The sequence below is a fragment of the Dermacentor silvarum genome, chromosome 8 (genome assembly GCF_013339745.2).
Source record: "Dermacentor silvarum isolate Dsil-2018 chromosome 8, BIME_Dsil_1.4, whole genome shotgun sequence".
NCBI lineage: Eukaryota > Metazoa > Arthropoda > Arachnida > Ixodida > Ixodidae > Dermacentor > Dermacentor silvarum.
This window is the reverse complement of record NC_051161.1, coordinates 86,099,324-86,221,219: the sequence shown is the minus strand read 5'-3', so window position 1 is coordinate 86,221,219 and position 121,896 is coordinate 86,099,324. Positions and strand designations below refer to the sequence as shown.

Here is a 121,896-nt window from a genome sequence, read left to right as displayed (position 1 = left end):
AATCGCTAATGAAATGGGTTGATAGCCATTATGTGATGACAAAGTACCTTTCTTTGGGACTCCATGGAATAATCTTGCCCACGTTCCAGTCCTGTGGCACCACTCCTAATGACAGTGACTGTTGGAAAATGTGAGACAAGATCACACTTGTACTATGTTTTGTATTTTTAACACCTGAGAGATAATTCCGTAGATGCCTGCAGAAGATGACAATTTAAGATTCTCAATTAGTTTGCTGATGTCATGAGGGCTGACTTGTATATCGGGCATAGTACGGTAACTAAATTCAGGAAAATCGGGCAGTTCATCATTGGGTTCGAGAGTGAATACAGAAGACAAAGTTTCATTGAGTACACCTGAAACCTCTGCTTCAGGAAGAGGGTTATTGTGATCGTCGCATAAAGAAACAGTTTTATGGTGGGCTGGTTTATGTTTTCCAGAATTGCTTTGGATTATTACACAACATTGTAGTGTAATGTAGTAAAAGGAATCGTTGCTTAGCTTTCGCTGCAAAGTGCTGAAATGTTTTTTCAGACGCGTTGTATCTTGCCAAGGCGCATGCCTTGTTTATATTTTTGGCAGCTGGAAAATGTCTCTTCTTTTTGTTGTTCAGACGTTTTAAGTTGTTATTGAACCAAGGGGACGATAGGAGCACTGTAGCATAAATGGTTGGTATGTATCTATTAATTAGGTCACACATTTTGTTTTTAAACAGCCAGTCTTTCTCAACTGATCTATCCAGAAAATTGACTTGGAACCAAGTGCAGAACTCAGCTAGGTCTGTATTCAGGCTGGCCATAATATCATTTATCGTACAGTGTAAATAATTTCTTTTCTTTTTAGGGTGTAATAGTTAGCAATGAATGGAACCATGAACTATTACGTGGTCACTCAACCCAGGTACAATTGTTAGTGACGATACATTATCAGGATGTGACGTCAACAAAAGAAGTAGTATGCGCGCGCTTTTATCAGTCAGTCTCGTTGGTTCCAAGGTTAGCTGTGTAAGACCAAATGTGAGGCACATGTTCAAAAATTCACACTCTTCGTTATTCCTTCATAAAGATGACAACAGTTCAAGTCAGTTCATGGAGGCAAAGTTGAAATCGCCGCATAAAATGATGGAAGCGTTACGGTGTGTGGACGTTACAGAGCAAAGTAATTCGTGTAGCGAAACAACGAAGGAAGGTTCAGCGTCAGGAGGGCGATAGCATACCCCTAATATAACATGTGGGTATGAAGTTTTACAAGCCAGGAATAAGGCTTCGATTGGCGTCTCTATGTCGATTAATGATCAGCTAAGACTACAGTGGGTAGCCAGCATAACACCACCGTCCTGCCTACCGCCTCGGTGGCGCCGAAAGATATCAAAATCGGGGATAGTGCATAACAGTTCAGAATCATCAACAGATGCATTTAGCCATGTTTCGATAAGAGCACTTATATTAGATTCAGTGGTTTCGACAAGGTATTGAAGTGAATCACGTTTCAGAAGAATGCCTTTAATGTTCGTGTAAAGAAATGGGAAAGGGTCACACGTATTTCCGGAGGCATTGCGAGGTAGCTATGTTTTACATGGGATGCCCCTATTGTTGGAGTGATGGAATACGTAGCTCCAATTATCTATAATCAGCTGGTCGCGACGAAGCTTAAAAGCTTTCCCTTGGGATTTGCCATACTCTACGAAGTTCTTGCGGGTATCACGGGTGTTGCGGGAGTGGTCTTCCGATATTCTGAAGCCTGATCCTCTGAGTTTTTTTGCGTTGGAAATAATACGTTGTTTTGCTTTGAAGTTGGCGAGCATCACAATAATAGGTCAGTTTTTACTTTGTTCAAATTTTCCGAGCCGGTGGGCGTGCTTGATGTCACTTGACTGGATATCAAGATTAAGGTTTGAGCTGCACTGCTGTATATATAATTAGACTTTCAGATTGATCCCACGTTTCACGTCCTGAATCGGGCAACCCAAAAAAACACTAGGTTGCTACGATGGGACCTATTTTCAGCGTCGTCTATTCGTACTGCAAGATTTGCAATATCAGCGGCGTTACGCATTGTAAGGTCGTGGGTGATATCTAATTTTGCTTTAATCGCAGCAATGCACGAACAGTTCTCCTCCAATGCTCTCCAGTCTTTTTCCGATGCTTTCAAACACCGGGTCAATTTGCTATAACTTAGTGCGAATCGATTTCATTTCGTTTAGCAAAGAGGTCTGACCTGAGTGAATTTCGTCAAGAGCTGACCTAATATCCCCGACGTTTGCACAGTAGCGGAACGAAGTCTAGGACCGGGATTTTCTTCCATGTCGCCGGCGAGTAGTAGTAGTTTTACCAAAATGCGCGTACATTGTTTCACAGTGAGCCAGAATCTGCGTCGGCCCGGCAGCACTACGAGAGCAGCGTAACTGGTGCGCTTAGCAAGTAAAGAGTATTTGTCATTTACCTGCAACAAAAGCAGATGCTGAACGTAAGGTGACCGCATCGTTGCGTGCAGCCAGGCCCACTGACAGGGAGGAAGGGAGGGAGTGGCGATCCTTTCATCGAGCAAAGCTGATGCTTGTGTCGATCTGGTGGTTCAAAGGGCAGAGTAAGACGATAGCTGGAACAGCGTTGGCTGCGGTATAGGGCGCCGCAGGACATGTGCGCTGTAGGCTGCTTCCGCTTTCCAGCTGAGGTGGTGATTCGAATACTGGGATGGGTGAATGCAAGGGTTCTGTAGGAAGCCAGTCATTGGTTTGATGAAGGGAGCAACCGATCACGGGACTTTTGGTGACGGATAGTGGCAGCAATGCAAGAGCCTGCAAGAAAAGCAGATGCTGAATGTAAGGTGACCGCATCGTCACCGTGCTGCCAGACCCACGCATGATGTATGGCATGATGTATGCCATAGTAATGATTCTAATGTTTGTTGTGAAATTAGAAATGTATCGACATACTTGGGTTTTGCACACCTATAGAAGTTTAGTTCTTTTTGATTGGGCCACACGTAAGAAATATTTGTTGCTAAGAAAGAAAAACATGCAAAAATTTGAAGGCGCTACAGACTAGAGGCCGAATTACAAAGCTTTTAGCTCGTAAGTACTGTTTAGCCATTTGCCAGCCGCCTTCGCTAGTAATGTCTCCAGCACTAGAATTTGCTAGCAGCTTGTCCTAATGGTTATTCTAGTGTTAGAACTTTTTCGTGAATACGCGTCCACAATATTTTACTCACGCACGCACGCGTTTAAAGCGAGCGCATTTAATCTCGACCTCCCTTGCCACCGTCGGCAGGTGCCCCGGAGGGGTCGTAAGTTTGTGGCGGGGAATGAAACGACAAAGCCATGATGAGCGCCACGATGAGTCATGATTAGCCAAGCTGACGGCCAGCACGCGAGATAAACAGGCTGAGCGCTATCACTGGCGTTCGTTTCGCCAGTTCCCGCATTCTCGTGCAAAAGACGCCTGCCACTTAGAAGGTTTGCAAAATCTGAGGACGCGTGGACAAAGCATTTCGTTCATAAGTGCTATTTAGCATTTGCCTGTCACCTTCGTTAATAGTACGTCCAGCGTCACGATTGCTTGAAATTTTATCTTACGGACAATTCTAATGTGCAAACTTTCTGATAAATACTCGCCCTTGTCTATAGACTTGACGGGAAGAATGCGATACACACACAGGAGATATAATAGGGCAACACGCTCAAGAATGACGCCAAGGTCTGCTTTCAAAGAGCCCTATTCACATGCAACAGATAAAAGCTTCAAATCTAAGACAGCGAGACTGCTATAGGCAGGCTTATGCGGCAATATATTGACGCTGCGTCCTGTGATGGTAGGACAGGGCCTGCTGACAGTTGTCTGATGCCATAGGGCCGTGGCGCTGCCTCTACCTGATGCGTATCTGCTATACACGGGCCAGTGTACGGCAAAAACTCGTAAGACAGCTATGAGCAGACCATGGTTTTTTATGGGACGTTCGACTTCTCGATTCTACATATCCTATACTGCCGCAGGTGAAGCGTTTGCTTGGACATTACAGCAGTGTTTCTGCATGCATTTTGGAAGGGAAAAGTGACTTACTTGGAATTTCATACGATGTTTCGGAGGAGTTTTTTTTTTTTCCTTCGTTGGCAATCCAGTTGATATGAGAATTAATACTATTAGGTGCTTTTGCAATTAACGTTCCCAGCTGCCTAAATTCTTTTCATGGTACAAAACAATGATATCCAAATTGGCTTCTCACAAAGTGACTACTGGAAGGATCTCAATCACGTTTTTAAGCGAAGCTTTATTGGGCCACTTGTGTCGGGGTTGGTGTACGCGGAAAACTATCATCATCAGCATTGTCTCGAGCGTCGTCTTCTTCCGCAACTGGCTGCGTTGCCACTCATAATTCCAGCACAGAATTTCACATCTCTTCTGTCATCGTAATGAGGAGGCCGCGTTTACGGGGGTATGAGCCATTCATTGTCTTACGTAACGGACAGATTTAATGTTGAAGAAATTTCACGGAAATCTATCCAGAAAGAACGCGCTCGGGAAAGAGCTCGGCATCGACGTGCCGATTCAAGTGTGTGAACATCCGAAGCCCAGGCAAAACGTCAGCGAAGAGCCGTGGACCCCGTATTGAGGGAGCACGATGTTGAGGCCAAAGGTCAGCGTCGTCTAACCCTCCAGGAACCCGACAACTGTAGTGCACGCCTCGGAAAAGCAAGCGCTAACTTCCCCGGTGCAACGGCCAGGTTTCAACGTGAGTTTCTCAACCGGCACTTTGGAACCAGCTACAGCGCGTGTGACTGGTTATGGTTCGAGTACTACGTGGTACTTGTCAGTGCAATTCGTTCGGAGGAACACCCATGAAACACAAGACAAGCTTCGCTTACCCCTATCTCCTCGACACAAGAGGGGCTAATAATTTTTTGTAAGTAAAATCCCAAACAGTAACACAATAAATGATCATATTCTACTCTCAATGGCAGACAACGCGTACAGCACTGCCAGCCGTTCCAATTATTGGGCGCGAGAACGTACCGATGCGCCATCTGCGGGAATTGCGCGCCCCGCTCACGTGGCATGAGAGATAAAATGCGGCGGCATAACGCTTTAACCTAAACGCTGGGATATGTGCGTAAGTTACACAGGGGTTTACTGCTGAAAAAAAAGAAAGCCGCAGGGTGCACAGACCGAGGCCTCGGGTGTTGTTTCGCTTCGTTGCTTCAATGTTTTTGCAATGGTTAAAGCTTCGGGGCTGATCTGCGTATTTTGAACCAATTACCTAGAGAAATGAGATCCCTTCTACGCATTTAAACGCGTTCTGTAGTAGGGAAAAAGAAAAAAACAACATTTCTTCTGAATTTCTTTTTTATGCAGTTTAGAAAGCAGCGAAAGGCACTGCTCCCGCTTTGCAAAAGCGGAAGGCTGTGACAGCAGCTTGTGAATGTTCGCTACTGCGTAGCTTGCAGTGATGACGGTAAGCTAGGACGGGACCACGATACAGCATTCTAGTGAATATCCGCCATAACTATTCCGCAGACCCAACTCTGCACTCAAATGATCTGGGCACTGTGAACAAGCTTCTACAGCACTGAAGGCACAACCCAAATTAAAGCCAGACACAAAGCACCTAGCTCGGGACCGCGTTAGAACAGCTGGGCGATTCGGGCACGCGCGGGTCGAGACTCTCGCTGAAAATAGATGCGCGACGGGTGCGAGCCCTCGGACACTCTCGCACGCATGCACTCTCGACGCCGAGGCGGCAAGTTGCTCGGTGCTTTTTATTCCCGTTTGTCGCCCTCTCCCCGCTAGGCCCCTAGTTGTCATTTAAAAGCCCCCTTCTTCACCTCGCGCTTCCGGCGGCATGCGCTGCCCCCTTTCCTTTCCTCTCTCGCGTGCCTCCGAGAAAGGGACATCCGGCGTTTCTGTAGCGCCAGGTCCGAAAACGTAACCCTCCGTTCGAGCGGCGTCTGTGGGAGAAATAGCAACAGACAGCCGCTGTCTTGCTTCACGATGCTTCCTCGTTGAGAAGGCCAAAAGCCGTGCCAGTTAGGCCTAGCGATAGCGAAGGCGGCTAGAACGCCGATCCCTATAAACCAGTGTCGCCTCCGGCAAACGTGGGATTTGCATTAGCAGTTGTCCTCCGGCCTAGCGGCAGACATAAGGCATCAGCGGTGCTTTGCCAGTTGATCTTCTGTGACGTGGGCAAAGAAGCACTGGTGAAATAATCTAGTCTTGCGAGAAACACAAGTTAGAGCTTGGGAGGGCTCGACTGCGCAAGGCCATCGTCATCTGTGATGCAGACCAGGGAATCGAGACACAACGTGCGGTGACAGTGGTGTGAAACTGATTGCTCGCCATTGTTTGGCCCTCTGTCCGTGTACAGAAGAAGTGATGGTGAACTGACGAGCGCGTAATATGGCGTGCTTACGCGGGCAAGATGCTGTGCTGGCGATCACAGTGCTTGTGCTTTCGTGGTTCGCAGCTCTCGTCCATGGCCTCCCAGACGTCGTACGTATAGGTAAGGCGTCGCACACCCTTGCTCACACTGCGGCATCAGTAGTTCGTGGGATTTTCCTCGCCTGCTTCTCCTATTACACGCTGCATGCCACCTTAAGAATCCTGAGGCTGTCACGCACAAATATATATATATATATATATATATATATATATATATATATATATATATATATATGGACACCACGAAGGTTGACATTACCTGAAGATTTTACATGGACACAATGTGATAGACCTGACAGTACCAGACGATTAGAATATGCAGATACACCAGTTGTTCTCTATTTTTTTAGGTTAAGCGAAATTTTGATAATTATTTGATTTGGTATTTAATATTTGTCCAGCAAATAATGTCCACCCATTCCGGTAAACCCGCTCAGAGAGTAGAATTGAGCTATCTGTAACAGGCAATTTCTACAAGCTCTGTTTGCTGTAAAAAGAAAAATGAAACATTATATACAGTAGGGATGGTTTTCTAAGAGCTGGCCCCCTTTATCTGTCAATATGTTTGTGGTTCGGGTTGCAGACCTCCTTGCTTTGCGTCCTGAGTTTTCAGTTCATGTTTGTTTTGACTTGGTTATCTGGAACAGTATGCTCGAGTGCTCTAGGTATAAATGAAGAAACAAAAACAAAACCAGAAAAACATAAATGACAGGAAGAACTGACATGTCACGTATAAGCAAGCATTATTCGTCAGTGAAAGGGGTCGGCCGTTTGTTATCACGCTATGGCCATTACGTTTTGTGACTTTTTGTGTGCTCGTTTCGCGTGCAACTATATTTTTTTGCAAGAATATTTGTTGGTAACGCTACCGCGAGACCAAGGGGAATGTTTGCAGTTTACCATCTGCTGTTTATTTACGAACGCACCCGTACTGAGCCAACCTGTCAGGACTCCACTATGCCGCTTTGTATCTTTCGCTTACCTAAGAACTTAAAAAGCGCCAGCTGCGCGTGCGCGCGCACTCACACACACACACGCACACTCACACAAACACACGCACAGGCACACGCACAACGTTATTATGGATTACCAACGCGCGCAAACTGCCGCTCTTCTTTGCTTATCTCCCAATGCTTTCATCCTATTGAAATAATGATCATAAAATGGGAATATTATTAACTGGTATCATTTCTTCTTTCTTATATGTAGCTATGCTTGAGACATACATATCCAAAAACAGGCAATGGGAAACAAAACTGACCTAGTTATAGATGTCATATATGGAACATACTTAAAGTTGTGTAAGAAGACAGGCAAAATACAATGAAATAATTCTATTTTTGAAGGGGTTTGAAACAAGCCCAGCTGACCGCTCAGTGGTGCAGCTCTATGTGCGTGCCAACGTACTACCGAAGGCGGCGCTGATTGGAGAGTGTCGTTGTTTCTAATCTTGCACCAAGCTTCAAATGGCAAATAAACTGACACTCGTGCTTCTGGCCTTCAAAAATTATAGTGGACATTCGGGCACACTGAGAAAGTAAAAGACCGCTTTGATTTAACGCATGGCTGTAGCAAAAGTTGCCTTGGCGTATCGGGCAGGGCACTGATAATGTGGTGTGTTACCAATACCAGTGAATGTGGGGCATACGAACAACGGTGACTTACCTATGGGGAGCGCATGCTCAAATTCACAATCGCATTCTGTCTAGAACCGTTGCCTTGTCTACCGTTGTGCTCGAACTGTTGCCTAGTTCAATGACCCCGTCTCTTAGACATCAGTGACAGCCGCGCTACACATTACACAGTGCAATTTTATACCCGAATAATGAATTTTCAGGCATGGAGTGGTGCCTGACACCGGCAAAGAAAAAAAATACATATTGCCGAGAGCTAGTGGGGCTATACTAGTTCAGGTGCAACCAAACTAGGCAGGCCCACTAAGCTTCATCAAAGTCACTCCCTCACCAGAACAGGAATTGGCCTCCCTGGTGCAGTATTCGGCCACTACCTCCCTGATGACTCCGACAATTAAGCCATGGCCCTCAGTCCCCAGTGGCTGCGGAGCACCTGACCAAGGCGGCGGTCAGACCTGCGACGTGGCAGAGGGTGCTAAGAATCTCTGGGTCCGGACAGGCCGCCAATGGAAACTGAACCTGGCAACGTTCAACACGCGCACCCTCTCGAGTGAGGCTAGCTTAGCAGGACTATTTGATGAATTATCAGGCACTGCCTGGGATATTATTGGCCTTAGTGAGGTTAGAAGAACTGGTGAAGCTTACACAGTGCTGACTAACGGCCACGTCCTCTGCTACAGAGGTCTTCCAGATAAGAGAGAATCCGGGGTAGGATTTCTAGTCCATAACAACATAGCGGGCAACATTGATGAATTTTACAGCATTAGTGAGAGGGTAGCAGTCGTCATAATAAAGCTGAATAGGAGGTACAAAATGAAGGTAGTACAAGCCTACGCCCCAACTTCCAGTCACGATGATGAAGAGATAGAACAGTTTTATGAAGATGTGGAATTAGCAATGAGAAAGGTCCAAACTCAGTATACTGTAGTCATGGGCGACTTCAATGCAAAAGTGGGCAAAAAGCAGGTTGGCGAGCAAGCAATTGGAAACTACGGCATCGATTCTAGGAATGCAAGAGGAGAGATGTTGGTGGAATTCGCAGAAAGGAATAGGCTCCGAATAATGAATACATTCTTCAGGAAGCGCACCAACAGGAAGTGGACCTGGAAAAGCCCTAATGGAGAAACAAGGAATGAAATAGATTTCATACTCTCTGCCGATCCAAGCATAGTGCAGAATGTAGAAGTGTTAGGTAAGGTAAAGTGCAGTGACCATAGGTTAGTGAGGTCTAGGATTTCTCTCAATTTGAAGAGAGAAAGAGTGAAATTAGTCAAGAGGAAACAGGCGAACCTAGATGCAGTAAGGGTGAAAGCAGACCAATTCAGGCTGGTGCTCGCAAACAAATATGCAGCTTTAGAACAGGAAGATGAAGATAACATAGAGCTAATGAATGAAACCGTAACTAGGCTGATCTTAGAAGCAGCAATTGAAGTGGGAGGTAAGGCACCAAAGCAACCAGTAGGGAAGCTCTCCCAAGAAACAAAGGACCTAATAAAGAAACGACAAAACATGAAAGTGTCCAACTCAAGAGATCAGATAGAATTCGCTGAACTGTCAAAACTGATCAACAAGAAGAAAGTAAGGGATATTCGAAATTATAACGTGGTAAAAATTGAGGAAGCCGTAAAATATGGACGCAGCATGAAATCAGTAAGAAGAAAACTAGGCATAGGACAAGGCAAGATGTATGCACTGAAAGATAAGCATGGTAATATCATCAGCAATTTCGATGACATAGTAAAAACAGCCAAGGTACTTTCATTCGAAATAGTGATGAACCGGATACAGAAGCTCCTTCTATAACTAGCGATGAAGTTAGAAGGGCCTTGAAAGACATGACCAGGGGAAAAGCACCTGGAGAAGATGGAATAACAGTAGATTTAATCAAAGATGGAGGAGATATCATGCTTGAAAAGCTTGCGGCCCTTTATACGCAATGCCTCACAACTTCAAGTGTACCAGAGAGCTGGAAGAACGCCAACATTATACTTATCCATAAGAAGGGAGACGTTAAAGAATTGAAGAATTACAGACTCATTAGCTTGCTTTCAGTATTGTATAAAATATTCACCAAGATAATTTCCAATAGAATCAGGACAACACTTGACTTCAGGCAACCAAGAGAACAGGCTGGCTTCAGGAAAGGATATTCTACGATGGACCATATCCATGCCATCAATCAGGTAATCGAGAAATCTGCGGAGTACAATCAACCTCTCTATATGGCTTTCATAGATTATGAAAAGGCATTCGATTCAGTAGAGATACCAGCAGTCATAGAGGCATTGCGTAATCAAGGAGTAGAGGAGGCATACGTGAATATCTTGGCAAATATCTACAAGGATTCCACAGCTACCTTGGTTCTCCACAAGAAAAGTAGAAAGATACCTATCACGAAAGGGGTCAGGCAAGGAGACACAATCTCTCCAATGCTATTCACTGCATGCTTAGAAGAAGTATTCAAGCTCTTAGACTGGGAAGGATTAGGAGTGAGGATCGACGGCGAATATCTCAGCAACCTTCGGTTTGCAGATGACATTGTCCTATTGAGCAACAATGGAGAGGAATTACAACAAATGATTGAGGACCTTCATAGAGAAAGTGCAAGAATTGGGTTGAAGATGAATATGCAGAAGACAAAGATAATGTTCAATAGCCTGGCAAGGGAACAAGAATTCAGGATCGCCAGTCAGCCTCTAGAGTCTGTAAAGGAATATGTTTATCTAGGTCAACTACTCACAGGGGACCCTGATCTTGAAAAAGAAATTTACAGAAGAATAAAATTGGGTTGGAGTGCATACGGCAGGCATTGCCAAATCCTGACTGGGAGCTTACCACTGTCGTTGAAAAGAAAAGTGTACAATCATTGCATTCTACCGGTGCTAACATATGGGGCAGAAACTTGGAGGTTAACAAAGAAGCTCGAGAACAAGTTAAGGACCGCACAAAGAGCGATGCAACGAAAAATCTTAGGAGTAACGTTAAGAGACAAGAAGAGAGCGGTGTGGATCAGAGAACAAACGGGGGTAGACGATATTCTAGTTGACATTAAGCGGAAGAAATGGAGCTGGGCAGGCCATGTAATGCGTAGGATGGATAACCGGTGGACCATTAGGGTTACAGAATGGAGACCAAGGGAAGGGAAGCGCAGTCGAGGACGGCAGAAAGTCAGGTGGGATGATGAGGTTAGGAAATTCGCAGGCGCAAGTTGGAATACCCTAGCGCAAGACAGGGGCAATTGGAGATCGCAGGGAGAGGCCTTCGTCCTGCAGTGGACATAAATATAGGCTGATGATGATGAATGAATAATCTGGGGACAAATTCGCAAAGCTTCTGGTTCGCAACTGCTATTTGTCCATTGGCCGGCCACTTCCGCTAATCTATGTCATGCATTAGGATTGGCTAGAATTTTGTCTTACGATCAATTCTAGCGTAGGAGGCTTTGTGAACACGGGCCCTGTTTATCAAGCGCACTGTAAAGGTGAATGCAAGCGGCCTGGTGCCAAATGCAGATACTGCGCCTTTTTCGTCGATGTAACAGTGTTATCTTGGAAATTTACATCTTCAGCAGCAGGTAAAGTTTGAAATCACCGTAAGCTCTGTTTTATCAGGCAGTACTGTAATGCAATGGTGGCGTGGAGTAGAGGTAGAACACCCGACTTCAAATCTGAAGGTCGTAAGTTCGAATCCTGCTCCATTCCACTACATTTTCAGGCATGGAGTGGTGCCTGACACCGGCAAAGAAAAAAATACATGTTGCCGAGAGCTAGTGGGGCTATACTAGTTCAGATGCAACCAAACTAGGCAGGCCCACTAAGCTTCATCAAAGTCACTCCCTCACCAGAACAGGAATTGGCCTCCCTGGTGCAGTATTCGGCCACTACCTCCCTCATGACTCCGACAATTAACCCATGGCCCTCAGTTCCCAGTGGCTGCGGAGCACCTGACCAAGGCGGCGGTCAGACCTGCTACGCGGCAGAGGGTGCTAAGAATCTCTGGGTCAAGGCAGGCCGCCAATGGAAACTGAACCTGGCAACGTTCAACACGCGCACCCTCTCGAGTGAGGCTAGCTTAGCAGGACTATTTGAAGAATTATCAGGCATTTCCTGGGATATTATTGGCCTTAGTGAGGTTAGAAGAACTGGTGAGGCTTACACAGTACTGACTAACGGCCACGTCCTCTGCTACAGAGGTCTTCCAGATAAGAGAGAATCCGGGGTAGGATTTCTAGTGCATAACAACGTAGCGGGCAACATTGATGAATTCTACAGCATTAATGAAAGGGTAGCAGTCGTCGTAATAAAGCTGAATAGGAGGTACAAAATGAAGGTAGTACAAGCCTATGCCCCAACCTCTAGTCACGATGATGAAGAAATAGAACAGTTTTATGAAGATGTTGAACTAGCAATGAGAAAGGTGCAAACTCAGTATACTTTAGTCATGGGCGACTTCAATGCAAAAGTGGGGAAAAAGCAGGTTGGTGAGCAAGCCATTGGTAACTATGGCATCGATTCTAGGAATGTAAGAGGAGAGATGTTAGTAGAATTCGCGGAAAGGAATAGGCTCCGAATAATGAATACCTTCTTCAGGAAGCGCAGCAACAGGAAGTGGACCTGGAAAAGCCCTAATGGAGAAACAAGGAATGAAATAGATTTCATACTCTCTGCCGATCCAAGCATAGTGCAGGATGTAGAAGTGTTAGGTAAGGTTAAGTGCAGTGACCATAGGTTAGTGAGGTCTAGGATTTCTCTCAATTTGAAGAGAGAGAGAGTGAAATTAGTCAAGAGGAAACAGGCCAACCTAGAGGCAGTAAGGGTAAAAGCAGACCAATTCAGGCTGGTGCTCGCAAACGAGTATGCAGCTTTAGAACAGGAAGATGAAGATAACATAGAGCTAATGAATGAAACCGTAACTAGGCTGATCTCAGAAGCAGCAATTGAAGTGGGAGGTAAGGCACCAAAGCAACCTGTAGGGAAGCTCTCCCAAGAAACAAAGGACCTAATAAAGAAACGACAAAACATGAAAGTGTCCAACTCAAGAGATCAGATAGAATTCGCTGAACTGTCAAAACTGATCAACAAGAAGAAAGTAAGGGATATTCGAAATTATAACGTGGGAAAAATTGAGGAAGCCGTAAAATATGGACGCAGCATGAAATCAGTAAGAAGAAAAATAGGCATAGGACAAGGCAAGATGTATGCACTGAAAGATAAGCATGGTAATATCATCAGCAATTTCGATGACATAGTAAAAGCAGCAGAAGAATTCTATACTGACCTGTACAGTAGCCAAAACAGCCAAGCTTCTTCCATTCGAAATATTGATGAACCGGATACAGAAGCTCCTTCTATAACTAGCGATGAAGTTAGAAGGGCCTTGAAAGACATGACCAGGAGAAAAGCGCCTGGAGAAGATGGAATAACAGTAGATTTGATCAAAGATGGAGGAGATATCATGCTTGAAAAGCTTGCGGCCCTTTATACGCAATGCCTCACAACTTCAAGTGTACCAGAGAGCTGGAAGAACGCCAACATTATACTTATCCATAAGAAGGGAGACGTTAAAGAATTGAAGAATTACAGACCCATTAGCTTGCTTTCAGTATTGTATAAAATATTCACCAAGATAATTTCCAATAGAATCAGGACAACACTTGACTTCAGTCAACCAAGAGAACAGGCTGGCTTCAGGAAGGGATATTCTACGATGGACCATATCCATGCCATCAATCAGGTAATCGAGAAATCTGCGGAGTACAATCAACCTCTCTATATGGCTTTCATAGATTATGAAAAGGCATTCGATTCAGTAGAGATATCAGCAGTCATAGAGGCATTGCGTAATGAAGGAGTGGAGGAGGCATACGTGAATATCTTGGCAAATATCTACAAGGATTCCACAGCTACCTTGGTTCTCCACAAGAAAAGTAGAAAGATACCTATCAAGAAAGGGGTCAGGCAAGGAGACACAATCTCTCCAATGCTATTCACTGCATGCTTAGAAGAAGTATTCAAGCTCTTAGACTGGGAAGGATTAGGAGTGAGGATCGATGGCGAATATCTCAGCAACCTTCGGTTTGCAGATGACATTGTCCTATTGAGCAACAATGGAGAGGAATTACAACAAATGATTGAGGACCTTCATCGAGAAAGTGCAAGAATTGGGTTGAAGATGAATATGCAGAAGACAAAGATAATGTTCAATAGCCTGGCAAGGGAACAAGAATTCAGGATCGCCAGTCAGCCTCTAGAATCTGTAAATGAATATGTTTATCTAGGTCAATTACTCACAGGGGACCCTGATCATGAGAAAGAAATTTACAGAAGAATAAAATTAGGTTGGAGTGCATACGGCAGGCATTGCCAAATCCTGACTGGGAGCTTACCACTGTCGTTGAAAGAAAAGTATACAATCATTGCATTCTACCGGTGCTAACATACGGGGCAGAAACTTGGAGGTTAACAAAGAAGCTCGAGAACAAGTTAAGGACCGCACAAAGAGCAATGGAACGAAAAATCTTAGGAGTAACGTTAAGAGACAGGAAGAGAGCGGTGTGGATCAGAGAACAAACGGGGGTAGACGATATTCTAGTTGACATTAAGCGGAAGAAATGGAGCTGGGCAGGCCATGTAATGCGTAGGATGGATAACCGGTGGACCATTAGGGTTACAGAATGGATGCCAAGAGAAGGGAAGCGCAGTCGAGGACGGCAGAAAGTCAGGTGGGATGATGAGGTCAGGAAATTCGCAGGCGCAAGTTGGAATACGCTAGCGCAAGACAGGGGTAATTGGAGATCGCAGGGAGAGGCCTTCGTCCTGCAGTGGACATAAATATAGGCTGATGATGATGATGATGATGATGATGACTGTAATGCAATGCATCGTAAGGCAACCTAATTAAGTGCTTACATATGTTGAAATTTACCGAAGTTCGTAATTGGCCCTGTTTGAGCTACGAACCTTTTGCCTAACCTGGAAGTTTAGACTGCACCCTCCTTGGTAAAGGAACTGTAGGTTAAATTTCGACCGTATCTGGCTACTCCTAGTGCAAAGAATATTGTTGCGCAGTAAACACGGGCACTTGCAACACATTGGCTCTCCACAGCTGCACGAATAGCGCTGCACGTGTCCAACATGAATGGGAATTGTGTTTTGGCGCGTGCGAAATTCGGGAAGAAACCGTGCTGCTTCCTATTTTCACTCAAGTGTGGCCCGCGCCTCAATGATGATGGAGCTTTCGTTTCGCCATATATCTAGCTTCGCTCTTGCTGTTATTTTTGATAAGTGGTTCATCGCCATTTGATGTGTGATACGTACAAGAAGTGGTTAAAGCCCTTGATCATCCAGACGTGCGGAAAAATAACCTCAAGTCCTCAAAACCACAGGGCTCAGGAATGAAGCCGTAAAACCACAACTTAATTGAAATGGTCCACTAGGGTCGGTTGCACTGCACCAGCGCGCCCATTTCCTGCTGCTCGGTGACTTGTTTTCTGGCTTGTGAGCGCCTGCCTTTGTAGACTCTGCTTCCCTGTCGTCGTAATTTGTTGCTAGCTTCACTATAGCCTCTGCATATGCGTTGATTTTAGGCCAAGCACATTCATGCACAAAGAAAGCAAGTTGTGCCACGGACTTCAGGCCTTAGTTACTTGAAAGTATTTTCTGGTTTCTTTCGTGTATGATAACATCCGTCCAATGTCGTGTGACGGGAACTATCCGCCTATTGTCTGGTGCTACAAAGTCCCCCAATATACTCGTCACAGCAAAACTGAAACCCGATAAGGGCAAGTGAAAAGCAGCACCACGAACGAAACGTGAGTTGCACGCACGCACAACACGTGGTACTTCATATTGCCTACATCGTCGTTTCTCGCTGCCTCCCTGAATGTAGCCGGTTCACTGCGTTCTACCTAGACATGTCATTCAGGCAACCACAAACCACGGAAGGCCTGTAAGTGCTGGCTACAATGCCTACGGGTGAAGGGCTTATCTGCGATGAAGCGTGACGAGCAGGTTGCACCAGTACATGGTTGTCACATGTGGCTTCTCGTCAGTGAAGGACAGACGCAGGGCCGGAAATTGGCAGCATTACTTTGCCAGTGGCTACGGTGCCGCCTTGCGTACAAATCCGCTCGGACGGTCCCACAGAAGCCCGACTCGTAGACTGAGAGCCTCTGCATCTCCGTGAAATTGAATTTGTACGCAATGTCCGTGCCTGTTTTGATTCATACTCTCGACATCCCTGTAGTTTCTGCCTCCAAAAGTTACCCACAAATGACGACACTAATTTTCTTCCTACTGGTTGTGCGAGCAGAGAAATAATTGAAAGTGACTAAGTAAGCAGTATCACATTTAATTTGAGTAACACGTCAAACCTATGTCATCTTCTAGTGAACTGCAGCACATCCTGACGTCTTTAGTTTAACATAATTGCTATCACTTCACGCGGTTGCTTGTACAGGCATTTTATTCTGACCTAAATACGGTATCTCTACGAGACATGTCACATTTAGCTAGGCTTACGAAGCCAGGACGAGGCTACCTTCATGCTGTACTTTAGGGAACTGGCAATAGGATGTTAGTATTATGATGCGGCGGTATGTCCACCAGCGTTATATGTGAGGTAAAGAACTCGTTATAGAAAAAGCTATGCAGCTTGGTGATTCAGAAGCATGTCCAACCACAAGCGCAAGTAGTAAGATTGGTAACTGAGTTAACGTCATGCAAATAGGAATGACTTACTACGGTTCTTTCATAGACCTCTAACAGGGTCCAAACACTAATTTGGCTCATCGAACGAACATTTGCTGCCAATAGCACGAAGCACCAAACGACACATTTAAACAACCCTATCCCTAATTATTGCTACAGTTCATGTTTATCAACAGTCGTCATTAAAAGTAATGTACGAGGGCGACCCCCCCCCCCCCCCCCCTATAAAAAAGAGCAAGACTTGCTTCCTGGAGATCTTCGTAATTGTATTGATATGGTCTCCCGCTAAGTGAGTGTATAGGAGGACACTTCACAAGTAAGAGGCCAAGCCAACGTCATCGTGCAATATTTTACCGGTTTGTGGTGACAGTTATTCTTACTGTCCTTACGCTACTCTTGCGAAGTCTTGGCGCTTGTTTGAAATGAACAGCAAATGTCCTTCATATTTTCATTCCTCCTTTAAAGAAAACCTACAACATAGACACTTTAAATGCTTTTACATTGTGCCTGTGGAACACTCACTGAGCCGTGCACGAGTTTTTAAGTGGCTTGGGCGGTTCCGCAAGGAGCAATGCGCGTTAAAGACAATCCTCATTTTGGCCTACCTTTAACCAGTCGTACTTACGACCAAAGTCGGAGAGGTTCGAGAAAAAACAAACAAGTATAGTCGCTACATAAATGACAAAATATTAGAAGCTGCTTGCATGGGTTGCAGGTGGTGTGATTAGATTTTGATTGTGCAATCAAGTACGAGACGCGTTGCCAGAATGTTTGTTCCCCGCCTTCCCACAGAGGACAAAGAAAAAACGAAGCAAGGAACACATGTGCGACTTGTTCAAAGGCAGGATTTAAAAAATCACATCGAAAGGGACTCATATCTTCTTTCGAAGATCATCATGTGCGCCGACACTGGTGCTATTGGTGTGACATTGAACCCAAGCAAGTGTTCAGCAAGTGGAAGACGCATTCCTCAGAAAACACACACCAAGCTTCGCTTACCCTCATTTCCTCGACAGGGGAGGGGCTACCCATTTTTTTTTCAAAGAAAGTTTGATAAAAGAAGGATATTTACCACGGTGTGCAAGCTGAAGACATCTGCGCAGAGATCACTGAAAAGAATTAAAGTGGAGGAGCTCCAAAGTTGTTCGAACAGTGAGAAACCCCGCTTGCAAGCAGAAGAATCTGGAAAGGCGGGGAACAGTTTCTCGCTCGTCAATACATATAATTTGAGAGCACAGTTTTATGCAGACCACACAAGCACGGCTCAGGGTATTGGAAGCTAACGCCTGGTATGAATGTTGATCGACTGGGGCTGTCAACGCAACTTCATCACACAAGGCTGGTTTAGTAAGCTGAAAGCCTCTGTGTCAGGCGAAGAGCAGATCATCATTTCCTGATTCTTCAACGCCTCGGAAATATTATCGGAGAGTACGGAGTCAGGCTACATAGTAAGACTCGCTTGAGATTAAGACTATAGAAGTTCCAGAATTATGCAACAACTTGTCAAAACTGACAAAAACGAATGTTCTTCAAATTATAAAAGGCAAGGATTTCTGTTTGGCTGACGTCGCTGTATTTCAGGCGTTTCCCAAGCCTAGAGCAAGCGTGCTTATATGAGCACGCTTCGCAGTCGAGGACAGCAGAAACCTAGGTGGGGTGATGAAGCTAGGTAATTCGCAGGTGCAAGTTGGAATCAGCTTTCGCAAGACAAGGGTAATTGAAGATCGCAGAGAGAGCCCTTCGTCCTGCAGTGGACATAAATATAGGCTGAAATGATGATGATGATACGAGTAGGCTATTATTGGGAACCGGTCAGCGGGAAAATTCAGGGACTGGAGGACTCATCAACCGCCATCAAAAACTATCGAAGGATTGGCACTACGTGGAGATGTCTAGAAGTCCACGCAAGTTTAACAAGCCGGAAGCCGGAATTAGCTTTGGCAAATGCTTAATGAAAGCCAATGTTTCCAAGCAGCTGAATTCTTTCTTGGAAGTAGAACGTTTGGGACAGACCAACGGAGAGAGACACTCGAAATATGACGAATACGCCATCTACAACTTCGCGGAAACAATAGAAAGATAAAACCGGCACTTTCAAATTGAACTGCCTTAGCACAGCAATTTTTCCGAAATTAACCACAACCGGTATGTCGTTTTAAATAGGCCGGAGTCCGTGCAGAGAAAGCTGCGTCAAGGACAAGAGTTTCAGAAAGAATACGACGCTGCAATTAGCAGCTACTACAACGACTTCGCTCAGAAGGTCCCACCAGACGACTGTAGAAGCGAACATATTACGTACTACATGCCACACCGAGCTTTACTGAGACGTGACAGAACAATGACGAAAGTACGGGTGGTATTCGACACCTCTTATCGTGCTTCTGACTCACCTTCACTAAACGACAATTTGAGGAAAGGGCCGAACTTAAACCCTAACATCCTGGACATATTGCGAAAGTTTCGCAACATCAAGATTGGCATTTCCTTCGGCACCGAAAAACAGCTTCTGCAAATGTCACTGGCTGAACACGAATGAGACTTGTTTGGTCACATTCGGTTTGAGTGAGGGTCGTCCAAACTTGAACTGTACAGCGGTTGTGCACGCACACACAAAAGCAAGCAAAAGAAAAGGCGAAAAAATAAAGACTGCACAAAAATGTAGCGGGGACTAGGGTCAGATCATGTGACAGCAAAAGTGCTGCCAAATATAGAAGTATGCAATAGCACAGACACCCAGCTATCCGCCATAAACCGAGAACACAAGAACATGACTAACAATTCACCTGGACGCCTATTAAAACAAAAATTCCAGTAACGCTGGGATGAGCAGAGAACGACAGCATCAAGAAATAATGCTCACAGCGGTGGGGAGCAAGATTGCAGCAATTTAAACATCGGCCAAGTAAGCTGATGTCAGAAAACAAGGCCAAAGTGAAAGAAAGCACCAAACCAATATTAGATCTTGTGAGATTTGTAAATAACGCCTAATATTGTTTGTACATTATATCATTTCCACGTGGGTTCGGTTATTGACACACAGAACAAAGAATAAGCGCAGCAAGTTGTGAACGACTGCATTTAGAACCTTGAAGGAGGCAGGAATTCATCTGCGAAAGTCGACGACAAATGATGGACACTTACGAAACTTTTACAACCGTAAATTCATGAAGATAAAGTTTCATTTGGAAAACAAAGAAGAAGGTTCTTGGTCTCGTCAGCGATACCGGCAAACACATTATAAATGCCGCAGTAACAAAAACGGTTTAACCTTTAGCAAACCAGTAGTTACGAAGAGAAGATTTTAAGCTTCGCTTCACTCATGCATCATCTTTTTGGCTTCTTCTGACTGTCAAGTTGTGTATAAAAAAATCTATGGCTACGGAAATAGGCCTGAGACGAGCTAACTCGGAAAGAAGCTCATTCTATAGAGCGGAGAGCATAGACTAAAGATCTTGCAACTGTCAGTCTACGGCAAGTTAAAATATATTTTGGTCAATCCCAACAGAACAAGAATCCGGTTTCTTATCCGTGCCTTCAGAGAGGCTAGCCGTGTTGATTACGACGTAGAGCTTTACATTCCGACATGAGAATTTAAGAAAACCACAAAACTTTACCAACTGCGAGCCGAGTGTAGAGTCGGACCTCAACAAAAGATGACTCTGCCAGTGTTAGAATTGATAAAAGCTCTCGCTGCAACTCGACTTACTGCACCATTGAAACGTGCCCTACTCCTAGCGCACATTCAAAAAGGTGCGTCGACAGAGTCTATGATCACGCTTCATTGGCTAAGGCACTCAAAGAAACGCTGGAAACAGTACGTAGCAAACTGAGATGCAGATATACTCTCCTTAACTGATTTGAACATGTGTAGACATTTTCCGGCCGATCTTAATCATTCCGAATTACTGTATAGAGGATCCACTGGTGAAGCAACTGTTGCAATGTTTGATTTCACGGAAAAGACCAAAGTTTCTCGATTTTCCACACTAAGAGTGCATTCGGTGAAACCTGCCACTCCGAGGATACAATCGGTCTAGTAGAAACTGCGCGTTTGACAGCAGCAGTTTGACCAGTACTTAGGATAGCACACATCGAGCACAACACCTGTTATAAACGACTTATGTGCATAAATGCGTGGATAAAGAGATGTGCTAGAAATTGCCAGTACACAGACCTGAAATGGAAATGGCTCGGAGACGCAACTGAAATACCAGAAACTGCAATTTATTGGATTCGCCGAACACAAGACAAGGTACTTAGACCTGATGTCAGCAGAATGGGCATTACACTGCAACGGCTCCGTGCGCATCACGATGAATTAGGGCTTCTCTTAGGAGGTTGACTTCAGCAAGCTTCAGGAGAGTAGAGTTCCAAGCACATTATTCCGCTTCCTACTCGAGACACATTCACAGAGTTGCTGGTCATGAAGGAACACTAAAGGATCTTACACGCTGTTCTTAGTTTTCTATTGATTGATTAGAGAGAATGGTTCTAGATACTGAGTATGGGAATATTAAGCAGTTGCTGCGAAACATGAGAAGCCGGTGTCGTATTGTTTTGTTTGATTTGTTTGTCGAAACTTTTGCTTGCTGTTTAGCAAACAGAAATCGAGGAGCAGGAAGCAGGTTGTTTAGAACGTCGCCACCTCATCTAAAGCGCCCACCTTAACCTACGTTAAACGCATGGGGCCAACTTAGCTTCATAGATACATTGTCAGATTGTACTGGCGGCTAAACAGATGTCAAATTATACATAAGCAGGTACAGGGGCACAATTATTGTATGCGCGATAATTTGAGAGTGAAAGACAAAAATATACACACCTGATGACGGGAAGAAATAGACAGGAATGCCTGTTAAATAAGCATTCTCTCTCAGCCCGTAATCACACAATACGTGTAGAACCAATATTTACAAAGTACGAAGTAATCAGCAATAGACAAGAATGCCCCTGGAATACGAAATTACGCTACATCCAACACACAAGTTCGAAGATAAGTGCGCGGTAATTAAATCCTGCACATATAACGGTGATGCGTCCAACTCTTTCATCCTCTGAAGCCTACAACCTCGTGCACTGCTTATGTTTATCTACCACAACTGTCATACCTTCAATATCATACAAACTTTATGTTTATGCACTACACTGCTCAAAAGTCGTGCCTGAAATTGAAAACACCAAACCAGGCGGATGCAGTGTGCGACGTTTACGCAGCAATACCATGAGGACAAAGGCGGTGTACGACGCTTGTTTATCTAACAATGGGAATTACACATTTATGCACACAGAACTATGACACCTATTTCCCTACAATTAGGGATACAGGTACTTTTTGGGGGGCAGTGGCACATACCCATTCTCGAAGATTAGCCAAAGAATGCGCACATATCCAGTGGCCACACATCGAATCAATAAAACAGCCAAAAACAGGTAAAGAAAAAGAAAACCTTCGCTAGTAATGCATTTTCCATTAACAGGTTGGTGTGCCTTAGAGACAACGGTGAGCCGACATTATTTTCTCGTTTTATGTAGACATTTCTTTTTGTTTTGTTTCGCAGAACAGAGGTGTGTTACTGGCTTAGTGTCAGAAACAGGTACTGTAGCCATTTAGCTGCGCACAGCAATAAATTAACATTTGGAGCAGATGACACTAGCCTTCTGAAGCAGGCCATCAGTAAAAAAGAAAGAGAAATAGTTGAAGCTCACTACATCACCAAAGCATGAGATAAATGGGTAAGCGCAGCGTCACTCAGTCTCACAAAACTTGAGATAATTTTTTTAGATAAGCACCTCTACTTGTAGGCCGTACGCGTGCCTTTCAAATCGTTTTAGGGGCGAAGCTCCTTAGGGTGTGGGTCGTTCCCTCCTCTGTAGTAGTAGTAGTAGTATGTAGCCACCTGTAGTTTTATGAAGTGTTCACTAGATGGCGTTCCGGTTCCGCTTCCACGTACTTCCGGTTCCACTTCCAGTTCTGGTTCCACTTCTGGTTCCACTTCAGGTTCCACTTCAGGTTCTACTTCAGGTTCCACTTTGCGCGCGTTCGGTGCGAACGCGGGCAAAACGCCGACGGCGTCGACAAGAGTTCTGCGCGTTGCTGGTGCTGCTGCATGTCGAAGTTTATACAGCTGATAGAACTACCTTGAGTCGACCCCATGGCTGCTTCGCATACTACTGAGGGTTCCCCTACGGGAAGATGGTGTAATTTTCTCTCTCGTTCCCGACGCGCGCTTTTTATCTCTCGTCCGTAGCTGTGGTTTACCCGAATGATCCCTGGTGCTCCGCCCACTCATCATCATTCACTTCGTGGATATGCTGTGATTTTTTTTTGTTGGTGTTTTGTGACATGTGGTAAAGCTGGTTGTTCCTCCAATAAAATTTTCAGGTGGCCGTACAGCACTCGTCCTGTTGTGTTTCTTTTCTATTCTTGTCCTCGTATTCTTCGCGCTGCTTAAGTTACTCAAGATGAACCAACTTGCCCGAATCAAGTGGTTGTTACTGACACTATTTTGTCTGTCAGCCATACACGGGTGATATGACCCGTTCGCAGGTACCAGCAATCGGCGCACATTTCGCCTTCGTTATATATGTTTACAAATATATCCGCCGAGATATTGACCGGCCACGCAGACAGCAGCCACGCCAAACCCGAGAAACTAGGCAAACGAAGTTTGACTTTATAATACTCAGGCCATTTGGGCATGCCATTTTTAAAATGCTCGTACGTGAAGTTCCTCTCTAGAACACGTATTAGTCCATCATCAATGACTTTTTTTTTTCACTGTAAACCCTAAGAGGCAGCACTGCCCGACCTGCAGTGAAGGCATTATAGCCCTTCTAAACCCAGTCTTGGTCGCGATCTTCGCCAGAAATAGCCTCAAGGAAACTAAGAAACGCACCCAATGACAGTGCGGACATCGAAGTGTGCGCCGCCTCAGGCGATGGCTTCTCGGAAGACGAATTCGAGACCGAGTTGTGCTGCACGAAAAAAAAATACTACTGAAGCAATTTTCAGCACCAAATGTGTGGACGGTAAAGAACCCCGTATAGTGTTATTATTTCGGAGGATTCTAGCGGCAATTTGTGAATCGTGAATCGGCAAGCTTTCTAACTGTATAAAAATTTTTAATGTCCCACTGAACGAAATTGAGGAACGAAATTGAACACCACAAAGAACATCTTGGTCATTGACATGAACAGGAGCGCACTGGGTCCTCTTCGCAGTATAAGTGGTCTGGTTAACATGAAGATAAGATGCCTAATATGTGGGGAAGACGCTACGACAGCCGGCGTCATCTACGATACTTAAAAAGCCTCCTACGAAAGGTATGGTCGCCATTCCCGTCAGTGGCTACTGGAACATTCTCTGTGTGAAGACATTTAAGGGTTACCACAGCGCCACATATGTAAACGTCGACCACTTCCCATATGCAGCCGGCCAATTCATTGCAACATTAGTTCAGTCCCACAAGTACCCGAAGATCGGACGTGAGATTGTCCTGAGTACAAGCTCAATGGTGTGTTCAACTTGAGCGGAGCCCCGCAAAGATGACCCCCATACCATGCAGCCGTCATCACGTACTTAAACAGATATGGTTTTAACGCCACTTCAAGATATTGCCCTCGAGTTCCAAATGTGTTCGCTCGCATGATAGATGTAATAATAAAAAACTTGACCCGCAACAGAAACAAGAACCGCTAGAACTGTTCATGTCAATGACGCCGCCACCAACGGCCTTCCGTTGTCTATGATGGTATTAAGGACAGTTTTACCTCCGTCATATTTCCCACCCCACCTGCCCTGTGCGCAGCTGACGTAGAGAGCACGTCGGGAACAGAAGCCGTAAGCCCTGACTATTCAAAGTAACGGCCTACACTTTTGTATCCATCAGCAGCCGAGGAGTCGCAGCGTACTGTCCTACTCGCGTATTTGTCAACGTACTCTCAGTACTGCCTGTGACAGTAGCGCCGTCGCCCGGAATAGACGGGAAACACACCGCCACGGCGTATGTGCGTCCTGAGGATCAGGTTAAGCCTAGAGGATACGCCCAAGAGCGCCTGCCCATTCGCATTTGCGCAAGCGCTCAATGTAAACAACGTGGCACTATTTAGTAGACTTTTGCGGTGTCTCCAGGACACACAAAAAAGCAACGGGGACCCCTAAGCTGGAACCGGGACTGATGCGTGAGTTGAGGGCCCGCCGAGGACCATCGCGTACCGAAATGACAACCCACAGTACGCTCCCGCCTCGGCGGCCAATAACCCACGGACCGCCCTGGTTCCAGCTTTGATTCCCCCACTGCCCCTATAGGACGCCCTGCAGATACTGCGCCCTTCGCATTATCATAATATCAGGTGCTCTCCTTGAGCATTCATTGGCCGGTATTATATTTATTTTCCCATGCTACGCGCTTCCCAGGGACCATATGGAAGGAGCTACTGGGGATATTTACGTTGTACGTAGAGAGCGCACCTTTACAGGAAGCCTCAAGGTGCAGATACGTGGCGGAAATGTGCTTCGCGAGCCTTCCCTGAGACGGCGCTGCAGTCGTCGGCAGTATTGGGAGCCGGTTGACATACCGACTTACTACTTCCTCCCACGGTACTCCTACTCATGAAGTACCAGTTGTAAATCGGAAAGGTCATTTCTGTATTGCTGTTAATTATGAATGCCATCCGTCTGCTTTTAAACATCCACCACGCTACGTCCGCTCAAAGGCATATGCATGTTTTACACGATACTCATAGTCCACTGCTCGCATTATTCGAGTAGAGTGCAGTGCACCAAACACAGTCACCATTTCTTGCATACAACATATGTACCATAAAACATTCTCAGCACACTAGACCATGCGTATGCTTCGAACAGCTGACCTGTGCATATGACTGCAGCACTTCAGCGTTATTTGTGTTGTGCTCGCACTGATTACCTTGTAGTTCCTCTCTTCTTTTATGTCTTTACACTCCACTTTTCTCCTGTCGCCGTGCAGGGTGGCATACCGGATGTTTTAATCAGGTTTACATCCTTGCCTTTGTGTTACCCTCCTTTGTTGTATATAGGAGCTCGTTATTCTTGATTGTTCGAGTATCAGGGGCCTAAAGTCAATCGCCCTGATATCGCCCTCCATATTGTGGCTGGTAAGATCATCTCTCGAACGTTTGAAAACAATATGGACTACATTCTTGCCAACGTGACTAAAATGACATTGCGGCCTCTCCTCAGGGCTAATTTTAGATGCCAGGCGCTTCGTCAATGAGGCACATAGAATGAAAAGGTGCTTTAACAGTTCAAAAGTTCTGACGATAGAAACTGTGCCTGGAATCCTAACTTCGAAGGGACAATCAATACCAAAATAACTGAGATCTGAAATTTGATACAACCAGGTTCTGACATAATCATAAGTGTTTTTAACAGCGAAGCTGTTTAACCTGGGCGTTTGTAGTCAGTTGTACGCTGGAAAACCTTGCCGAGCAATAACGTCAAGTGCGTCACCTAGCAACGCTTCGCACAGCTGGTGCGAGGTGTTGCTAGGTGACTCACGTGACGTCATCGCTTGGCGAAGTTACCACCCTCCCCCAAGTTACCCTCACCAAAGCGCGAGGCGCAGCCGACGTATCCGGCGTTCGTCGGCGTGCCCCGGCTGCAGCCGGCGTCGAGATGCGACATGTTGCATATCGCGCCGGCCTCGCCCCACAGATTAGACCACATCCGCGTCTCGACGAGCAAGGTGGGCTGGTGGATAGCCGTGATTATGGAAGGCGCGAAAACCGACCCCTCTATAGTCCAACGTGTGCGCCGCACCGCCTAGACGCATGCGCATTTTATACGGAACTAGGAGTTTCAGGATTATAAAAAACTGCGAACTCGCTGCACGCGCCACCACCAGATTCCACCAGCCCATCTTCCTCGACCAGACGCGGATGCGGTCCGTTCTGTGTGACGAGGCCGGCGCGAAGTACAGCACGTCGCATCTCGACGCCGGCCGCAGCCGGGGCACGCCGACGAACGCCGGATACGTCGGCCGCGCCTCACGCCGCACTATAGCACTGCGCTTTCGCTGGCGTTGCCGTGGCGAGAGCGCTCGCGGGTCAACGTTACGTCGAACTATAAAGTGGCTTTTAAAAGACTGCGCGCCGACCCCGAGTGTCGTCCCGATACTCGAGGTCGGCTAAGTTTGGCTAAGAACCAGCCAAGCCAAACCAAGTTAAGGAAAGGAAAGCCAAGTTCTTCTTTTTGGAGTTTTATATGCCAAATCCATTTCTGATTATCAGGCACGCTGTAGTGGAGGGCTCCGGATAATTTTGACCACCTAGGGTTCTTTAACGCGCCCTACAACGCGAGCACAGGACGTTTTTGCATTTGGCCTCCACAGAAATGCGGCTGCCGCGGCCGGGATTCGATCCCGGAAAGCAAAGTTAAAGCTAGGGAATGAGACAAAAAAAATGCCCAGTTCCCGCCGGGATCTTGTCGCACGCACGTACGCACGCACGTGCGTGTGTGTGCGTGGTGCGTGTGTGCGTGTGTGTGTGCGTGTTTTGTGTGCGTGCGCGCGTGCGTGTGTGTGTGACTGCGTGTGTGCGTGCGTTTGTGTGTGTGTGTTTGTGTGTGTGTGTACGCGTGTGGGTGTGTGACTTATGCATTGATGTTGCACAAACACCGCATGAAACGCGCTGAATTATTAGGCTACATATGCATGGTCGGGCGACACTTGTACGCCAAATTTCTACGCTGCCAGCGGACTGTGCAAGTGCACGTTGCAAGCAAAGTTGTTGCCTAAAGCTACCCTCCTGCTGCAAGGCCATATCTGCTAGGCAACTTTACGTCCTGAACTTTGGAACAACTGAACGGCTCCTCTTGAACACATTTTACCTAGCCACGAGCCGACTTTCGGAGGCATCACAGAGCAGCCGCGTCAGCAGCGAAGTAAAAACGCACAGTTCCAGCAGCATCGCTTTCTCTGAGCAATACGTGCTCGTGCAAGAAAACCCCACATCAGCCCACGCGCTGAGCCCGTGAAATATTGAGCGCATATGGAAGTCGGTGTCGAAGTGCCTAGCGAGGAAACACGAGCGCCGTTACCCTCCGCGCGAGTCCGCCGCGGGATTCAGCAGCAAAAAGGGCGAGCAACGAGGCTCATCTTTCATATTTGCAACCGCATGGGGGGAGGAAGGCTTCCTGACAGGTTTGAGCTGCGGCTCTTCGGTCTGCGGTGAACTGGGTGGCCGACAAAGGGATCAATCACCACGTGGCCCAAAGTGGCCATGGTGTGAGCAGCCTCTCCTGGCATGGAAATATTGCTCGACCCCATCTGTGCGCGGATGCGCTTTTTCACTGGAGCGATGGCGTGCGAAGGGAAGAGGGAGACGAAAACGCTCTATAAGTTCTACTATGCCTCATGCAGTTGTATTTGTTCTTCTTCGAGAAGTAGTATCCTTATTGATAGAAGCTACGAAGCGTCATATTGGCCACGTTATTGCCCGATAAATAGTGCATGTAGCTAGCAAGTGCAGTACGTTTGTGCATCCTGCAAGAGTCAGTCGAGGAGGCAATCATTTATATTGCTGAATCACTGATGACCTTCATGTGTGTCTGCATGACATCAAGTGGTAGGTACGGGATGAAATGTAGAAATGCAAGTCCGTATCACGCTAGAAAGAGGGCCACAGTTTCTTAACTCACAAACTTGTTTTTAATGTGCTAGCATTATAAGTGCCAAAGCGTAAATAAGTGTATTTTTGTGAAGTGTGGGATGTCGGTCACGTGGTAGAGGTAGAAAGGTAGAGCATAGAAGAGCGTTATTAAAGCATATGTATGTATGTATGTATGTATGTATGTATGTATGTATGTATGTATGTATGTATGTATGTATGTATGTACGTATCTATGTGTGTAACTATGTATGCATGTTTGTATTTATGTATGTATCTATGTGTGCATGCGTGCGCGCGCACGCCGCGCGCGCGCGTGTGTGTGTGTGTGTGTGTGTGTGTGTGTGTGTGTGTGTGTATAGTGAAAATGACGGTCAGTTTCATTTCAAGCTTCCAAGAGGCAGGACGTGTGCAGAGTGAGCCTCTGAACAACATATTCCAATGTGGTTAACGCGGTTTAAATCATGGATCCGGAACTTCGAAGAGGTACGACGTAATGCTTACGTATTGCTCTCGCATTTACCGCTAAGTCACTGCAGAATTAAAAAAAAAATAGAGATCGTCAATTCCACTTAAGAACGTCGTCTCCGCTGAATTGCAGTAGAACTTAATTTTACGCTAAGGGGAACGTCAGATATCTACGAAAATTTCACTGCGCAGTCGCTTGCGTATTCTTGAAAGGCAAATTTGATGTGAAAGTTTTTGTCAAATGAATTCTAAATACCCCACTGATGACGCCTCAATCATTCTCTACAAGCCTAAATAGGCAACGCCTCAAAGTACACAGGCTAATTACCACCGCTGTCAGACCGAGTTAAGCCCTTTGTCCGCAAACAAAGCGGGTGTGAGACGCATTTCTCAATGTGTCCCAGCTATGCCTAACGCCAGCTCATGGGCCACTTAGTGACACCGCAGAAGATGGCTACGAGGCCTTAGCCGAAAATTCCGGAAGGAGCGAATTGATGGACGGTGGGCTATGGAGTTGTCCCAGCCGGGATGCCGCACAGGAGGGAAATAAGCGCCACGAGGCCAATGCTCGCACAAAGCTCAACTCCGTTTGTCTCGATGGCGACGCCCGGGCTCACGGTCATTTGTTCCGCGTGGCGCCTCGCTTCCAAATTTCCGGAGCCCCAACTTGATTATCGGCGCCCCGTTCGGCTCAGTTCGGCTGCAAGCGCCGCGCCCAGAACAAGCTTGCATTGACTCGACTCGGCTTGGCTCGGAGGCACCATCAGTCGCCCCCCTAGTGTTGGGCCGCTTTTATCTCTTTCTTCGCTCGGGTAGCCTCTATCGCGTGCACGCATTTTCGCAGCAGCGGCAAACTGCAGCGTGGCGCAGAAAACAAACGCACGAATTTTCGCGCCAGAAGTCGGCCCTCCCTGACACTGCCTTTGAGGTTTCCGGAGGTCCCTCTTTTTTCCAAGTTAATGTGTCTTTTTTTCCCCTTCCGCTTTGTGTTTTGCGAGAGATCCTAGTGTACCACAGGCGATACGTGTTCTTGGAAGGATTCATACAAACATGGTAGTACATGCGGCAGGAAATGTGTATCATCTCTCGGAGCCGGCTAAGGGTCTGGTGCTTGATTTATGACTACAGCAAAGTGCGGAGCAGACTCATTGTCTGAGGCGCTGAACCGCTCTGAGGAAACTCCCTTCCGCCGTTGCGATTCATACTGAGCCTTGGCCCCGAACGTTTCTACCGCCTGCTGGCTTCAAGCTTGGTACACCACTACTTTGCGGTTCTTGGTTTGTGTCGAGACGTGAAAACTTGACTAACGTTCGGCTTTTCTGCATGTTCCATCCCGGATTTCACCTTTTAGAGAAAGTGTAGCATGAAATGCGGTAGTTTTGTGTCAGGCCGAGCTCGTGCATTCTGTGATTTCATGCGCGGCTGCGCCCCGCAGTTATTAGTGGATGCACATTAGTTAAAGCATACCACGGTTGGTTCATGTCTCGCCCATGGCTTGCGTGTTGCTACTAACGAATGTGCCCGTTTCCCGTATAGAGAATGTATTGAGAATCGCGCTAATGCTAAATAACGATGGCCGCGATGCTGCACGTTGCAGATCATTCTGTCGTAGCAAGGACACAATACGGCAGTGCAAAACAAGATCTAAGCCCAGTCGGCATGAGTGAATGCCGGGTGCATAACGCGAGGATGACAAAACCAGAAAATAATGAAAAGAGGCACTTGCTTCTTATAGTGTGTGAAATATTCACAAAGACAAGATAACAATTATGACAAAGTGTTCAGTAAATTATTCGCCATCGCCTAAGCGTAATGCCTGAATAGGGCAGTGGTATATACAAAGTGTTTCGGTGAACTTGTGTCGCCCACTAAAAAGTCACAGGCCTGCGCGGCACACGTAGCGCAGACAAAGCGTTAACTGGAGGAGCGGCTTCAAAGGTGCCCCATTTTCGGCACCACACATTACAGGGTATTCGCGGCGACGTCTCTTCGTGTCGTTTTCACGAAAACGATCTGAGCTGTCCACCCGGCGTCGACGGCGAGCTGCAGCTTGTGCTACAACTTGTCCTGCTCTCTGCACAGCGGTCTCCGGAGGCCTATGTTGGTTGGTTGGTTGCAGCCGCGCACGTAGCTCTAAGATTCGCTTCTTCAGCAGCGGTTCCTACCTTACGAGGAGGCACCATAACGTGTACATGTCACATCCCTCGACTCGTGGCATGGTACGCTGCTGCTGTTGTTAATGATGATAATGATGGTTACAGGCATCAACTTCGAAACGGGGTAGTGACAAATAGTCACCTAGCCTGCTTGAGTTAACCAGGTCCAGCTACATGCAGCCATGCAACTGCTATATGCAATTGCTCAATGTCTGGGTACCTGGTAGAATATAACGGAACGGCAGTGCAAAGTTTGTACGCATCGACGCTATGCGGCGCGCATGTCGCATCGCGTATCAAATGGCACAACACGTTGCTAATGACGATTAGGACGATTTAATGGCATTCCATCTGAAACGGGACGGTGACAAACAGTTACTTAGCCTGCTTGAATTATTCCGGTATGCCATACGTGTTTTCCATTACATCAATATTTTAGATCTCCATATTCTTTTCCTTCCTCGAGACTTCTCTATCTACCTTGTACCGCTACCTGTGCAACTGCTATATGGCGTGCCACCTGGTGTAATAATTTGCATCTGCAATGCAAAGGGCGCACGTATAATGGCACGCGGCGCGCGTCGCATGGCAAGTGCATTGCACGATACGATGCTAATGATGATGCTGACGACAATGATTTATTGGCATCCCATTTGAAATGCGGCAGTGACGTAGTTACCTGGCCAGCTTGTTTAATCAGGTGCACAATACACATTTTTTCTAGCATTATTGTATGCATCTCCTAAACTTTTTCTTTCTCAAACCTTGTTTAAAAAATATGGACACAAAATCCGATAATTTTACGAAAACGCTGAAAATGAATCCTCAGTGTGAGATTACACCGAAAATTAGTAGTCACTTAGCTGATTTTTCAGCCGATGGTTTTATTTTTGGCGTTTTCGTGAGCGCGCACCACGCCACCCGACCCGCGCGAGTAGGAAGGCGTGACGTCAAGACACCTACGTCGGAGCTGTCCGGCCGCGGTCATTCGAAGTGCACCGACGTCGCCATCGCGAGCATGGATTCGAGTTCTTGTGCGTCTACCAGCGATGAGTACACGTCTGAAGACGAGGACCATTCCAGCTTGGCAAGAAATATAACCGCCTATATACGGTGACGAGCCTTCCGCGTCAAGCGGCGAAGAAGAGCAGGCGGCCGTGGACGTGCCGGTCAGGTTTTCGCGAACCGTAGCGCGAAGATTTCGCTCTGCACCAGACACTTGTGCAATTATTATTTGTAATTTCCTCTGTAATCTTGCTTTTTGTAGAGCGCACGCAGGCGAGGCAGCTGCGCGTTACTTCAGCACTGCGTGGAGGATTGAATAGTAGGTTATGCCGTCGGCGTGAGCAACTGCACAAGAAGCCTGCAAGTGAACCAAAACAGTACCGACCTCTTTTGGCCTCCTCTTTTGAAACTCGCCGCTGATTCTTTCTGCCTTGCGTTTTCGTGAGAAGACCGAGGGCACAGCGTTAGGCTTTAGGCGTTGCCTTTTGAGCGGCACACCGAGGCTTTTCAGCCTAACCGGGCTGGTCAAATAACCATCGTCGACGAAGTGGTCCGCACAAATAAAGTCATTTTGTAGAGGTCTTCAGGTTGGGCGTGATGGCTGACTGGCACGTATCCAAAGTTTACGCACCTTCCCGTCCCTGGTAAACGTGTGCTACCACGTGTCAGGACCGACGATGCTGTTATAACCTTGGGCAGACATTGCTGCGCCCTGGCCGCAACATGTCTGGACATTTCCTTCCGCAGCGACGAACGCGTCAATACCGAGGGATGACCGCTGGAAGGCACATGTAAGACGCACTACCTATGTGGAGTGCCGACGGGGATAATGTTTCAGACGGACCGCGCGCGAAGATCGCCGACGGGGATAAAAGCCGCAAGGGACCGACACACCCGGAAAGACTGCGACGGCTGTGGCCGACCTTGGCCGCGTGCACGTGGGCGTTATGACGTCAAATTTCAGCTTCTGCCGGCGGCCGCTTGGAGGCTTGTTGTATTCGTCGTTTTCAACGGTTCAACTTTTGTTCCGACGCAAGAAACCACCCGCCAACTTTTGTGTCCGTATCCCTTTAACTGCCTTATACCGCAAGTGCATCTGCTACATGGCGTTCTACTTGGTGCCATAATATGTAACTGCACTGCAAAATGTGCACGTATCGAAGCAACACGGCGCGCAAGTCACATGGCATGTCTCCTCGCGCGCTAGCACGCGTTTATAGGGCATTTTTTCGCGTCAGGCTAGCAATGCTCAGTTTTGTTTCCCATGTAATAAAAAAAAGAACCAGAAAAAGCGCTGGCCTGGCTCAGTAGTAGAGTCGCTGACTTCCACGCAGTGGGCCCGGGTTCGATCCCGGCGGGAACTGGGTACTTTTTTTCTCATTCTTGACGATAGCTCATACGGACACGGGACACCGGCGGAGGCGGACACCATCGCTAATCGAAACGGCTATTGCAATAAGCGCATAGCCAGTTACGCTGTCAAAAAGAGGGGTGTGCTAAGCGACAGAAACGAAACGTTTTATTGTTTGTTGTTATTTTTAAACCTTCAACTATTACTTTGCACTCTTTCAAAACTATTCACATAATTGCAGTACCTTCAATGCAAAAGTTGCAGAGCATGTAGAGCAACTTTCAAACAATTTGTTTACATGAGAAAAATCGTGTGTGTTATACAGATTTTCAAAGAAGCCGCGCGACATATAATAAATGACTGCGTGACTTAAGGCAGTTGCGCACAGCGGTTAGTGCCATCAGACGTGCCTCGGACATATTGAACATATCGCTGTTACGAGCAGAAGGAATGTGTTTACACTCAAAATTTAAAGGTGTAAAAACTACCTTATTAGCGGAGTAGTTGCGATGCATTTCATATACACGACGCTTCTTTAACAGTACATGTACTCCACCTGCAGGGGTAGCGCAGATGTACACTGTCACTTTCAGAAAGAGTGCTAGCCAGGGAGTATTTTAGGTTGATTGTGCAAGAGGGGAGTAGTTGCATTAGAGCTGATCTTACTATATTGCAGCCAGTTAGAGTAACTGCTGTAGAGCTGTTGAAGCAGGTTAGAGTAGAGTATAAACCGGAATAGAGCTCGAGTGTGAATTCAAGTATATATGAGTGAATTCAAGACACCTTACTTTGAAGTGACAAAAAAAAAGTAATATGGCTCTCTACTGCACCGCTATAGAAAAGAGTTGTAAAAGAGTAATTTATTTTTGCTTGGGCAGATGGTGTATGTACGCTATCATAACTCTTGTTTAAAGTGCGGGGGCTCTTTTTGGTGCGTTGGCAGGTAGCAAACAGCACGCGGGAGTTCTGAACCGCTGCATCAGCCGAGTTGCTAGCAGCGTCACGCACCGCAAGAAATCGGCTTAGTCGGCACGACACGATTGGCAAATATTCATTACAAAGCAAATAAAAGTTGTTATCGCTATATTGGTTTAGAAAAACGTTTCAGTTGTTGAACAAAGTTATGTATTCATGGATTTAAATACCGATGTTAGGAGAAATAAGATTGCCTCGTTAAATGTGATTGCCTCCTATGCTTTCGGTGGCGGGAGTAGTCTCCTTGTTCACGTCCGAAGCCGCACAGCACTTGGCACTGTCTGGACGCGGGGTCGTGGCCACGCAAAGAACCCTCCAGACATATTCATGAGGACGTCCGATAAGAGCAGCGAAAAAAAAATTTGCAAGTCCCAAGAGCTGTGAGAACAGAAGTCACGCGAAGCATTTTGCAGGTAGCTGGCTGTGGAGTGAGCCCTGAGGCGGTGCGCCTCCACTAGGTCTTCGACTCTCTCGATGAGTACGAGCAGATGCTCATGGGGAGCTCTGACATGCTGAGGGTCATAAAGAGCGTGGGCTTGTCTAGCTGCTCGGTCATTGCTAACACATTTCTCTCCCACTGCGATTGTAGTACCCCAGCAGTACGCCATGCGGTAGCTGGGCAACTAAACCCCTCAGGAGAGCAAAATCCGAGCAGACGCATTTCTTGACGATGCTGCGGTCTTCCAAGAGCTTCTTTCTGAGCGTCAGGTGCCGTTTGATGTGAATTGGGTTGTCGATCCAAGTTCATGTAATGACGCAGCCTTGCTGGAGTTTGCGTAGCTTGTCGTACCAGGGCTTCAGGTGTAGTAGGAAACAGTATACCTCGATGCTTCATTAAGTGGCATGGTAATGACAAGAAAGGCCATGGAAGTTCAGTGCGAGCACCGGAAAAAAGAGGAGACTGCACGTTCCTGTACAGGGTTCGTAGACGAACGGTTGCGAGAAACTTGATTTTGAATCGTTGTTTGTACAGAGGAAACCAGAGTTTCCTACAATAATTACTAGAAGGAACTTTTTCTCTGAGATGATACATTAAATAGATTAGATATGTAGATAGCTTAGATTAGATACCTGAGGTTGAGAAAGACCATTTCGCATTAACGAAGAAGTTCATGTACATCTTGTACCAGCCGAAGATTCTGGAAAGGGCTCTCAAGATAGACTCGAAAGGACTTTTTTAAAACGATCGTCGTCCCCGTGTCCCTAGAAAAGGGAATCTCAAAACTATTGTCCCGGGCATTCAGAGGTGTTGACCGTTTCGCAAGATTCCGCCCATGTTGTCGCTCCTTCGTTTCCGCCTACAAGAAGGAGAGAGAGGCTGTCTTGAAGCAAGGGTTGATGTCATTTTCACAGAAGGCATTAACTATTGGCATATTGAAGCAATTAGTGGAGCCAAGCCTTGGGAGTCGATACTCCTTACACATAAGGCGCGCTGGGCTGGTACATTGAGCGAGGACACCTTTCTCGCTTGAAAAGAGTCACTGTCAGCTCACCAGAACCCTCCCCCCCCCCCCCACCTTGTCTCGCCATATGGCCTTGGTGGTCGCTTGTAATTGGGTTCGGCTCGCTCCAGGCACACGAGGAATCCCTCTGTCCTCAGACACAGCACCTTCCTTCGCCGCCAGTAGATCCAACTCGAGGGTGAACAGCTGATCACGTGGCTCGAAGCATTGGCGTTGAGTCACGACACTGGTGCTCTCCAGTGATGGCTGTTGACAAACCACTTTAGTGTCCCAGCAATCACTCCATTGTGGCCTTCTTCTTGGGAACACACATGCAGATACACAACCACAGGGCAAGGGAAAGCGCAGTGCTTACACCGAGTGCCATAGCGTCTGCTTAATAAGACCATGGTGTTCGTATCATGCGCTCTAAATTAAAATAAAAGTACCCAAAGCGACCATTAAGACATTTTACTAAACATTCGCTGAAGCCTCTGATTTAAAGAATATAACAGGGATTCACAACCTACACGGCGGCGAGAGCCGGCTTGTTTCAAGTCCCCCATATTCCAACGGCCTACTATATATAAAGCTATCCGCGTTGCTGTTAAGCTCGCCCTTTTAGTATTCTAAAGTAAATGTGTGCTGCGGGAAGGCAAGACTGCACCTAGGACGGCCAATTTTAGGCGACATATGTTTTGCAGCCAGCTCGAGTGGACAAAACCTGAATTTGGAGTCAGAGGTGGCACGATAGTTTTCGTGGTGGCCAAAATATGCAAGCACACACCATTGGAGGCACTATAGGGTTCCTTCAGCTTTCTCGGCGCAGCCACACTTGACATGTTCCTGCGCCAAGCTCGGGCTTCTTGAGGCATGCGCTCGAAAAAATAAAACATTAGTTTTCTTGCTTCCTGTCCTGGATGGTCGCCTAACTGTCAGTCTAGCACATGACGCGTCCCGTGGGTTCTTGGGCCTCGTTTCGATCCCTACAGCACCATACGCCTCCTCCCGGATAATTAGCTTGCGGCTGATGTACACGATGGGGTGGTGGACGCCACCTTGTCACGTTGACAAAGTAATGCTCCAATGCCGCGGTCGCTTGCATCACATGAAACTAAGAATTACCTTTCATTATCAAGTGCCTATAATATGGGATGGCCGACGAGGGAATGATTACTGATTGTTAGGATCCCACACCAGCATCGTAAGTTTGTGCGTTTGTTCATTTTTTTTCACAGCGAAGCTGTTAAAGCCTGCCGCAAGTGCGTGATGCGTCAGAAAAAAAATTTGGGCCGATCCTGGCGGTAGTGCAGAAAGGCTCCAAGCGCAATGGTACATACCCCTGTGAAATAGCGAAGCTGAGCCTGGTTAAGTCTAGCTAAGCATGGTTGGGACTACTTAAGCTTAGACAGTCATCGATAGCTAATCGATGGCCAATCAATACCTAATCGATAAGCAATCATAAATCTCCGGGAAATGCTGGGGATGACTTGGTAGTGCATAGCCTAGCCAAAATAGCCAATCGATAGCCAATCAATAACTAATCTATATTAAATCAATAATCAATAAATTCAGAAAAATGCTGAGGATGACTTGGTAGTGCTTAGCCTAGCCCAAATACGTGGCCAATACTTTGCGACAGCCAATCGATAGCCAAATCTACATAGCTGATCGATAATCGATCAATATTCAAGAAATTCCAGAAATGCTGGGGATCACTTGGTAGTGCTTAGCCTAGCCCAAAAGCCAGTACTAGCTAGGTGCCCATCAGCTCCACTGTTTCTTTAGCATTGCGCCTCCAGTGCAAGCTACGCTCATTTCTTTTTCGAAGTGTATCAGTGAGGGGTTTGGCTAACTCAGTAGTTTCGTACGAGGTGATGGTAAGCCCTTGAGCCTCAGGAAAGCCGTACATCGGTTCTCCTTTAGGGTCGCGCTTAAATGAAGAAACAGCCTCTACCTCTACGTCCTTGCTCTACTACATGTCCCAAGTAGCTTACCTGGGCTCCTCTCAATTTACACTTTTCTGCTTTCACCATCAACCTCACGCTCCTCAGGCACTCACTTTTCTTAAGCGATGCAGACGCTTTTGCTAGTGTGAAATAACGGTGGTATCATCGAGGTACGGCAAAGCAACGTCCTTTGAAAGTAATCTGCCGATGAATTTAGAAAAACAAGACGGGACATCTGTCAGCTCGCAGCTCAGAATCAGCGGACATAATGAACCAAAAGGGGTTACAAACGCGGCATAGCAGCTTGTGCGCACCGCCAACAGCACCTGCCAAACCCGCGAATGATATCGATTGTATAAATATATCGGGCTTTACTGACGGTTTCTATTATGACTCTTGGATCTTGTTCCGACTCTTGGATGAGGTTAGTCAAGTCACGGACTTGGCCGCCATTCCGATTCGTGTTTCTGACCATTCTTGCCATCCATGCACTTGTAGCTTCCGACCTATCTAGTTCTACAAGAACGGGAAACTCAACCAACATCTCCTCATAGCCTTTAAACTAGAGCATACAAATGCTTTCCTCTTTAATTGTGTACGGCTTCACCAGGGCAAACTCTGCAGTTTGCCCTACGTCATGCGTTACACGAGCAGCTAGTCCACGGAAATAAGGCACGCTCATCATCACGTGCTCAAAGAAGGACACGACATTGTATTTCAATGGTTGCCTAGCCATTGCGGAATTGTCGGCAACGACAGCGAAGATGAAGCAGCACGCTCGGCCCATCACAAACATCAGCTGGTTGCTATACGACTCTCAAGAACGGATGCTGCGCGGCCACTGCAATCGCTTGCTCGCCACATCACACTTCTACGATGGAACTCACCGGGTTTCACCAACTCACGTTTGCACTCTCTTGACCCTAACTTGCGACTTCGCCTACCACCTGGACTCTCCCGTCGTGAAACAACTTTACTGTGTCGCATGTGGTTGGGTGTCGCATTTACCAACGCCTATTCGTTCCCTAATAGGGATGGCCAACAGTGCGGCGTGAAACTTGTGCTGGTGCGACGAGACTCTCGAGCACCTTCCGTGTCACTGTCCAGCTTTCGACACTCGACGACGTATTCTCCCAGCTAAACTCCCAACCTGTTAGCTAACAGAACGCTCTCAGAAGAAAAGATCCTTGGGCCATGGCATATGCATTCTTGCATGCAAAAGGCCATGAAAGCCCTTCAGCAGTTCGTCAGGAATACTGGATTGTACGAACGCTTGTGGCAGCGGAGATTCTTCTGTGACTGCCTGGGAGAATGGCTGACTCTATTATTTTTCTTTTCTCTCCTTATCTATTCTTCCCCTTTCCCCCTCCCCAATTGTAGGGTAGTCAACCGGGCACGTCCTTGGTTAACCTCCCTACCTTTCCCTCTTCGTTTCTCTCTCTTCTTCTCTAGGTTCTTCCTACGCCCTTCACCTTCACAGCATAATTGGTATCGGATAGTTCTTAAACAATTTTAGCCATACCACCACACTGTATTTCAACTTTGCTCGCTTTGGAAGGCCACCAGAACATCCCGTAATCGTTCTCTCCGAAATAGAGCTTTTCGGCTGTTGGGTCGTAGGCAAACGTTTGCTTTCAGCTGTTAGGCGCTCATACAGGCCTCCACAATCTCTATAGATACGATAATTATATTGAGCAATCGCATGACGTATTCAACGACTTTTGTCTCCCACTCGCCCTGTGTCCACGTCTCCTTATGCATCCGGAGAGGTGATTGTAGTTTTCAGCGATACACCAACTACACCGGGCTGAACCCCGTCGACTTGTGTAGTAGTATGCCTAAAGCAAAACAATACGACGGGGAAACAGCGTTCCCCATCGCAAGTGCATTCCCGACACAGTTATTAGCACTGGTTTTAGCGCTTAGTTCCAACGTTATACACTGTTGGTCTGAGGATGGTTGGCGGAATTATGAATTATTTTTGTTCCACATTGCTTCAGAACGCTGTTTAAGCGCTTCTAAAGACACTGCACTGATTCCTTTGAAGTTCCGCCCGGAAAATCCACGCGAGGGAAGAGACTGAAACGTCAATTCACTATTTACGATGAGCGCGTACATGCGCCCCGAGGAAGTCATAGTTGCACGACAGGGGTCCGGAACTAACCCTAGGGCTTGGTGAAAAAACGCAGTCCGCGAATTTCATACGCTGCTGCGAACATCTAAGCCAAAGTTTGCAGTCGTGTGCGGCGCGTGGAGCTCGCAAGTTGAGCGCGAAGGCACTTTTTTTCTCAAGCACTCTCTTTTCAACAGAAGCCTTCTCCTCAGTCTTTTCGGGCTGCCTTATTTCATGATATAGCCGACGGCTATACGCGACTCCTATTGTCCGTTAGCTGGAATCAATCAAGTAGGGTGTTTGAATAAGTGCGCTTCTTTCTGCTGTTACTATGTATATTTATTGACGCAGTTCATTAAACAGGCTGAAGTAAGCGAAAATATGTCTTTCGAATTTCGGCACGAATTACGTGCTTCCGTTAGTACGATTATCATATTATCGCAGACTACATCTGCTAACGCTTGGCCGCGCCCGTCCGCGTAGGAATGAAACTTTGGTCGCACTGCTTATCAGTGTCGTAGCCATCGGGTCTTGCTAATTTCAGTTAGTTTTGAACAGTCGACTATATAGCCTCGAACCATGCGAGATTTAAGCTCAGACCACACACATACTTGCCTGCACGCGCTCACTCCGGGCAGCGCCTGGCTAGACGCCTTGGCAGACATTTCGTCGGGAACTATTGACAGCGCTTCAAAATGCGCATGCTGGATGGGGCTACCATCCATCGGTCCAACTAGTGTAGGACAAAGCCGGTCCGCACCACGTAGCGCGGCCATGACTGGACCACATGAGTGCAAAAGCGCACTCAAGCCCTGTCATGCACAAAGCAAACGCCGCGCTTATGCACTACAGTTGCATGTATAGCTGCGGTCTTCTACGTAACGCACCTACCCCGGCCGCCGCTGGGTGCCGCGACGAGTCCACTCACTGAGCGCACTGTAGCTCGCTGAGGCATATGCGCTAAGGACAAGAGCGTCTGGCTAAAGTCCCTATACCTTCGGAAATGTACCGCCACCCTTTGAACAACGCCGCTTCTCTCTCTCCTGTATCTCCGAGTGGACGATCATAGCGCGCGCTTTCACTTCTTTATAGACCTTTTTCACAAACCGATGTTTGAGTAGCGCCATAGCCCGACACGGGCGACGTCTAGCGTCAGAACTTATGCGGCCATTGTGGACTGTGAGTCTTGCGAGAGCAGGCCGGCCGCACTTCGGTTGTGTGATCTTCGCCGCGCATTATTTCGATTCTTTTCTTCCGCTTCCCTTGTCTTGTGCCGCTTGACTTGTTACATGTTTCACGTGCTTGCGTGTGCGCTCAGTGTGGTGTGCAATGGCAACATGCAGCAAGCTCAGTCAGTGGATGCGGTGTTTCGTCGTCCGTAGCGGCGGCAGCCGTGTCTGCTTCGTACGAGACCTGGCGTGCTAATCAGCAGTATATTTCATTGTTATTTCTGGGTACATGTGACCGTATCGTCGATTGAATCAGATCACCATTACGTTTCGCGGTTGAGGGTTGCCTCATTTAGCGAAAGCAGGTGCGTACGTAGCTGTCGGCAATGCTGAGAACGCGTCGCCGGCGGCCCGACGACGCGTGTCAGTGGTTGGTAGATATGCGGTGGTTACTCCATCCGCTTCCGACGCAACTCAACAGCTAAATCATGCAAACTTTAGTGGATCTGGTGCAGTGCAGGGTGCTTATAACCAAATGTCAAAGCATAAGCGTGGCGCTCGAGCTGCGCGGTACAATGATCACAGATGCCAGCGCAACTGATACAGCGCAGATGCTAGACTTTAAAATTACTTTTATGGGCAGGGCCGCGCAGGGTGCGTGTTAACGCACCCTGCGATTTTTCCAGATCGTTTCGAAGTGTATTTACTGACTAGTTCTCTCGCAGAGTGCTTCAATTTGTCTTATACCGGTGTCACACGGCCACTTTTGATAGCGTACGAGCCCGATCTGGATCGGAATGTTCGACCGCGATTCGCAACCTTCCCCAGTTTGAGCAATGAAGCCAATCGCGACAAAACAATTTGACCCAGATCGGGCTCGATCACGATCAAAAGTGCGCCGGGTGACCCGCGCATTAGGCACTGGAATGAAGTCGTGTTTGAAAGAATAACAAATGTACCTTCTGCCACTACATACGAGAAAATATTTCATCGAGAGCTGACAATTATCGCAACCTATAAAGCGTATTTACCAGAATGGTTATTTAACTAATGTAGTGCATTGGTTCATATTATACTGAAATGCTAAGTCCTCAGGTAATGCAGGGAACCGGCGAAGCGTGGAGGAGGAAAGAGAAAGGCAGAAGGTAGGGAGGTTAACCAGAATAACGTCCGGTTGGCTACGCTACACCGGGGGAATGGCAGTGGTCTCGCGGAGTGCTGTGTTGTGGACACACTATAGTCCCCAAACTCGTTATTTTCCGCTGGTTGTTTGTGCACCCATAAACTGCACAGTGCTGGCCTGTAGCCTTTTGATGATTATATGTCATTATTTACGAGCGTTAGTCATTCGGGACAAAAATAAACGGAAACATCGAAGGAAAGCTACCACTCCGCAACGCAAGCGCAAGGCAAGCTCACAGTCCAGAACAAACAGGCAACATTGACACATACTCTCGACGCCAGACCATCGGAAGCGCCCTCGTGAAAACGTTTCTTCGTCTCAGAGCCATGTCGAAAGTCACTCTGCGTAGCGGCGGCGCGCGCCCAGCCTAAAAACTTCAACAGGGGCTTTCGAGGGGCGCCACCATCGCCTTGCTTTCGCAAGCAAAAAGTAAAGAAAAAAACAAGCGTTTTAGGAGAGAATGTGGCCCGACTATTACTAACTGAATGAACAAGCGTGGTGTGAGCGCGCACAAACAAACATGAATAGATCACACTGAATGACTGCAGCCAACGACTGTCAAAACGCTGGCAGCGCAACGTACCTTCGCGCGGGCGAAGGTACGTGCGGTCTATCAACGGAAACTGAGCGGCATAAAAGTCAGAGCCGTGTGGAGATAAGAGACGGTGCGGTCGAAGGAACGACGAGCGCGGTTGTTGGAAGCGTAGAAGTGCGCCCCCCCATGCTCCCTCCGGCGCTGGCTTCCCGCTTCCTGGCTTGCGCGTGGGAGAGATAAGAGACTGTGCGGACGAGCGACGAGCGCGGTTGTTGGCAGAGAAGTGCCCCCCCCCCCCCCCCCCCCCCCCCTGCTCCCTCCGGCGCTGGCTTTCCGCTTCCTTGCTTGCGCGTGGGAGATTGAGTGCGTTCGCTCTCCGTGATAGCGCGCGTCCCCCCACGCTTCCGCTGGGGCATACAGCGCGCGGCGTTTTAGGAGAGAAGGCGGCGGAGGAGAGAGTTGATGGCGGTGCTTTTCCTATATAGGGAGTTTACGTACGGCGCCCCGAAGGCGCCATATTCAGATACAGTGGCGTCTACGTGATTATCCGAAATTTAATTTGAACTCCGCGCCACGGTGACGCGCAGTAGGTGGAGCGTTGTTGACACGCCCCAATCCGCCGTAGCATTCGCCGTGCAAGGCATTAAAGAATGGGTGGGAGCACCCCGAAGGGGTTCATAGGCGACTTTTGATTGCCAATAACTCCTGTTACGCTGAATAATGCATTGATGTACTTTTTGCAGCAAAGTATTTCTTAAACAGTCTATGTTAACTTCAAATGCGTTTCTCGACTTCGATAAAAGACCCGCCGGGGTGGCTCAGTCAGTTAAGGCGTTGCGCTGCTCAGCACGAGGTCGCGGGATCGAATCCCGGCCGCGGCGGCCGCATTTCGATGGAGGCGAAATGCAAAAACGCCCGTGTGCTTGCGTTGTAGTGCACGTTAAAGAGCCCCAGGTGGTCAAAATTAATCCGGAGCCCTCCAGTACGGCGTGCCTCATAATCAGAACTGGTTTTGGCACGTAAAACCCCAGAAAGAAGAAGAAGACTTCGATAAAAAGTGATTCAGAGCCCCTTTAAACGAAGAGACAAACAAACGAGTTGTGACCAACGGAAAACCATCGGTGTTGGCCTCGGAGCCGAATGAAGAATAGGGTGTTCTAGGTCCGAAACTTACTCTCCGTTATGCTGACACGTTTGTATGCACTATGGTGTGGTATGCACACTGCTGCTCAGCAGGAACGCTAATGTACGTGCGTACAATGACAGTGCCAGCAGCGGATGGCTTAACACTGTTTTGCATGGCTGAGCCGCAGAGGCTGTTTGAGCGGATCGGGGCGGTGTTTCAGCTTGGCTTCGTCATTCTTGCAGCCAAAACGCGTGGCGTGTCCTCGGGAGAGACCCTCAAACCATCGCCTGCACAGGCCAGGCATGTGCCGCCAATACCGCGACAGCACCTCCGCGGTGCCACCGCACCTCGATCACAATATAAAAGAACAAGGGACAAGTAAGCAATAAAACTAATTGCTAGGCACAAAGCCTGAGACAGGTGAAACGGTGGTGGTAGTAATAATAGTAATGCCAACGTAGCGGCGTTGGTGCCAGCAAGAACGTCGCAGATGCTGGGGACTCCCAGATAACACGGACGCATCTGCAATTACAAGCAGCGTGTGTTTCACGTGTTCGCAATTAATAGAAGGCAATGGAGCGCCACGCAGGCAGCGTTCCTCCGTGGCGTGATTGTATGGCGAAGCAGATATTTCCGCACAGTGCTTCCAGGGCAGTGTTGCCAAGTCTCAGTTGATTGCCACTGTAACTGCGCGCCCCGTTTCTCCTCAACCCCTACCCGACCATACCTATTTTTATAGCATGATAGGAACGCTATTGCTCTCTTCAAAACAGAAAGGTAGCACAATTTCAAGGTTTCACATGGAGTTGTTTTCTTTGTTGCGTTCTTTTTTTTTTTTACAGCGACGCTATTAGTGCGATAGACGGCGCTGGAAAAGGTTACATGCGTGTTTTCACAGTTCCCTTCAAAAACTAAGTGATTCCCCGAATTTATATTAAGAGCGAATGTTGAAAGCTTAGAGGTGATGTGGGAACAACTTTCGAAGTGTGCGTGTTAATCATGGCTAAGTAAATATTGCTGCACCCTCCTTTTCTAAGTTGTTATAGGCGTTATAAGAAACGTTTACAGAGTTTAACCGATATCTTGGGCGAACGAAAGGAGGCAGGAACTTTATATTTCCACGGCAGCACGCGGATAAGACTTCTTTCCGGGGGTTTTGCGTGCCAAAGCCAGTTCTGATTATGAGGCACGTCGTAGTGGAGTGTTCCGGATTACTTTTGACCACCTGGGGTTCTTTAACGTGCACTACAACGCAAGCGCACGGGCGTTTTTGCATTTCGCCTCCATCTGGAATGCGGCCGCCGCGACCGGGATTCAATCCCGCGATCTCGTGCTACTCCGGGCGGCCCGAGTGGCAGTGCGCGCCCACCGGGGCCGCAAGGCTCCGGGGGAGGTTAGGGAGGGAATGAGGGGCGTTCTGCGCCGGGCGCGCGCGCGCCCGGGCCTCTGTATCTTGAAAAGCCATCTGCGGCGGGGACGGAGTCTGCCCTGCGGTGTGCTTTCGCGGCTTAGTTCATGCGCCTTAATGCGAGTGGCAGCACGAAGGTCATTTCGCTCGCTGCTGCCGCCGCGCTTACTCACTCCAGCGCATTGAAAGCGAATTTGTGCGCGCGGGATGCCATGCTTGTTAACTTAGTATACATATGTTCACAAAATTATACGGCCGATAAAACTACTATCCATACTTCGTATAGCTGTCCAGTAATTTGCTATCGCAATCGATGCTTCGCCTTTAGGGCGAAATTGGGACTTTTTTTAATAATCGATCTCAGTCAATTAACTAATAAGCGGAATGAACAAATATTTTGGGAGCACCACATGACGGCATATCATATGTCTTTGAGTTCACCCTGCTGCGGTTAAACGCTTTTCTTTTTTTGAAACCCTTGTTTCAAGTTACAGAAGACATCGCAGCTGAAGGCGACGAAGGGACTACTTAGGTTTTTAAAAGAAACGGGCTTGGACAAGCGGCTGTGACAGTGACGTCACGTACCACGCAAGAGTGACGATGTGTGTGCTGTGCTATGTGTGCTGTGCTCAGCAGCCCAACACTATAGCCACTGGACAAACTTGTAAAGCAACGTGAAAAGCAACCCGATGTAGCTTTCTATTGCTTAATGCGTGCTACATAAATGTGTTTTTGTGAGCGTGAAAGAAGCCTGCGAATGCACGCAAAGATTGCCACCCAATTGACCGCTCGAGGCCTTTTGCGTGCATTTGCGGGCATTCTTCATGCTCGGAAAAACACTTTTGTGTAGCACGAATTGAGCAACAGAAAGCTCTATGGGGAGTTTTTCATGTTGCTCTACAATTTTCTCATTGACTCTTTCATCTAATTATAATGTTTGAGAAGTTTATTATTTATTTGTTACTAATTATGTAATAATTATATGCAATAAATCTGAGTATCTCCAATCAACGGAAACAACGTTACCTTGGTTCTGTCCAGCTACGTGGCCTTAGCATACTTTTAAATCTTGGTGCATGATAGTTGGGACCCTGTATACGCGCCTAAGATATTACATACACAAACAATACACAATAATGCATTCCAAAATACCAGAGCTGTTACGCTTGCATGAATAATGATATTTCAAAAATATTTAGTGGCGATGTAGCGATCAATGTTAGAGTAATGCGCGAGAGATACGTCACACCTCTTTCAGCTACCGGACCCCATGACTTAAATCGCATTCACAACATTACAAGGTGTTCAGGGACTCATTCGATACACGTCCTGCCTCTTTGAAGGCCGAAGTGCAACTGATAATTGTCCGGAGCAGACCACCATCAGCTTCACGATATATATGCCCCTATATCATGACTGGCTCTCGCACATTGAGCACACATACATTCTTTTTTCTGCTTAGAGACTCCTATTTCTAACGCATTAAAAAGTTGTCATGCAGTCACCGAAACCTTGCAAGATTACTGAAAAAAGTTGTAGTAAGAAGTTTGTTATGTGTGTTTTTTTTTTCGTGTTCTCCTTAGGGGTTTGCTGACACTTATCAGTTTCTCTATACTCTCTTTTATTTTTGAAACGTATATTATTTCATAATTGATTGTTTCATCCGTCATAATTTGTTTCTGTAGGCAGAATGTCGAAGTATATAAGCGAAAGTTCGAGGTAATTTCAGAGATAGTGTCAGTGTTACGAAAGGATCAGTACAATCGTGGCAGAGTGTTCGAACCATGCGTTCGATCCATGGGGTTGAACATCCGAAAGCAAGTATGGGGCTAATAAAAACGACATACTGGAGCGCTCCGTACTAATTTTCACCATGTGGGGGCTCTTTAATTGTGGTGCTAAATCTGAACATGTCGTGCGGCTTTTTTCATTTCGTTCGCGCGGTACTACATTTCGTCCCCGTGGCCGGCAATCAGGGCCCGTGAGCTTGTGCTCGGCAGCCGAAACGCCATTGCCACTGATATACTCAAGCGCTAGAAATGGTTGTTATAAGCATATTTTATAGACCGCGTACGATGTTTGCCCACTGTCGTGAAAGAATAGAACGTGCCACTAAGTTGAAATTTCGAAAGCGCACGGCGCATGTGCGCCGTGTGCTTTCGAGATATGCGACCTGCGCCATACCCAAATTTAGACTTGCGCCATATGCGAGAAAAGTTTCAAGTGTGGCATTTAATTACGGGCTTTGCGAAAATTTCCTTATGCAAGAGCGTGAAAGCGTTATACGACCGTGTCTTGCAATGTGTAATATCCAGGGAAACAATATAGTCAATCGAGTTCAGATTCCCTCATAATACACGGTAATGTTCGTGCTAATGTGTGCCGAAAATTTAACGTTTAAGGCCTAATTAGGAGCTTTGAAAATAAGGATCAAATGATGGTTTTCTCACGTATTTAATACGTATAGCTAGTCAGGGAGACTAGCAAATTGGCGAGGTATCGGTAGAGAGCTAAAACATACGAGCTTGCAAATTATTTTAAAAAGTACCCCAACGATTTTCGTTTTGCACGCCTTATATTAGCTGTCTCAATACTTTCATTCTGTTTTCCAAAAATAAAGAAAACTGCCGCGGATAAGCAGACTGTAATGTTCACCGCAGTAGCTATTAGAAAGAATAATGAACTGTATGGGTTTGCTCCTGTTGTATAGGGTTAAATGGTTTGCTTATCTTGCTTTCTTTAAGTTCTTTCGCATGTTTATATAACATACCGCATAAGACTCACTCCCTGATCTATTGGCCCAAAGGAAATTGCTTTTTGTAGTAGTTGGCGGCAGTGACCAATAAGTTCAATTAAATCAATGCTTTGTGTAAGCACTCTCATTGTCCGTCTTCATTCCGTAGTTGCACTGAAGTATTTAGTTGATGAATAGCTGCATTTGTCAGTTGAAATGCAAAAGGTTCAATTCAAGCTCAAAATTAAGGGATTGAAAAGAATAGCCTATGTGTGGTAAAGAAAGCCGTGGATTTTGTTTTGTTTCGTTTTTTACAGATATGCAATAATCAGCGGCCTATTATTAAAAAAAACAAATCGAGAAAAAGATACATTGCCAGCAGCATGCACCTGCATACAGAACTCGTGACCTATATGTACCGGATGTTGTTTAAGTTATCGCAGTCTGTACAGAAGATTAGCGCTTCAAAATAAAACAATTAAAAATTTCATCGCTTCGCAGTGTTGCCGTTCAATCGTGCAGGCCTAAGCTTCCAAATATTTAAATAATACCGGACACATTATTTACGTAGGGCCAGGTTCGCCAACGATGCTGCAGAGTTACTCGCATGTAACTCCGCGTGTTTATTAAGCAGCTCTCCGTGTTTAGATTAACGCTTCACAGACATTTATAAATACCCAATCTGCTTTGACGCATTTTGCACTGCACCAACCGTTAATCCTCTCCTGACATCCAATAATTACGAACTAAAGCGATGAATAGCGCCTGGTGACACATATTCGGTAAGCCATGATCAGTGTGGGAGATAGTTAAGGTTTCAGTGGTTGTTCATTTTGTGGCGAATCTTCAATTACCGCCGCAGAGCAGACATACTTTATAATCGTCGTACGCAATCTAACCTTCGGAAGCACGGGCCAGAAATTTGATCGGGTTCTTTCCGGGATGCGCTTACTTTTACTCACTGTAACATCCAGCATGCTGACTCAGCGGGCGAACGAGCCTTCTCTCTTCCGATTTATTTAATAAAAGTACGATGGAAATGGTTTATCCGAAAGTGATCGGCAGGGTATATCGTCTGATATGTCACGTAAATATCCAGCTGGGTTCAGATGCGTGTTCCTGGAGCATGTGTAGTGCTTATACTGCGCGAAGCGTGTTTGCACAAGAGCGTTTTCTGTAGACACGATGGTGTGGACTGTGCTTAGTGCGTGTATAGTGTACATCTACGTATTGCACAACGTGTGTATAGTAGCTCCTTGTACTATAGACATAGTCACGTGCCATCTAACTCTGTCTTTCCCTGGATCTTTCCCTCACACCGGTGAGACGTGTACAAGGGTACAGACACGCTCTCCAGGCAACCTCTCGCCGTTTATCTTCAATGAAATCTGCCTCTTCCTCATGGTACACAAATAAAAAGCACAAGTACATTAAAAGATAGTAACTCTTATTCGGTGTTTTTCGTTCTCTTGTTTTGTGGAAGACGCGCCGAACTACTTCTCGCACTTTCTCATACGCTTGAGATACGTACTTCGTGAACAAAAGCACTTATTATTTTATTGTACTGGACATATTGAAATCCATCTTTGTCAAATGAAGAGACAGAAATGATATTAGGAATTAGAAAATACAAACACAAACACGTAGTGAGCACTTAGTGTTGACCCGCTTGATTGGATGAGAAATGCAAAGAGGCATTATGTTTTATTATTACCACCTACTTTTCTTTGTGTCTTCTGGTACGTTTTCTATACTCAGGTGTGCGTTTGTAAACCCAGCCTGCTCCTTCCGTTCTTTTCTACTATATTTCTACTATTCCCTTATTTCTGTGTCACGTAGTAGTGACGCTGAAGTAAACAGTCGAAAAACTGTGTATGACGAAACTGATTCTTTATTGGGCGAACCTGTGCCCACAAAAGAAAGCTGCACTCAAAGCACAACGATATAGCGGCGAACACAGTCGAGCGATCGTCGAAAATCTGATCTGCGGCGAAACGCGTTGGCTTTTATACGTGAGTCATCGAAGGTTCCAGATTAACCCCTGGTGCACGCGTGTCTTCCAGAAAGTTCTAGACAATTCGCGTCGCTCATACAATCAGATTACATGAGCGTCGGTGACCACAGACGATGGATAGAAGCATCGATAACGTTCGAGAAGCTTCCGATGCAGGCGCGACCTGCGCCGAACGATAACGTTTAACATTTGTTAGCCGGTGGAAAGCGGCCACCGGTGAATGATAAACATGTATACGTGTCAATGGTATATATATTTTTTCAAGTCAATAATATAAATAATGATTTGCTTGTTCCTTTATTATTTGTATCTTGTTTTTTTGTGTTTTTTTTCTAGGTTTTCCATTGCACATGTACGAAGTGACAAAGAGCACGGGCGGGTAGATGAAGTGTGTACTTAAGAAATGTTTACGGAAGGACGACAGCCGCGAAATGTATACTGTACAAAAACATATTGTCAATTATAAGAAAGAGCTGACGTAAACAAAACGGCATAAATGAATAGAAATAGCTTTGCTTTGTTGTGACTATACAAATTATGCAGTTTTGAGATACGTCTTCGCACTTCACGAGCGTGCCATACGTGCTCGTTTTTTAAAATTTATTTCCTGTTCTTTTTTTTTTTGCGACATGCCATTTTCACTACTTTCAGTATTACTTAAGGCCAATTTCTGCACGATCATGCTGTTCTGTTAGTGAGGTGAACCCTTGCATCAAATATTCAATAAACCTTCATTTAAACTAATCTGGTTGGCCAGCGAACATGTGCCATGACAAAAAAAAAACGTATGGCGATCGCGAAAGGAACGCACAATCAAAGTTTTTTTTTTTTATTGCTCCAATACCTTAAATTACGATAGCAACTTTATGACGAAGAAATGTTAACTTGCCGACGTCTATAGGCTTATGTTGTACCAAATTACCCCCAATGGAAGATAGGCGCAAACTTGTGATGACACTAAAAAAAGATCATAGAGGCAGCGGTTTTGATGTAAACATGCGTGGAACAATTTCCAGCGTGATATTTGCTCTCTAATATACAATGCTGCTAAAAGCAAGTCGGAATAACCTACAAAGGGCATTCTAAATAGAGTTCACTCGTGTTTGCATTTCTCCTTAATTTATACTTGGCATCACCAAGTATACCGAGAAGTATGCCTTCTTTGAAACAACTTCGCCATGCTTAACCGAGGTACAGGTTATGCATACATGTTTTTTTTTCTTGTTTGGTATTGTGCACGCTGGTGTTTACGTCTCTGCTTATCCTTCGCAGGTGGCATATTTGAGAGCGACAACCACCAGGCGCAGCTGAGCTTCCGCCACGCCCTAGACAAGATTAACAAGGACATCACCATTTTACCAAAGACCGAGCTTATGCCAGTCATACACGAGGTGAGGCCAAAGGACAGCTTCTCGGCTTCCAAAGCTAGTAAGTATCACCACAACGCCTTTGACTACAAGGGGTGGTTTCTCGAATTTTTTTTTTGCCACAGGAGCGTTTTACAGATAAGTTGTCAATGGCTACGGTTCTATGCATTTATCGTGTCCGTCAACAGATCTGCGCGTGCGAGAACTCAGCTCACGAATTATGTGTGAGCTGTGAAAAAGCTTATGTGTCTCATCACTTGGATATGGATTGTCAGTAGATTAGTTATTGATGGGCACCATTTTTCAAATCAGTAGACTGTCATGTTTTCTCAAAGGGTTTCTCAAAGATTTGGCGCTGTGCGACCCGCGTCGGCCATGTGTAAGCTCGCACCGCCCTCCCTTTGTCGTCGTTCCAAGCGCTTGCGTGCCTATTTTTCTTCCGCACTGCTGGCGTGACGGTCCCTTCGCACCAGCCTACTTTCCGCCGGGTGGTGGTCCCGTCGCGCGTGTATAGTTTCCTCCGACTCTCCGAGGTGGCGGTAGTCCTCCATGTTAATGTATGCTACCCATCAAGAACGCCAATCAAAATAAAGGTGTGTGCGTGTGTCTTTCTTCGGGATGACCGCCGTCACCGCTCAAGAGAAATGAAATTTGCTCAAACCGTTCATCTAAATTCTGTGTCACCTCCATGTCGTGTGCTAAACTGCTTCGCTGGTAATACATCTTCACAGCAATGGAATGGAACGTGATTATATGGTAAGCTATGCCGCAAACTTCCGCTACATAATGAAATGGAAACTATGCAACCATCCGACTTGGTGGTGCCCGATCTGCCCAGTTCAGGCGGTAGCCATTTATGCCTCGTTTGCTCTTTTTACGGGAAGGTGATGGTGTCTTCGACTTTCGCCTTCCTTCATCTCACCTCAACGGTAAAATTCGAACGTTATATCTCGGCGATTTTATTTCGATAGCAATTATATGGACACTCCAAGTGCATTTCTACCGTCGTCATTGCCGTCTCGTCACCGTGAGGTTCCGTATAAAGTCCAACGGCGATAAAATCGTCGCCGCGAGCCGTATGCTGTATGTGCGGGTGAAAGCCCGCGAAGGACGCGCGCTTTCACGAAGAGCGAACGCACGGCGGAGAGCTAACGCGATATGTCTCCGACGTGCGAAAGGACGTAAGGGAGGCGACGTTTAGCTGCGGCACCAAATGCGTATCATGCAACCGGGCGCATGGGGAACTGGCGACTCAATCTCCCACACGAAAGGAGGAAAGCGGGAAGGCAGCGCGCGAGGGAGGGGGCGCGGCTTCTACTCTGTCAGCAACTGCGTACTTACTTTGTGCGGCTGAGGATGGCTGTCGCACGCACTGTATCTTGAAAGTGATCTCCACACGGCTCTTACCTTTGTATGCTCTGTGCTTTTGCCGCTCAGTTTCCGTTGAAGCGATAGACCGCACGAACCTTCGTTCACTGCTTCCGCTGCGCTTGCTCACGCCAGCGTTATGACAGTGGTTGTCTGCGGTCATCGAGTGTGATCTATTCATGTTTGATTGTGCACGCTGACACCATGCTTGTTAATACAGTTAGTAAGCGAATGTGTCTAAGTTTGTGCAACCGTTAAAAATGCTATCCTTACTCCGTATAGCTATCTACTAGTAAATTTCCTATCGTAATTGATGTTTCACCTTTCGGGCGAAACTGCGACTTTTTTTAACAGTGGAGCTGTTTAAGCCGGCCATAAGTCCGTGATGCGTCGGAGAAAATGTTGTTTATGGTTATGGTTATATGCATTTATCGTGTCTATCAGCAGATCTGCGCATGCAAGAACTCCGCTCCCGAATTTGATGCAATATCGCTTCGTTTTACACAAAAGCTCATGTGTCTCATCACTTCGATATGCATTTTCAGTAGATTAGTTATTGATGGGCTCCATTTTCCAAATGAGTAGACGGTTAGGTTTTCTCAAAGGGTTTCTCGAAGATTTGCCGCTGTGCGACCCGCTGACACCATGCTTGTTAATTCAGTTAGTAGGCGAATGTGGCCAAGTTTGTGCAGCCGATAAAAATACTATCCTTACTCCGTAGAGCTCTCTACTAGTAAATTTGCTATCGCAATTGATGCTTCGACTTTCGGGCGGAACTGCGACATTTTTTTAACAGCAGAGCTGTATAAGCCGGCCGTAAGTCCGTGATGCGTAGGAAAGAATGTGGGCCGATCCTGGTGGTAGTGCAGAAAAGGTGCAAGCGCAATGACACATACCCCTGTGTGCTAGCGAAGCTGAACCGGCCTAAGTCTAGCTGAGCATCGGTTGGGACTACTTAAGCTTAGGCAGTCATCGATATCCAATCGATAGCCAATCAACAGCTAATCAATAGTCCATCAATAACCAATAAATTCTGGTAAATTCTGGGGAGGACATGGTAGTGCTTACCCTAGCCCAACTACATGACCAATACCTTGCTATAGCCAACCGATAGCCAATCAATAGCTAATCAATAATCGATAAATAATCAATAAATTCCGGAAAATGCTGGGGAAGACTTGGTAGTGCTTCATCATGATCATCATCATCAGCAGCAGCAGCAGCAGCAGCCTATATTTATGTCCATTGAAGGACGAAGGCCTCTCCCTGTGATCTCGAACTACCCCCCCCCCCCCCCCCCCGTCTTGCGCTAGCTGATTCAAACTTGCGCCTGCAAATTTCCTAACTTCATCACCCCACCAAGTTTTGTGCCGTCCTCGACTGCGCTTCCCTTCTCTTGGTATCCATTCTGTAACTCTAATGGTCCACCATTAGACAGGAAGAGAGCGGTGTGGATCAGTGAACGAATGGGAATAGCCGCTATTCTAGTTTACATTAAGCGAATGAAAGGGAGCTGGGCAGGCTATGTAGTGCGTAGGATGGTAGTGCTTAGCCTAGCCCAAATACGTGGCGAATACTTTGCGATAGCCAATCGATAGCCAATCGATAGCTAATTGATAATCAATCAAATAATAAATTCTGGGAAATGCTGGGGATGACTTGGTAGTGCTTACCCTAGCCCAAAAGCCAGGACTAGCTAGGCGCCCATCAGCTCCGCTGTCTCTTTAGCATTGCGCCTCCCGTGGAAGCTGCGCTAATTTTATTTTAGATAACTTTCCGGTAACCAGGGATGAAGGCCTAGCTGTGTGAACACACGGGCGACTAGTACTGCCACCAGCTCGTCGTTATCTACCAGGTCGTCTATATCTATATATATTACATCTATCTATGATAATGCACTTACACCTGTGGAGTTAACGCTCGCCAGATAATAATAACAAAATTTGAAGGATGTACGTATGCTTTTCTGCACTTTCTGAGACACCCGCGTGCACGTGGGTTTATGAGAAAGGACAAATATTTCGCAAGGGCCACCTATTGCTCCTAAATATGAGTTGCTCTTTGTGGAAGTACGTGCTCAACGTTTCATAAAAAGGTAACAGTTCCCGTAACGCGAGGAGCAAAAGTGATTATTGAACCGGGCCTACCAAGGACATAGATCCAGAGAAGACTACCACAATTGTGAAGGTATGCCGCAAAAACACGGAGACAAAAAGTTAACTTATACCTTCGGACCGCTACAGAAATAAAAATTTGATCGTGCAAAGATACCGTTGGCAGCACGCAGGATGGCACGACGCACCTTGTTTGAGTGCTCTTTTCACTAATGGAAATTACTATCGTACGGCTAAAGAAAAATGCTACACTCGGTTTGGTTGTTTGAAAACCACGAAACTTCTTCCATCGCGGTAATAATGCATGATGACGTGAAAAAAAAGTGCAGCACAAAGAGAAGGAAAAAAGTGATTATTAAGGCAGTGCTTAGCAAGTCTTTTTTATTACTCGGACACTCTCTCTGATTATGTGCTCGCATATGACACAATTGCACCGCAACTAGCGCTACTGCTGACAGAAAAGGTGTCCTGTTCTCCTGAGCGGTGACCTGCCCTCCGTGGTTGTAATTATGGAGAATCCGCTTTTCCGTTCTATAATTGAAGCCGGAGTACTGAAGTTGTCCGCCTGTCCAAGGAGGCATGGAGTCACATTCCACAAAAACTCGCCCAGCAGTAAGGCGGAGAGGAACAAGAGAAACGAGAGACGAGTGCTTGCTCTTTAATTGGAACGTCCACGTGGGTAATGCTAGATGACACTGCAACCTGAAATTAGAGGTTTGCTTGGCATCTTTCAGTCCGTGCGGTGACCGAAAAAAAGTTAGGGAGACACCCATAAGTAAGAGGAATCCAGTTTTTCTTGATTCAAAATAGTTTCAAGTTCATATGTCGCACAGGAAACAACAATCGAAATTCCTTATTACACATGTGGGAAGACTTCAATCTTCCTAACTAAAAGGCCAAATCAGTCCCTACCTTGGTTTCATGAATTGCACTGCTGTTTGGAATCTCACGCACTATAGCGCGGTTCGGTTTGCGTATCCGCCACGGCCTCCACTAGGCTAGGGCCTTTTTTTTTCCTTTTACACAGACACCGATTGCGAAGCAAAAGTAAATATATGTGCTCACAAAAAAAATTAAACAATGGCTATAACGTTAAAAGATAAGGCGAATTCTGCTGGAAATTTCCAATAGCTGCTTACATTGTTAAAAATATTAAAAATGTTGTTGAAGTTTGTTTATTTATCCGCCTATGAAAAATTATTGGCAGAATAATTTCAAAGCTTCATTCAAAAATAAAAGTACCTGTCTTCTGTTAATATTGCAATGCGATATCCACAGGTTCCAGCCGTAACTTCTCATAGCCAGGAAAAAGGGAGTTATAGCTGCGTATATATATAGCTGGGTGGCTGATGATGATAAATACAGATGAAGAATTTGTACAAGTGATGATGATGTGTAGAGATGAAGAAGAGTCAGTCATGGGTAGCGCTCACACTAATTCCCTCGCGTGGTGGAAGCGGCCGCCTGGTCGCGCGGCATTATGATGAAATGTGGTGAGGGTACGGTTTTAAGCGCGATACATGCACAATTTTTGTACCTCGGCAGCGGTGGTCGGAAGAAATTCTACGGGGCGAGACGCGGTAATTAACCGGAGATGTCTGCTCAATGGCCCGTGTAGGGTCCAATAAAACAACTGGCAAAATTTTCGCACTAACCGGGAACACGCACAGGAGTCCATAGACGAACTTGGTAATCAGGGGAAAAAGTGACAACACGGTGAGTCGAGTCAGTAGCGACGCTTCCGAACATCCTGAGCGATGTCGGCTCGATGACGGCAGGCTTCGAGGCGAAACAAAAATTGTTCCGAGAAGGGCGTTGCTGAGGACACTGGAGCCGTAAGGAACGAGACGTCAGGAACGCAACTAGGTGAGCAGCCATAGGCGCGGAAAAATGGAGAAAAGCCGGTGGTGTGTTGCACAGCCGTATTGTAAGCAAAAGTCACCAGTGGCACTATTGCATCCCAGTTGGTGTGGTCGGGGCTGATGTACATTGCAATTGTATCCGATAGAGTACGATGAAAACGCTTTGTGAAGCCATTCGTCTGCGGGTGGTAACTCGAAGTGGTCTTGTGAACGGTGTTTGAGGCACGCAGAACTTCGGTAAGAAGAGACGAGAGGAAGGCTTTGCCGCAGTCGCTGAGGAGAACGCGCGGAACTCTGTGACGTAAAAGGATGTTGAGTAGAAAGAAATCGGTGACTTCAGCGGCACTCCCAGATTGTATACAGGCTGTCTCGGCGTTTGCGTGTCAAATGGTCTACGGCCGTAACAATCCAGCGATTGCCATTGGAGGTCTTGGGGAGAGGACCGTACAAGTCTATTCCGACGACCTCGAAGGGTGAACCGGGACAAGGAAGAGGTTGCAAAAGACCAGAAGGAGGAGTCGTAGGTCGTTTGCGGCGTTGACAAAGAACGCATGATGCGACGTACCGGGCTACGGCAGAAGAGAGGCCAGGCCAAGAGCACCGACTGCGTATTCTGTCGTATGTCTTGTAGTATCCGAGATGACCAGCCGTCGGATCATCATGAAAGGCTTCAAGCACCTCACGTTGCAGAGAACGTGGTATGATGGATACCGATTTGTTGCCATCAACGTGATAAATATAGCAATGCAAAGCCCCATCGTGAAGCTTGAATTGTTTAAGTTGTCGGCGGAGCCGGACGTTCAGAGGTGAAGCAGAACCCTCTGTGCGGTCGAGAATACTTCGGCAGTATGGGTCGGCATGTTGGTGGGAAACAAGGACAGATCGGCGATTAGGTTTCAGCCAGTCGAGCGATGAGATGGACAAGGGTGATGAAGTGGGCTCGGGCTGTACATCAGTACGAGTAGGCTATGCTGAGTCATTATTGCTCCGCAAAGGGTAACGAGATAGAGCATCTGCGTCTTGGTGTCTCTTTCCAGTCTTCGGACTCTGACACCGGTATTTGCCAGTAGCCGGATCTAAGATCAAGACTAGAAAAATATTCGGCACCCTGTAAAGGATCTAGTGCGTCGTCGATCCGTGGCAAAGGGTAAACATCCTTGCGCGTGATTTTGTTCAGGGCACGGTAATCAACACAAAAACGCATTGAACCGTCTTTCTTGTGCACTAGAACAACTGGAGAGGAACAGGGGCTCAAGGAAGGTCATATGATATTCTGTCGAAGCATGTTCAATACATTTTCCTCGATAATTTCGCGCTCCTTATGAGACACGCGATATGGCCGTCGGTGAACAATGCGGGAGCCGTCAGTGTGTATGCGATGAGTCGCGGCAGCCATCATACCGAGGGCTGGCGAATTGATGCCGAACAAGGAACAGTATTTTTCCAATAGTGCGAGCAGAGCGCGATCCTGGGCAGCGGTCAGGTCAGGGCCTATGGTTGCCGACAGCGGTGGGGAAGAGGCAGTGAGTGGCGACGACGTTGACTCTGGTCGCACAAGTGAAAGGGCAACAACTGCATTAGGCTGTGTATCAACAGCGCAAGTGACACTTGATCCAAGGAGCAGCAATCGAGGTTCGGTAGTTTGGTTTAACGCGTTGAGGAATGCAGAGCCATGAGAGAAGCGAACAAGGCCAGGAGTAATAAGAATTCCTCTAGATAACGTATGACCGTAGGGAAGAATGAGAACGTCGCCATTCCGAATGCCACTGGAATTGACACATAGAATTTCTTGTCTAGACGGCCAAAGAACATAATCGGAGGAGGTGACGAGGCGCATATTTCTTCATAATCAGGAAAAGAGTAACCGGTGGCATTCAGGTGTACGAGTCGCTCACGACAAGAGATAGCCGTCGACGCCGAAGACAAGAAATCCCAGCCTAAAATAACTTCATGGGAACACTCGAGAAACACAGCAAAAACAATGTGATGACGTATTCCGTCAATGAATACTCGAACTGTACATTGCGCGACAGGACGAAGAACGGCGTTGGTCACTGCACGAAGAGACGGGCCGCAATAAGGCGTCATCACTTTCCGGAGGCGGGAACAAAAGTCTGCGCGAATAATCGAAATGGCGGCACCTGTGTCAACGAGAGCTTCGACGGGCACACCTTCCGCAAACATTGACAACAAGTTTGACGGTCGCTCTGGAGGAATTGTAGACTGTCCGGCGGATGCAGTTTCCCCTCCTAAAATTGCATTGGGGAGTTTTCCGAGTGGGCGTTGGAGACATGAGAAGCATGTCGGAGAGGTCAAATCAAATCAAACTATTTATTCCAACATTGCAAGACAAATGCAATGTTGAGGATTACAGGTAAAAAGCCTTCTTGAGGCTTCACCGGCCCTGCATTCTATACACTTCGTAGAGCAGTGGTTACAAAGCACAAAATTATCAAAATAAGCTCGTAAACAAGGCAATGTAAGGTTTCCAAGTCAGTTTTAAGAGATGAGCGATATAGAATATTTATTGAAAAATTATGGAGGGAAGAATATGTTACATTTTATATAGTAGTACCTCAGTATAAGAGCGTAGAAAAGCCTTAAAAGGTGATACGGAACGACGACGTGCAGAAGGCGACCTGCGGACGAGATTCTAGAGAATTGAGAGGTGTGTTCGTTTCGTAGGGTACGGAGGAGAGGGTGATCGGTGAAATGAAGAGCGGCAGGAGGTTCTCTGGTAGCCCGTTGCTGGACAGACACCGGTTCGCTCTTCGGGTGTATAAACACGTTGCTCACCCTCTTGACGCCGTGTACAGAACCGGGAGATATACCAGCGGTAGCCACAATAGTAGTAAATGGATCGAGCAGGAAGCGGAGTGGAGTGGTAAGGCTGTGGTGGTGGCGACAGTGAAGCCACAGGGACATAGTGGTCCGTTGGTAGAGGGGCCACGGTGACCGGAGTGAGAGCCGCGACGTCGGCATATGTTGGCACATGTCGAGAGCAGGGGCCACCAGAGCACGTTAGACGTGACGCAGAGGCAATCTCTTGCTTGATTATCTCGCGTAAGCCGTCGGAGAAGGGGCGACGCCAGGTTCTGCCGCATTGGAAAAGCATCGCCCGTGAAGTTCCTCCCGAACAATATCACGCATAGGCGTGCGCAATTCCACTGTTGAAGGCAGACAGAGGTATGTGTTATCCGTGCATAGCCGTAGAGATTGAAGTTCTAGGCGCTGGCAAGTGGCGATTCCATCTTGGATGGTGGCAGGATATTGCGTGGCGAGAGCGCCAAAGGCGACGGTGTTTATGCCGTTAATAATATGCCATATGCGGTTGGTCTGGGACATGGTGGCGTTGACACGTTTGCACAGAGCTAGCACATCCTGAATATATGATGTGTACGATTCCCCAGATAAGTTGACGCGCTCACAGAGCTTTTCCTTCGCGACCTCAGCGCGAACAGTGCAAGCGCCGAAGATCTGGCGAAGTTTCTGCGTGAACTTTTACAGTCGAAGAGATGAGGCTGATGGTTCCAAAACCAGGTTTTCGCGACATCGGTGAGGTAGAAGGGGACATTTTGCAACTTGCCAGGTTGTAGTTTTGGAACCATTCCTCGACGTCATCTCCCCGCAGACCAGCGAAGACTGGTGGGTCACGGTGGCGGTTGTGGATGGCCACGACGGACGGCGAAGGCTGTGCTGGGGTGGTAGTTGCGGACGTGCTCGGATTGTCTTGAGCAGGCATGGCAGTAGGTGGTATGCGGCGACACGAGCGGAGCTCCAGTGAGAAGGGCGAGAGGTCTCGGGGAACGAAAAGCGCACGTGGTCCCCTGCTCGCCCGCTCCCTCCCTCCCTTCCCGACCCCGCCTCTCTTCTCTCCGTGGCGCGCTGAGCCAGGAAAGAAAAAAAAAAAGCGAAAGCTTGCACTAGGGCGCGCAAAGCTCAAGACACATGGCCGATTGCTTGCGTCTCTTGGTTGTAGCTAGGTTTAACTTGGCAATTTTGAGATTTAAGCTTGGTAGTAGCTAGGCCTATACTCGTGTACGTCACCTGTGCTAGTACTGAAAAGGCTGCGGTAGTAGTGAAAGGTGCGCGGCGGTAGCGCGACGCTGTGGGGGACCATGACGTCATACCAGCTGTGGCGGTGGCGATAGCGCGGCGGTGGCGTGATGGAGCGGTGCACCTTTTCAGTACTTCCGTAGCCGTTTCAGTACTAGCACAGATGACGTAAATGAGTATACGCCTAGCTACAACCAAGTTTAAACCTCGACATAGCCAAGTTCAACCTGAAAAAAAACCAAGAGACGCAACCAATCGGCCAGTTTCGCCGTGTCTTCAGCTTTGCGCGGCCTAGTGCACGCTTTCGCCTCTTTAGTGTAACTTTGGCTGAACTACCACAGTTCGTTGAGCAAATGAGGGTCAGCGGAGGGGAATGTCCGACTGTAAATGTAAATCAGTAAACGATTCCAGTGACCATTCATTTAGGAATATTTTTTGATGTCGGCTTTGTATCCGAATGCTAATAGTAACAGTTCCTACAATGTTTCTTCCAGTTTGCACATCTTTCAAGCAGAGGGTGTCCTCAATCGTGGGCCCCACTTCACCAGTTGTGACATCACTCGCCATGTCGGCTTGCACAAACTTGAATGTTCCGCACCTTCAGACCACTTGGCATCCGACGTCCAATCGTAATGCCTACACCCTGAACTTGTTCCCAGACCCCGACCTTTTCGGTAAAGCCTTCCTGGACCTCATACTCAACAAGAAGTGGAAGACGTTCACAATACTTTACGAGGACCAGCAGAGTAAGTATTCCTTCACATGTTTGAATGATGCTTGCGATACATAACTTCATAGAAATATTACTTGGTTTATTATGTACTAGCACGTGTATTGCTCATATGTGTGCCCTTCATGCAATAATCCCTATAGGGATTAGCAGTATGTTGCACATAAAAGAACCGAACCCGTGACCTCCTGCTCATTCGCAGAATGCACTTACCACTAAGCCATCGTAATATGTGTTCACATAGTTGCAGTAGCGCGCATGGAGGAACAATGACAAAAGAGTGCACTATTCCACTTCACAATGACAGTAAGGTACTGATTTCACTCACGTGTCACCATCAGTAGCGCGCCAAGCACTGGAAGCTTTCACGTGATAGAATACCCATTCTCTTTGCTGCAGCAATACCAACCACTTTCTTACAAGAAATAAGTAACCCCAACTTTTTGTTCAGGAAATGGTGTAATATTACGAAACCACTATGGATAGTTTGCGCGGAGCAACTTGCGAGTACGAAACAAGTATTATAGTGGAGCTTTTTGGCGTGGCTATCTTGCGACACTTAAAGGGGCTCTGAACTACTTTTTATCGAAGTGGAGAAAGGCATTTGAAGTGAAACTAGGCTATTTCAGAAATACTCTCCCGCAATAAGGTAATTCAATGCGTTCAGCAGAAGCGGAGTGATTGGCAATCAAACACGGCCTCCGCTGTGCTTCCGTTCGTTCTTCAATGCCTTGCACTGCGAAGGCTATGGCGGAGTGGGGCGCGGCCACAACGCTCCGCCTTTGAAATGTTACCGTGGCAGCGCAGTTCTAATTTAATTAATAAATTATGGGGTTTCACGTGTCAAAACCACCATCTCCTTATGAGGCACGCCGTAGTGGGGTACACCGGTTTAATTGGGCCACCTGGGGCTCTTTAAAGTGCACTTAAAATCGAAGTACACGGGTGTTTTCTGCATTTTGACCCCATAGTTCGAATTTATTTTTGGATGTTAACATAGGCACTACGACTTCCGATTTTGATGCCTACGACGCGCTAAACGTAAGCCAAACGGGGTTGTCCTCGGCACGCCGCAGTGCGCTTAGTCAGTAGACTCATGGCGGCACCCCGTGGCGGCCGCGGTATCTACGCTACGCAGTCGACCACAGCTACCAACCGCAGCCGCGTATGGGAATCCACTTTATTACGAAATAAATCACCCAGAAAAGAGTGAGGAACACGGCTTCTGTTGAAAAGAGAGCGTTTGAGTGAAAGGTGACTTCGCGCTCCGCTTGCGAGCTCCACGTACCGCGTAGGACAGCAAAATTTCGCTGAAATTTTCACAGCAGCATATGCTACCCGTGGACTATGGTATTTCACCAAGCCCGACTGGTGGTTCCGAGCCCCTTAAAGAATATCCTAGGTAATCTTTGATGCATTTGCTTCTCTACGAGAAACTTCATTGAGTATATTCGCATTTTTTCTGTAAGAAATAACACATATTTCCGCCCCTGTTCCCTAACCTAACACATTACAAGGACTTTCTGTTGAACAGTTACATTCAGTGCTATCGCTTATCCTCAAAGCAGCAAAGTTTGTTGCGCGTTTCATCTGGAGTTAAAAACAACTACATCTCTCAAATACATGCTCTTTCTTTTCATTCGGCAAACAAATACCAACAGGCTTGATATTGCTCAAAGACGTGCTGAACAGCTCATTCGCCCAAGACCATGCCGTTTCCCTGGTCCAAAAGAATCCGAAATTGTCCTTCAAGAAGATTATGAAAGACATCGGCGTCACTAAACAGTACAACATCATCTTAGACATCAAGACATCGTCTCTACCAGCCCTTCTACGAGAGGTAATATGCCAATGTTCTTAGTGGTTCTCATATGCCGTCAGTGCAACTATCATTCTATGCCCTTTGATGCCTCAGCAATTATATAGTCAGATTTCAATGCTGTCATTTGAGGACATACAAAACAATTAGCATGATACTGTGCCATACATGGATTTCATGGCTATAACCTGGCTACTGTCTGACTATATTCGGGATATAACCTCACTATTAACTTTCTATTGGCACTATAACTGGCTTTGAAGGCTGAATAGGGGGGGGGGGGGGAGGCGTCTGTGAATACGTCTGCTCTCACGCAGAACATTCTCACGCCTTGAGGCCCTAGTGGTGCACAGACTATATCCAGCCCCTATAGCTCTGGTGTAAATATTATGTCACAGTGGCCCATGGTGCGACAACCACCACTATTTTAACATCGGAGCTGTTTAAGCCGACCGTCAGTCCGTAACGCGTGTACAAGAAAATGTTATACGATCCTGGAGATAATGCAGAAAGAGTCCAAGCGCAATGGCACATACCCCTGTGTGCTGGCGAAGCTGAGCCTGGCTAAGTCTAGTTAAGCATGGTTGGGACTACTTAAGCTTTGTGAGTCATCAATAGCCAATCGATAGCCAATGAATAGATCATCGATAATCGATCAGTAATCAATAAATTCCGGAAAATGCTGGGGATGACTTGATAGTGCTTTGCCTAGCCCAAATACGTGGCCAATACCTTGCGATAGCCAATCAATAGATAAACTAATCGATAATCGATCACTAATCAATAAATTCCGGAAAATGCTGGGGATTACTTGGTCGGGCTTAGCCTAGCCCAAAAGCCAGGACTACCTAGGTGCCCCTCAGATATGCTGTCTCTTAAGCATTGCACCTCCAGTGCAAGCTACCCAAATTTGTTTTCTATTATTACTACCTTAAGTTCTAGGGTGAGCTCTGCCACTTTGGTTATGTTTATGTGCAAGTGTGGTGCGATAAAACACCTGCTGTTCACATGCATGATTCCACCAATGAAATAGGATGAAAAAAAACATGGTTGATCCCTCTTTCATAGGAATTGGTAGAACACGAAACTGAAACGTGTCTTCACAGAAGCAGTTGCATGTTTGCTTCATGAGCTCACGGTCCACTCCAGGAAAGGCGCACGACTTGCGGGACGGCGCACGTGTTGCACGTTTGCTTCGCGCACGGCGTCCTATTGGCGAGCGGTGTTGAAACGCGCCAGACGTCTCAACGCGCTGACTTGCCCGCGAGAAATTGATAAGGGCGTTCTATGGTGCCTGTCGGGGTATGCGTCCGCGGCGTAATGGCTTCAATGTTGGGCTTCTGTGCTAATGGTCCGGGGCTCAAATCCTGCTGTCGGACACTTTTAATAATGTTTCTTTTATTATTTATCACAGAGTACTTCGTTGAAAATTACGAGCTTACAAAGTCGCGAAGCCGTTCACACTTGGTTCTTTATTCTATGGCTACACCGCGTTGGAGCCTCCGCTGCTCTGTGACTACCGAAGCGCTCACTGTCGGCGCTCGTTAGTGTCACGATGCAGTACTTAGCTTCACCGCTCCTAGATGGCGGTATCGGAGCCGACATCAGATCCATTGCAGAAAGTCATTCGTGAAACTCGGCATAAAACACTGTTGTGCTAAAAAAAAATCTGACCACTGCCACGAGCGATACGATTAGTTTCAAGTTTCTCATCATTCGTAATGCGTGAACCGCTAACTGCCTAGGGTTTTACACCGAACTTGTACGCCCCGAATCTGTATCAGGCTCCCTGGGCTAAATTGTATTCACCGCATTTTTTCCTCACAGCGTAGCCTTTCTTTGGCAGACTCTATTGTGCATGTCTACCATCTATTTCTCAAGGACTGGAAGGGCAGTGGGCTTGTTACTTTAATTTTTTAGGTCACTATATCCGTCCGGTTACTTGGTCATGTCTGTTCCTTATTGACTCTCTTTCAGTTTTTAACGTTGGGCGAAAAAGGAATGCGTCCATCTGGGGCCAATGTTCTGAGAAATCCTCTTGTCGAAATGGTAGCTCTAGTCTGAATATAACAGCACAGTCAGAAGAACGAGGGAGGACATGAGAAGACGAAGCGATGATTTGCAACCGGTGGGTGGCGTTCAAATCCACGTTCCAGCGATAGTCGCCTGTTCGTAACCGAAACAGATCTCCAACGCTACGCTTATGCGGGATGCGTGCGCAGGAAGAAATTGCGACGTCGTAAACACGTTATGATCACGAAGTTTTAGACACCACCTGTGGAAATTCAGTGCTTTGTTTTGTCTCGTAGCCCTTCCTTTTTTTGTGACTACGCTGTTATATTCAGTATCGGGTACCAACATGGCAATGACTAATGTGCAAAAAATGACGTCCATGGTGATTTTGCAGCTGCTGCAATCACATCCGGTGCGTGTAGCCCACAAAAGCATAACTTTCGATATATTTATTTTGTTACTCTTAGACAATGGTAGCGGGAAGCAGGCTTTGGACATCACCATACGTATATTCTGCCAAGTTGGCGTCAGCCAGAGGCATTGCTGGTTCGGCTACTGTTTATCACCTAATGTGCGCTTTAATGCATTGACAGCAGGAATGCAAAAGTGAAATAAGGTGTATGTGAAGTATGTGAAGCCGCTCACCTGATATATATATATATATATATATATATATATATGAAATGACGATGGTCTGATCCGGACCACTGTCAGCACCATCGCACTTCAGTCTTTGAAGAGACCGGACACGTGTGTCGAGCGAGCTCTTGAGGAAGACGTTGCGATGTGGTGAACGCAGCGAAAATCGTAGATTCGGGATGTCAAAAAGACGTGACGTAATGCTGCCGTATTTCTTTCGTATTTACCAAAAAATTCCCCGTGAGTGTTTTTCTCTGTGCACTGGCTTCTTTCTTTTTTCTTCAGGCTCAAGAAGTCAACATGATGACATACTACCACAACTACATCATAACTTCACTGGTGAGTACGAGTGTGCAAACACTGCTCCTCGAGGCTCTAGTATTGTGACATTACACTGCGCTGACTGCGGGATACTATCGCGCTCAATATGAGTTGCAACATGGGAGCGAAATAGTCTCCTAGCCTGACTGAGCTATTCAGATATAATACGGGGTGACCTGTTTTAAGTTTTCCGGAATTAATAAAGATCACCCGTGACAGATAGCACAGCTCTTGTCCTTGAGGTGGAATATTCGAACAGGCGGATATTAGCATCTTGAGAAATCGAAACACAGCAACACATCACGCTAGAAAACTGGTGTAATGTTGTGACGACCATGCTGTTCATCATAAGTTGTATAGCTAAGTGCGCTGTAGAGTACGTGTCATGGGGCATTGCGTAAAGCACACATCTCATGGGGCCACTGTCCTGCACATCTGAGAATATCTTCCGGCCCATATAGTTCTAATTTTGGTTGTTTTGTTGTTATCTCCGCGCAGGACCTGCACACGCTCGACCTAAGCGAATTCTCTGGCCTTCAAGCTAACATCACCGCATTTCGACTAGTGGATCCACAGCGACCAGAAGTCATGAACGTTGTTCGAGACCTAAAGATCGGCAGGGCGCTTTGGAGACATGGCACCAGTAACCATTCCGAGGTTATTTCTGTCGATGTACGGGAACTCAGCTTTTGTACTACGCAATATCGATTCGTGTTCTACAATTCCGCTACCTTCCAATGAAAACACGTGAATATTACGATGAATAGATTGTCAATTCTAATAGATGCTGATGTCTTATAGCTGTTCTGCATTGTGGTGTTTTAGATGTATATTTATTTTCGCAACCTCATTAGCTTGAGAAAAATTATTTCTTGGAAACTAATGCTTGTTTAGAAAAATGTCAGAATAGTAGTAAACACCATATAGCTTCACTGTTATATGTGACGGTGCGCATAAGGTAGCAATTTAGTCTTTATAGCCTCATGTTGTACAATTTACCCAAGCGCACCTTAATTGTCTGTTAAGTGACCATGGAGAGTCATTTGCGGATACATACTTTTGTCAAGTGTTTCTTCTGGTGCGGCTTTCTCCAGAACTCTGTCTTACCTAAAATACCAGTGGCCCACAAATTACATTGTTTGTTCGCAGACAGACACAGCACTCATGTACGACGCGGTGACTCTCCTCGCCACTGGACTTCACAACGCCGATCGCGTCATGCATAACCTGGACCTGCAGTCGCTTAACTGCGATCAACCCAAACCTTGGAAACACGGATCCTCCTTACTGGAGTCCATGAAAATGGTATGTACACATGCACATGTTGACACGCACAGATTCACATATTAGCAGCATGCGCCCAGGGCCAGCACTTCCCTTTTAAAGCAGTCATTGCATGCAAGCCAAATTGAAGCCCTGTGAGTAGGCAATGTGGAAAGCTCATTGAAAAAAACGTTGAACACGCCGAGTTACACCAGCCCTTATGCACAGCACGCAATGCTAATTTATTCTGTGATTTATTCTGTGATGTTGTTTGTTTGTTATTACGACAATCAGGGGATGAAATAGTGTTTACTTTGCGCGTTTCAGGGAAAAGTCCTGGCTAAGTCTATACACAATTATTTCTTGTTTTCTTGGCTAAAGGGTTCTTTGAATCTACACATCTAGAGAACCATAGCTGGAACGTTCATGGCCCTAAAGCACGCATTCAACGCGACAATTTCAAACTATCTCTTCTTTCAACCCTCCCGCATTTTAAACTATATCACGCGAGCACACTTATACATGGGCATGCATGGTCCTGAAGGAGACGGTGTAGGAGTCGACGCTCGCACTGTAGAGTGCTTTGTGCCTACTTTTATCAGTCTCGCTCATCATCGCAGTTGCACGGCGCTAAAATGGCGTTTGATCGACGCTCGCGCGATAAGGTTAAGGATGCAGGAGGCTGTACATTAGCATCAGAAGTTTGAAGATCGTGAGTGCCACGAAAAAAAAAAAACTTCTCAAAATAACCATTCAATCTTATATAGAGTGGTACACCACCAGTGTTCGCGTTTGACTATATATAATGATACAATGAATTTCTCGATTGCAGGCTTCGCGGCAGCGTCAGAAGACAATTTAAAATTTCAGCTATTGCAGTGCTCTTCAAATTATCCCTCGCGATGGCGTAGCATGCCCATTTGACGCGAGACATTTTGGCCAATAATCTCAGGACGTTCACTGCCTCTTCCGTTATTTTTTTACTGCAGACGACGATTAAGGGATTGACAGGCGATGTGCGCATAGAACAACGCGGAATTCGTGAAGACTTCTACATGGACGTGATTGAACTGAAGTCAAAAGGGATGATAAAGGTGAGTTGCGTATTTGACGTAGGGTTAATATTCTGAGGAACACAACATTACTCAACCAAGAGCATTGCATGTACGTCATTATCTCTTTCATTCAATGTCTACAAAAGCGATGGAAGTAGATTGATCGTTTCCACTGATAAGCATAGAATCAATTTATTTGTTGAAGTCCTTAGAATGCTAAGTTTCATGAAGTTGTAAGGCATTCTGCAGATATTTTCCTGGCATAATTTAGAGAGTAGTACAAACAAAATATAAATAAAGAAGACAACGGTACACTTCGGGTCTGCATTCCAGAGCTTCATAGCTCAGCTGGGACATTTGTTGCCGACGGTCAACTACACAAATGGCGGATCCATTCACTACGAGACATTCTAGCGGAATGCTGCGGAAAAATTTTGACCGCGGCAGTGGTCACCTAAAAAAAAAAACTTGGCAGCGTGATGTTTTTACATTGCACTGATATCTGAATGGGGCCGCCAGTGGCCGAGATTTAAAACAACAATAAAATTATGGTTCATCCCTCTTTCATATAGGAATCGGTAGAGGACGAAAGTCAAATGTGTATTCGCAGAAGCTGGTGCATGTTTGGTTTTGGAACTGAGTGAAAGGCGCATGATTTGTGGGTCGGCGACCGTGTTGCAGGTTTGCGCGGCGCGCGGTGTCCTGTTGGCAAGCGGCGTCCAGCTGCCGAGTCGGTTCGGCGAGGGTACAAGCTCCGCAGTGTCCTGGGCGGCCAGTTAATGTGCGACACGCTCAGCTTCAAAAATGCTAGTGGCAGAGCTTGCAGCCTGCGCTGCGAACGCGCGAAGAAGTTCTGCTTCACGCTGGCGTGTCTCGCCGGACCAAATCGAGATTCGCCCGCCGACGTCGTTGCCTATCTGCGCCGCTTAGCGAAGCAGTTTTCTCAGTTGGCGGCATCGCAAGCGAAGCAGTAGGCGGCGTGCAAACACTGCTAATGCATTTTGAAGCTGCGCTCCGTAGGAGACGAGGCGTCACAGAATAATTCGATGCGAAAGACATACCATGCGCGGAAACTGAGTCGTTACCCGTGCAGGCCTACACCAACTACACCGCGCTAGGTGGTCTGTGGCTACACGGCGTTGGAGCCTCCCCTGCGCTGAGACTACCGCGGTGGCATTACTTCGCTTCACCGCTCCTAGATGGCGGTGTCGTCCCGGTCTAGAGAGCATATTCCACGCGTTCTCACTGACGTCGCATCCGTTACAGGAAGTTGATGGTGGACTCCGGCATAAGACACATTTCTGTAAAATTAACTTCTATATTTGCAAGTGCTAACAACAATCTGGCTAAGAGCACGCCGTAGTGGGTGGACTTCGGAATAATGTTATGCACCTGGATTTCTTCAACGTGCACCTAAATCTAAGTACACGAGTGATTTTTCGCCTTTCGCAAGTCCATGTGAATGCGGCAGCCGTGGCTGGGTTCGAACCCATCAGTTCGAGCTCAGCGTGCGCAACGCCATAGATGCTGGGCTATTGTAACAGGTCAAACTGCCATCATCATGCTTATCAGCAGAACGCCATGACCACTCAGTAACTCTTGTGAGATGAACTATTTTGCGATAAGACACAGATGGCGCCGAAAAAGCATGGAATGTCTCTCTATATTTAAAAAAATGTTTGGGTTTGCGCGCCAAAACCACGATCTTATTATGAAGCATGTCGTAGGGAGGGACTGCAGATTGATTTTGACCCCCTGGAATCCTTATCGCGCACGCAATGTACGGTACACGCCTCTAGAGTAGAAAGTCCCCTCAGGTAAGTATTGAAGCATTGGGAGCACTAAGTCAACGAAAGGCGTAGCTAATTAACTCATTTGTGTGTCATTTTATCAAAACATCTGTTGGGACATCGCATTAAGATTTCACACCATGTTATCTTCTCGAAACACTGCAACTTTATTTGGCGTTACATTGTAATTAGCTCCAATTGCTGTGGTAAAGAGTAAGATAATGTCGGGAACCAAATACTTTCGTTTTACCATCGCCGCTTGCTGCCGCAGCACAGGAAAAGCAGAATATTACACCAAATTCTTCGAAAGCTTTCATCGCAATTTCGCGCTTACGCTGCACCTAAAGCAAGCCAGCCCACCACCGTAAGCATGGCACACTCGTCATCGCCAGCACAAAAATGAATAGCATTTTGTTGTAGCTGCGGTACTAATTCTGGCTTTTAGAGTATGCAGTAGACTCCCGTTGAGACGAACTTGAACGGACCAAAAAATCTGCTACTTTTATTCGAACTTCGTCTTTACAGAAGTAATCTAAAAAAATCTTAAAGTCTATTATTGCAGTTGTATCGAAAAATCTACAACCCAAAACTATAAATGAAGCATCATTAAATAGAAAAAGGAGATTTAAGCTAGAGACATTTATTGCATGTGCTACATGCAAACCACTCCTTTATTCATTCCTAAGCTCTTGAGTAATTGTTGGGTGTCGATACTCTGCGATACTGCGTGCCGTCACGAAAGGTGAGATTTCAACTAGCTTGCTAAATACTTTTCAGCAGCATCATGTCATTTTAAGAAGTTGCAAAAGGATTCAGGGCATTATCGTCTGCATTATGGGAGAACACCGCTGGTCCCTATGGCTACTGGCGCTGAAGGTTGGCTTAACAGAATTAGTGGCTCGAGTTAAGCCTATTTCATTCACACTGTTCCTACCGGAAACCAAGCAAACGCTAGCACAGCGTTCGTCATATCCAAAAATTCGGGTTGGCTGAATTGACCTTTGTCAAAAAACTTCTGTTGTAAGACTTCATAGGGCTTAGCTCAGCCTTTCTTTCTCACTGCGCATTTTCATGTCCTTAAAGGGACCCTACAGTCAAATACAAAGTCAAGCTCAACTGGTCAATCATATTTTTACGAAACCATAAAATGTTATATGAGGAATGCATACATTATCTTTAGTTAGCACACTGGCATTCTATGGTGTAATGCATTTAACCGCTTTCACTCGGAGCTGAACAACGATTTATCGATAAACAAGGCTTACATGGCCCAGGACGCTTAGGGAACTTTCTCTGGGTATAGCTTGCACAAACAAGCAAAAATGCCATCATATACATAACGTCAGAATGGCCGTTGTTTGGACGCGCAAGTCGGAAATACAAATTTGGTGATCATTGTCTACGAACCTTACGAGAAAAAAAACGAAACTAGAATAATTGTATATCATATATTGATCAGGTATTTCTCTTTAGTGTCCCTTTAACATGTCGCACTATTGTGCCTTGAACCTCGGCTGAAATTAGTTCTTCCTTGATGAAATTAGGAACTCATGTTTGAACGGAAACAATAGAGATACAGTGCGCTACGTTGCCATTCTTAAAAAAAGCAATTCAATATATATATATGGTGTCCCAGCTATCACAGTTGGTACAGTGGAGTACCCGCCAGTATTTTTTTCGTTACTGAGATTTAATTATTATTTGTAATTAATTATCCAACTCGAGAAGTACTGTCCTAATTATCAAAGTGTCAATTAGAAAGTTGTAGAGCAACATGAGAAACTCGCGATACAGCTTTCTGTTGCTCAATACGTGCTACATAAATGTGTTTTTCCGAGTGGAAAGATGCCCTCGAATACATGCAGAATTGCCGCGCGACTGGCCGCTCGAGGCACTTTGCGTGTATTCGCGGGCTTCTTTCATGCTCAGAGAAACACTTTTATGTAGCACTTATTGCGCAACAAAAAGCTGTATCGGGAGTTTTTCATGTTGCTCTACAACTTTCTAATTGACACTTTGATAATTAGGACAGTACTTCTCGAGTTGGATAATTAATTACAATTAATAATTAAATCTCAGTAACGAAAAAAATACTGGCGGCCACTCCACTGTACTGGAAACAATACGCACTTGGTTTCCTTCGCGTAACGCCGTTCCTCTTTTTTTAAATCGTGCTGCGTGATAGCTGGGACGTATACAGGGTGTTTCAGCGAACACTTTCAAAAATTTTTAAAGGTTGCCTGCGGCAGATAGCACAATTCTAGTTCATGAGCTGGTCTACTCGAAGAGGCGGACATTACTTCCACAAGCAACTGAAACGCATAATCGACTAATTAACAAAACTTCACTAATTAAGTTTTTAACTAATTATCTGATGGCCCATATTGCAATTTACAAATTGTAGCCGTGGAGTTCGCAAGATGGATCCACTTGGAACGAATTCTCGGGATCACACCAGTTTTGATATATTAATTCCCGAACTTTTCAGAGAAATGCATAGGCATTCCAGTTCGTTTCGTAACAAAACGTCGCTTTATGCATTGAAGCACAAAATTAACTGGAACGTCAATGCATTTCTCCGCAAAGTTCGGGAATTATTATCTCGAAACTGGTGTCATCCTGAGAATTAGTCCCAAGTGGATCCGCCTTGCGAACTCCACGGCTACAATTTGTAAATTGCAATATGGGTCATCAGGTAATTAGTTAAAAACTTAATTAGGGAATTTTTGTTGATTAGTCAATTATGCATTTAAATTTTTTGTGCAAGTAATGTCCGCCTCTTCGAGTAGACCACCTCATTAACTAGAATTGGGCTATCTGCCACAGGCAACCGTAAATTAATTTTGAAAGTGTTCGCTGAAACACCCTGTATATATTGGGTGCATGTCCAAACTATCATGCACCCAGATTTAAAAATATGCAGGGCCACGTAGCTGGACAGAACAAAAGGTAATGTTGTTTGCCGTCGCTTGGAGATAGATTAGTTTTTGCATTCCACCTAATTACATAATTAGTCTTAATAATTTAATAAACTTCTCAAATATTCAAGTCAAATGAAAAGTGTCAATGAGAAAATTGTAGAGCAACATGAAAAAGTCCCGATACAAGCTTTCTGTTGCTCAATACGGGGTACATAAAAGTGCATTTCCGAGCGTGAAAAAGCCCGCGAATACACGCAAAGTCCCTCGAGCGAATAGCCGCGCGCAATATTGCCTGTATTCGTGGGCTTCTTTCCCGCACAGGAAAACAATAATTTGTAGCACGTATTGAGCATCAGATAGCTGTATTGGGAGTTTTTCATGTTGCTCTACAATTTTCTCATTGACACTTTTCATCTCACTTGAATATTTGAGAAGTTCATTAAACAATTAAGACCAATTATGTAATTAGGCGGAATGCAAAAAAAGTTATCTGAGCATGTCCAAGCGATGGCAAAAAACATTACCTTGGATGTATCCAGCTACGTGACATTTGCATATTTTTACATCTGGGTGCGTGATAGTTGGGACACTGTATATTTCGGCGCAGTTCACCGTCAGTTGCACTTCGCTCTTCGAAGAGGCAGGATGCGTGTCGAGTGAGCTCCTGAACAATGCTTTGCAATGTGGTGAACGCGATTTAAATCGTGCTTCAGCGACTTAAAAATATGCGATGTAATGCTACTGTATTTCTCTGGCACTTACCGTTAAATCGCCACTGAATTTCTCTCTCTTCAAGGTAGCCACATGGCATCCTGCGAAAGGCCTCGCATACTTTGGCAATTACACGCAACTCGCCGAAAAAGAATTCACGGACAAGCTCGAAGGCTTGACCTTGCGAGTCACCACGGTTGAGGTAAGCACGAAAGGTTTAAGGTTTATGCTATTGCAAGCTACTACGAGCTAACTATTCTTCAAACACAGCGGCCGGAACGAGTGGCAGTGATTGTTTTGCACAATAGATCCATCCGCATGCAACTTGTAACTTGAATTCTACAACATACTTGTCATCTTTGTCAGTATATTGATTCACGTAGAGTTCTTAGCCGAGCCCCTGGGCTTGAATATGTCAATGCATGAAGATAACATCCCGGTTGACTTTTTCTTACGCTTCTGCAATGCATCAATAATTTTAGTGAAAATATACGGTCTTCTCCTGCTGTCTTCTTGCTTTCTTCCGCTTGCTGTTTAACCCGCAGTAGTGGTAATTAGTGTTTTAGCTGTATTTGGTGTGTAATGGATATTAGTAGCTGTAATAATATGACTTTCTTCGGAACGAGAACTTCTTGAGACATTTTGTTAGGTATAGTGTCTCAAGAAGTTCTCAAAGACACTACGAAAGACATTATGAAAGCATATATAGGCCTTTCTTGTGCCTCGAGAAAAAAAAACTGAAAGACAAGAATGTCAAGACATGGCATCAACAACTTCATCAGAAACCTAGACTTTGTCGCTCGCTTGATTCTTTTGCGACTGCTCAACAACTTTCTTTCCACTTTGTCACGTTCGGGTGCGTACATTTATGCTTGTCCAATAGGAAACCAGCATTAAATAGGTGGGTGTTTCCCAAAGGGCCTCTAGGGATATCGTTAGTTTCATTACTACAAGTCTGTCGTCGCATAATTCTTTCTTTTATCGCCGGCCAGACTGGAGAACATTGTGCAACCTTCCACAGTTCATTTCTCCAAGGATTCAGTGCTCCTCAAAGCGAACGCAAGAAGGTTGGAATTGATGGCTGTCGCTTCCATTTTCCCCGGAGAAGGTGAATTACTTTCCACAACGCTCCGCCATTGGGCAGTGCATCAGGAAAATATACGTTCCTATAGCAGATGAACGCGAAAGTTTTGCGGAGAATAAATGGCTGCGCCGAAACAACCGGAGCACAAGTGCCGATAGGAATTACGCAAAACAGCTCCCATTGATCCATTCCATCGTACTTCGCTTTTCCCATGAACACGAATAAAAGAGCAGTATAGCCTTGCGTAGTGGTTTGAGTCCTCTTATGCAGTCCTGCACGCTACCCTATATACACGTGTATACAGAGGGCTAGCACGGGCCCGTATCCGAGCGCCGTCTTCGTGTGCGTCCCTGCTCCCCAGCAGCTCCAACCTCTTTCTTTATTCTAGAAGAAGAATTGGGATGTTGGGTGCGGCAGGAAATCTTCTTGCGCATAGTGGGATTATTGGGGACACGTTGGGGCGGGGGCAGTGTGCAGTGTCAGTGAGCTTGACGAGAGTGTATTCTGTTTTTTTATCTTCACAGAGCCGGCCGTACACAATGCTGCACCCAGAAGGGAGCAATAAGACGGGGAATGACCGCTTCTACGGCTACTGCATCGACCTGATCAAGATGCTGGCAAGGGAGATAGGATTCAAGTACGAGTTCTACCTCACCGCGGATGGTACCTACGGAAAGCCCCAGGCCAACAACGAGTGGAACGGAATGATCAGGGAACTACTGGACAGGGTATGGGGATAGTGTGGTGGCCCTACAGATTTGCTGGTGGCAAATTCTAGTTCAATAAGAGAACCAAGTATGTACTAATGTACGACACAGATGTGTGCTGCAAGCACCTCATTGGCTTCCAGCACTGTTATCACATCTCTGACCTTTCCGTACACGTGTGAAGCATATTAAAGAAAAATTGTATTGCTGTGATTCAATAGACTTCTTTGTGCTGACGAAACATCAGTAACGAAATTGTTGCAGTAAGCCATGCCTGTCCATCAGAATACGGCACAAAATTATCTGTCGTTATTGAAAAACAATTACGGTAATATTTGTGCAGTAGATAAACAAAAAAGAAACTTGTAGAATGCAAGGCTTGGGAGCAGCCTAGTTTGTAAGTCGGTAGTCTGTAATATCCTAATTTGAAACGAAAGTGCATATTTAAAACTAACAGAGCCATCGTACCGTCCATATACCTATATAAGCAGTGCCTTGTTCTCAGCGTCCCACGTGCAGATGCGTAGTGCTTCGCTGCTCATGCTGTGATGACTGATATATTGCCTTATTTGTTTTTTGTTTTATTTCCTTCGTATACAATTGGGCTGTCTTCGCTGAATAACACATAGTTGAAAGCAGGTAAATTTATATTGTTTTATGGAGAATGGGGCAGCCGAGACAACTTTAATGCACGAAGGACAACTTTATTGGCGTCTTAGTAAGCTACAGTTTCTCTAAGACATATCTTGCCTCTAGATACCTAAATATAGTTTTTAGCGTATTTAGGGACTGATCTGAGAATGAAAGAGCTGGATATAGGGGTATTAGATGCCAATAATAAAAGACGTCCTTTTCCGTTTTCGTGCTCCTGGCAGGTTATTAAAATACGTAGTGTTGTTTGTGGATGTTCATAGCGTGAGTATATGCGCTGTGGTTAATTCATAGAGAGGAACTTCTGTGTCAACTTCGGAGTCGGCAGAGTATACTTACACGTGGAACGGCTCCCTGGGGCGGTATCGTTTTCATTTCTTAACAGGGGCTTCACTAAGTAGAGTTTAGTTTGTAATTAGTGCTCGCCTCTGTTGTTGACGTTTATAGTGACAGTGTTAAACGTGCCACGCGCAGAAAGCGGACGCAGCCATCGTGGACCTGACCATTACGTACGAGCGCGAATCCGTGGTGGACTTCACCATCCCCTTCATGAGCACGGGCATCAGCATCCTCTTCAAGAAGGCGGAGAAGAGCGAGCCCTCGCTGTTCTCCTTCCTGCACCCGTTCTCCATCGACGTGTGGCTGTACATGCTGACCGCCTACCTCGGCGTCTCGCTACTCATATTCATCATGGGCCGCTTCACACCCTACGAGTGGGTTTCTCCACACCCGTGCGTGCCCGAGGAAGGCGACCTGCAGAACCAGTTCAACCTTCCCAACAGCTTCTGGTTCACGACAGGAGCCATCATGCAGCAGGGATCGGAGATCACGCCCATGTAAGAGAAACCGAACGAAACGGAAAGATCGCCTACTTCGAGCATAGCCGCTTTTCGTAAAAAATGAGGGTTACCACTGCGAAGTTAAATTATCGGGAAAGTTGCGGATCACGGCTCTGAAGCCGGCAAAGCTTATAGTTGGGTTTTGGAGTGGCAGAGCTGCCTAGGGCCACGTTTACATCAATGCGGCAGTAGCGCGTCGAATTTTTTAGCGCACCACGGTGATTACGCTAAGCGATAGCGTTTGCTTGTGGTGCGTTCCCCGTCGCTCGAAACAAACTGGAAGCTTTTTAAGGCAATTTGCATTGAGCCGGTGTGTGCGGGCGGCGAACACGGTGGCTTCCGGCTCTCCGCCTCAATTCGGGAGTGTTTACATGGAACTAGTCGACAGGCGCGTTGGAGTTGGAGACGTCGGGAACTACCCTCTCCCGTCGCATCAATGCGATTCACATTTCTAGCTAATTCCTCGTTACTGCCGTTTACATGAACGTAATGCGCTAGAAACGCGATGCGACACAACACTTGTCGCATTCATGTAAACGCCGCTTAGAATGCTACCGGCTGGCGGCTTGTAGTCGACACGTCGCGCGTGTAGGGCCACAGCCCACTCATTCCAACGAGAGATGCGACATATCATTCTACCGCATGCTTCGCAGGAAAAACCTTAGTCTGTTAAAAACCAGCGTAACTTTGACAGCCGAGCTTTCGTCGATTTTGGCAATTCGTCGGCTTCGTACGGGTATGACGTTGCTATCGCTATGAACAAGGGGTAGAGGAGAGACTGACGAGAAGCGCAAGATAACATTTTGCTTGTGGCAATAACGCGCTTTGATAGGCGGCCGTCATGGCGTACGCATACAAACAGTGAAATTAGACGGCCATGGCACAGCGGCGTGACGCCAGAGGCACCGCATTGGCATGTTTACTGGCATCTTGACGGTAAAATGCTCGGATATAGAGCTGTCAAAATATTTCCGTCATTTTGAGTTTCATATATTTGACACTGTACCTAGACCGCGTGAGAATCAGAGCAAATAGATGTTTTGCTTAGAAGTACTTGGCTGTTGTTCTAACGCGATAGCGTTAACGGCCCCGTGTCGCAGAAAATCCGGTGTCAGCGTCCAGAGCCGTTGACGGCGTTGGCGTCCCGTGGGCGAAAATTGCCGTATATATTCCATACGGCAGTAACGTTCTTCTACACTAAATTTGCTCATACCTTGTCTTACATTCTTCACAAAGTTATTAGTTGAAATTTTGAGAATGACAGTGCACAAACAAATGTCATGAAACAAAACGTAAACAGAGCATGCCTTTGTGTTAAATCTTGTCAGAGTGAATTATTAAAAGTGCGAAACAAAAACAGAAGATCGGCCCATGCGAGAGGCCGCGTTTATACCAGAAAGCTCGCCTTCGTGCATAGCGTTAGCCCCCAGCGTTTCGCGGTAAACATTAATGTTTAGGGAGCCTATATGCAAGCGCTGTTACATAAGCTGCATTTCCCCGGAAGCGCGAAAAGCAGTCAGGGATCTTTAAATGCTATCGTCTTCCAATATTAAAGGCGAAGCTTAAGCGTCCTCCAATATTTTTTCTCGGTGAGACGCTATCGTGAACAGCGGTATTATTAAGTAACGCCCCTTGGAAAGAATTCAATTCACAAGTGTGTCCACCAAGGCCCTCAGGTGGCTTCAGGTGGCTTGTTATAATAATGACCATCTACAATCGAATAATTGTTATTAGATATAGTTCTTGCTCTAAACTCACTTATCTTTTCGCAGTGCCACTTCAACGCGCATCGCCTCGAGCATGTGGTGGTTTTTCTCGCTCATCATGATCTCGTCGTACACGGCCAACCTGGCTGCCTTCCTGACGGCGCAGCGCATGACAGCACCCATTGAAAACGCCAACGACCTCGCCAAGCAGACAAAGATCTCTTACGGATGTCTCGACGGCGGATCGACGTATCGCTTCTTCGAGGCGAGTATACAATGTGTAGATGAGCTTGCTTTTTTTGTTTCGTTGGCCGAGTACCTTCTCCAATTTCGCACTTGCTCTCGCGATTCTCCTAAATAGCTCTTACGAGTTTTTCAAACATAATAACGCGGACACTCTCACAAAATCTCGTTTGGTAGGGAGTAATTGTGAAGAAAACAAAGCGGAAGCCGACCAAGATGACAAAATTTTTAATATTTGACCGTATTTAAATTATTACAACTTAAAATGTACGCTATAGACTTCAGCTACCTTCGCAAGGCGTACGGCCAACCCATAACAAAGTTCTGAAGAAGGGTCCCGTGTGAGGACCGAAAGGTCAAGATCTAATGAATTTATTCATCATAGTCGGAACCTGTTTACATAATTTATTCATGGAATTCATGGAACGCTTAGCGTTCTACAGAAACACTGGGCTACGAAACGCACAGCAGTTCAGAACTCCGGAGGAGTTTTGACAACCTGGCCAGCTTTAACGAGTGCCTATATTTTTTAAACATGTATACTGCATTTCCACCCAATCTTGGAGCGGCCGCCCTATGTACAGCAGTATACGCGTATTCAATAACCTAGTGCTATGCCGCATAAAACCATAGCCTCTGAGCTACAGCGGCACATATCTTTTTCGTCTATTTGCTTCCTTTTTTGAGTGCGTATGTGCGTGTGTCTAGATATCATGCCATCATGGTCACGTGTATCGATGAATATATACTTCTTTGGAATACACGTGGACTGAATGCGGTCAGTTTTTATAACTAGAAATATACAAGGAGAACTACAAGACCGAAACAATAGATTGCGCGATTTTAAAATCTTGGTCATCTGTGTGCAAAGCAATCTCCGATTTCGGAATACAAATGGTGCAATAAAACGAGTGCGATCCAACAATTAAAGTGAACAACCATTTTACAGAATACAAACAGGGAACGTGTAGCATTGTATGCAAATGCCTGCTGACGGCACAGTTAATTTCTCATAGAGAAAACATAGCGCAAACTACAATACATATTCAGTAGAAAGAAACCGGTACACAAGGACGCATCCTAGTGTTTTCATTCAACGTCAGTCTGAGTGTTTTTCATCGCGCCTTCTTTGCAATGAGGTAATTCTTGCAAACGGAAGGTTCTTCAATCTGACTCCAAATTTTGCTGAGATCATGCATAAAATAACGAAAGATGAGGTTTGGATGCAAGAACTTTATATGCCACACCTGAATTGGGCGTTGTAAAATAATGGCAGAGTGAAAGAAGCAAGGGCATGATGAATACATGAAGCACGCGCTCGGATGAATACTCGCACGTATTTTATAACATCCCACCTTGCTTCCATTTTGGTTCAGACACAATATCTGTGGTCCTTGGGTGCAGATATTTAGGCAATTCACGCATCACTTTTCTATATAGATATTCAGACAGTGTCAGTGGGCTTTTTTGTGAGCACGTTATATATCCCTTACAAAAATGCCTATTAACATTATTTAGACCTCTTACCAACTTTCTATTTAATTTACTGACATTCTATTTACATTTCCATTCTAGTAACATTTCTGTATAGGATGTCAAAATACTTCTTTCTTACTTTTGTACAAAGAATATTTTAAATACACCGTTAACAGACTTCCTTCTTACTTTTGTATAAAGAACATTTGTTCATACGCCGTCAAAAGACTTCCTTCCTACTTTTGTATAACGAATATTTTAAAGTACACCGTTAACAGACTTCCTCCTCACTTTTGTGTAAGGAATGTGTTTTGTGTAAAGAAAGAAAGAGTGTGGAGTACCTATGCCTTTATGTAATATAAATACCTGAATTACCCATATCTTCGCTTAGTGCGAATCTTTCCCTCTCTCTCTCTGTAATCATCCAAAAGATAGCGAGGAAAAATTTAACTAGGAAGCTTGAATTTAGGGCACCTATCCCATCGACAGCTTAGCAGCAATAAAGTTTATATCTCGCTCTTTCTCTCTTTGCATCTTCCTCGAGTAATAATTGGCAAAGCGCCAGCCATGTCAACGAATCATAGCAAGTAGGATCCCTATTAAAGGTCAGTAAACCAACAGTGGGCGAACGAAGGAAGCTTCCGCCTGGATTTGAACATTTACTCAATGTGACTTGTCTTCCTCGCGGCTTGTTGAGACGTCGGTACCGTAATTAGGCTTCCTTTGCTGGCCTTTACCGATTATTTCAAGTGTCCCTCTTACAGCGATCCCTCCGTGTTCTTTGCGGATCAGTAAATGCCAGCCCTCGAGAAGCTCAATCAAGCTGGAGCTGCTCGAGAAAGAAGCTCGAGAACAAGTTAAAAGCACCGCACACAGACTGATGCAACGAAAATTGTTAGCCCTAACGCTAAGAAACAGGAAGAGAGCGGTGTGGATCAAAGAGCGAACGGGGATAGCTGATCATTTAGTTGGCATTAGGAGGAAAAAAATTGGGGTAGCTTGCACTAGTGGCGCAAGGCGAATCGGTTCTTAGCTGGTCCCGGCTATACGAAGTGATGTTAAGTTATACGAAGTACTGCCAAGTGATGCTAAGTTATACAAAGTGTATAAGCATTTCCTCGTTGTCCGTGGCATCGGGGAACGTCTCGCGAAACACTTGCAGTCCGCGCACACGTAGGGGAAGTGGGGCGAAAGCTATGCACAGTGTAGGGGCGGCGCGCAGCAGATGACACGCCGGGATGACGTCACGGCGCATGCCCAGTAGCGCGCAGCTGGTGGGAGCTCAGCCGAGCCGCCAAGAGAGGCGCCTGCTGCTGCGGCATCCCCTTTTGATTTATTTCACTATTGGCACTCACGCCTGCTGTACCTCACTGGTGGTGCGGGCTTCCCCATTTTATTTTATTTTTATTTTTTAACGTTTGGGGACAAAAAACTGCAGTCACGGACACCGCGAGCGTTCGGCGCTTATGCGGGGAAACGGAGCAGTGCGGATGGCGTCGGCAGAACTTCTGAGCGTTGCCTAGTTGGTGCTGCGACAATTTTCTTATCTCTCTCTCTCTCTCGCTCTCATTTTCTCTTTCTCTGACCCGAGCATAGCGCGCGACGTGCGCACTCTCTCTCGCTCTCATTTTCCCTTCCTCTCTCCCGAGCATTGCGTGCGATGCTCCGCCAGGTGGTTGCTAGGCAACGCAGTGGCAGGCGGCACACATTGCGGCCGGCTTAATCAGCTCCGCTGTTAAAAATGGAGCTGGGCCCGCCATGTAATGCGTAGGATGGATAACTGGTGGACTATTAGAGTTACAGAATGGATACCAAGAGAAGGGAAGCGCCATAGATGACGGCGGAAAACTAGGTGGGTTGATGAAGTCAGGAAATTTGCAGGCGCAAGTTGGGATCAGCTAGCGCAAGACAGGGGTAATTGGAGATCGCAGGGAAGAGGCCTTCGTCCTGCAGTGGACATAAGTATAGGCTGATGATGATGATGATGAAATGTCATCCATAGAGAAGCAGACGATAGATCACATGATTCGCCTTGGTACAACTAAGCCTCGCGATATCGTCTATCCCTGCATGCTTCTCACGTGAACATCATCTCACGTGGCGCAGAACTCGGACAATGCTTTGATCAAGCGGATGTGGACGACGATGAAAGCGACCAGGCCGTCGGCGTTCACCAAGAGCAACAAGAAGGGTGTGGAGAGGGTGAAACGGGGTGACTACGCCTACCTTATGGAGGCCTCGTCCATCGAGTACGAGGTGGAACGAGACTGCAACCTGACGGCTATCGGAGGCCTGCTCGACAACAAGGGATACGGCATCGCCACACCACCCGGTATATACTATGTTCACTCCATCTCGTACCCTTCCCCGATTCTGCATCTCCTGTTTTTGTGGTATGTATATAGAGGAAGTTCACAGCAACAGCAGAGGGTGACAAGGCACTGCTACATGTTTTATATAAGCACAACAAACCTGCAGGAACAGCTTTAGCCTGAAGTAGTGTTCATTTCTGTGCACGTGATCCTGTGATGGTACCTCTGACTCTCCCCTGTCGCTCTTTATCTGCTCTCTTCTTGCCTTCTCCCGTTCCGTAGTGTAGGGCTGCAAATTTAATTTTCCGTTATGGTTAACCCCTACCTTCCTTACTTCTTTATTTTGTCTCTCCCTCTCTCTCACCAACCGGGCAGAAGCTCGAAGAGTTAGAACTTACAGGTATGCGTTCAATGAATAATTAGATTGATCTTCTCAGAGCAGCCCAAAGGCTGTGAGAAGTTATGCAGCGTAGGGTTCCAGAATAACCTTGACCCTTTGACTTTTTCTTGCATGCTCCAAATTAAGTTCGGTACGCAAGCTCTTTCTGCATTCCTCTCTACTCGGAATACGACTACCACAGCCGCGGACGGAATCCACGACGGCGTGCTCACAAGTAGGACGCAATGGCCACAAAGTCGCATGGCTAATTCCAACTAAATTTCATTTATAGTCTCATGCAAAGGCTCGTTTCTGATATTGATACAAGAATTCACTTTCTTGCTTTTAAAAGGTCGTGGTTAAGCCGTTTTTGAAAGGCGGGATAAAAAAAAATTCGTCGGCCCTTCCACTCCGTGAAGTTGGTTAACCAGCGAAGCAGAAACGCACGTGCGGCCCCGTTGTTTACAGTCGGTTAATCCAGAGAGTTATTTAAAGTATTTCTCAATTGTAAAATTACACACACATTCGGCTGCGACGGAGAGAACGACGTTACTTACGCCCGCAGTACGCTGTTGTCACTTGCGTTCGATGTCTCGAATTTGCTCGGTGGCGTGGTTAGCAACATTCTTCCGCCATTGCCACTTGCGATTCTTCGAAATTAAATTGCTTCAAAATTAAATCTGTCCGTTACGTGAGACAATGAATGGCTCATAGCCCCGTAAACGCGGCCTCCCCATTTCGACGACAGAAGAGAAGTGAAATTCTACGCGGTAATGATGAGCGGTAACGCACCAAGTTATGGAAGAAGACGACGAACGCGGGAGCAGTGCCACGAGCGCGTGCCGAGCACGAGCACGAGCGCAACCCGAGGGGCGCCAACGAGCCAGCTGCGGAATAAGACGACGACGCTCGAGCCTATGCTGATGATGATAGTTTTCTGTACACAGGTTATATCGCCTAGCCATATACGATTTCGCCTAGACATATAAAGCTCCACTTTAAAAGGGGAGAAAGAGAGAGGTAACGGGGGACAGTTATTATTCATTGTGGAAGTAGATATACTGGACAGTACGGCCAACATGCAGAAGCCTAGAGCTCCAGTGCCATCTCGGGAATCGCATAGCGATCACCATACCTCCTTGGCGGCCGCAGAAGTTTATTGCCGCTATATCGGGAGTGAAGAAAGCGACCAATCTCCTTTAGAGTACAACGGGCAGTGCCAGATCATAGTCTGTTTCAAAGACTTCAGGCAATGCTACGAAGGTTAAACAGACTGCTGTCGCTGCTGGAATTTGTAACGATGTGCATCACATATTAAGGAAATGCAAAGCTATTCGTCATGTCCTGAATTAAATAAATTAAATTCTGAGGTTTCACGTGCCAAGACCACGATTTGATTACGAAGCGGCACGCCGTATAGTGCGGGACTCCGGATTAATTTTGACAACCAGGACACAGGTGTTCTTGTATTTCGTCCCCATAAAAAGCGGCCGCCGCGGCCGTTCGTCATTCTTTTATGTAACAAGGTTTAGAAATGTAGGCCGCAAAATTTGACGTATTCGAATTAAAAAAATTATGCCCATAACGCTCATATCCAATAACCCTATATGACATATGGGAACGCTCGGGATTTGATGTAAGATCCCATATGTTTCATACGTGATTATTGGACATGAAGTTTTTGGGGCATATGATATTTTTTTTTCATTTGGATATATCAAATTGAAGGTGTCGCAGGTCCGAGCCTATCTAGCACCGAACGAGCGGAGTGACACATTGCTGTGACCAGAAGCAACAGCACACCACTCACGCTAGCGACCAAAAAGCATAGCGCATCACCCACTGGAAGCACAAAGGTGCCAAAATAATACTTAAGTTGACGTAACCTTACATGTCAGAAGTTTGATAGTTGTAATATATGAAGTAGTAGTTCTATTAGTTGTAATCTTAGTTTTGGAGAGCAGAGCAACTGCTCTCCAAAACGCCCGCAGTGAGACTTTTGTGACCGCAGGTCTTGCATAGCCTAATTCCACAGCATTGCCTGTCATGTATGAGACGAAGTACTCAAACGTGTTCTAGGCACACTCCGGCACCGGAGTGACGGCGGTTGTGCGAGTGTTCCAGGCAGGCATGTATGAACGAATTCACTTGATATTGGGTTATGTCCGACTATAGAAAAGGTGCTTGTAGACAATGTCAGATCATGTGTGCAGCACGTGGCCTTGGAGCGGGAGCCGGACACACTGCTCCAAAGCTCTGCTATTTTAAAATATCGTGTTTCCGGCTCATTTGGTTCACACGTTTAAGTTTAGATAGCACACACATTTCCCCTTAACGCTTCCTCTATACTGAACTAGGGTGTGTATCCGCGGTAGTAGATACGGCGACATTTTAAGGCAGGTAACGCGTAAATAAAACACGTATCGCGGAAAGAATTAGGACACACAGAGCGCTTGAACTATGATCGATGAAAGCTAAGACAGGTCAAGGAGAACGCTGTTTCAATCCACAACATGGCTATCTTGGCTCGAAGCGTTGCGCTGCGACCGTAGCTTTCCAGAGCTCAGGCAAACGTGGTGTGACCAACATTTCCGTTGGTTCACTCAGGTCTAGTGCTCAATTTCACCCAATTTACGAGAACAAACGTGTGACCTTATTGAAATTTGGCTTATTCCAACAAACTAATCTTTCCTTTACACATACCCGCGTCTAGCAAGTGCCTTTACTTAATCTTCACTACAGTAGCCATCTGTCAGCGCGCCCGGCGCAGGGATGTAGTTTGACGACGGGGAAGCTCACGATCAAGTCACTGCGAGCGAAGATTGATGCAAACGCTTGAAAAGAAAATTCTAAGTTATTTCGTTTGATCGTTCCGCCAGTTCACGCAGACTCTGGCAAAAGGTGGCTGCCACGTACAAGCAAATTCATTTCTTATCCGCCGCGTGGAGTGGGCGATTTCAAAGATAACGAAGCTGCTGCGTCATGAGAGTCAGTTACGAAGTGTGAGAGAATGAAAACTTGGAGGAATTACTAGAAAAATATGGCGCCAGTAACATAACGTGTAGCTGCAGCTATCCAAGCTCTTTACAGCAAATCTGCATATGCCTATAGGTTGAAACACTCGTGGTCCGAGCACAGAAACCTTCCGGCGGAAATAAACCTATCGAAAACTCGCGTCTCGTTCACTTGGTAGATACCAAAATTGGCATGGAAGGGTACGAATGTATGATTAACGTAACTGATAAGACATCTCATCAATAACATCACATGATGGTCAGTTCCGTCACGATTAACGATAATAAGATAAAGTGTGGCGCATACCCGCATGTCCAATGCGGGTATGAGCCAAGGACAAGAAACCAAGAAAGAAAGAAAGAAACAAACAAACAAAGAAGGAAAGAAAGAAATCACCTGTGGCTCATACCGGGGCCGCACATTTTAGCTTCGCTGGTTTACCATCTATACGGGGTGCATGGGTGGTGAAATTTACAGCGAAGGTGTATGCCTATAGGCTGAAACACTCGTGAAACACTAACTACGACAGCAGCATCAAATTCAGTTCGAAGCGGGCGGCCGGGACCCCTTCTATATGTTTCCACTCTATTTACGTAACGCACACAAAGCCGATAGCGCTAAATCTGTGAAACAGCGTGCGGACGCTAAAGGTAATGCATTTTGAGCCCTCTAAAACGCTAGAGACGCTGAACTAAAACTGTTTCTTGTTTGACGTCCGGGCATCCCCCTTTGGCCGCAGGCTCTCCCGTTCGCTCGGTGCTCTCGTCGTACATAATCCGGCTGCAGGAGTCCGGAGAGCTGGAAATGCTCAAGCGTCGCTGGTGGCGTGTCGAGGGCAAGGACGCTTGTCCCATCGATGCGGCCGCCTCGGCCACCAACGAGATGGGCCTCTCGAACGTGGGCGGCGTCTTTCTTGCGCTGATATTCGGCTGCGCGGGCGCCATTTGCATCGTGACGCTGGAGTTCTTCTGGAAGATCAAGAAAGTGCCCTACGGGGAGAGGGTGAGCGCGAACGACCCGATTCAGCATTGCATGTGTAATGGTTGCAATTTGGGGATCTTCGATGTACGTGTTGTTATACGTACTGATGCAATAGTATGTTCGTTTTTATTGACATGAAAATAAACGAAATGTACAGTCACCCTGGTGACGGCTACTCCCTTTCGCATTGAAGAAACAGCAATACAAAAAAAATATATGGAGTAAGGAAAGGAAAAGAAACAGCGTGATAGGGCCAAACAACCACAAGCACACAGACCTACGCGCATACGAACATATAACAGGCAAAAGCAAGTCGCACCACAATGAGTTTGTAAACAAGGTCACAAAAACACAAATACGGTCGCGATGTAGACTGCGAATGAGCATGTAAACGGATGAAGAATCACACAGATTTGAAGTTAATGCACGCACAACATATGACTTACTTTACATGACCTAATAACTTTCAGAAATGAGCTGAATGTATTGTTCTCGTAAAGTTATTGGTCTTATGTCGAGTACTTCTAGTAAGTAAATTTGCTTTTAACTTGTTTTAGTGCATTCGATATACCCGCGGACGATGTGGGTAATATAGAACATTCTTTGGCAGTCAAGGCACGTGCACATGGGCGAAGCTTCTAAACGGGTCTTAATGCGCCAAGTGTTCCGGCAGAGTTTTTTGACAGCGCTGTTGGTTTCTTGGAACGGATAATTGGGGAATCAGCGCAGCTGCAATGCGCGACGATTTCACACTTACCAAAATGCATAAGAGAAAAACAGAAAAATGAGTCAAGTTTAACACTAAGTGGTGTTACAATGCCTTATTTTCATGTTGCTTAAAATCAGGGGGTGAGAATGTGGTACTTTCTTTTAGGAGCACTCTTACTTGCGCTTGCATTGTCTCCCTACTTGCCCGTCATTGCCACAGAAAGTTAGAGTATTTGTACAAAATTTTTGTTCTTTCTTTATTTTCTTTCGTTTTCCTTCTTTACAGCTGTGTTCTATGAATAATACTTTTTCTGAGTAAATTGTTTCTGGGTCTTATAGTACTAAATTAGTGTACCTTTCGCCAAATAAGCATTTTGCAGGCTATATGTTACCATCTACTCACTTTTGTTTGCTGGAATCCCGCTCAAACTATGTTCCAAACTCTGGAACCTATGCGGTAACAGTATGGGTAAGTAAATAAAAGGAACACAAGAGCGCAAACAGAGAAGAAGACAAAAATGTCAACGCTACCTGGAGACGTCAGTCTGCACTCCTAATATTGCTGCACATGGGTTCTACGAATTAAGTGAAACGCATTCGCAACGCGGTTCCACTTGTGCTATGGAAGCTAAGTGAACGGCTATAAAAAGTTTAGCGACAGGCTTTGCGTGCTACTCCAGGTGAAATGGTCAGGGAAGAAAGAAAGGAAGCGAGAAAAAAAAGCACACACACACGCACACACACACACACACACACACACGCACACACACTCACGCGCGCTCTCGCAAAATGCACTGGCACGAACAATATTTACGTAGCCTTAATGTGGGCGGCACTCCCACAGGCATGCCATAAGTGCTTTAGTGGGGCGCGATTGAGATCTCAAAGCTACCACGAACGGTCCACAGCACTTTCTTTTACTATGCTTGGCTTTTTACCTGCTTGACATAGCGATCTTTTGAAATTCTTAACTTCATCGCTCAGGTATTGGATTCGTGTTTCGTCATGCGCCCTCGCAGCAAAAAAAAAAAAAGAGGTAAAGTAAATTGCGACAATTTGGTGTTCCGGGGTTCATTGAGAATCGTTATCCTTACAAACTTCATAATATGGTATCCAACAACTTCAGATCTAGAACAGAGAATTGATATAGACGTGTAGTTTAATGATAATATTATGGCAATCATACAGTTTATAATGTTAATAGTGTGTCATATCTGACGTATTCGATTAGAAAACCAACATTTCCTTCATTTTTACTTCCAGGAATCTGTGTTGATGGAGCTTTGGAAGGAACTAAAGCTGGTCCTGTCCTGCAAGGGTTCCAAGGAGAACCCTCAGAAGACACCGGAAGATTCCTTGTCAAACAGCATAGGATTGAGCTCATTGCATCACATCAACTACAGCACGACGAGCATAAATCCAGCAGCGAACGCTCTTCTGACCAAAGCGGCTCTGCGTGGGGACAATAAGAGCGCAGAAAAATTTTAAACATTTCCCCAAAGCTTATCAAACTAGTGCCTTAGACCCGACATTCCTGAATATAAAGGGCCGATTGGAATCTTGGAGCCTGCATACGTGGCGTTGCAAACATAAGCAGTGCAAAATTAACTTTCTACTAATGGATAAGAGATGCAGAAGATATCGTCTTATCCCCCACTCCCCTTGATAAAGAAGGTTTACTTTTAGCAGCTAACAGTGCCTTTTGTGGTTGTTACAAACATACTTCAGCGCCAAAAACAAGTGTTTCAAGTAAGACACTACCAACGAAGCTTCACGAAATTTATCCGCAGACTGATTCTTTGTGCCGACGGTACAAAGCACATTCTGATGAAAACCAACTTTCAGAAGACGTGGAAGGATCAAGGTGATACTATTATGTGATATGGAGCGCAGCGCCTTAAGTACATCGATCAATCACTCCCGCCTAACCCTAATGATTCGCGCATACCATCTTAATTTTCTTTTCTTCATTAACAGCTCAACGTCAACAGCCAGCGTGCAAGTGTCACGGGACCTGAGTGGAGACAGTGAAATGAACGCACCTGTGGCATTTGTGCTTGAATAAAATATATATAGATGTTTTGGGTACACACTCACGCATATTTCTGATGCAGAAAATCGTTTGCATTGAGCGATAAACTGTTCTCGTTTGAAAAAAGAAAGAAAGAAAGAGCCTCATACCAGAGGAAACCTTGGCTTAGGACAAACTCCTGATGTAGCCTGGCTTATTATATTTATTATTTGATTAGGTAGCTTAAACACATAACAGCATGCAGGCGTGGCCCGAAACGTTTCTGTTCGGGGAAGGTGGAGGAGAGGAGCGGAGTATAATTCTCCATTTTCGGTGTTCATGCCAAAGTTAACTAAATAGGGGGTTTTAGCGAGCCCGGTATTCTGGTATACGCAATGACGTTTGCGAATTACCGGGACACTGAAGGCGTAAATGTGAGCGGCCTGGTCAGTGGCGCCGCTTCGGGGCACAGATCTCAATCAGACAAACTCGGAGCTATTATTGAAGTAGCCATGTGTATTCTACTTCTCTGCTGGTGTAAATTTTTGGCAGTGGCGTAATCGGGACCACGCTACCTTTCTAAATGTTTTTGTTTTGTCAAGAACACTAGCGGAACGAGAAAACGTATCTATAAGGTATTGTGGTTCGACGAAGCTTCACAAGTTGTCGCTACCAGAGTCAGGGAGCGGCATTACACGAGCATCACTGCATATACCGGAATATTGGCACGCTAAAGCTGTCTAATCACTTGGTACTCCATGACGGTAGAAGGGCGACGAATGGGTGGGAACAGGGGGAAGGGGTGGGAGGAAATACAGGTAGGTTGGTTTCTGAGCCCACATTTAGCTAGCCTCCTCTGCTGCGCAATGAACGACGCCATAGGGCGGAGAGCTCCGCTTTAATTGTGACTGATGGTCTTCTTTAATTCTCGTGCAAATCATGGCACTAGAGGGTTATTGCAGTGTACCCCCACTGTGATGTCTGAATATCTAACTAGCTCATTATCTTGCACGTTATTCCAGATGTATGAGGGAAGATGAACTGACACACATTGCGAACACGAAAACAAACAGCCCGGAATCACATGCAAGGGCATGAAAGATGAATGTCACTAATCGTAAGCTTTGACACCTCGAGATAAGGTACAGTTAGCAGCGCGGCACCTCTTGATCAGAGTAGAAATTGAACGGCGTCCCCATTTTGGCGACGAAAAGATTCACGATGCAGTCGGGTACGGTCGAAACAAGAAAGCAGTCATTAAGTCACCGTTATAAAGACAAATGTGAATCAAACGTAACAGTGTGATCAGAAATGTCCGTTCGATATGGCCGAAGACCATCACGATGGTTCATGGCATTTAGTGGCTCAAAGCAATACAAGGGCTCTCGAAAAATAACAGGCCCGAGAATAATTTTGAATATTTTACAGTATCGCGCTGTACCTACGACTAGAATGCAACCAGCCGGTTTAATAGGGTAGCCTAATAATGCGGTGCCAAGGTATAAATAGAAGTTGATAACGAGAAATCTATGCGGTAAGTTATTGCGAAAGGTTGTAAAACACGGTGCAGCAATAGTGGATGTGATGAAATAGGCTTGATAGGTTGCACGTGAAAATCTTGCAAAACTATACTTACTTAAGCTTCTTCTTTTTATAGAACGCAAAACCTTGCATATTCCATTAGGCTGTCATGCGTTGAGCATTTAATATGCAACGCTTATATAAAATAATCGTGCTATGCGAGTCACCGTGATGCGAGTGAAGACACCGAACAAGAAAGGCGGCTAAAGAATATCAAGAAAACGCAAAACCCTTCTTTATCAGAAAATATGAAGCAGCTCAGCCTTCAACACCAACTGGCGACAAATGTTCTTCCACTTAAGGAGCATAGATGAAAAAAAAAAAACTAACTTTTGCTTGCGTAACGAACGTATGGCAAGTGACGTTATCTCGGGAGTCTCGGTGTCGTTTCCTGGCGTTATGTGGAGCGACGTCGTCCCTTTCCAAACACACTCTTACATTTCGCGACTGCTTCAAGACGGCACTAATGGTACGCCCGACATCTGAGATTAACGACGAAGGCGAGTCACATCACGCGACATTAACTCCTCAGGAAAGAAGACACCAGCCACTAAGCAGAATACAAGGAGTGCATAAAACGAAACATTACCGCGAGTTGGAATTCAACGAGAAAAAAAAGAAAGAAAATTTGAGTGGGGCGTGCCAGGTTTGTTGATGAACGAACCGCAACCCATGCAATGAATGCGGTGCGCGGATTTTCATTTTTTCGTGTGTCGCAGTAAAACTTTTAAAAATTCCCTGCGTGTAGGATGTACGTGGAATGTAAATTATGCAAGTAATGCAAGTAATGACAGCACGTCTTCGTTTGTTAGACTAACGTAAGAAGTATAAAACCATGGTGTAAGCAACCATTCAAGAGACCGGTATTTCTGCCATGGAGGGAACTTGTGCGTCGAGAAAAACACGAGAAGTTGAAATAACCATACGTTACGTAAGCGACATCAAGCACAAGATTGCGAGAGCAACTGGTGATATTTTACACAAGTATCGTTCCAACCTCTCTTGAGAGCACCATATACTTCTTACGTCCAACATGTAAAGACAGAATATGTGATGACAATAACAGTATTGCGCTGCTGTCGCTTATAACACCCACATTTAGATCTACATCTACATTTACGTATGAATTTACGTTACATAAACTCTGAGAAACAATTGCACACACACACGCACACAAGCGCGCACGCGCGCACAACACACACACAGAAACATTATATGGAATGCTTGATTGCCAAACCGACAAATGAATGGTTGAGTTCTTCAGTCAGCTCTAACTTTAAGGTTTTCAGTTTCTGATTATATTTTAGATGCGTATATTGAGGGCGCAAATACCTGAACACACAAAATAAATACAAGCAAATCCACATCCTTGCACAATCGGTCACTACGAAATGTCTGATGCGTTTACCTTTTCCAAACCAGGTTGTTGTATTTGTATTAGATGCTGAGGTGGCTGCTCCAGAAAAATGTTAATTTGATTCACTTTTAATGGTATTAGACATATCAGCTTCATATATGTCACCTGCTGCTGTCACCAGCAGCATTTTCAAATAAATGAAGGACAGACGTGAGGTTTATTCTTACACCGAATAATTAGTTCGCTATTACACGCGAAGCTGTAATTGCATATTATTTTACGTCACTAAAGTGGAAGCTGTTTTTAGAAACTGCAAAAGGCCACTACGACTTTCATTAATAGAACGTAACGAGCAACCACTTCGAATGCCTCTGATAACACTCTGGTTCTAGTGCTTCGTACGTGCAGACATAAGCACGGTTTGCATTCCCACAAATGAGAATATTACCCGTATTCTTGTTAGAAAAGCCAGTTGATACACGTACTGTTAGTGACTAATATTTGGTGCGGATGCCGCCTCTAGAACAAGAGCACCATTGACGTTGTCTTCAGTATTGCGGTTTCGTATATTGCTCTAACAGGATATTTGAAAAAGGCCATGAAGGCGTCATATATTGGCGGACGCCAAACCATATTGCTCGAAACACACGAGAGAAGAATTGGATGATTGCAAGGAGCCTGGTCCATCCTTTAACCACTTGCTGGCGGTAGAGTCAGAACAGCTCAAAGTGATCATTATGAAGGGTCCTTAGTAACAGCTTCGATAATTCAAACCTCCGCCACGTGGTTTTTCCGGTCCGTTCTTCACAAGCCATGGCGCCAACAAGATTTGGTGACTGACGTGACCATGGTAAAAGCCGTCGATTGGCCCATACATGAGAGGCATCAGTTCCGATTCGTCTGCTTACACGCCTTTGCCGTATAGTCGCAAGCCCTCTTATAATACCCCTGACACACGGGCAAAAGTAAATTCCTTTGCAGGAAACCCTTTTTGTTACTCTGAAGGACCCTTTGCAGAAAGGAGTTGCGCCGATGACACACGGCAGCGCACTAACTTCTTTAGGTGGCTCCTCAAATGAACGCCGCAAAAAAAAAAAGAAAAAAAAAAGCGCTGGTTGTTAAAGCAGCAAGAGAGAAAACATTCACAAGAAGCTGCGCATGTAGCTTACATTTAGTGATTGTAGAACCTAAAAAAATGTTTTTCCCATTTTTGATGGCTCATAATGCGCATATTTGGAATTTAACCTGGCGGCACTAGCGACGTGGTGCGGGCGTTTGAGAGTAGAGCTAGAGTAAATCTTCACTGTTCGACAAATCGCATTACCGCTAACATTTAAAACATTTCCCAAAATAAAACCAATACTTACAGGGTACCTTAGTTAGGTAACAGGTTTTCTTCTATCGGGCCAGTATTTTGTAGCGATGCCTTTCCGGTAATAATGCCTTTTCGCGCTTATCGCGTTTTGTCAGTGGCCAGAGCGACGGTCCGTTCGCGTTATCAACGGGATCAGCCGGCCGTGAGCGGTGGATGATAAGACTAGTGTAGAATAAGTCGTAAGGCATCACTACAAAATCGCGGCTCAAGATGAGTTGTGCACGCTGTATGCGAGAGTACACCTTTACGATTGAAAAGTAGATGCCCAATCTCCTTTCCCGCAAAGGAACTTTGCCGGGAGGAAGATACTCCTTTGTCATGTTTCACTGCGCTTGAAGGCCTTTCCAGTAGATGTCCCCTTACCTAAAGGACTTTAGAGTGCCCGTGTGTCAGGGGTATTATACTCGTCGTTTCGCTTGCCTGTGGTGCGCAATCAACCTTGTGAAATGTGTTTTGCATTGCGTGTGAGTGGCCATCAGCATGTAGCTGAAAAAGGCACCGCCCCAGCACCTCGTACCGCTGGTTAACCAGCGAAGCTGAAACGTGTAGCCCCAGTGTTTATCACTGGGTTAATCCCGACGGTAGTAGTAGTAGTAGTAGATTAAATTCTTGCTCAAGAATTGGTTACGTCTGTGTTTCTTCAATACACGCGTTCGGCTGCGACGGAGAGAATGACGTCACTGTCGGAAAGCCCACAGTCCGCCGTTGTCGCCCCATTGCCGCTTGCGATTCTTCAAAATTAAATTTCATCAAAATTAAAGCCGTCCATCACGTAGGACGATGAATGGCTCATAATGGCTCATACCCGCGTAAACGCGGCCTCCCCATTACAACGACAGAAGAGAAGTGACATTCTACGCTGGAATGATGAGCGGCAACATAGTCAGCTGTTAAAGAAGACGATGACAATGACGAACGCGGGAGCAGTGGCACGGGCACGTTCGCGCGGTTTAGCCAAGGGGCGCCAACGAGCGAGCTGTGGAAAAAGACGACGACGCTCGAGCCATTACCGATGATAGAAGCTTCTGCGTAAAGGCGACGGACGAACGAATCGGCTACCCATATATAGCTTCGCTGTAAAAAAGCGGAGTCCTGATAACCGAAGTTGATGGTGTTTCGAAACAGGAAAAGAGAACCAACGTGAATTTCGGTACTGGCGTAATATGCACGCGTCTCCTATAAGTACGCGCCAAAAAGCAGAGTGCCCCTATGGGGAGAGTATGCGAAGGCGAAAGACAAACCGTTCGCTAACCTTTGAGTTCACAGCGATTTGTGGGGCTTTTGTGACAAATGAAGTGCGCCACCCCAGGGGCAGTGTTTCGTGAGAAGAAAAAGAAGTGGACAAGCAAGACTGCGTGCACGTACGTCAGTGAGGCGCACGGGAAAAGAAGACAATGAAGAGCCAAGCACGAGGAAACAGGCCGCGAGAAAGAAATAAAAAAACAGGAGCCAATCAAGAATCTCAACGAAGCCCTACAAAGCAGTAGGCAAAACATACGAAGTTCCGAAGAGCCAATCGTGTGGAACCACAAGCCATGCTGAGAAGAAACACGCAAAGCCCGTTGCAGAACGCTTCGGAGATCCAGCAAGCGATGCAGAAAGAAGGACGGCCACCAGACCAGGAGCTGAAGACGTGCCTTGCATATAAAGCGACACCATGGCTGACTGACATGCGCAGATGGCACCGTAACATGATGACTTGCATAACACAGGTAAGGTATGGTCTCTTGTGAAATGCTGGGCTTCACACCCGACATAGGAGTGTGTCATAATGTATCAGATATTGCTACTGCGGACGCGTAGGTATGCTAATTAGGCGAGGTATGAAGAAGTGGCAAAGCATAAAAGAGACATGTAAGGAGCATATAGGCATTAGCGGCACATGGGAAAGCAAAAAGACGTGGCTTGGAGTAGCTTGCCTATGGACAGGTAGCGATAGCAGAGTAAAAATGATGAATTGATTGATAGCATTAGAAGCGAAATTAATGAATTCAAGAAATTGGGCTGGGTGATATTAGCGGGAAGCATGAATGTGCACACGGAGTATTTAAACGAATATGATGATCACAACGGTTCTGTAGAGCTGAATATGTGCGATGAACAGATCAAGAATAGTAGTTAGCAGGGACATTAGGTGTCGTGGACAGGTAACGTGGCAATGCGGAAACAGGCAGTATGTATTCATTGCGCCTTAGTCTTAAGATACGGTCTACGAATGACTACACCAAACAATGATAAACAAGCGTGGAAAAGATAGCTTGGGTAGCGATTGTAAATGCTTAAACTTAAGATTTTGGAGAGAAACTCTTGCAAAACACGAACCAAGAGCATCAGAATTTATAAAGATTAATGAAAAGCAAATAAAGAGAGATCAAAAAAAAAACGAGAAGAAAATGGAGGCGTTTCCTACAACAGTGTGGGAATATAAGGAACTGGTGGACGTTGTGCAGCAGGAGGTAAGACAGACATGGCAAACAAATTGTTAGGTTGGAAGGCGGCAACCAAGAAATAAAGCAAGAAAGCAAGGTAGAACAAGAAATAAAACACGCCACAGAAGAGCGTAAGCAGGCGTCTAGGCATCATTGAGAAAACGGTGGCGAGTTTATTTCAAAGTTTATTAGGAGCGAAGCTCCTTATAGCGGCACCCGTTCCGTCCCCGTCGTAGTAGTAGTAGTAGTAGTAGTGTGTAACCAGTCTGAGAAAAAAAATTCCGAAGTTGTGTCCGTAGCGCGGAATCGAACCAGGGACCCCTCGCTTCCGAGCGCGCGGCGTTAGCCCACTACGCCACGAAGCGCACATAGACACACGCACCGCGATGGCAATAAATACCCAACATTAACGAAAGGCCGCGTTTCTAGCGCGTTTCTAACGCGTTTGTGCTAGCGCGTTACGGCCTGTGTAAGAAGCTGGTGTAAGACGCTGTGGCCTCTCCGCCTTACCTTCAACGCGTTTCGAACGCGCTGCCCAAGGCGGTGGCAAGTCGAGTTCAAGTCGAGGAGCGTTTATGAATACGGGGGGTATACTCTCTCAGCAGTCATGTGATGGCGTCGGCAAACGCGGTGCACGTTCCGGCATGTGTAAATGGCTGCGTAAGACGCTGTGGCCGCTCCCCCTTACTAGAGAGTACTGCACGTTTCTAACGCGTTTGTGCTAGCGTCCCCTTAAGCGCGAGATCCGATGATTCCCTCCGGAGCTTCGCCCACTCATCATCATTCACCCCGTGGATATGCTGTGATTTTTTTGTCAATACAGCATATACATACATAAATTGTGACCTGCCTGTCAGAATTTATCATAAACAGTGAGCTCGTGCAAGAAAAAATTAAATGCGCAAGGGAACGTTCGGTGCATAACATTCGCAAAAGAGACAAAGGCACACCAAAAAGTCACAGACCTGCGCGGCACCCGCAGCACAATCATAGCGTAAGCTGGTGGAGCGGCTCAACAGTAGCTCCAATTTGGGCACCACGCACAACAGGGTCTTCGCGGCAGTCTGTTCGCTACGTTTTGACGAGAACAATCTGAACTGTCCGCCCGGCGTTGACGGCGAGCTGCGGCTTGTAATGCTCTCTGCACAGCAGTCTGCTGAGCCCGATCAAGACTTACAACTGCAACTTACATGTCGGGAACGCTGCGTTTGCAGGTACCTTAACTAAATGGCGCCACCATACTGGCGGAGGCTCGGCAGCTCGGACAGCTTGGGATCGCGTTGATTGCGCGCCTCGTCTGAATGGTATCTCGTTGTCTGCACCTGCGCACGCTGCGTTTGCAGGCGCTTTACCTAGATGGCCCCACCATATTGGCGGAGGCTCGGGTCGTCTGCCCCTGTGCGCTTGCCTTATAGGGCATTTTTCCACTGCCCGATAGCAAGCGCTTGCGTGGCTCAGTGGTAGAGTATCTGGCTCCCTCGCAGCGGGCGTGGGTTCAATCCCGGCGGGAATCGGGTACTTTTTTCGCATTTCCGGCAGTAGCGGTTACGGCGCCGTACAGCGTCGGCGGTGGCATCATCGCGAATCGAAACGGCTATTGGAAGGAGCCCATAACAGCTTACGCTGTAAAAGACTCTTGCACCATGTAAGATAGCTCGGAGATCGAAATAAAAATTAGCAAACGGCTATAAAGGTTGAAGGTGGTAACATCTTCGAAGGAGACGATGCGCTGCGGTACATCAGGGACGTCATTAGCGATAACTTCGGCACAAAAGAAACCGTAGTTCAGACTCAGACAGATCCAGCAACAACAGAGAAGCCCGAGAGATCAAAATTTAGCATAGGAAGCTTTAAACAAGAAAGCAGAAGAAAATGTTCTAATAACACGGCCACAGGACCCGGTGAAATCACAACTAAGCTAATCAAAAACCTCGGTCCAAAGAGCAAAGCCCCTGCTGACTAATGCCATTGAACAAGTGATTAAAACGAAGAAAATTCCGGTTTGATGGCGTGAGAGCAAGGTGAACCTCATCTACAAAGGCAAAGGTGATAACAAAGGTGATGAAACTACAGAAGGAGTTCAGACTGGGCAGACGCCTAAAGAATAATTTGTTTGTTCCAACTCTGTGCATACATATTTCAATCGCTTGGCGTAGACCTTTATGGATAGCATTGCGAGATAATAAGGGAGCCTACGACATCGTAGAGAGGGAATTTCTATGGGATATTCTCAACCACGAAGCCATAGATGACGATTTCGTCGAGCTGCTGAGAGAGATATATAGAGACATCCGAGTACAAATTGTATGGGAAGGCCGAAAATGTAATGAAGTGGTGGAAATTCATGCAGTACTGCAGCAAGGGTGTCATCTGTCCCCATTGTTGTTCACGTTTTATGTAAAGAAATATAAAGACGACTGAAAACATTTAATTAGGGTGTATTTATTATACATGCGTAATGGACAAATGGTGCAACAAAAGGTCCCAGAACTGATGTATGCTGATGACATAGTGCTACTAGCGGACAATGCAAGAGATTTACAGAGACTTGCGACTATCTGTGGCAACGCAGCGAGAAATTTAGGACTTCAGTTTAGCACAGACAAATAGGGAATTATGCCCTTTCCTGATACACGAGTACTTACGTGGCGTCAATTCAACTCCTATTCATAGTCAAGCGATATAAATATCTTTGCGTATACATAAACGAAGGAAAGACTTACGCAAGCACCCACCAAGATAACCTGAATATAAAGGGGAAGCGTAATGCAGCAGTAATGGAACATAGAGCCCTTTGGGGCCACAATAAATATGAGGTGGTGCGTTGAATCTTGAAAAGAGTAATGGTACGAGCGCTAACATTCGCAAATGACATTCTGCACTTAAAATCTGATGTCTTGTCGGAGTTGGAAGTTAATCAAAGATCGGTAGGCCTGGTTGGCTTTGGGAGCCCACGGAAAAACCACTAATGAGGCAGTGCAGGGTTACATGGGTTGGTCCTCGTTTGAAATTAGAGAAGCGCAGAGCAAAATTAGTTTTGAAGAAAGACGGATGAAGAAACACAGATGAAAATAAATGGGCGGCTAAAGTGCACAAGTATCTGTACCTGAAAAGCGGGGGCACAGAATAGAGGAAGAGCTCAAGATAGTTGGCAACCAAGTACAGGGTAACTGAAAGTGAAAATAGACAATCAGAAGTCATCAGAAATAAAGTGAGAGAAACTGAGACAGTGAATTGGATGCAAAAAGAAGATATTAAAGATTTAGAAAAATGAGGAGAAAGAAATTAGAAAGAAAAATATGTACGATTACACGAAGGGAAGTGCTTGCTATTTAAGGCTCGAGCTCGTTGCCGGGGGACAAAATCATACCATAAAAATATTCGCAACTATAGATGAGGCATGTGTATGCTGCAGCAAAAATCCGGAGACCAGTCAGTAAATGCGAAGGGATTCACCCAGTGAGACCCGTAGGTAATGTACATCTTCCAAAAGCGCTTGAATTTAATGTGGACGGAAGCATCAGCTGTGCAACAGTCGAGGTAAGCAAGAGACGTTTAGTGCACGGCCGCTTTTAGTTTATTGGTGGGAAAAAAAGCAGGGAAGAGATAGATACAACCGAATTTGTTACGGGCATTAGGTAGCGGTACAAGATAGATAGAGGAGTTTTGAGGAAGAGAAAAAAAGATTAAAGAGATGTATACAAAAATGCTAGAATAAAAAGCATCTATAGCATACCGGAGTAACTCAAGCAGGCCAGGCGGCTATTTGCCGCCGCCCCGTTTCAAAGGGCATGCTAATAAATCATCATCAATCATCATCATCGAAGTGTGAGAGAGTAGCCTGGCTGCATACACGTTTAGGCCTTGGTAATACGCTCTGTGGCTTGATTGCTTCAATGCTAAGCACATTACCGTCGAGATTCGTTGCGACAATTTTAATGCATTCTTTCAGAACTTCCCACGCTCTCCTATCTAACCGTTTTCCCGCCAATTGAAGTCATTGGGTTGTCGTTAGTCCAATGGGCCCAGCTTCGGGAACTCATTGAGAGCATCAGTGAGTGCGTTCGTAAAAAGCGCAAAACCAAAGTTTTCGAAAATTGCATTGTGGCCTATATGCTTGCCTTATGCACATCCGTGTACATGCGCATGCAAAATTGTGCTGAGATTGATTTTATTTAAAAATACGAATTTTGGTGCACAAACACTGAAAATAGCAAAAAAATCATATTGGAAGCTTGAAAAATAGTTTTTTTTTGCTATTGAAGGCTGACAATTTCCACGAGATTAGGTCAGAATCTAACACAAGTTTCTTTATAAGCAGTATGAAACTTCAGAATTCTCATGCTGCGTAGATGGTGTGTAGGGTGAGCTTCCTCTTCCAGACAACCTTTTCTTCCTCCACTGTGATGATCAGATTTAGGTTCGGCTGTCTGTTTACCAGATACTTTTGTGATTCTTCGCTGATCTCTCTAGTTGCCTTAGGGGGAATCAACTCCCGATTTAGGACACCAAGCTCCTTTGAAACCTCACGAAGGCTTTGTAGCATATACTGAAACACCGTTTTGGCAATCTTCAAAACAATGCATGAATTTGACTGATGAAAATTGGAGACTGAGTGGCTAACACAGAGCTAATAGGCGCAGGTTTTACAAGCGAAGCTTATATACGCTAGCCTGAACCGACGATGTAACGCTAAAACTACTATGGCTCATACCAGCGTAGGATATAGGGGCATGAGCCAGGAATATGCGGGTATGAGCCAGGGACGAGATATAAAGAAAGACAGAAGGAAGGAAAGAAAGGCAGAAATGACATAAGCAAGAAGGAGAAGGTGCGGGAAAAGCTGCGCCGGAGCTGGATCACGTAGTACGCGCGACCAATCAGGTTCGTTTTGTGGGTCGCGGGGAGCGAAAGGGAAGGAAAGGGGGTTGGCGCGTGCTCCGCCCGGCTTCCCTCGCCTCAGATCAGTTTCGGCGCCCGGATGGGAAGGCAGCGCGTAGTGCGTTCCGCCCAGGAGTAGGCTGCGTTTGATCAACGGCGCCGGGAACTCGCTCAGGAAAGGACTCATCGTCGACGGGCCGATTCTAGCGTGACGGCTTCCGAAGTCCAGGTGAAACCCCTAGTTGCGGACCCCCTAGTTCCGGGAACGCGATGTTGAGGCCAAACGTCAGCGAATAGCCGCCTACCCTGAGTTTAGGCCAAACGAAGTCGAACGCCTGTGACAGCGTCATCTTGTCACAAGCTTCGCTTACCCCCATTTCCTCGAAAGGGGAAAGGCTCTGAATTTTCACACCTGCAAAGATCACCATCTGCCAAAACTTGCAGTTGCCACCCTCATCAGGGGAGCATAAATGGAAAATTGAGGCCCCTACGTCATTAGAATAAATTTTTGCTGTCTTCTTAATAGAGGGACACCTTCACTGTTGCACATAAAAATAGGTTAATGAAGCCTAATTTCGCAACCAAAATCTAAGCTGAAAAGAACTTTTAAAAGGTAAGTACGTTTTTCTTTTACTCACATCTCACCTGAAGTGAGTGTAAAGTTGGTACCCGAAGGGCCACCGAAAGTTACCTCTGTACACCAGAGGTGCCTGTTCCTGAAGTAGATCCTGTGGCTCGTGCTGGAGGCAAGAAAATGTGCAAGACGGTTTTTAAGGCACCTTGACCACCATCGCCATCAAAGTCTACAGGCATTATCAATTTGGAGCTGATAAACAGAGTAGGGGCGTTGAGACAGTAAGCCAGTGCGCCAAGGGAATCGGGCTTCACAACAAGATTAATTGATACAGTGCCCGTCAGCCGCCTTATGCTTGGTTTTATTTTTTAGTGTTTACATAGCTTGAACACACTGGTGGCAGCTTAACCCTTTTAGGCACCGATTAGCTATGTTGTTAACTTAATTTTACCGCATTGTATCCATATTCAGAATCATAAAAGTGTAAATCTGTAGAATAGAGCAATAGTTTTACATTCTTTAGTGAGTTTTCTCAAGTTTACAGAATGTTTGCAAGTGAAAACTCACTACTGTAACATCAAATAGAAGAACATACCCGCCGTGGTTGCTCAGTGGCCATGGTGTTGGGCTGCGGAACAAGAGGTCGCGGGATTGAATCCCGGCCACGGCGGCCGCATTTCGATGGGGGCGAAATGCGAAAACACCCGTGTACTTAGATTTAGGTGCACGTTAAAGAACCCCAGGTGGTCCAAATTTCCGGAGTGCCCCACTACGGCGTGCCTCATAATCAGATCGTGGTTTTGGCACGTAAAACCCCATAATTTAATTTTTTTAATAGAAGAACATCAACTATTTCCTCTATAGCAGGCTTAAAAAGCACCGATCCATTCGTCTGAAGATTATGCCTGGTGCAGAACATTGTACAAAACAAATAAATAAGTTAACACACTGCATACAACGACACACTGACACCGAGGAAGAACACTCAACAATACACTTTCTGACTCGTTCTACTAAAACATTTTGCAAACTTTATTCAAACTAGCAGCACAATGTCAATCAAAAGTGTTTCAAGACATATGCGACCCATTCTAAATAACATTACTTTCATCGTTGCTTTTGCTCTTCATGCAGTATCTAGGCCAACAACACAGATCGCTGAAAGGGATAAAATGTCAGAAAGTCATTGTTGGCAGTAAAAAGTGCCTTTATTATGAGCTAATGGAACATTCATGTTTAAAATGGGGACTTTTAGCCGGTGCGTTCTTATTTTATTTTTAAAATTTAGTATTCATAACACTTTGGAAGCTGTTTACAGTAATTTTTTTATGATGCAGAATCCGAGAGAAAACATTTACGAACGCACTCACGCAACCTCTTGTAAAAGAGGTACATTACCAGGGTTCGAGCGAATTGTGAAATGACGAAATAATCGCCCTGCGGCGTTAGCTTATCGCGGAAGGCACTTACTAAAAATGTTTTTTAAGCACAGGCTCCACATTCCAAAGCAGAACAAAAATATGCGGATCCCATGCGCTGTGGAAATCGATTTAGGCGAAGCTTTCATTGCTGTTTGTAAGGAACGCTGCTATAGAAGAATAAAAAGGGTTATTTGTGCGTTATCCTGGAACACGACAGCCAGAATCCACTTTAAAACATAGAAGGGTAGCAAGCCTCACGTGACAGCGCAATCTACTCTCATATTCACAATGTGCTTCCCTGCTTGAACTTTTTGTGCAACTACAATAACTAAACATGTGTTTTCCATATGATTATGAACTGTATCGACAAATTTATATACTACAAAGAATTACGAGAACATATATATATATATATATATATATATATATGTGTGTGTGTGTGTGGTGTGTGTGTGTGTGTGTGTGTGTTGTGTGTCTGTCTGTCTGTCTGTCTGCGTGATCACGTAGAAAACATGCTGGAGCGGTTTTTTTTCTTTTTGTGTGCCCACTGAACAAACAACTATCGATAAGGAAATAGACCAACGTGAAGCTTTCCACCAAGAACCTGGCCACCACGCATAGGCTATATCGGCGCCGATGGCACCACGCTACGCCCGCACGCACCATGACCTGGCAACATAGAGTGTGGCCAACGCTAACCCGGCGTTTCAGTAAATTTTTTGATGGTATTGCTGGGAGGTGGCAGCAAACTTCACATCACCGAATCAGTCGGTTAAAATGTGGTTTGTTGGGCACCGTATTGAGAGATTATTCATCGCTAATTCTAGATAAACTGACATACGTATATCGCGAGGATGCTGGCGGAACTGTGTGTATCGCGATAATCGCGCTTCGTGACGCGCGGGTACAGGAACAGCCCCCCATTTCACGAAGGTGCGATATTTATCAGACGCGTTATGAATCTGATGCAGTGAACGAGTCTTAACTCACTGGGGCGTATATGGTCCAGATAACATGATAAGAGGGAAAGACTGTGAGCGCAATATATGAGTCGGCGTCTTTTTTAGCGATCAACATGATTTCCTTAATTTCCTCTTCGTTTCAGGTTCTATAGGCAGGCAAGAATAGGAAAGCTTCGGTGATACCGAGAAAAAAAAAAAGACATTCCCTTGAAGTGGGACTCGCCTACCCAGTAATGGCTCTTCCACTTCTTCCTTCAAAACTGGGTTGTTGAATTGTATGGGCAAGATTCTCCAGACTCCAGACTATCCCTGATCTCACGGTCGCTTCTATGTGGCTGTACATAAGCTGACGACTCGCCCGCGTTGCAGTGTCGTGCGTGAACGCGAGTGCGCACTTCTAAGTTACGTTTCCCACTTCTTGCACAGCCTTTCCTGACAAACGTTGCTATATGTGCTTGATAGGGAAACATTAAAGCGGCAAACCGGCAAAGGGAGACAGAAAAACAATACAGCAACGTAAAAACCCCTTGTGGATCGAGTTCTGAATTCAGTGGTTCATGTCGGTGGAGCACTATGTTTGCCAATGTATAATGACCTTCCAATACAGAATGTTTTTTTCATCTTACATGATTTCTCTCCGTCGTGAGTGGAAGCTGCACAATTCTACAAATAGCCATCACATAGCGAGCCTGCAGACGCTCTGCACAAAATATCTACGATGAAAGTGGCCCACAAGCTACCGCGCAGTAATCTTTACCTTGCTGGCACAGTTAAAACTGTAGCACAGACACATTGGTACAATTACGGTGCAAGGATTGATTGTGAGAGCACGTACCTTTGGTTGCGTTTTGCTACACCGCGGAGTTAGAGGTGGTTGACTCAGTCTGAGGTAGGTGACAGATCTTCCAGACCAAGGAGCTCGGGAGAGGCGTTTGCCCGAGCTAAGCATTGCACACGACACCAGTTAATGCGACGAACTAAGTCAGCGTCTTCAGAAAATGCAGGGCTAAAATAGTAGATTCTCTGTGAAACCTGCGCTGCGCAGTAGTCATATAATGAAGGCTCGGTGGCTGTGCACTGGAGGATGAGCAAGAATAAAAACTTCGGAACAGAAGCCAGGCCGGTATTATCTAAAGACTATTTTTACTTGGTTTATTTTTTTTCTTATCATTCACGGTCCGTGATGGCCATGGTGACAATGTAGACGGAACGCGATTGCAGTAGCGGGGAAACCGCCGAACATGTTCTGTGTTATTATGCCGCAGAGATGGTCATTCGCGATCACGCTAGGCATGCCTCGACGACCAGCCGCTTTCGCAGCACACGATGCTGAATTTTCGGCTATACATTGTCACGCGAGAACTTATACATCGCCAAACTTATACGTCCAAGTTACCTAGCTGTACGAATGCAGCTCACGCGCGTGACTTGTGCATGCATGTGCGTCTCACTTTCTGTTCTATTAATGCGCTTCCCTTCTCCGATCTTCAGAAAATAGCGCCCTTTACTCTCCACAATGACTAGATACCCCTTTCATCTCAATTATTTTGCCTAATCCTAGACCCTTCCCCGAGCAGAGAATCAAACCGCATGTTTGCCCTTCGCTTATTCTGCCTGCTTTTCACAGCTCATTTCTTTGTCTCTTTCAAGGCAGAGTCCAGCTCGGCCTATGGCGGAAGAGCGGAAAAAAGGAATATATTTGTTACATTCCATTGCGACCCTGGTTTAGACTCACAGATATTGTCAACGCCCCTCTTGGGCAGAGCGTGGTGGTACTTCGTAACTTTCTCTCCTTAGTCGAACACTGCGAGCCGACCCAACAACGCCGATGCCATCAAGTGAAAGTGCAGCTTCCTTTGAACAACGATGCAATATAAATAATTTAGGTGTGTACACTCCACCCGGTGACGGGACAGTACACTTTTTGCCACTTCTCGTGCATTTCTTCATACGTCGACACGTCGCGCCACGACAAGGGGTCCCACTTAGCCGTTGTGGCGGTGGCCCTACAGCAGGTGCTTCGGAATCGTGCGACGCCGCCACTTGTACGTGGATATTTTTAATTGCGGAAAGTGACGGAATTATTCCAGCTGCCATCAACGCCGGATCACTTCACTTCGTCGTCTGTCTTACTGGGACTGCATGAATGGGCGAAACTGAAAGGATTAAGCACCGCCTTCTAGGCCATATGACATAATTCTGGAGAACAACTCATTGCAAGCTTTTTTGGGGCACCCGAACGACATCCAATCGCGTCCTAAACATAAATATATAGGGAAACCTCGCAAATTTAGTATCCAGGATCAAAATTTGAAAGGAAACACTTTTTGTCCGTAATCGAAAGAAGTACGTTTTTGTGTCCGGCTGACATTTTGGGTTCTTCCGAAGCAACAATCAGCCCGGAGTAGCCACCAGGCAAATAGGCATCGACAACATATCCACACCTTCGGCCTACGTCATCACTGAAGGGTGTGTAGTGAACACTGTGGTACCAAACCGATGGTGGGAATTGAGCCAGGGCCCCCACCAAAGCTAAGAGCCTCGACAGCCAATCACCAGTGTGGCTTTTTTTTTTAGCTGTGCAGTTTATGCTGGAACAAACTTCCGTTTGAAATTTGCACATCGTACCTCGTCCCGTGCCCAAGGGTGTGGAGGAAATCTCCACCAAAGTTAAGTTAAACAATGTGCAGTGCATCGCGGTGGTAATCTCACGGATCTGACAGGTAATATATGTATAGGTGCAGGTTCTAGTAGCTGCTGTGCTTTATGTATCGCTTGTGTTTTCCTTTTACAGCGGGTCTGTTAAGCCTTTCGTAAGTCCGTTTCGTGTCGACAGAAACCTCGGCCCAGCTGTGCGTCGCCGAGCCACGCAACCTCCTCGCATCACACACGTGCGTAGGGCGGAGTCTAGCCGCGCAATGCGTGCACTTCGCCTTCCCTCTCCCCAGCCGAGGAGAAGCAAGTCTTCGCTTAGCCGTGACGTAACTGATGTGCTAGAAAGCTCTGAGCAGCCGGCGTGCCAACAGAGCCTAGCAACACTTAGTGTGAAGCTAGCTAAGCCAGTCTATAACCTCGCAGCAAAACCTAGCAACACTTACCGAAAGCCGAAACTATAGAGCTCCGCTGTGACCTTGCCTTGCACCACTAGCGCAAACTGGCCACATTTCTTTTCTTGAAACTTAAAGGAGAAATGCCCCTGTCGAGATGCTTTATTATCTCGACGTCTTCCCAATAACATACCGGCGGCACTACGAGGACTAATTGTTTCCGGAACGAAAATACACGAGACATATTCCAGCGTAGGAAACGCCTTTATTTTTCAAGAAAAGGACGTTGAGTTACTCTACACGTTGTGGAGATAGACATACATTCATCTTAAACAATTGTTCCATATAAGACGCGTGCTTCAAGGCACAGTGCACAACCGTATCCGGAGTACTCGTGAGCAGAAGAGGTGATTTCGCGCTGTGCGTTAGTATTACATCGAAGAAAGTGTACAACAAACACGTAGCTGTGGACAAAATAGAGACGGGAACCACGGAACTGACACTCACAAAGTTCCATCATATCTGATGATGAATTCCGCTCACAGATCTTGAGCACGATTCTTTGCCCGTCCACGAAGAATCCGTTTTAACTGGTAGATCAGGGATGCTATTCTGGGCATCGTCAAATTCCGCCATATTATCAAATTCGCCATCTCGTCAGCTTTGATTGGCCAAGACAGCTGTTGCGGCCTCTCCGTTTGGTTCAAAATACCGCCATTTAAGAAATTTACTTTATGGCGGAAATTGACAATATCGAGAACTGCTAGCATCCCAGTAGGCCAGTTCCCTGTGTTCCACTGGTTCTTTCGAATCAACTTGCTCCGCGGCCGAGCACCCTCTCTTGTTCCGCCGTCGGCGCAGAGATTTGACCAGAACTTCAAGGGCGTACAGCACGTCACATCCGCCTACTAAGAGTGACTAAAGGTGCCGGAGGAATTTGGTTTTGATGGCATATGGTGGTGGTAGCAGCGGCTGCGCGTGGTGGTTCCAAACATCTCTCTGCCGTACAACATTCTCCTGACACCAAATCCGAGCATACAAGACGCAATTCACGCTCTAGGCTCATAGGAACGGACCGAACGGAAGTGAGACCCCGTTTCCGGAACCCGTTGCCAGCGACGGCCTTTGCTTCAATCTGGCGGGCAGCAATTTGTTTCCCGCCAGCAGATTCGGATTTGCCGAATCCGAGCGGTCGCTCGCCAGGATTCGGACGCCTGCTGAAGATCTACCAGTGCAATTCACCATATGACAAGATTGAGAGTGAATGGCGCCTGGTGTAACACCTCGTTGTCTGTTCGCATAGGCCTCGGAAGGGCTTCTCGCCAACCGCACCATAATGAACACCAGCAAATCTATTCTCACCGCGATTATTCATGTTACGCTTGATGAAAGCTTTCATCACAAGGCAATATCCACGTTGCAAAGACTCTCACGCAGTGGCTTTCTTTCGATGCTTGTCGTTTTCGGTTTTAGTTTCTTAGAATGTCCTACTTGGGAGCTGTCTTTAGTTTAAATGTTAAAGACAAAACAGGGAGTGGCACAAAATGAATCATGGAGAAATAACGCGACAGCAAGACAGAGGAGATGATGGAAGTAACTGTGAACAACGTGTGTGAGCTATGCTTCGTGCACACTAGTTACTCGCGATCTTTCATTTATTCCCATTAGCTGACGGGTAGCACATATTGCACGTCATCTGTTCATGTAACACGCAAGTATAGTTGCAAACCATTATTAAACATCTGCCACGGTCACCTTCATGCGCACACCCTCTGGCGACTGAGAAAAGGGAAGCAAAAAACTGCGTGGTTGACGGTGAACCTTAAATCCAGATTTTCCAATGCGATTGGCAAAATTCAATCCTGACGTTACCAGTGACACAGATTTTGCTGATTCCCATACTTGTGCTCCACACAAGCAGTGCATGTTCAAAGGAGTCTTAGAGATAAGCAGTGAATCGGCATATTACCAGCATAATGCTCCTTCAAAACAGCGCAGGTCCTGCAGTGGAGGAGAGTGACTTACCACAGAATAAAAGCTACACATGAAGGCTTAACACGAACAAGCAGCAATGGCGGGGACATCGTTGAACGACATCAAAGACATCGCGGTAGTCAGGAGCTGTGGGCTTGATTGGGAAAAAATAACGGAAACAACTCCTCGGGCAGAAAACTTAAGTGGGCAATATCATAGTGCCTGAAGTAGCCCTTGCGTTCACGTAATTGAAGCTGTTCGATGCAAATTAGCAACGACAGAACAAACGTACAAAGCTTGATGTAGTAGCCTGTATGCAGTAACTTTACTTAATTCTTCAAGCAAGCCGCTCATGTAACTCATCGTCGCTCCAACACGCTGTGATTGTTGGCGTAGCAGAGTAAACGTATGCCCTTGGCGCTGAGTGTTATTGCAATATTCCAGAGGCATGTATTTCTATGCCGAGGTTTACAAATAGAGAACCTTCCATTTCTCTCTCATTATCAGTCATTTTTGCCAGGGATGCTGACGCTATTCTAAATATAGATTTGGGGTTCAAAAGGTTCCTTGTCCTGCGTTCTTTGTTTCATCAAAGCAAAACCTTCGGCAGCATGTTACACTCCAGTAAGGCGAAAGCCTGCTGCACACTTGATAATGCATCAAGCTATAAAATCTGAGGTGTCAGACTTGTTTATGTTGCACCCTCTCAGCAATGGAAAGCAGTACTCGCGGTCCAACGGCTTGCTCCCGCCGCTTCGCACGTCGCAGCTCGTTTCTCGCTTGGCGACCATCGTCGGTCGTAGCGTACTTCGACGCCTACCACGCAATCCGCTAGGGCCCTGCCGAGCGTCCCCAATCGGCGTCTCTCTCGCTTCCCAGTCGACTGTCGCCGCAACCACCGCCTCATGACCTCAGCGACGTAACACCTGCTTTTCTGTGTGCGCACGCCGCTCGTTCACCTCTTCACCCGCCCCTCGCTCGCAGGAGGTCACGTGGTGTCTGCACGCGCCTCTCGTTCTCTTATTCACGCGGCGCTCGCACGGTGGTCACGTGATTTTTCGTAACCACTCGACTAGACACCACGTTCGTTTTCAAGGTCACCGCGCAACGCGCCCCTTGAGGCTTTCGTCTTAATAATTGACGCGGATCACTGATCTGTATATGCGCTCTTAATAGTCTTCCTTTGAGGTTACACATATAAATTGAAAATTGATGTAAATAATTTTGACTTACCCCAATGGAACGGCAGTCCACAACACGATTGCCAAATATGCAGCATGACGTTGCATATTTTGATTTTTTTATCTTTTAAATAGACACAACAATAAATATTTAGTAGTGTGTTCCGGTGAAATACGCACGGCTATTTCGAACATAGTTCCGCGTATTAGTAACTTTAAGACACAAATTCTTTCACACCCCTCAATTTACAGTCACGTCTATGTATGTGTGATGATTTCCCGCCACGTATTTATGGATCTAGGAAGAGTTGTGCAAAACAATATATCAAATACTAAATTCATTATTGTGGCACACTGTTCCGCCGTTTCAGTGAGGTAAGATATTTGCAAATGTGGAAATAAAATTACAAGAAAGCAAATAAAACACAGCATTCAAGTAACTTGAGTCCAGCAGGCCCACGAAGCGGCCGCCAGGTATTCCTTGTCGGTCCATACGTGGGAGACGCCCACTACGCGCTAAGCGTGTCCTGCGGGGCCTAAATAAAGTTTTTCTAATCTAGTCCCCTTATAGTTCGAGCCTAAGTCCAAAGAGAATATGAAGCAATTGAGGGAGAGTCGTCAAGCTGAAAAAGTATTTTTTACCGAAATGCACTAACATAGAAGACTGAACAATGCGTACCTTGAATGCATATTAAGCCGTTTCTCGGGAACTACCGTCTTCGCTTGCCTTGGTAGACATTACAGCTGCCAAGAACTTTAAATCCCCTTAACAGCCACTCTACACGTAACCATTTAAGAAGAAAAACGTGGTTCTAGCACTTTTTAACCACACCTATAGCCCCTGCGCCAATAAAAACGAATGCATTATTATGAATCTAGGGACGCAACGCTGGACCCTCGTGTTTTGGTGGTGATAACACATCTTCGCCGCTTGCGTTTTTAACGCGCTAACGTTTAAGGCCCCGTGTCGCGGAAAAACCAGCGTTGGCGTCGGCAATGCCGCTCGCGGCGGAGAAAGTCATCCACAACCACGCAGGCCCTCGAAAGATACTTTACCACAAAAGTTGCTCACACTTTGTCTTGCATTCTTTACAAAGCTATTCCTCGGAATTTTGAGAGTGACAGCCCAAAGCGGCCGCGTTTCTACCAGAAAGCGCACCTTCGTGCATAGCGTTCACCACCAGCGTTTCCCGGTAAGCATTACGTTTCCATAAGCTGCGTTTGCCGGGAAGTGTGAGAAATAGTCAAGGATCTTTGAATACTATCGTGTTCCACTCTTGAAGGCTAAGCTTAAGCGCCCTCCAAAAAATTCTTTATTATTGTTTTTTCACCGCACCACCTTTGTTTTCGCGCGCTTTCCCAAAAGCAACAACTTTCAGCTTTCGAGTGGTTACGACATGTGCTTCTTTCCACAATCGAAGCCAACGTTCTTATGCATAAGTAGATGTGCGAGGATAAGGAAAAGTTCACTTTAAGAATAGCAGAAACAAGAAAATTGTAATAATTCGTATCATATATCGCGACGTAATGCTACCAGACGCAGCGCTTTCTTCTTGCATGCTACGACATTAAAAAAAAAGCATATGCCACTGCTATCGCTTTCGTCTTGCACTACTGAAATTCTTTTCGAGGCAAATGCAGTGCAGGGCAGAACCTTTTCGTCGAAGTGAATCATCGGGTGAATAAGTGAGCCACAAAGAACGAGTTTACGATATGTTTTGTACATAGCCTGCAAGCTTTTCACTTACTTCTAAATTATACAAGCGAATCAAACTACGTAGAGCCGAACTCAAGACTGTTACTATAGTCGAAAATCCGACTGAGGTTACTTGAAAGCTGTGTTCGATTTTCTTTCTTGTAAACCTATAGCGAAGCTTTATTTCACCATAAAGAAAAAAATACTTGATGCAGGCACGATGCAGGCAACATTTATTACTTCATTTCCTAATCAGCAAATTTTCGTTGAACGTTTTTTGGCTGTTGCTAATTTTCCGGGAGATCCTGCAAAAAAATTGAAACGGACTATAACCCTGCGTAGGACTTTTTAAGAAAGGGTGTATCTCGGCAAAACCAACCTTCTGACACTGGACGGCAGCACTCGATTGATGACTAAGCGAGCTACACACTCTGGCCGTAACGAAGTTGCGCTACTTTCTCGTAAATCCTCAAGGTTTCGGCAAACGGTCTTAATATGCTATTTTCGCGAGATCAGAGTCGTATCCTATGACGAATACTTGGTGTACCTAAGTAACTGTCCGCTGTCAAAGGCATCGCGCAAGCGGGAAGTTCAGGGTGTTCCGGATACAAAAATAACAACACAATAATGTTACGCTAGAGTGATGATCTATGTCTCAGGTGGTGACGCTGGTGAAATACTAGGAGCAACCAATAACCACAAGAACCAATATACGTAGAACATGTGCTATACTAACGGAATTAAACGGGTTAATTTAGGACAAACTGTTGCACCCACTTTCATTTGCACCGTCTGCCGTTCGTACGGCATTGGCGTAATTTTGAATTGTACTCTTAGATTATAGTCCGCATCACCTTCAGGAAAAAGATTCGTAGCGACATGACAAAACACTCTCCTGTAATTTCAACTATGGCGTGTTCTTCTTTCAAGCTTGGCTGTCGTATTTCTTTCCGTAAGTATAGTACCTTTCGTTGCCCGTTCCCATCGAGCTGCTCACCTCACCAACTACGACCGCACAACATATTCAGCCTGCTCATTACAATAACTTCTAAGAAAGACAAAATGTTCCGTTAACTGCAGTGCGCTCACTATTTCAAATAAACGACACAAATATCTCACACGAGAAAGCACCATACCTTCAGGCGTTTGAGAATGGATACAACGATCACAACATTCTTTCACTACACGTGGAATGTGAGCACCAATGTCACTTCGAGGGCACTTGAGCTGAATGCAAGTCAGCAGAAATAACGAAGCTCAAAGGCCCTTCCTCTAGCATTCTCATTTTACCAGTAGCACCTATACCCTTTTCAAGCGACTCGTCTCATGGCAAAGACGCAGCCTAATTATACCCTTACAAATTTCACGCCGCATATCGTGCCTATAGCGTCATTTCTTCTTTTCAGACTAGTCAATTCATTGGTATTGACACAAATATTCATATTTAAAGCAGGCGACAAGGAATGTTTAATACGTTTACTGAATCTTATGGTAGCTCTGCTTTGTGGCCGCGAACTTTTCTGCGGGGCCATAATTCAGTCGCGAATAAGTTGGCTACGTAAACATATGTAAATTGGGAACTGCCTCAAATATATACCAGCTAATGTGATTTTGACTTCAGTTTATAGATCATATACGGTAACCAAACCATGCGTGCCACACTATGTTTCTACAATCACCTGAAGCAGTCGATTCCAATAAAATGGGTTGTTGCGTTTGTTTTATGAAACAATAGGCCTGCAGGTTGCCGCGTCAATGTTGAATGCTGAGTTGAAAAGTTCTCTGATAGAACAGCTGCTAACAGAGGCCGTATTTACAGATCCGTAATTCATTCACACTTCACAATTACACATGCACCGCATACATTGATTTTCTGTTTACAATAAGGTTCAAGAAAAAAGAGCACATGATCTTTAAACAACGTTCACACACAGGTTTTGAAAAACACCAGTCCGCTCGGCTGGTCCGCTGCTACGTGAGCGTTTCACATTTGTACGATGTCATAGGGCAGCTTTCTTGATCATCTTGAAACTCCTTGGGCGGATCCAAGATGATGAGGTTTGATTCTTGTAAAGACAGGCTCGCTGGAATGTTTCGCCGTGCTTTCCTCCATCGGGGGCCCTGTGACAAAAAACAACGGCAAAGCCAATGAGAAAATCTTACGAAGGAGTTTATCACCAAAAACTAACCAGATAGATGAACTTTTTAAAGCGCAAACAAAAGACAAGGCACAAAAGGAAGGTCAAACACAGGGCAGCGCCTGTCCTGTGTTTCACCTTCCTTTTGTGTCTTTTCTCTTGTGTGCGCTTTAAAACGTTTATCAAGTATGCACCAACTAGACCCACAGAATGTTCTTTTAACCAAATAGAGTTGTGGTGATTCTAGGAACACTATACACTGGTTTAAGATAATAGGCAGTTTTTATTTCTACGAAAACGTATTACCATTTACGGAATACAGGGTTTCCGGAACAGTGGAAGGCAGATGACAATGATGACTATTCTTGGCATCCCCCTTGATTCGGTGTGGCGACAAATAGTAACCTAGCCTGCTTGATTTGATCAAGCTTTATTTATTCTATCACTATCTAGCCTTCTACCTATCTGATCTCGATATTACATTTAGTATTTAAAACCCGTATGAGTGTTGTGTACCGTTATGTACACTTTCAATGACTCCGGCTCCAGCAATAATGTTACTGTCTTTCTTATCTCGACTTCTGGTCAGTTAATCCTTCAATCTTCTTTGAAACCTAACGCTTCTGGAAGGTGGACACTTCCTATAGGTGTCGCTGGGAGAAATCTTTCTGTTCACTAGGATGTACCTAGTCCTTTCCGGGCTTTTTTTTTTTTGCACACCCATGCCTCATCCTGTTGCGCATATTTGCTGTGGTATGTTCTTGCCCTCAAGCACTCAGCTCGGGTCTCAAATAGCAAGGCAATATTCGATGTGTTATCATGCGCATTTTCCCTGCTGATTTGTTTCAGTAGACACGCTTATAGCAACTTCTTGCACACAGTGACAAGAGTCGGATGAAGAAGCTAGAGTGACGTTGAAAGAACAACCACGATGGCATCGCGATCACGGCAAGACAACGAAGGAAAAATGACCTATAATGGCGATGGCGTGACGACGGTGGGTTCAGAAGAGTCGGATGACAAAACTTAAATGACGACAAGGCAACGATCACGACAGCATTGAAACCCCGAGCCCAAACATGAGTGGCCCAAAGTTAAGACAACTTGGGCCACTTGGTCACCGTAAGAGGCGTGACGATCACGGCTTGATGATAATGGTAGGATGACGACTGTTCTACAACCATGACATAATCACGATGATCTGATGACATTTTAGTGACGATATTAAAAAGACCGCGATGGCATCGAGACGACTGACTGTACGACAACGAATGCGTGACGCAATGGCAATGACAGCATGAAGAGAGTCGGACAATGAAGCGGTAGTGAACGAACCACCAAGACGCCATTACCCCGACGGTACTACAGCGAATCCATGGTGATTTCATGACGATGGTGAAACGACAACGCGACTATGATGGCATGAAGACAGCGGCACGACGAATATGTGATGATGATGGCGTGATGACGGCATGACGAGAGTCGGAAGACAAAGGTGGAAGGACGACGATGCAACGACTACGATGACATCACGACCGCGAACACACAACTAGTGGCCCAAGCTATTAGACAACTTGGACCACGGGGTCAGAGTAGAGGGCGTGACGACGGCGGGATGATGACAGTCAGATCAGGAAACCGGAATGACGACGATTGAACGACCACGACGGCATCACCACGGTGACGTGACAACGACAACGAATGCATGACGACTTTATGATGACAATAGCGTGACGACGATGTCATAACGAGTGTCGCATGACAAAGCTGAAATGATGGCGATGTAACGACCACGACGGCACCGCAACCACGATCCGATACCTAGTGGCCTAACCAATTGGACAACTTGGACCAATAGGTCAGGGAGGGAAGGTGCGACGACAATGGCATGACGACATTAACATATCACGAAGCTGGAATGACGACAATGAAAGGACCGCGACAACACGGCCAGGAGCACATACCTAGTCGCCCAAACAGGTGGCTAACTTGGGCCACTCGGTCGGAGTTAGTGGATCTATCTATCTATCTATCTATCTATCTATCTATCTATCTATCTATCTATCTATCTATCTATCTATCTATCTATCTATCTATCTATCTATCTATCTATCTATCTATCTATCTATCTATCTATCTAGTTAGTTAGTTAGTTAGTTATAGTCGGGTACAACTTAAGAAGACAGGAGAGGCCCCGCCCAGATGACCGAAGCGCCGCAGCTGATTTCCTCCGCGACTAAAGAAATGGTCCCACTGACGCGACTCGCCCCGGCTTGAAGCGCCGGCTGCCATGTTCACCTTCGGCGGGGACACCGGCCGTCCGTTTCATGACGCAAGTCTTTAGTGCGCGCCGATTGGTGGAAGCTCGTATGCATTCGCCTTTGAGGGGGCCAATGCCGCTGCCTTCTAAAGTTATACCCGACTATAGTTAGTTAGCTAGCTAGCTAGCTAGCTAGATAGATAGATAGATAGATAGATAGATAGATAGATAGATAGATAGATAGATAGATAGATAGATAGATAGATAGATAGATAGATAGATAGATAGATAGCCTCATAACGGCTGGAGTAGACAAAGAATAATATTCGCATTAAAAAAAGACAGACTGCACGTTTCCGACTAAGTCGCTTCCCAATCTTTATACCGTCAGATACGCATAATATGGTTGGTCAGTGCAATAATAGCTCTGGGTCCTCAATAGGTATGCTCTGCGTGACAAGATGGCGCAACTGGTATTCCGTGAAGCCCAATATGTTTACGGGCACGCGAAAACTACCTAATCAGACAGTTTAAGCTATCGCTCTTTTCTGAGAAATGTGAGCAAACGCATTCGTTAGTATACACGCGCTTGGAACGATTGCATTGTTGTAACTTCTGAATCAATGAATGGCTGCATACAATGTGATTCCATAATGCCGAGTACATTCGGGAGCTTACAGCAAAGCTACGACTTTGCTAGTGCATTAGGCGTCTTCCCATTAGATCGGTTTAAACGCTGCAATTAAAAACGCATTGAAACTTAACTTCGAAAGCAAACTGACGCATAAAGTAAGAGTGAGTTGCGTACAAATGAGATTGCTTTAGAAATGAAGCTTACATTGCAGTCAATTATCCTGCTGTTTGGTGCACCGCGACATGGGAATGGTGACGCAAAGCTATGACGTCGAATGATGATGAAATAAAATGGCGATTCCCAATCACATAGGCCAGTTGTGTTGTGCTGATTATCCAATAAACCCCCCAAAACTTGCCGTTCTGACCGAAGGTGAAGCTGCTAAAGCGACAGCAAGTGATAGCGTTGCGCACGTGCTCTTGACACGATGTTCTGACAATATGTGGAGACACCATGGCGTGACGTTGAAAGCTAGGGAACTGCTGTGTGCAGCGAGAACAGCGCCCTGGCGGATACCAGGCTTGTCACAACGCTGGCGGGTTGATGAACGCCCGAAGCGACGTTATAGGCATCGGACTTCGATGCTGCACAATATGAGAACGACGGAAAGCCGTCGATGTTTTCGATCAGCGCCCAATGAAATGATTAGATATACTTAAATGGACGTTTGCTGTCACTTCAGCTGAGACCAGTCTATGCACCAGCACGGTGGGCTATGCACACAGCTACTCGGGAACGCTAAGCTGTGTGTGCTCAACACTCATGCCCGCAACGGAAGGAAAAAACGCTGCCCTGTCTCCGGGCGAGCCAATTGAGCGGAGTGTAACCATGCGTTCACTTGGCTGGGCCGTCTTTTTAACCAAACGTAACCTGTCACGCGTGAGCCGCGCATGTGTCGTCGATATCAGGACAGCACGACGACAGAGACGGCGTTGTGACTGCGCCCCGAGCTTCCCTATAACAACGATCACAATACCATCATTCAAAAGGATCACCAAAGAAGTCACAAGACTCCAAATCTTCGCTGAGAATGCCGATTCAAATAAAAATATGTAAAGGTAATTTTGCTTTAACACCAGAGCATTAGCGGTAGGTTCAGACTGCATATTGAGCAAAAGTTGGTTGTTTATTCATGAGTTCACTGACCTCGCATGACTGAAGCGAACACAGAGCCATCAAGAAATGATGAACAACGCAAGGCCCCACACTGGCGTTGCCTGCTGTCTGCGTTCCTTCTTCTCTTATGACCTCTAATGGATTTCGTCGCTCCTAACCTGGTTCCTCCTTTTCGATGAGCACCTAAACCTCCAGAGGCACTCGGCGACCACCACCACCAACGAGACGAGGCATCCGATGCCCAGGACTAGCAGGAGGCCACGGATGCCCACGGGGTCTTTGCTGCCGCTGCTGCTCCCGCTTGCACTTCCCGCTACTGAACCACTGCCGTCGACGGTGGGGTTGCAGCGCTGGTCAGCGGTTTGGTCGGTGTCGGTCATCGATGACCACCACCGCTGACGCAAGGCGCGCAAGGTGCCGTTCTCCTGAAGCTGCAGGATCTTGTTGGTGAACAGGTGCCTCAGCGGGGAACCTGCGGGAACGAGAACGCCGGAGTCGTGATGAGGAGTCAGTATTCAGCATGCACTATAGTATGTGGATTATGATGAACTTATTTTATTATATTCACACACGAAAGAAAGAACGCGGGTGAAAGAACATCGGTGGACGGGAAGTATGTAGGTCGCGGGCAGCGTTTTGTGTAGCAAAGTGATGCGTACACATGCACAATTCTGTAGCCAGACGTGACAGCGAAGAAGGTGACAAAGGAAACTAAAGACACAGAATAGACAGAGGAACGAAATGTATAGAATAGTCGTAGTGGAGGTGGGATCCTTACTCTATGGCGCGAGCTTTAAAGTTCGTAAAAAATCTGACGAACGGATGGGGTGGGGAAGGGGCAAGCGGGGAGGATGGCACGCATTTTTAAAAACATTGCCCTGAGCACAAACATTTTGTGGCATACGTACGCGCTTTACCATGATTTAACTTTAGATGCATGTAGCCCACAAGCGCCAGTATTATTTGGTACAGCAGATACTGACAAACAACACATTGCCTTTCGATCCCATTGACGTTCCAGCGACTTTGCTGTTGCAGGTTTCGCCTCCATCAAGAACTACTTTGAATAAGCTTGCCGAGCAAGTATACCTGTGTGGGTATACGGGTTCTTGAACTGCCACAAAAAGGTAGCGCAAATGTCCTTGCAGTGCCTTTTTGGCATGCATTTTATTGCAATTTTTCGCCACCCGACCTTTCAACACCTTTAAAGAGATAAAAAAGAGAAAAAGAAAATTCATTCAGACTGATTAACCATCCCGTCTAAATTCTGTTTGAACTGCTGCACGTGAGCACCACAAGGCATGCAAGAGTTAATCCCGAATAGTTATTGAGAAAGGAAAGCGTATACAGGAGAGGCCCAGTAACCCCGACCAGCCCGAATGAGTTGGTGTGTGTGTGTGGCGGAATTCACGTGGTGTTTTTCGCGAAGGAGCGCTGGAACTGGTGTGCAAAACATCCTCGTTGTCATAGCAACCATGCTCGTGAAGTTCTCGTTGCTGCTCTCGGCCTCCGAACAGTGAAATAAGGTTTTTCAGCGTGCGTCTATGTCGAAGCACGTTCAGTTCGCGAGACAAGCTGTGTTTGTTTTGTGGGGTTGTGGGCTTAATTTAACGTTGCGTTTTGGGTCTGGGAGTGGGATGTCAGGCAGTAATACGCAATGACGACGCGAGTCTTTGTCGTAGTCTTCAACGCGCCACGTCAAAACACATGAGCGCGTTTGCTTCACTAAATCTGTTACAGAAGTTTCTCCGGTTATCTTTTTTTTTTCATTTTTTTTCGGACGCGCGTCAGCAGCACACGTCCGGCGGCTCGTCATAACGTCAGTTCGAAGCTCGCCCCCATTGCTCCGGCGAGCTTATTGGAGAAGCAAGGTGATTGGAGACACCAACATGGCTGCACTTCCGGCTTCAGAAACGCAACGTCGGGGCCACTCCTGTTTTGTTGCTTGTTTCAATGTCGAATAGGCAACAAGAGCAAGAAATGCAATGTATTTCCACTTCATCGCCGGGAGGCAAAATACCCACAATCGTATACGACTCGCACTTCTTTTACTTATCGAAGAGATATTTCTCGCTCGCACCTTCCGAACGTTCACTCCAACAAACGCCACCTGAGGCAGCCTATAAGTAATACTGCACGTTTTAATTCGCTAGCGAACGCGCCACTGCATCACTTTACGGCCGAAAATAATTTTCGCTAGGCGGAGGGAGACAGAGTTGTCCGAAATCTACATTCCCCGCTTGAAGCAAAAGTAAAATCTAAAAAATACGGCAATGTTCACTCAATCAATGCTATTTCCATAGGTTATTTCGCTATGTACAAAATCACGCAGAAGGAGCGCGTACATGAACTTGACAAGCCGTTCCTGCTAGCGTGGGTTGATACACACGATGTAATTTCAGGATTATTCATTGTTCTTTACAGGCGCACAAGGCACGAAATCATTCAGCGTAGGGAGATTTAAACTTTCGTAACATTGCCAAATCAGGTCTAATGTCAGCGACAAATAAAGAATGCATAAGAGAATGCACACCCATAAAATAATTATGCCATGCGTCCTCGTGCGACCGCGCTTCAAGAGGCAGTTCGTTTGTAAATACCCGCTGTACATGGAAGATGTGCCCTGGTTTGTTCGCAAACCATAAACTTGCCGCGCTCACACATCGAGGGCCCGAACACTCAAGTTAACAAGATGGAAAGAGGGCAGCTTACAAAGGCGACTGCTGATATGGAAAGAGATTAGCAGACTGATTTCTCTGACATTCTTTCCGAAGAATTTCCTCCTCAATAGACCCAACCCACCTTTGTATAGGTGGCGCCACCACCCTAAAGATGCATCGCGGAATGACGAATGACGAAGTTGACCACTCCGCAGACATGAGTAGCACTCACAGCTGACGAACAAATAGCCAGCCAATCAGGGTGAAGGGTTTCCTAATTAGGGAGCACTTGAGCAAGGCGAAGGCGGGAATAAGGAAGAAAAGTTTGAGTAAAGAAAGGGGCGTAACAGGTGGTAGAGCATGAATATTACCTTTTTGAGGGGCACTTGCCGCATTCACTGTTTTGTATGTCCTATGTTGTT

The 121,896-nt window shown here is 46.1% G+C and overlaps 2 protein-coding genes across 2 annotated transcripts in view; one reads left to right on the top strand and one right to left on the bottom strand.

The window, feature by feature from the left end:
* The first annotated feature begins 5,795 nt into the window (after window positions 1–5,795).
* On the top strand, window positions 5,796–90,256 carry LOC119461535 (glutamate receptor ionotropic, kainate 2). Its single transcript, XM_037722880.2, has 15 exons — window positions 5,796–6,492; window positions 51,320–51,475; window positions 61,309–61,560; window positions 63,206–63,384; window positions 66,301–66,354; window positions 66,835–67,008; window positions 67,486–67,641; window positions 68,589–68,693; window positions 74,162–74,278; window positions 75,685–75,888; window positions 76,993–77,354; window positions 79,130–79,328; window positions 82,889–83,114; window positions 87,228–87,490; window positions 89,441–90,256. Exons 1-15 carry the CDS (start codon window positions 6,390–6,392, stop codon window positions 89,663–89,665), a joined length of 2,775 nt encoding a protein of 924 aa, XP_037578808.1. The 5' UTR covers window positions 5,796–6,389; the 3' UTR covers window positions 89,666–90,256.
* A 24,381-nt stretch (window positions 90,257–114,637) lies between these two features.
* LOC119462257 (probable glutamate receptor) overlaps window positions 114,638–121,896 on the bottom strand; it is a 177,625-nt gene continuing 170,366 nt past the window's right edge. The window contains exons 8-9 of the mRNA XM_049672907.1: window positions 118,973–119,286; window positions 114,638–114,787 (exon numbers count right to left, since the gene is read on the bottom strand). Of these exons, the coding sequence (XP_049528864.1) occupies window positions 114,638–114,787; window positions 118,973–119,286 (464 nt within the window). The remainder of the gene's footprint in view (window positions 114,788–118,972; window positions 119,287–121,896) is intronic.

Excerpts from the sequence above, each read along its gene's own strand:
- LOC119461535 (XM_037722880.2), top strand. The coding sequence starts at position 6,390 with ATGGCGTGCTTACGCGGGCAAGATGCTGTGCTGGCGATCACAGTGCTT. Across the intron at positions 6,493-51,319 it reads CCCAGACGTCGTACGTATAG|GTGGCATATTTGAGAGCGAC; the intron begins GTAAGGCGTCGC and ends TATCCTTCGCAG. Across the intron at positions 67,642-68,588 it reads TACTGGAGTCCATGAAAATG|ACGACGATTAAGGGATTGAC; the intron begins GTATGTACACAT and ends TTTTTACTGCAG.